Source organism: Pieris brassicae, chromosome 4, assembly GCF_905147105.1.
Source record: "Pieris brassicae chromosome 4, ilPieBrab1.1, whole genome shotgun sequence".
Classification (NCBI taxonomy): Eukaryota; Metazoa; Arthropoda; class Insecta; order Lepidoptera; family Pieridae; genus Pieris; species Pieris brassicae.
The window spans coordinates 2,904,033-3,048,211 of NC_059668.1; the positions used below are offsets into that span (position 1 = coordinate 2,904,033).

Below are 144,179 nucleotides of genomic sequence, written 5' to 3' on the forward strand. Positions count from 1 at the left end.
ACACGTTAGGCATAATGAAGCTGTTCATGAGATATCTTCTTTTAATGAGCCGAACGCTTGTGAAGCGAATGACGAAGCAATTAGCGTTGAAATATTCAACAGAGGTCTTTCTGGAGTCTCCTTACCCAATAAAAACACGGGACCTTTCGAATGCTCTATTAAAAACGTGAAAGAAGTAGAAAGTTCAAGCGGAAAAACCTCTGAGTCAGTTTTAGATACCTTGAAGATAGATATTGATGATTTTTTAAAACGTAAAGGCTTTGATCTTACTTAGGGAATAAAACAAAATAGTTTAATTTTTTTAATTTGTAATGAATTCTAGGTCTTATGATTAGATCCATATGTACCAACAGTCGTTATGGAGAAGCCTTAATATGTTTTTTCAATATACCTACTCGAAGAGAATTTTCTTACTAGAGACATCTCAAATTCTTCTATGTATCTTCTTTCATTATATAAGTTTCACAGCCATACAGATCAATTGACTATTAGTAACAATAGTATATTTCATTACGAGTGCGGAAAGCCTGTCATTGCAAAGAGTTCCGACAAATGTGTTCCGACGAGCCGAGGCGCAGCCGAAGGTGAAGGTTCTCCTGAAACTGTGCTCAGTATAATACTGTACTGTACAAAAAACTTCAAGTTCAATTCAAATAAAATTCGGACCTGGGTTTCAAGTGACGACAGCACCAAACTTATTTCGTTTTACTAAAAGATCCTCGGGCAACTTCAACTCGAGATTCTAGTTTCCTGAGATGTCGCACTTGTTTCAACATCTTTTCAACTACAGATAGATGTAGTTACGAGTAATGAGCATCACCTTCGTCTCTACTGCTTAAACAGACAGACCGTCTCTATGACTAGTTTCATGAACTTTATAAACAAACATTTGGGGCTTTAAAAATAGTGCCGTTTGCATAAAGAATGTTGAAGATATTTCTGTTAACTTTAACTCCAACCTCCGACCCCTCAGTGGCTTCTGATATAGTTGCTTCGGAATATACATTAAATAGCAACGGAGACAATATAAAGGACTACGGAACACAACAGTAAATACTGATCTCATCGATTTTCTTGTGATGTACTTTCAAGGTTACAGTTTTGGTTTTTGTACGGTATAATGCACTGCACGTTTACAATATGAGGGGGTAATATTGTTGTGTCGTTGTGTCGGTCGTAGCAGTGTTTTCTATTTTCTAGTATTGTAAGAGTGTAAAAATTGCATATACTATTGTGAAGTTTCTACTTTTTTTAGTAGACATTTCTGGTGAACACAATTTAAATGGACGGGGTCTAGACATATTGCTGTCATTTTGACTTAACTGTTAGCCGTTAGCAGTCAATGTTATACTTCACACTTCGACAGCCGACAGACTTGACAAATTTTTTTTTAATTCCAGTTCTCCGTTCGCGACTCGGCTCAAAATTTAAATATGTAATCAAAGATATGTTCAATGTAAAACATAGCTAAACTAATTGTCTTTAAGTTAAAATTAAAATAGCAAAGACATACATTGGAGATAAAAAGCAAGATAATAGAGAATCAATTTATACAATTAGGGTCATTCAAGAAATATCAGTGGTACATGGCGTGACTATTATATTAATAGCTCAAGATTTCATTCATCTAACATCTCTTTATTGAAATATTTATTGTAAGTACGTATAATAATTCGTCCAATTAGAATCGCTAGGAATAATATTACAAATTGCATGCTGCTGAAAAACTTCTGTGTTTAAAGGATTTCTGATACCCTATTAAAAAAAATATACGCTACAGTTTGTAAAAATGGAGCTACAATGCAAAGTTCAAAATTATGAATGGGGGAAGCTAGGACAGAATAGTACAGTAGCAAAGCTGGTTGCAAGTGCTGATTCTTCAGTTTCTATTGATAATGCTAAACCCTATGCTGAGTTATGGATGGGTACACATACAAATGGACCATCAATTATTATAGAAAGAGACATACCTTTGTCAGAGTATTTGAAGACCAATTTAGATGCAGTCGGTCCAGATGTAAGAAAGAAGTTTGATGTTTTTGTGCCTTTTCTGCTTAAAGTTCTATCAGTAAGAAAAGCATTGTCTGTCCAAGCACATCCTACAAAGGTGAGCTTATATTTTGAATCTGAATATATATGTAGAAAATACTTTAAATACTACATTACATCTTAACTGTTTTGATATGCAATTATTTCAGGAACATGCAGAGCAACTGCACAAAACTTTTCCAGATTTGTATAAAGATCCCAATCACAAACCTGAACTAGCTATTGCACTTACACCATTTGAAGGTCTATGTGGTTTCAGACCTATTTCTGAGATCAAGGATTTTATTATTAGTAAGTAAATGTGAAAATATGCTCTCCACGCAGAGAAAATGCTGTTACATAGACTTTAAACTAACAATATTAATATTCAACTTTAATATTAAATCCAAATTAAAATAAAGATTTGTATTATTTGAACATAGATTACATAATTAGCAAAAAGAACTTTCACTAACCAATTCTTTCTTACATTTATTGTTGAGTAGGCAGTGCCGGAATAAGCCAGTAGCAAATTCTATCAAGTAGCTAGAAATATGGCCGCTTGTAAGGAAGATGTGGTCCAGATGCTAGTTCAAATATGTCAATTAGGGTAAACAGTTTGTAAAATACCTACTTATTTTTAGCATTTAACATTAGTCATGTTAAATCCTTGAGTTAAAAAATTAGTTTTAAGCGGAAGAGATGTTTTATTACGGTTATGGGTACGTTGAAGTGCGGGGCCCCCGAATTCGCGGGTCTTGAAGCATTTCCTACTCCTACTATGTGGCTTATCCGGCACTGTGAGTAGGTAGTAAACATCATAGCTGAGTTCACATTTTAAAGATATAATTGCAATTATTCATCTATTATAACATTTAATGGCTCCATATGGCATTGGGTCTAATAGGTTACTGAATGTATTTACAATATATCATTGATGGCATGCCATTATTAAACTTTTGAATCCATTTTACATGTGACTAAATCTATTTTGGTATTTAAAAGTGTTGTGTGTACCATATTACAGATTTGCCAGAACTACAACAAATATTGTCTGAAGATGTTGTGAATCCAATACTTAACAGTAGAAATGGTGACAATACAAAGTTGCTCAAAGATATCTTCCATTCTTTAATGTCATGTGATAAGAACAAAATAGTAAATGGTCTCGAGTCTCTGCTGAATAGATTGCAAACTGAAGGTTAGTTGAACTATGTAAAGTTGCAACTATTATTTTACATGTAAACGAAACTAATTTGGAAGTGATATAAAATAGAGTAATTAGTAATTTTGACCTTGGAAATGTAAATTATAGATTATTTGTATGACATTGTATGTGTAAGCATGCATTGTAAAATATATTTGGAAGTTTTTAAGATTTATTAAATTTTTTATTAAATACATACAAATATATTGTTTATAGTGATGAAAAAAAGCTTGTATTAAAAATATTAATTTCTCCTAATACATAGGTGTGACCATCGCGTTGTGGTCACCCATATGCTAAGCAAGTCACAACATAATAAACTCTTAAGTAAATGGATTTACCATTGTAATTATGAGCTATATAGCAGGACAAACAATTGAAATATTTTTAATGATGCTCAAGAAATGGTTAGAAATTCTTTATTTCATATGCAAAGAACATTCAGTACCTTATTCTTTATTTTATATTTATTTACCTTCATTTTTCTTTTTATAATTCAATTACACACATTTTGTTACTTATAGAGTATGACAATAATAAACAAATTTACAGAACCATCAACTCAGTCATCTCTTCTTTATCCATTACTAAATCGACTGCATTCAGATTACCCTGGAGATGTGGGATGTTGGGCTCCATATTTTATGAACTATATGCAACTGATGCCTGGCCAGGCAATATTTTTAAAACCCAACTTGCCCCATGCATATCTCAGTGGTGGTAAGTATACAAAATATACAAAATTTATTTTGGTACTCTTACAAATAAAGTAACTAACTTCTTTTACTATCCCTACAAGAAGACTATATGATGTACATAGTAAAATATTAAGTGTATAGTCAAATAAAATATATTAAAAAAAAATCAATGGCGCTACAACCGTATTAGGTCTGGGCCACAGATTTCTGTATCTGTTTCATGATAATTTGTAAATTGAATAGGCAAGTAGGTGATCAGCCTTCTGTGTCTGACTTTTTTTGGGCCTAAGGCAAGCCGGTTTCCTCACGGTGTTTTCCTTTACCGTTTGAGGTAATGTTAAATGCGCACATAGATAGAAAGTCCATTGGTGCACAGCCGGGGTTCGAAGCTTCGACCTCAGAGATGAGAGTCGTACGCTGTAACCACTAGGCCAAGTGTATAGTCACAGCATATGATAATATTTAGATTTTATTTGACTTGGGTATGCTGTACAAGGCGATAGTCAACTTTTTCATACATTTAAAATTTTTATTTTTATTTAAGTTGTTGGCTAATTACATATTACAGTGGTAATATAATTTTTTTTTATGTAATAGCAGGCAAACGGGCAAGAGGCTCACCTGATGTGAAGCGATACCGCCGCCCTTGGACACTCACATTGCCGGAAGGCTCGCAAGTGCGTTGCCGGCCTTTCAAGAATTGGTACGCTCTTTTCTTGAAGGACCCTAAGTCGAATTGGTTCGGAAATACTTCAGTGGGCAGCTGGTTCCACATAGTGGTGGTGCGCGGCAAAAACTGCCTTAGAAAACGCTCAGTTGTGGAACGGCGGACGTCGAGGTGATAAGGATGGTATTTTGTATTTTGCCTTGACGTCCGATAATGAAACTCAGCTGCGGGTATTAGACCGAACAACTCTTCTGAACACTCCCCATGGTAAATGCGGTAGATGATGCAGAGGGACCCAACATCTCTACGCAACGCCAAGGGATCAAGCCGCTCGGAAAGTGATTGGTCGTCGACGATTCGAACCGCTCTTCGTTGAATACGGTCTAGTGGAAGGAGCTGGTACTGGGGAGCTCCCGCCCAGAGGTGAGAACAGTATTCCATGTGGGGCCGAATTTGCGCTTTATAGAGTTGCAAGCGGCGGCCCGGAGTGAAGTACCGTCTCGCCTTGCTGAGCACACCAAGCTTTTTGGAGGCTAATTTAGCCTTCCCTTCCAAATGACCGCGAAACTGGACGTTATTCGATATGTCAACGCCCAATATTCCTGTTAGCTGAGGCTTTAAGAAGAGTGCCTTCAAAGAGGGGAGTAGCGACAAAGGGAGTTTTTTTAGCGGAAAACGCGCATACTTGTGTCTTCTTGGGGTTAAATTGGACTAGATTTAGTCTACCCCAGTCCGAGACTCCACGTAAAAGAGTTTCGACTTCAGACACAAGTTTGTTCCGGCACGCATCAACAGCAGCCCGAGAAATACCTGCCGGGCCCGTGTAAAACGTATCCCCAGTGCTGTCGTCCGCATAGCAATGAAGGTTGCTAAGTTGCAACATATCATTAATATGCAGAATAAATAGGGTCGGGGATAGGACACAGCCTTGTGGGACACCAGCATTGACGGGTTTAAGGTCGGAGCATGCTCCGTCGATGACGACCTTAATGCTCCGATCAGCGAGAAAGCTGGAAATCCAGTTGCATAATTTCTCGGGGAGCCCATAGGCTGGAAGCTTCGAGAGCAGTGCTCTATGCCACACCCGATCGAAGGCTTTCGCTATGTCCAAACTTACCGCCAGCGCCTTCCCTCTTGGACTCAATTGCCTCTGCCCACCTATGTGTAAGGTATACAAGGAGGTCACCAGCTGAGCGACCACGACGAAAGCCGTACTGAGAATCGCTAATCAGCTGGCTGCCCTCTAGATACCTCAAGAGCTGGCCGTTAATAATGGTTTCCATTATTTTGGAGAACAAGGTTATTGCGATTAGGCGATAGTTGGACGGATCAGAGCGATCGCCTTTTTTAGGGATCGGATGTATCAAAGCTGTCTTCCAGCACTTCGGAACAGTGTTGAGGGAGTACAGGTACCGGAAAAGGCGCGTTAGGACCGGAGCCAAGTCAGGAGCACAAGTACGCAGCACAAGTACGCAGCACAATTGGGGGGCCCGCTCGACTTATGGATGTCCAGGGACAATAAATGTTTACGGATAGCACGTTGCCGGAATGTAACTTCAGGTATCGTAGTATCACACCGCAATAATGTCGGTGGTTCCTTCCCCTGATCATCCAAAGTTGAGTTCGACGCAAAGAGACAGCCTAGAAGATCGGCCTTCTCTTTTGCAGTATGGGCCAGTGAGTCATCCTCCCTATGCAGTGGTGGAATAGAGGGCTGACAGAAATTCCCTTGGACAGCTTTGGCAAGAGACCAGAAGGCTCGAGTTCCCGAAGGAAGGTGGGCCAATTTCTCACCAAACCTGGCAATATGCTCTGACTTTGCCTTAGCGATTTCCCGTTTGAAGGAACTAGAGGCTGAATTGTATGCTTTTTTACGTTCGCCGATAGCCGCATCACAGGATGTCGCCGCTTCTGCCCAGGCTTTAAAGCATTCACGCTTACGGCGCAAAGGCTCTTTGCACGAACGCCTAAACCAAGGCTGGGACTTGCCACCGACCGGCACCGCAGAGAATGGAATAAAAATTTCCATGCCCTGCAGGACCACATCAGCGACAGAGTCAGCGACGGCATCCGGAGTACTCAACGAAAAGCAAATGGGCCCCCAAGGGTAGGACGCAAAAAAAAGACCGCATCCAGTCCCAATCCGCTGACTTATAGTGCCACACACGGCGACAGCCCGCAAAGCTAGGCCGTAAAGGGCGCGTGAGCGGCACAATGCTCCGTACTACACAATGATCTGATGAACCCAATGGCAGGTCAACAGAGACTTGGTAGGTCTCCGGATGTGAAGTCAGCAGAAGGTCCAACAAAGAAGGTTTATGACCATCCACATCTGGTATTTGCGTAATCGCAGGGACCATTTGCGTCAAGTCGTAGGCTAAAGCAAAGTCGTGAAAGGATCTTCCCGCGTGATCGGTGGTTTCAGAGCCGAGCCAATCGGCATGGTGGGCGTTAAAATCGCCAAGTATCATGATTTCAGCGGTAGGAATCCTTTCGAGCAGGGAATCTGTAGCCATTTGGATGTGCTCAATGAGTCGGTCAGTTTCGGTATTTCCGCTATAGGACCTATACAGGCATGCGTAGAATCGCGGATGGTCATCGCAGTCTACACGCAGCCAGAGGTTAGATAGGTCCCTTCCTTCAAGCGTCCCGAGGCGACGAGAACAGATATCCTCTCTGACGTACACGCAAACTCCAGCCCGCGGCACAAATGAATGTTCCAATTTGTACCCCGGGTAGGAGAGGTAAGAAGTATCAGCCGGGAAGGAAATCTGAGTCTCGGTAAGAAAGAGCAAGGCCGGCTTCGCAGTCTCTAAATGATAGTGGACAGCGTGGATGTTGGAGTTGAGCCCCCTAATATTTGTGAAGTCCACGGCGAGTGTGGATAGGGGTGCCTTTGTTGGATTGCTCCGTTTGCCCCGAGACCGATATTTTTTTTTTTAAAGAGCGCAGAATTGCCCCCCCCCCAGAATACGAAGGGCAGCCTGTGCGTCCACCACCGGGTGCTGAGTGTCCCGGTGGTTGACGCCCAGAGGGGGATTCTCCACCGCAAGCGCGTGTGGTACCCCCCTGGGATAGATTCTGTTTCTTCTGCACCTTCATATTTCTTGTAGAGGGGGGGGGGGCTCCGAGAATCTTTCTCACCGCACGAAACGCGAGTACAAGAAGGGGAACCTTTTGTATCACTTTACGCCGGTTTTCTGAAAGATACGATATATGAGAGCTGTTATATGCGAGTGTTTTGAGATACGAGGAATGCAACACACTACACTAACAGTTTATCCCACCTCAGGCTAGACGTCAGTCTGTTTGCTTGTACCTCTCTTTTTGAAGCATTTTTGATAAGTTGGGTTCGCGTTTTTTGCTTATATAACCATAACCATTTTTATAACCATGGGTCATAAGAATATGTCTATTATATTAAAGCGTGAATCATTTTCTTATTCAAAATCACTAAACAAAAACAACTGAGGTGGTGTTTGTAGTGCTGGTACGGATTACTGGCATTTCATTTAATTTCAATGAGGAACATTTATTTTAGATACGAGCTCGTACTATATGTCGAGGTACCACTGTGAATTCGAAAAATATACAGTTGAACATACAATTCTCAAAATATATTATACATATATATTATATTTACTTTTTTACCCGGCATATAAACTCGTTAATACATATTTCATTAAAGTTAAATTTCTTGTTAGTGGTTGCCTGGAAGAGATCGCTCGAAAGCGATAAGGCCGCCAGTTGCCGTCCTTTTGATTTAATTATGTTCAATGTTTTTTTTTTATATTAGAATGAACGAAGTGTTAATAAATAAATACTTTGTTGAATTATTTTAAAGTTTTCTAATATTTATCCTGGTGAATATGTAAAACGCAACATGTTGCATTTCATTCGGGTTGGTCAAACGAACTTATTAACATGACGCATCATGACGCGTGTCTACGTATTTGACACGACTGTACTATATCACAATATTTCTTATTCCGTACCAACTCCCTTGGGAAACACAACAAATACTCTGCAGCACCCCCCCACAATAGAATACCGTACGACATAACGCCTGCTTTGCCTGTTCACACGCAAAATGTGTCTGATCAACTTCATACCTCTTTCAGACTGCATAGAATGCATGGCTTGCTCGGACAATGTGGTTCGAGCTGGTCTCACCCCAAAGCACATCGATGTGGCAACACTAGTTGACATGTTGGACTACAACAGTTACCACCCGAGTGAAATGTTGTTTAATCCACAAATAGAAGACCCGAATAGTTGCATTTGGAGACCGCCTGTACCAGATTTTGCTGTGGTTAAAATCAGGGTAAGCATACTATTTGTTAATTGTACTCTTTTTATTCAGTCCTTAATATTGATATATATTTAAAAAAAAAATCTATTTTTTTTCTAAATCTAATCAAAATTTTAAAACGCCTATAAGAATTTCTTAGCAATATGATTTAAGTTTTGTGTGCAAAGATGCCCGATATTGATGATGTCATTAAAGCTTTAATATTAGCTGATTACATAGGATTTGTAAAAGCCATATTATATTTTTTAAACTAATGGTTTAAAATGGATGGTTTGGTCAAAAATACACGGTTAGAGGTTCTTGTTTAATGATAAGTGCTAATAATATGATACATTATATACATTTTTAGGTGGAACCCGGAGATTCCTATAACACAATAGTGCGACCTAGCCCTAGTATCATGATAATAATATCTGGGTCTGGGGAAGCCTGTGATACGGAACCAATTTCAATACGCCCTGGAGTCGTTATATTCTTGAAGGCGAGCCGACAGCTGACTTTGACATCCACTGAAAATTATATTGAGGCATATCAAGCTATTTGCAATGTTTGACAAAATTGTTCTTAATTCAAATTTGTTTGTTTTTTAAATAGTTTTTTTTTATTACGACAATAGTTTTAACTTTATGCCAGTTTATATAGTTTTAGTGACACGAATATTAAATGCGATTTTTAAACTGTGGAACATAATATATTTTTTTAAGGTTAGACAAACTTATCCATTTTGTATCCAATGTACATCTATCCACGTTCAAAGTGTTATCAAAAGAATGTTAGCAATTATACGGAATAAATAAATATGGTTGGAAGGGCTTTTATCGATTTTTATAATCACCATTTCACATAAAAGCAAAATTTATGAAGATGTTTAATGATTGCGGCACGCTTGCCTATATTACCTTCCATCCCTACTTTTATATTCTGTGAGTAATGTATTATGTTTAATTGTAAGTAAAACAAGTCGGCTGTGAAAATAAAGCCTTCACAATGTAGGACACGTTAGGTAGGTATGGAATTAAATATTAACATATATTTATATAAAAAAACTGAATTCCTATTGATTTAATCGTAATACCTAAGTTTCTCGAATATTATTTTCAAACTACAAATACTTTGCGACAAACCAGATATTTTTTTAATAATATTTGAGCTATGGCGTTTAAGGTAGAATGTGTTTTTTAGTATACTTATGAAGTTTCTCTTATATACATTTTTGGGCATTATTATTTTACTAGATTAAGATGGCTTTTTATTGTGATAGGAACAATGTAGAACCTTACCAGGTTTGTTTTCTTCCGATAATTTGTTGTCTAAAAATTTTAGTAGATGTAAAATAAATGAAACGGAACATATTGAAATTCCTAGATAGTATTATTGTTATATTGTTCCTATATTGTTTATTTTAATGTAATTTCTTTATTTCAATAAAAAAAATTACTTTGAAATAGTTATTTTATCTCGTAGTCAATATAACAGTTACCACTGGTTAGGTGGAAACAACGTGGATTGGTTCACGTTATCCTTCTGCGACCCCTTTGAATGTCTTCTTCGTGGTCTTCATTACTAAAGATTATGCCACACCCCAGACACATCCAGAGCTTGTCTCGGGGCATTAGGGATGCTGGAACCCATAACTGTATTAATTTGGTTAGACAAACGCGTAGGCGATCGACTTGCCATCGCTCGTTGATACTATCCGGTTCTCTCCTGGCAATATGGCCAAAGTAGCTAAGCATCTGTCTTTAGGTTATAGTTGACAATCTTGTGGTGATCTTAAGTTGGTTGAGAATGGACTATTTGGTTCTTTTTGCAGGCCATGATTGGTCACACCTCCTCACACCACGTCTAGAATTCTTGTATCTTAATTCGTCCGCTACACGAATTGGCGAGGACTGATGCGTACAAAATTATGGAAAATACCATAGTTCTGAGGAGCCGGCTCTTGGTTGTATTCAATACGTTTTTGTTTTGCTACTCGTACACTAGTAGAAAAGGTGGCGAAAAATAATAACGAGCATTTTAAAGAAAATAATTAAGATTGCCCCGTTACTTTTAATAAGTACTTATCGTCGCCCCTGGATACCTACAATGTCAATAAGCTTACATGCATAGAAATTTGAAGTTGCCTAGGACTTTATAAGAAGGTCTAATCCAGCTTGGACATTCTTATGAATTGATTCCATATTCCGTCTGTCTATCGTTAACGGTGAGGTGTTGCTACATCGCATTTGATATTATATGTTGAAAAAAAATTACATTCATAACAAAACCTTTGCTATTCGGCGTGTCAAAACTATTTCGATTACGCTATTTTGAGCAAGAGTTGTGGTTGTAATTAATATTCAAAGATATTACTTACGTGTAAGCACCAGAAAAGTTGTCAGTTAACAATGTTCTGAACCACACGATTACGAAAGGTAATCAATTAAAACCTTAGAACTTAAGCAAGACCCTTGCACAAGTCCTAAGGGCTCAATAATAATTTGACGATTTGACCTTTTGTAGAACTATTTCAAATACATTTTTTAGTATATATTGCATACCAGTAAATTCGAAACTAAGCAACTATTTTGTGTGTAAATGTGTTTTAGAGTATTTTCCGGTTTTGTTATTAATCTCTACCGATGAGTTATATTTTTTAACTCTAGTAGGTAAACGTGCAACACTCAACTTTTTTTCTTCTATGAAACTTCTTAATTAGTTCTTATTAGTTAGAGACACTCTAAACAGTATTTTAATTACATAAGTAAAAAAATCTATTTTTATTAGTAAGTGATACATAATTGAGAATAGTCGTTATTAATTTTATCAATGCCAAGGTGAGTAAGGACAAGCTGCAGCAAGCAAAACGACTTAAGATACTATACGTTCAAGCAGTTCTTTCAAACTTGTGGGTACGTGATTTACATTAATAACCTTTACGTGTTTAAGATGTCAACGGTTTGGTTAAAGTAAACAACATTTATCTTACACATATTTAACTAAGAATCTTGTAAATCACTATTTTGCTAAGTTGTCAAACTAGAAAATTTAATATATTCGAATTGCCCCGAAGCAAGTAGTCTATTTGTCATTAAAGTTCAGCGAGTTTTCTCATATTTTGGACTTATAAAATAGCCAAAGTACTTATAAGGACCTTTAATGAGTCATGAGTGCGGTAGTAATATAGTTACGTGAAAATTATGAGCAATATTTCACAAATAAAGAACAATAAAATACTTGCCTAAGTATTGATATAGTTTTAAAGAATGTATCGTCTAGTATCATTGTACAACTAGAACTTTAGTATTTCTAGTATAGTAGTGGGCTAGCAATTAAAACGTAAAATTACTCTCTGCTAACGAGCTATGTGTTTAACAATTGTAGCGATAGTTACAATCTGTGGCTACAATTAGTACGATGACATCATGCATATCCTGTATGGAGGAGTTACTGCGCTGAAAATACATCTCGACCAGGAAGGCCTTTGGGTCGGCCAGTCCATGATGGGACTCTTCGAGGATTCCCTTTAGATTGGGGTAATACAACGTAGTAAAACTTCAATTTTATATACACGTGGTTAAAAAATAACTGTACCTTCTACTGTGTTTGACCTTTAAGACCGTGAGTCGATGGAGATTTTATGTGAATTTTTTTGTTAAGGCTGCATAAGCACACTCTCAACCCTAAATGTAAAGATATAAGGTTAAGATTTATATATTATATTAAAAGTGAATATTTTAGACTCTTTAAACAGTTTCAATTTCGATTAAGGAGAACTCAGGAAATTTTTGACTCATTCAGAGCTGGATGGCGTTAGTAAAATTTGCACAATACATATTATGAATCCCTACCTTCAATACATATCTTCAACGAGTCGTTACAACATCTAATAAGTTGTTAAAGTATTAACATTGTATAAGGCTTTTCAAGCATTGCCTCATATAAAGCTAAATATTACAGCATCCGATCACGTACATCACGATGTAAAGCAGAGCGAATTCGTTTATGAAATACCAAGTGAAGGCTCTGTTGTACAATTATATTTAATTAATGTACTTAAGCGATATTTATGATATAATAACTAAAAATAAGGCGGCAATTATCAATTGTAGCAACGCGTTTGATTTCTTCTGTATCTTATTCAGTATTCTTGTCGCTTGGAAGAGAATCATGCATATATCATATATATCATACTAGTTAAAACAAACATGTATGTGTGTACTCAACTAACTTATGTAGGTACACGCTTTAGAGGTTATACTTCTAAGGCGTAACAAGATAGAAATCTTTGTGAAAAAAATTTCTTTCGCCTCAGTATTATATATTCGATTAGGTACATATTAACGTTTGTATAAAAACAACACTAGCAATAGAAAAAAGGTATTTAATACATTGAAAATTTTTCTTATAACGTATTATCTAGTTAAATAAAGTTAATTTATCACAAAACAATTATTTCTACATAATTACCTTGACATTTTTTTTAAAATCGAACTAAAAACTAGTTAAACATATTGAAGAGGTAAATATTTATCTGCCCGACTGAGTCGCATCAGTTACGGTTTCACTATTTTAATTACGAGTCGTATAATCAATTACTCGTAGTGTTTACACATAGAAACAGGACTTTCTATATTCTTAATTGGTATTTTTTGGCCTAGAATGCTTTTCTAGGTTATTTAGGTGATTAAGTATTCTTCGGAATACATGTTCATTACTTATAATTAAGCCATTAAATTTGTAATAATTGATACTCAATGCTCAACGTAGATAGAAGTTATGAAACTGCGTTTAACACACCCATATTGTGGCTTTTTAGTTGATATATTAAATACTGGTTACAAATTATTCGAATGGTCGAATGGCCTCTGCAAAACGGATATACCTTTCGCCGACTCGAGCGATTACATTTTAGGATCCGAGATGCTTATTAAGCATTTTAATAATATTTAAGTGATATTTTTCAAGTTTTTGCAATGACACGAAAGACAACACATTCGACAGTTTGAGGTTTATTATTCGTATTCATATACGAATGATACATAGACACCAAAAGACGTAGACCATCTCCGTCGATAATGCCTACAAGTGAAATATTTACCTACCCCTAACAGCACGGCGCATAGACAATAATTGTACCATGAGGTTTAATAATGTCTAACGTTTCACATGCATTTATACGTGAGGCCAAGTTTTGTTTGATTAATTTTTCTACCACAATTAGAGAAACGTCAAAGTATTTTATTCGTGATATATGGTATTATTTGGATTTTTTTACATAAATTATTTATTTATATATTAAGTTATATACAGTCTTAAACTACTAACAAACGTCGTTACTACCTAAAAATTTAAACATCTAACAATGCTTTTATACAACAATGACAGCTTTTTAAGTTCTCACAATTGTAAAATATTTAATGGGGCTCAAAAACAAACAGCAAACTAGGAGTTTCATTAGAAACTGTACCTAGAGCCGTTGACATAATTATAACAAATTACCTACGAACAAAACAATAATTCCTCGTTTATCTGGTTACAATTACCTTTGAAAAATTGCCCAATAATTTCTATGTAAAAGCTATTTGAACGTAACATTACGCGATGCCGTAAATTACGTACTTCATACACGTGTAGAAGAGATATTTCGCCATTGAATGAATTATAGCAAGCTGTTAATTACAATTTACAATTATAGTATATAAATAATTGGCAAATGATTTTCGAGTGTGTTGCGAATTACTAGAATGCTTCGGCCTTCGTCGTCACATGACTGAGATTCATATTGATCCACATTTCATATCTCAAATGCCCTACATTACTTATCATTCCAATCTTAGGAGGATTATTTGCTAATCGCGGTTCGCAATTTATTTAATTTGCGAAACTAGATTTTAATTACAGTGTAATAAATCTAATGTCTGGTACTGTGAAATTTTAACTATGTGTGAATGAGAATGAAGACGTAACCAGTCTAGTTATTGTGAACTGAATTAAATATATCTATGTTTACGTCAGTTATGAAAACTAAAACGGGGCGACGCTTCCATCCCTAATCAAACCAGGATATTTCAAAGTTCATTTTATATCGGTAACTATGCCAGAAAGGCGGTTAAATCTAGAACACGACCTATTTTAGATATGAATGATATTTAAATTTGTTTATTCATACATAATTACGAGACATCTGGTGTAGTAAAATTTTACAGCTGTCAGTATAATACATATTTTAAATAATTTATAAAAAAGTTTATGCAAGTCTTTACTTTCGGCTCAACTCATAATAATAATAGACACTCATATTTCCAGAGGGCTCGCAAGTGCGTTGCCGGTCTTTAAAGTTCTTTGTAACAAACATTTTTTACTTTTTAAATCTCATTCACGTATGCAATATAACCATTATTACCCAGGAGCACCCACAAATGCAATCTTGTTGCATTTATTTTTCATTCGCTTTACCTCGTAAGGCATTGAGCTAGTCTAGTTTTTGTGGAAATTGTGAAATCGAGTGAGTTCGCGATTTTCGCGGTAGGTCACGGTATTAGCAATTAGATGAAATATACTTGACACAAAATTCTTATAAGGAAGTATAACGGACTAACTAAGCCTCACTTCAATTATGTAATCTTCGAGTTCGAATACTATGAAAGGATGAAAAATAGCTATGGTTGTTAAAAAAATACTCTAAGTTGTCGTAATAAATCATTTCCATATTTGAAACTTATGACGCACGGGACAGACACAGTTTTGTCTGTGGGTGGTTGGTGTTTTTTTTTCATAATAGTAGGTTGTTAATGGAATTAACGCGATTAAAATGTACAATAAACTAATATGGTATGGTTACAATTTATATATATTGTTTCATATGATACTAACAACTTTACAAACAGCTCCACCAATGTTAGTGGGTGTGTTGCCGGCCTGAAGTATAGTATGGCATTTTCGTAATTTTGTTACGTGAAGTTATTCCCGCTGCGTGTGTGTGACTATGGCAATAAGGTGTCGGTTCAAAATGCAGAAATAAACGAATCATATTTATAAATATAGTATTTCAAATTATTAATTGGTTACAAACGCTGTCTCTATATGGAATTGAAAAAATCTTTTCATATTATTTCTATGACCAAATTAAGTCATCAATACATTGGCTCGTTTTATTTTGTCACGTTAACAAATGCTTCGCTAATTGTGGTTTCAATTATCCATTCAAGTAATAAATATTTCGTGATTTCGTGATCTTAATACTGGGGTCACATGCCTCCTATAAAAACAAATTAAAAAAAAACCAATGTATATATAATATAACCTGGATGTCCAGTTTCCGACAAGACATTTTTCAGACTCCTGTGATCTTTATTACCAAGGCTAATAACAGCCCCTTTTATATCTTGATATTATTGATTTTATACCGGGAAATTACAAAAACGGACATTTAATTTTTTTTATAACCATATTTTATTCTCACTTTTACTCAATTGTGTAAAGAATTTATTTTGCTTAAAGTAAGAATTATTCTCTCCACTTACGTAACTAAATGCAAATCAGTAGACAATTTTCAAACTAGGTGACTACTTGCTGATATAAAATGAGTCTTATGTTAGTAGTTTAAGGATACAAACTCCTTTAAGTGTATTTTTCTTCATGTCCAGACCTCCACACCTTTGTATGTAATAATTGTTCTTGGTTATAAGGAATGCAACTAGTTTTCTATTTCGACATACAGGCCCTTATAATAGACTACCTACTAGAATTCATAGCTCACAGTCAATAATTATAGTTAAAATGTATATAATGATAATGTAAACTAAATAATACAACAAATGCTAAGAAATGTCAAATATGTAACTTACAAAATCAAAATATTTGTAATTTTGTAGTATATAGAGCCGGAAGATAGTCAAGTCAAAATCATTTATTCTTATAGGTAACACTTATGAACGTCTCAAAAGAAATATATATTAATTGCTTCTAATTTTATATTGACTGTCATTTCTCAAATCAAGGTCGTAGAACGGAAGAGAATAACTGGCAATAAACTCTCCGCCATTAACCGCCAAGTTTTTGTTTTAGACAATGTTTGTAAGGAGCTGCAACCATTAGATACGCCATGTTCCATACTGTCATACTGACAGCTTTCTATAAATGGTCTAAAAGCAAGGGATTATGCTTTAATAGATACATGTGATTACTAATGCCCTAATGACGAGATTGAAAAGAGAAAATTTTTATATTACTGAATTAGTGTTAGTGCACGTAAGTATTAAGTTGTAAGCAGTGGTACATGCAAAAAAGAACACAAGAACAGAGTGTCTTCCCCTTAATAGAGACTAACTGTTATCGGACACTTAATATATATTTATTTACACGTTATTAGTAAATTACGAAAACTTATTAGTCTTAAGTTATTTATTAAAGCTTACCACATCATACATTGTACTTAATCTACTGCATATTTTATAAAATCTTTCATCTAAAATGTAAGACAATTGAAGTTAGCATAAGTGTTCCAAAAAAGAAATTAAAAATACAATTAAAACATATAATACAAAAAGAATCATCAGCAAAACAGCGAATTAGGTTCGAGATAGGCACCTAACAATGCTCTCTCTAAAACCTAGCTCAGATATATAGAAGTTAGCTCAGATCGTTATATTCAATGAAGTCTCGTTGATAGTCAATAAATAAAAACTTTTTAAGCTTTAATTGAAAAAGTGTCTGTCAATTAAACTAAAATAACCAAAAGGCGTACTTCCGCTGTTTTTTTCTCACGTAATTTAGGTTATCTGAATTTCGCGTTACATAATTCGCAAATGCCATCCAAATTACTCGAAAGTCAAATACAAAGCCAAACATGTTTATCTAAAGTACTAGTCTTGATTCTTAACAGCTTTGATGTGAAGCGATGCGCCTTCCGTAACATTTCTCCTTATTTGGAACACTAAATCCGTTTTTATTTAAACGCTAACAGTCTAGTTACAAATACTCTCTTGCGGTCTTAAACCCAGATTATATAATGCGGTTCTATAGACAGTAGTTAGTGCTAGGACCTTATACAAAACATGATTAATAGTTGATTCCAATTTTTAAAATATCGACCACAGATAAAAAATAAATGTAGGAACGAATGAAACTTAACAATGCTCATTCGGTCAACATTCAATGCAACAATTTATTTGTCGTCATTTTGGTATCTTGATAATATTGCAAATGAAATACTTAAGTTAAAAGAAAGTTTTGTTATACTGGTGATTTTGATATGTGAATCTTACCTTAGCTTTAGTATTCCGCGATGAGACTTTGTAAAACACAGAAGATAATTAATTCGGAACTTTCTTGCTGAAGCCCAAAAGCAATAGCCATTCCTACTAGGGAGGGGACTGACTGACTGATTGGTTGATGATGTAACCTCTATCACAGCCCACAGCTTATTTCATCAGTTAGTGTACTAATATTTTATATACAAGAATATGGTACAAAAATGTTATGGTGCTACAATCTAAAGTTTGCATATTCTGCCACACATAATGGCGTGTTTGCATGCAACATCACGTCCCGACGCCGGAAAAACAAATGTGTTATTTAGAGCTAAAACTATATAATTTACACGGTTTTTGTTTTCTAAACACTTAACATTTATCATTTCATGTTTAGTACGTTAAACAATTATTTATTTATTCTCTGTACAATGTTTCGAAGATTGTAAAACATTTAGATAATTTCGCTCCGCGATCCATAGACCATAAATAGCTACATAATCTAAAACATCAAATTAGTTTACTTAATCTATTACCAAACTTGGAAATGGAAATTCCAATAATGCATAACCCAATAATAAAAACAAAACCTAATTGAATTATTTTGTAAGAAGTATTGCATTTAATTTACAGTTCACTGGCACCGCTAACAACCGTGAAAATTGCCATCATGTCATCTTACTTCTATTTTACGACTAGTTTATGCCCGCGATTTTAGTTCAGAGTTAGAAATTCAAAAAGAAGGCCAAAATATTATTTAAAATGTACCTTAGTATTAGTACCGTAATATTTTTGTTTTTAATGAAATAGTATTGCTAATTCCAATCTCCCAAAATTCTATTGGGATTAACGGTGTCAAACAAAAAATTATTCTAAGCCTAGTTATCATTGCATAGCAGTAGCTCAAGCAGGTAAGCACCCCTGACGTCGGCTGAGCAAATGGATTTATGTTTCTATATGCGAAATCACCACTTATTTATTGTTAAAATTAATCCTACCGTGAAAGCAAATGACGAGAGGTAATCTCGAACCCAAAAATCTATGGCATGTGATACATGTGTTTGACATATGTCGACAAGGAGGTGGAGGAGAAGGAGGAAGAGGAACTGATGGATCACAAATCACTTGTCTATTAAATGAAAATCATCGGAGAAACAGATGCAAGCCATAAAGGGTTGTAGCGTCACTGGAAACTAGATTATAATTGTTATATGTTGCCTTATACAACATACAAACACGTTGATCTCACTATTTTCTTATATGGAATATTTTCGGTAGTTACAGTAACGATTTGAATAGAGTTTTACAATGATTTACAAATATCTTACGTAAATCTTATCTCAAAATTATCAGATGTTTAATAGTGTTCTGCCATGCTTAAAAGTAGATAGAACAATTATTTTTGTACACATAGTTAAATGCGAATTGTAATTCATGAACCGTAAGATTAGGTTTTAGTTCTTAGTTTATTTTATTTAAGATTAACTTTGGAAATTGTTTAATTTTTCAGTGTTTTAATTTTATTTTTGTAGATTTTTTGTTATGCACTTGTTTTTTCTTTCTTAATAGGGATGCCTGGAAGAGATCGCTTGTTAGCAATAAGGCCGCCCGTTGCGTGCCTAATTATTTATGTTGCTTGTTTTTATTTTTAATGTAAAGAAGTTTTAATTAAAAAAAATGAATAGTCCGTGTTTTGTTTCTTTTTTGTTTGCAATTGTGTTGCAAAAATCCTTTTGACAATACTCTTAGCAAAATATTATGAAGTTTCTGTTACTGGACCTGTTATGCTGTACACTGTATATTACGTAGATTAACAATTTAAGTTCAAATTTGGAGTAGAGACACAAGGTCAAGTGCACAGGCGCTAATTAAAGTTTTATTTTCATTTGTTTTTAAATATTATTAGTACTTATTGAAAAAAATCGGATATTTAACTATATCTAGATCAAGACTAGTGCCTGTCTCAGTCTTAATCTAGTAACAATTCACCTTAAACTGACAAAAAATCGTTTATTTATCTTAATGCCACCACGCTATAATAATTTCCATTTTTTTCAAATGAATTTTGTATCCCGAACGATATCCAAGACGACCACAAGTTTATGTGCTAATTCCAGAGGAATAATCACAAACATCTCGACTGTATTAAGCTCTCAAACAAAACGTAACACGTATAACAAATTACACCTAAGCGGACACTAATCTCCAAGTACACATAATAATTAAATCCTTTCTTATTAAGCGACTCGTATGACGGTTAAATCAAAACATGGCATACAGTCAGTCAGTTTTAATTGGCTTATGAACCCACAGATTTCATTAGCCATTGCACGATTATGGTGCAATTTTAGCTTAAAACGTAGTCTCAGTATGATATGTCAAAATTGTCATGACGTAATTCTTGTATTTTACATATCACGATGGCTCAGGGTATTTAAGTGTCTATGACCCTATCATGAGTTTTACAGAGCATTACACTTTGACACGTGCTAAACTATGGTATTTTATAGATAATATCTTTAACGTAAGGGATTGTTAGCCTAAAACCTTGAAGGTTCTGTTACTTAAAAAGATCTTGACTCAAATTCACTTCCTCTCCGCCACTGACTGAAGAAGTGTATACGCGGCTGGATAAAGCGAGTTTGCCAGCGCTTTCGATAAGTCGGTTTTCTGAATCCTGGTACATAATCCTTTTCTATAATGTCATTCAGTATATGACGGCTTCAATGTACTTTGTTTTTTCAAGCTATAAAATATTGTATGAAATTACCAACACACAATACATTAGTATAATTTCTGCATTTCATTGCATTCTGCGAATTATGAAAATGGTAAGCTGTAAAAATGGTAACTCTTTTTTATTTAACGGAATTTGCAAATGCATCTCCTACTGTGAAGGACAAAGTGTGTGTGCACAAGTATGACAATTATACCTCCTACATGTATAATTTATACGTCTTATCTCGTAAGTTTTATATGAATCGACATAAATTACACCCAATAGGCAACAACTAATGAATTTCATTACTTTAAAAAACAATGTCAATGCCATAACACTTACACATGAAACACGCTATAGGTAGATATTTTATGCATAGTTTCTTATAATATTATAAAAGTAATAATTTCGTTTTCTATGAACAGGCCATGATAATTGCTCGTTAATAAAATTAACAGTGAACCTCCCAATACGCCATCGGGAGTTTATGAGCAATATCCAAGGTCAAGGTGAAGTCCATATCATTCTCTCACTTATACGCCTCAATTAAATATAAGTATACGCTATTTTTTATTTGTTTTACTAGATAAAGGCGTACAGCGTATTTCAAAATTAGGCTATGAACTGTACCACTCAAATGTATGGACACAGACTAGCTATATTGTTACTTTCAGACAATATTTAAGATGTCATCGCAATAGATTCCCCCAATGTTCTTAATTCAAAATACTATTATGTCATAGACATTCGATCTTTTCTGCACAATTAAAAATAATCTACATTCAAAAATTCAATTACGACTGGATAACAAACGAGTGCTTGAACGTTTTTACGTTTGCTCCCCAATGTTCTTTATTCAAAATAGACATAATGTCATAGACACTAGACATTCGATCTTTACTGCACAATAATAATAAATTCAAGAAGCAATTATGATTTAATAACGAACGAGTGCTTGAATTAGTTTGCACTAATTCAATCTCCATGAAATAAACGAAATTGATTAATGACACAAGACCCGTTCCCGAATGACGACATATCGATAAGACTCGATGTTAGCTGGCTAATACAGATCGACCTCGGTCTACATTCCGACAGCATCGTGTGTTACCCATTTGAATTTAATTCCACAAGGCCATCTTATACCACCTAACAATGATTTACACCTATTTAAGCTAATTACATATTTAATCAAACAAACAAATACGTTATGGTGTTTTACTGAATAAATCATAATACAACATTAAGTATTTCAAAGTATCTACGCCGATATGGCTATTAAAAATGAACGTGAACGCTAAGGTCTATATTACTCAAGGATTTATAGTTAATTTGGCCATAGAAAGCTATTCACTTCCCCTTACACTTACTAGTAAACTTCTACATTTTATTTAACGCTCACCGACCCTACAAGTCGAGACTTACTGCCAAGTGTAGCTCCTATATGTCTAATAAATACGGTTTTTAGCTATTACATAGCGCTTGAAGGCTACTCCTATAAGTCGTTTAAGTAATATAAAATAAAGAAGTAAATGAATATTCAATATAAATACAAAATAATAAAAATAACCAAACCTACCCTAGCTATTTTAATATTTAAAATAAAACTAAATGTAAGCATAAGGTGGACGCCACGAGGATTTTTGGATTGTCCTCCTGAATTTTCACTACATAAATGTTTCATATGTGCTCCAGTATTAATGTGTTGCATTTAATTGAGGTCTTCCAGCAACCCATACAATGCTACACAAATTCTAAAACATAATATGTAACAGATGTTTTCACAAGAAACTTATGATTTATAATGCAGAACCATCTCATTACACAAACATCAAATTATTATAACCCTCTACTCTGAATCTTTCCCTTATTATATTTTCGTTTATAAATCACAATCATATTAAACGCGCTTCGTTTTTGTTTTTGTGTTCTCTGATCGTGTGCCATTCAACCCCAGTCTAGAATGTGATTTTCTTTCTATTTAAAATGGAGCCAATGCTAATATAAACGTAGGACTTTAAAAAAAACATGCAAGGGTCGATTTTACACCAACTATGTTATTATGAATATTCAACTATGCCGAAGGTCTCAAACGTCAACAAATTGTTATTTATATTTCCTCTGTAAAAGATCAACTGTATGCAGAAATTTCGTAATACCAGTTTACTTTGGTATTTGCCGCACTTTAATACGTATGTAATAGTTTTCTTAATCAATAAATGCGGCGATTGTAAGGTGTAATCATTGAACGCTCCAAGCGCTATCTCTCGACAGGGCTTGATTAATATTATGTAATTTATTGGTTAAATATTTTAAGGATTTGTTTACAAATTCTTTAATGTTAAAATAATTATTTGATGCAGGAACATGGGTTGCAATACTAAACCAACCCATTATTATTTCCGATACTGGAATCTGGAGCATATATAAAACTGCTATCCCATATTACCAGTACCCAACGTTATTTGTCTTAAGGATGGTGGGGTACAATAGGAAACAAGACAGGATTTACAAGTGGCCTACTATCAAGACTTAAAGTCTTGCAGACTTCATTTCGAGTTTTCTTCAAGAATTCGGCAGAGGCTAAGGTTCTTTGCGATATCAAGGGCAGGACCTGTCTGTTGCACTGGGCCTCTTTGATAAAGACGTTGCGTACATCATTTATAGTATATATTTTTCATTTCTCATTTCGACATTATCGTACTGTCTTAATTAAGGCTTCAGGATGTATTTTTGTGAATAAATAAAACTGTTCACTGCTGTTGATCAACCATATAAGCTGGCAGATTATACTGCATAGACTACAGATGTAAGTGCACAAGTTCACACTGTCTTCCATATATTTTATTGCACCAACCAAACCAGCCAAAACCAAGCTAAAAAGAAGCTTTCAATGTATGTAGAGCGTTGTTATTCGACCTACTTTTACTTGAAACATAAGTTCAGAATGTTTAAAAATAATCATATGCTTAAGAAAACGACCTCATGAATGTGCTCTTGTTACTTAATGACCAGACAGAAATATCAACGAAATTATCAAGTATTTTAAAGGTCCAATTTTTCATTAAGAAATAAATATATTCGAAACGTTAAAAATGGTTCTTGGTGTTTTTACATTAAAAAAAAATGAAATAATTGTTAATTCATCTCTAAATAAACAATCTCATTGAACCATTACAAGATGTACATATTTTAAATTTGTGTTTACAGATGTATATCCTAATATTATAAAGAGAAAACATTCGTGTTTTTGTATGTATTTTTTATCAATGTTCTCACACAAAAACTACTGGTCCGATTCCATAATTATAGAACTCCAAAATATGAAATTATTTAGCAGCCACAAGACAGAACTACTTCAAATGTTGTGTATTGGTTGTATAATCCTCTAATATTATAGAAGAAAGTTTTACATTGGAATTTTAGTTTTTATTTTTAATGTACGTAAATTCCTGGACTGGTTAAAAAAATTCTTCAAACCTACCTGAAATCAAGAAATTTTTCAATACCTGTATTTTGAAATTTACTAATGTCGGTTATTCTACGTAAATGATGATACGACTTTAAAAATGTATTAGATATACAAATATTCGCTATGAAGTAAAATCTAGATATTGATTAGATTACGAATGTAATTGTGTATAATAATAATCTAAAAGGAAGTAAATAAAATCTAAGAAAACTATGTAAATTAAAACTTTTATTATAACAAAAATTTTATCCATAAGCCGACTTACTACTGTCTACTACCCCGAGATCGGTTCTACGCGAGTGAAACCGCTAGTATTGCAAGGCATTGCTATTAGATGAACAAGTATTAGAGTAGGTATATCAAAATTTATTTCCCACATAATTATTATATTTAAATACTTATTTCTAGTACGACAGAACTCAAACTCAAAATAACTTAATTTATATACCTAGGTAAACAAATACACTTACGAACGTCAACAAAAAAGACGTTAAATTGCTTCTAAATTTACATTTACTACCACTTCGCAAGTCAAGGGCGTAGAACGGACAAGAACTGGCAATAAACTCTCCGCTACCCTTATAACCAAGTTTTGAGTCGTACAAATTGCTTGAACTGAAGCTAATCAATCCCAAAGATTAGGATCATTTAAATATTCATTCAATTTATAAAAAGCTTTATTGATTAACGAGAGCTTTGAATGACAATTCTATAATTTTGCTTGGGAGTTTGTCGTAAAAACGAATACAATTTCATACATATAAGGAGTGGTTTATCTTCTGGAGCCTGGTTGGTCGTACGGCTTAATTAGTTCTGTTACAAGTATTGTACTGGTGAAAGCCACCATTTGTTTAAAATCGTTTATATTTTTTGTATATACAATAAGACTTCAAGAATATATTGACCAGATAGTGTCATACTATTTAATTCCTTAAACTTATTCCGTACCAAAATCCTTGGAGGAACACAACAAATACCCCAAACAGCCCACTTCTGCAGCATAAATATGATTTGAACCTCTGCACCCCACAGTAGAATACCGTACGACATAACGATGTGAAAGTAGCTATAATACACAATTTTAGCCGTATCTTTATCAGTAAAGCGTCGGATTGCAACCTATTCGAATGAGTTTCTATGTGTGGCCCACACATACCACTGGAGTTTATTATCTATTGCTTATGCCTAGAAATCTAGAAATACAGTTTTGTTAACAAAGTTTAGTTAACTGTCGTTAACTTTCAGGTTACCAATATATCACTTTAGGCTAGTTGTTGTAAACCAAATACATTTTATTTCATTATCATTAAGCAGTAAGCTGTTTACATTAAACCAGTTATACGAGAGAAATAATTGTTGACACCGTCCATTAATACGATTTTTCCTATTCACTTTAAATACAAGTGAAGTGTCATCAGCAAACAATACCATCCCATGAACCCCGTGATAGGTCTTTATGTAAATCAGAAACAAGTCCTGAGAATCAAGCCTTGGGGGACGCCGATTGACACCTGCGAACCCAGAGAGAGAACTCCATTGACATGCACTCTTTGAATCCTGTAAATATGAATTCATCAGGCTGGAAGCTTTGCCATCAACGTCATAGTGTTGAAGCTTTCCAAACAGTATATGAGGGTGAACAGAACACAGTCAAAGGCCTTTGACAGGTCACAAAAGTCCACCGACTTCATCATATGATTCTTCCCAGGCGTTTAATATGTCTGAATTAACTTCACAATAATATCTACACCGATAATTCTATGATTTAAAATACATCTAAAAAAATTATATACACCTAGACCCTTATAGACGCACAAAGAACGCCCCCATTTTACATTAATTATATTTATGCCAATAAAGCAAGAACATACATCTTCCAAGCCATACTATACTGGTTTAGTATAAGTGTTAATAATTTCAGCAAAGAATAAACCGCAATGTAAATATAGACAATATTTTGTCGTCATATTTAATTAGTAAGAACAACGACCTCTTCTCTTTGTCAACAACAAATACGATGAGTGTTTCGGATAAATTTCTGTCTTTATGACATTTTTATTCAAATACAACCAATTCTGGTTATGTTAGTTGAGCTAACATATATTAAAACATACCTACCTATTAATCCTAACAATTAATCTTTTGTATACATATTTACACGTATTTTACATATGGATTATATCCACAACCAACCGATTCTTCAGGCAATTACTGCGCACCACCACCAAGTGGAACCAGCTGCCCACTGAAGTATTTCCGAACCAATTCAACTTCGACCAAAGAAAAGAACGTACCAATTCTTAAAGGGCCGGCGGCGCGCTTGCGTGCCTTCTGGCAGTGTGAGTGTCCATGGGAGGCGGGCTCACTTAACATTAGGTGAGCCTCCTGCCCATTTGCCTCCTGTAACAAAAAAAGGTATTTTTAAATACATGTACTTTGCAACATAAACAATTTTATCTATCTAGAATATTTATCATATAAATTAAGCCTTTTCCTGTTCTATTATAATTTTAATTCATTAAAAATAATGTGTAATAAATTTAACATGCTAACTATCAATAAATACGTAACATTTATATCAATGTATAAATTAAAAATATTAATTTAATGTATTCATATTTCTTAGCGTTCGAGATATCATACTATTTGAATATTATACAAATTTTATGTAACACAAGTTTAGTGCATGGAGCCGGTATGTCATTAAAACACTTTCTATTTTATACACATAATTTTTTAATGCGGATTGTAGCCCTTAACTATTCTGTTTATTATAGTTAGATAGCTATAGCTCAGTATGCTCAATCTTAAATCCTTACATCTTATAAAATTAAGTCCCCTAACCTCTATAAGAACGCGATAAACTACCAGACGGATTTTTGTACAGTTGTCACCAATAGATGCTGTGATTCATTAGAAAGATTTAAGTATACAATCATGATAGTTTTATGGAAATTGACTAGGTTAAGCAAACGAAAGCTAATTTTTTTATAAGTATCGTATCGTATAAGGATTTTATAATAAGCGTTACAACTAAGGCGCGATGCAATTTATTGCATTTTCTCGTAACTGGATTTAATCTAGTTTGCACAATTCGTTTGTAAATCGAGTGACAAATTATTCTTGATTCGCTCACATAATCAATTGTGATGTCAACGTCATGGTTCACGATTCGATATTGATCTTATGAAATTTTTGCGCTAATCAACATAGATTTATTTTTAAATATTTTTGAAAAAATGCATCTGAACTGGCACTTTCTATTGTTCGCGCAGAGAAAACTGGGTTAATTAGTTTTTTTATGTTGAATTAAATTGTCAAATTAATATGAAAAGTATTATAAAGATTTAAATTCATTGGTTGTGTAATGCTACTCGGCTTACAATATTATAAATAATGGACATGGATTTGATAACAGATTATAATTGTTTAGAATTTACAATAATTGGTGGGACACAAAATACCTCAAAACATTTTAACAAGAACAAATGCTAAGCTCGTATGTCGTTGGAACATTTTGCAATATTTATTCACCGTGTCATCGATTTCATTACAATAATAATTTAACGAAAACCTTTTTAAACAATTACCATTAAATTATTTTTAGTGCCGGTATAATATATAGCAACTCGTTATACTTAATATTATATGTTTGTAACAATCCCAACTATAAGCGTGGTTTAAATTGGAATATTCTGACAACCTTTAGTGGGCCTATTTTTAAAGGCTTACAGGAACGATGCTTGGAAAAATGTTGTGCTATTTTTCACTTTAAAATGTGGTAAAAAAATTTAACCTGTTTCTTGGTTGTTCTTCGATTTAGCTTTTCAATTGAGAATAATAAAGAATAATATAATAATTTTCGTTTCATTATGTACATTAATTCGTTTTATATAGAACCTATACCGACATCCAATAAACACGTAGTATACGTATAATTAAGTTAGATCATTTGAAAGTAAATAGCATTTTAAAATAGCTTGCCGTATTTTCAAGTGGCGTAAAAGTTGGGGAAGATCACGTGTCTTGGACTTTCATGGAGGCTTCGTGGCCCACGCCGCAGCCTCCAACAACAGTGCTATCACCGGCGCTGCATTGAAAGCACGCCAAGAATGAAAATAACTGCCCTAATTCTGTGCATACATTGTGTTTAACTGTGCTGTGTCTGTGTTGTGTGAATGATGATTTCAAGGTAATTTTCTCTTAGTTTATCTTTGATGCATAAGATAACTGTTGAGTTGTGATTTGAAAATTGTTTTATTTGTTAAATTTGATAGAAAAGCTAATGCAATTACATTTAATAAAATCAGGCCATTTATTTTCACACATTTCAAATATATTAATTAATAATATATGTGAGTGCCGTTTAAATCTTTTATATGACGGTTAGCTACGAATGATGTCTACATTCGTAGCGATTCGATGTTTTTAATTTAAATTTTTAGATGTTCATTGCTATAAAATTATCATTTTATTGGATTTATATTATTTGTTACTGTGAGTATTTATCGCCAATTTATGAAAATAATATTAGGTGTTTTTGCGTGAAATTTTAAAGAAAATATTTAATATCTATTTTATAATAATTACCTTATAATTAATAAAATAATTACCACATTTGAAATATTCATAATAATTTTACTATATTTACTTGCTTTTTAAATTTAAATACATTTAAAACTATGTTCTAAAAGTATCATAATTCATTTGTGAGCCTTGTATATAATGCGGTCAGAGTAACGGGTGGTCGATACTAAATAAATATGTACTTAACTTACACCGTCTAACCTAACTGACGTGAATTTCCCAATCAAATACCACATGTCTCAAATAGAGAGGAAACAAAACCAGAATATGTCCAATCACAAATATACCGCTATCTGATATTCCTAAAATCGGGTTAGCCATAAAACTGTCATAATTAATAATATATATGCACAGATTAGCATAGTCAAAAAATTGTTTTCAATTTTACTCAAGAATAAAAACTTTTTGATTTAACAATATCAAAATAAATTAAGTAACTGAATAGGATATTACAAATCAATATTAATGGATAGATATAGAAAGACATATAGAAAAATTGTTTGGTATAACGTAAAAAATGTTATTAACAATAATTACATCACAGTAATTTGTGATTAAAGATATAATCGTTGTTTGTATAGATAGAAGATGTTATGGTAACATTGTCACAAGTACCCTAAAACTACGCCAGGCTTCACATCTCTCCTACAAGGCGATCGAATATTTAATTTATTTTGCAACAATAATTATAAAATGATTTCAGACTGTCGAAATCCAAAAACGTAATTCAAGGTGAAATTTTAAGGTTAATGTTTACCGAATAGTTCCAAAGCTGTTAACCCAAAATGCGATTCCGAACATTCTACCAGTACGGCACCAATACGACTAGTTTTCTAAAAGTCGTTGAGGACCTTTTTACTCGTTTTGATGATTAACATTACAACAACCTTTTTCTATTAGCTATTTTGGCGATGGTATGCGAATACATGGACTGTGTTAATTGATATGATCACCATGGTTCACAATTTTATTCGATTGTAATTACTTGTAATGTATATATTAATATAAACATTCATTTAGTCGTCGTAAAACTGATTATGGGCCATCATTAGTAAAATCCAAAAACAATTATACTACGAATATTTCGAGACGAAAATTACTGACATAACTAGAGAAACTACGAAAAATTAACCTAGATTTTTCAGAATATGGAAGTTATTTTATTTAAAATTAAGTTAATGCGTCATCCTTAGTACAATAATTGTAACAGTATCTTTTAAATACAAAAACGTAGTTTCCATAATTCATTCAACTTATTGTTACGGAAGTAGGTGATCACTGTGGATGACAGGTCGTTTCTCATCGCGGAGTTCTTACGGTCAGTGGGGCATAGACACGAATACATTTTATTATACAAGAGCTTTGCATTTACCTTCATTGTTAAGTAATGTTTTGTTTGTACGTAGACATAACTTACGAATGTTAAAAATTTGTTCATTATTCGATTGAGTTCTTTAAATTTATATAGAACATAAAGGCGAGCTCATAACATATAAAGAAACTGTCGAGCTATACAAATCATTTGTTATCTCCGATTAAGAAAGTTTGCTTAAAGAGAAGAAAATATTATTTACCTCGATTGATTATCTATCGCGTTAGTTTATTTGTATATAATAATACGTGGATGAAGGAGACAAGACAATAATGGGGATCTGAGAGTGGTGGTGACGCACAGACTACTGTCATGCTAAAAGAATTTAGGAAGGAAATGTTTAATTTTTTATAGAATTTCTATTTATTTATTTGGTTGGGTACATAATTATAATTTCAACAGTTGTTGAAGCAATTCTTTTTAAATTTATGATTTGTGGAACTATGTTCAAACCAAATAATTAAATTGAAATTATACAGTAAAACATTACGAACATATGGCGTAAGTCAAATAGATTTATTTCACGTAAGTCTGATTTAATGGAAGTCCAATAAAATCAAGTTATATCAGTTTTTGCTATCAATAAAATGGTGACATACATACATTATTATAGACAGCCAGTATCTCTGTCATTTAAAATTTTTGTAGATGATAAACTCAATCTAAGAACAATCTATTTTTATTTAAATTTAGACCATTACGAAAAGTAAAAGACAACTTCTTAACACTTTTATTTATTTAAATTCTGCATATGTTTCATATATATAACTTAATCATAACGCTGAATAAATTATAACTTCCGCATAAGCGTAAAGTAAAGAGACGTGTGTTACATAATCCTTTTATAGATTATTTTAACCTAAAAATAAAGGATGACAAGAATTTAATTTATCCGTTGTAATAGTTTCAACATTTCAGTTTAGTATCTGATTGATTCGCTCTTTTTACCTCACATCGACTTATAACATATAAGAATTTAAGTAATTTGTGGAATTCTTGTAATAAAAATGTCGAAGTAAACAATGTTAGTAATGAAATATTTAATTTTATCACTCAATCGAAACCGTCTTTTGTTTCGACGCCAAAGTATTTCTTCTTTTAGTTGTTCGGAATATTTATTTACATTGCAAATTTATTTAGAAACCGTAAAAAATTATAAAGTAGTTTCATAGAATTATTGTAGATACATATTAGGATGTTACGGCATAATGGTAAAACTTCTGAGAAGAATTACTTCCTAGCAACTAATATCACAATCGATGAAAAATCTTTGAAGAAGACAATCATTTTATAATAAAACACAAAATTAAATTGTACTAAGTATAAACACTAGTATTTTTTTATAAGTTAGTGGCTTTCATTAATTAAATAATGCTTACTTTTAATATTAATTAATAGAAGCTTTATAATGTTTTTATCTGGTAATTTATTTTTTCAGAGCGCTTTTGATAGCGCTGTTTAGTGCATACGCTACGTCCCTGACGCCCATCGCCCCCCTTGCAACACAAGGAGATGATGACTGTGCATTATATCTGACTGGACCTGGACGCTCCTCAGCATATGACTACAGCTTAAATCTCTTAAAAGGAAATTTGTAAGTATATATCATTTATTACTTTTAGCACATAACACATGTTTTCTACTTTTAACTCCCTTACCTCTACAATCGTAAACAATATTTAACACGGAGAGTCTTCTGAGGTTTTGTTTGGATTGATACCTGCAGATCAGTTTCCTCATAGGACATTGAGGCAGAAATTCCACCCGTATCATATATCTCATATATATCTGAGCGTAATTAAAGGCAATTTTAGTGAGCACCGCCACTACTTGGAATCAGCTACCTACTGAAGTATTTCCGAACTAATTATACTTAGGTTCCTTTAAGAAAACAGTAGAAATTGTTAAAAGGCTGGCAACGCACTTGAGCGCCCTTGGGCTGCCGTATCACTTAACAGTAATTAGAACGTAAAAATCAAATCACAAAAAAATCTAGATAATTTGTCAGTTCATTGCTTACCACATAATCAATTTAGTAGTCCATAAGAGTTTAAAGAATACTCGTCGACTGGAAACAAACCGATGGCTAGAAGTCTTCCATATTCCGCTCCTCTATGGAACCGGCTTTCAGTCCTCCAAAGCAAAAAGACATACTCCTCCCTAAAAGCCGCAACACACCCAGTGACATTAGTGTTCATGGGCTGCGGTGGTTGTCTCTTTTGGCTGTTCCGTAGTTAGGTTTGCCCCCTACACTTTATAAAAAGTAATAGTTTATTTTAAGTTATAATTTAATACTCATCTATATAGAAGATAATTAATTATAATGTAAAAGAAATTTCTGATTTTTATTCCGAAAAACTTATGCAATATATAAAAGAACTTATACGTAACAATCATAAAGATGCGGTAATACATGCTCATCAGTAAGTTTTGAGACAGTATATTAGGTAACAAGCAGAACAACGTTCACTTTCAAAATCCTTTCGCTTACGATGACCGGTTTTGTGAATGTAAGTAAAAGGATCATCCGGAAACTAGTAAAGGGCGTGTCTGATTAACTGTTCACTTCGATATTATACTTTATCTGGAGTGGCTTGTAAAAAACAAATAACTCAACATTTATAAATGCTTGCCAACGCTCGGCATACTGATACAAGAAAAATAAAATAAAATATTTATGCAATAATAAAAATCACGAAGAGATTAAATAATTAAAACAAAAATTACGTGATAACTAAATTTTACATTTTCATTTTTTTTTTTAAACTATGGATATCAAGATCTAGCTCGCTTAACAGAATGCTCAATAAGAATGTAACACGAATAACGTAGCTAACACTTGTACATAACAATTTATATTATTTATAATTAAGGCATCGAAAGTAGCTTTTTAATTTATACCTAAACTTATATGACCGAAAATGACTCTTAAAATAAAAAGATTCATTGCTTATAGAGCTCGCGGAAATCTATAAAAGCAAAATAAATTTTGTTTATTGATATGATTTCCCATAATTAATATTCCATGTTTAAAAAACAAACAAAATGACAAACACGGCTCAAAGTTGTCAAGTGAAGTAACGGTCTGACCCTCTCAAATAGTTTGTCCACGATATTCACAAATACATTAGAACTATAAATTACCGTTCGAGAAACCTACCAGATAACGGAAACAAGTCAAATGTTATCTGTAGGAACTTAAAAGTTGTTATGTGAGCTTTCTATGGATCGACGCCCGTTTAGGCTTGTTTGATGAATTAATTTATAGGCTGTTAATATGTTTATAAATACAACAATGTAAAGAACTTGTTTGCGCGAGGAAAATTATTTTGTGTATGTCGACGATATTCATTTTTCTTACATCCTCTCTGACGATATTTGCAGCACGCATTTTGTCAATGACCAAGGGAAATAGGGATTCATTTTTATATATATAGATGTATTTACACTTCGTTACTTTATACAAAAACATACATATAAAAAAAGCAGGTTACATAAGTTATTAGGTAACAGGCGGCATTATCGCTAACCAGCGATTTCTTCCAGGCAACCCTAATTTGGAACAACAAAGAAAAATAAACATCTACAGAGGTTAAAGTACAATAAGTGCCAAAATAATTAACAAAAAGAAAACTCAAAATAACATAAAACACTAACTAAAATAAAGTAAAATCTAAAGAAAAAAGAAAAAATAAATAAATGAACAATAATATCTATAAACAAAAATGTAAAAGCTAAGCCAAGGGTTAATTGAGTCACAATTAATATATATAAGAAGTAGCGAATTACGTATCGGAATAAAAATGATCAAAAAGAAGATTTTTAAACAAATTTAAAGACTGAGCTCGTCTGGTATAAATAGGTAAGGAATTCCATAGCAGTATACTTAGGTAGCCAATTAGGCTTTTTACGGAACTCTATTAACTTAACTTTTTTACTTTATTTTAAACAAAAAAGTATAAAGCTATCCATTTGTAAAACAAAACTAGAAGTTTAAAATATGTTCTAATTGTTTGTTTGAAACGTGTTCACGTGAATAAACTGTAATAAATGTGATTGAGAATTAATTATCGGAGTTTCGTTGTGTAAGCGAAAACAATTCATTTGTTGTTATGTTAATGAATAATAAAAATTATCAAGTAGTAACATTATATCATTACTGTGGAAGCCGCGAGTGCCAACATGATTGACGAGTTAAAATACTTACGTAAAAGTCACTCACTTTCTGAGAAACGGCCTACGATGTTCCTCGTAAATCGTGTGTTTTTCTTTATAATTTAGACTTGTATGCTAATGTTATAATTAGATTACATTCATGCTACTTAGTGACATCCATACCAAATAAAATACGTTTATTTGGTATTATGTGAGAATAAATAATAATAGTAGAAAACTGTTAGCATAGTCATTAGTAGTACTGTTGTTCAAAAATTTGAAATCGAGCGTTCGAACAATGACTGTGCACCTTTTGTTTTTTTCTGTGTATGTATACATGCAATTTAATGTGTGTCAGAAACAAAAGGCTAACCAAATACTCTATTATAATAAACAATTCAATTAAAAGGATATAAATACTTAAATGCCTGTTGGGTCACCTAGTATTTTGTGATCAGAAACCGGAAACAAGAATAAAATAACGAGGCGATTATATGTTATTTGTAGGCCAATAGACTTTATATTAACTTTTATTGTGCTCATGTATATTAATTTGACCCACTAAAAAGTGGATGGCCATTAAAAATACAAATAAATACTATTTCCTTTAACTACCGTATTTATTAGCAAAACTACTTATAACTTTCTCGTGAACATCCGCAACCATCAACCCTTCACACAAAAATTCGTTAAAAAAACAGTTTTGCCGTAGTTTGCTTATTAAAAACGAAAATCATGAAATTGTTTCAAAGTAGTAAAAAAATAATAATTGATATTCGGCCTACTTCTTACATCCATAGATTAATATATTTTATTGTTTCAGTGCATATGATGGCCAACACACATGTATTACTTACGAAGCGATAAACCAAGCTTATCTGGATGCGAGATCGAGAATATGTAAGTAATTTTGCTATAATGAAATGCGAAAGCGAGTTCGTAACGCTTCGATAATCTTTGATGCCTAAAGAACAGATCTTATAAGTTTGGGTGTAGGGAATATTGTTCTACTTTTAGTATAATATTACGATTTTTTATTTATTCACGAATGGCGAAACTATGTGGTAACTATAACTCATACTAGGGACATCCTTGCGTTATGGGTGACCAGATACTCATCTGTAGTTTATATATACGTCGAACAAACATTACAAAACAGTTAATATATAAAACAATTATTCATTTTTAAATAAAAAATAATCTAAAATTAAACAACTTTTATATATCAACAAAAATTTAACTTGTAGCTAGATTTGTGTTTACGAGAATGATTTCCAATATAAATAAAAACTTTTTTGAATACGCGTTTACTTATCATTATCGCGTATATACCATGAATATGAATATATAATGAAAGGTGGGATACCATGAATAGTTAATGAAAGGTGGGACTGGTAGAACTTTGCCTACGTTATAGATCTTATGAACGATTTTAATTAGAATTTTAAAATTCTAATTCACAATTTCAAGGCGTTAAAAGCCAATAGTCATTAAATAATCTAGAATGGTTTTATATCTTGTCGTGAATATTTGCGCAAAATGATTACTTTTCAATTAATCTCCAACAAACTGCAACTCTTTCATATTTTAAACATACTTTACGCAATATTAGTTGAACATAAAATCTGTGCAAACTGGACCTTTTTATAATCATTTGACCTGGTAGCATTTTAATCATAATTACATTTTGACATATTTGTACGTTGCATATTATCGTTGCCTTTAATTATAGTTCAATATAGAAGTTCAATATTAAACATTTTAATAATAAATACAATTTACGAAAAGTTCGTTTTATGACTGTACCATAACCATTTACAGCAATTATTACGATGTCTGGCCCGTTCTATTGATATTTTACCGTATCTTATTGTAAGTTATGTAGACTCACGTAGGCGTAAATTTTAGGTTTTAAAATGATAGAAGAAATTTACACCTTTGGAAGGTACTAAGGACATATGTTCATAGCCTCCAGTGCCTGAACAAATTGTTGTAGCTAGGTACAAAAGGAAATAATAGTTCTATAGACAGTAAAATGAATTGTTTATGATAAAAACTTTATTTAATCTATTCACGACTTTTAAACAAATATCGGTAACCCTCTTCAATGTTTTATAGATATACATACGTACATACGTCCATACAGGACGCCATAAACCTATACGATGTTTGTACTCTTACCGTATCCAAATAGGACACATACAATAAATATTTTATTAGTGATTTTATTTTTGAAGTGAAACTTCTTTATCGGCGTTGGAAAAAAATTACCGTCGAGGTTTTCCGTTACGTGCCATCTTTTTCTTGTTCCTTGAAGAGATTCGAAGCCATTATTAACAAAAAGTATATAATAACGATAACAATGATAGTAATAACTATATTGCAATTGATAAAATTCTGTAATAATCTTAGTAGTAATAAGGTAAAATGAAAAGCCTTTTGTTCTAACTTTATCTAATTTAACTTTATTTAACCAATTTCTGTAAAGTTGCATATGGGATCATTTTTCAAAAAATAAGGTCATAAAGAAGTTTCACATCTTACGTGTGTACACTAGTAGATACACGCACACAATTTTTAAAAATATTTCCTTACTATCGTTAGAACGATGTTTTTGTATTGAAAGCAATTACACAAGTGACAAGCGTCAGCAATTCTGTACTTAACTTTTGTATTGAATCGTGATTTTATTGTCAGCTCTAATATTAATTTGCAGTGGTGTCTCAACCAAAAGGCGACTGGCACGCTGAAGACTTTGCCAGTGTGGGCGAACTTATTCTTGACATTTCTATCAGTCTGGCGCGCACGTAAGTACTTTTACTTCTGTTTAACGTCTTTGTTGACTGTGAGTCATTTGACATTTAAAATAATGTAGATCAAGATAATAGAATAATGTTTAATTTTATAATAAAACTTATAATAACTGTGCTGAAATGTCGCGTGATTAATATGGTCATGTGGTCAGGAATATGTTTCATTAAAATTTTAATAACTATATTGTGACAATTAAACCCGCATTGTAAAATGAATGTTATAAAAAAAAACTCAATGGCACTACAACCTTTTTAGATTAGCCTCAGATTTCTGTATCTGTTTCATGATCATTTTTTAATCTAATAGTCCGAGGCGAATGTTTAATGTGCACATAGAAAGAAAGTCCATTCCGTGCACAGCCGTGGATCGAACCTACGACCTCAGGGATGATAGTTGCACGCTGAATCCACTAGGCCAACACTGCTGATTGAATCTTACACTTAAGTTAATAAATTCAGAATTTTCTATGATAATTTGAACTTGGTATGGTATTGTTTGGTTTGTATAATTAAAAATGATACCTCATTATAATGTGAAACTAAATACATTTATTTGGTTGGGGACAATGAATCATATAACTTATAGGAATATGGAAACGTTATAAACGATGCAATATATTGAAAATAAAATGCAATGTTGTCAAACTTAGCTGAAGGAGACATGATAAATTATGCTGTTTTCATGCATATCTTACTGAATATAAAAATGTGAATTAGGAATAAAAGGTCTAATCACACTTTTTTTGCCTTTAATAGCCATTAAAGGCAAAAAAAGTTACACAATGAGATTGAATTTCATGATTACATTTCATCGCCACAGACTATTAAATAATTAATTGAAGCGCTGTCTCACTGACAAGTGACATTTGCTTATATGGCCTTTACATTGATTAATACGAAATTTGACCTTAAGTCTGTCTTCGATCTAGATCCGTGCTTTTGTTCAATAAATCTTGACCATGATGCGATCACGATGCGGAAACTACCAATTATAATTAACACATTTAACTGATAGATGACATAACTATCATATATATTATTTTTTTATTTTGTTAAGATGATTTTGAATGGCCGTATTGTTTTTCAGTTAGTTTGACAACAGGCGAAAAAAATATCTTGTTGGTTTGTCAGTCCAAGTAAAAATTATGAATTAATTTTAATCTAATTAAAAAGAACAAGCATAAAACTAAAATGCTATATGTAGACTTTATGTGTAAACACCGATCACAGCACATCATACACGACGCAGACCTACAAAAAGCTACTCAAAAACGCACTTTCTTCGTCCAACGCTTTTGAAGATAACTTTTTTTTTGGCGCATTAGGGAAAATGATGAAAGTAAATTTTTTCGATGCGCGCACACACCGTCACAAAAAACCGACGCCCTGAAGTTAGTTATAGTCAACATTTTAGTTTCAATTGTTTGTGTCGTTTTTTCTACAAACGTAGAATAAGGCCAAAGATTTAAAAAAAAAAATTATCTTGTTACGTCAAAGAAGTGTAACTTTTAACGCGTTTATATAAATACACACACTTTTTTTTCTCCTTCAGAGAGCCCTTTCATCTTTAACCACTTTCTTAAAAGCAAAATTTTCACGAATGACTCAAAACTTTATACATTCGCTAATCGTTATGAACGGAAAGTATTCTTATAACGCAACAATAGTTTAAGTATAAAATAGTAAATGTTATATTTACATTATTATATCAAGTACCGTTATTATGTCAAATGGAAGGGACTAGCTACCCACGGCACTAAGTTAATCCTATTGGACTTTCTTTTTAACTAAACATCGTTATTTATTACGTATAATGAAGCTTTTCTTTCTTAAAATATACACTTTTTACGAAATTTACAAAATTCATAATAAGATTATAAATTATCTATTACTAATATTCGGCTTGCGCCACAATAAAGTAATTAATCTTGTATGACATATCTTCATAATCTAAACGTTGTAATTATAGTCACTTGCGTAATGTCTTTCATCACCGCTGGCGTATATGCCCTTTCGCCTTGTTTACAAAAAATTAAATCAAGGGCAGACATATAGATTAAGACATTATATCTTAAAATAATTTAAAATTTAAGTTAATCTATGAGTAGAAGACAGTGTAAACTTTATGATGCAAATAAATAAATTATAATATAATAATTGAATGACTATGTACGAGCCAATGCTGTACATTTTGCTCGCACAGGCTTTCTTAGTTTTATAAGCGTGGCGATTGCCTAAATCGTCGCAGTTACGACCCTAGAGTAAAGCCACGCTAAAATCTACATCCACTATTTTTTGTTATATTTCGTTAGTTAAACATACGTTTACTTAAAGATATTAACACAGAGATTTCAGACTGATAGTCCTTTGCTTTGGTTTTAATATAGCTTATAAAGCACAATGGTAGTTGCACGTTGTTCAAGGTTCGTATAACAGAAATCTTGAAGGTGAACATAACGCCAGGGGCGATCGTTTGATTGACATAAGTGGGACTGGATCGTATATTGTATTGTTTCTAAATAATCAGATGTATTGTATGAAATATTGATAAGCAACACTTTCGTTATTGTGCAATGTAACTGGTTCGTTCAGAGGATATCCTTTGTGTCACAGATACAAACGAAACATGTCTATCTATTACTGTAGGCTTTATCCGCAACTTCCGGGTTCAGTCATTTGACATTCCCTTTGAAGAGACTACTCACCCATATATTTATTTTAATTTTATTTCATATAAATTTATTATGTAATGTGTAAATAGATAAATAAACGTATATAATTAGCGTATTATGTAACGTATTTTTCATGGTCGGCAATGTATTTGTGAAATTACACACTATCTCAGTTGCTTGGTTGTAAAAATCTATTATTTCGCTTAATAGATTTAAAGTAGTAAATGGCGTACTTTTTTTTTAATTTTCGAAATTTTGAATATCTCCTTGATCTAGTTTAAAATTTTCATTGCTTTTGAAATACTCTTTCGTGTAATAATTGCAATTACTGTTATGTATTGCAGATTTAATTGGTAATAAAGCACTATGGAGGTATAATTTGCTTAAAATATGTATGAAGGTCATTGTATACCCCATATTAATGCAACAACTTAACTACTAATTCCTATGATAATTCGGTTAATTTTAATTAAATAATAATTGTATTATAAGTGAATTCCCCAATGGTGCGTCAGGCAGACTTCTTCCGGTATCACTATAACTTAATTATACATTATAAATTTCATAAATAATAACTATTATTCCTCAGGTACGGTCTCACCTACGAAGAGATAGAGAAAGGTTTACCTCTCATAGATACATCCAGAACTCTAATCAGAGAAGTTTGCCCACCCGTCTTTTCCCACGTCGAGTGCCGCGCTGGAAAATACCGAAGACTTGATGGTCTATGTAACAACCTTCAGCATCCAACATGGGGTGCTACTATGGCGCCATTCCAAAGGTAAACAATATTTTCACGTAAAAGTATATGCAATTTGTAACGCCAATCATACGTATACGTACACGTACACGTACGTAGATACGTCTGTAAAAAACAGATACGCAACTTTTACCTACATTAAATATTAATGCATCATTTTCTGAAGTGTTTGTTCATTATGAAATCCTGGTGACTTCACAACTTAAACCACTAAATCGAAATGATGAGTATAGCTATAGAGATAGATAAACACTTCGTCTTCTGTAAATAACCTATACTGGGAAGAGGGAAGGAGAGAAAAAATTATGTATGAAATTTTTATTATATTAGAAAATCGTTTGCAGATTAATTGGTCCATTATTCGCTGATGGCATTAACGCACCTCGTATTGCGCATACGGGGCGGGATCTACCGCTATCCCGGGTTGTCTCAAGAACCATGCACCCTGATGATGGCTTCCATGACCATGCTGGAACAGTCATGGTTATTGCGTGGGGACAATTCATGGATCACGATTATACTCTTACTGGAACACCTTTAGGTAATTTACATAAATTTACGTTAATAAAAAACTTGAGTTATGGAGGCAAAACATACGAATTCCCTGAATGTAACGAGCAAGAAACTAATGATTGTTTATCTGTAGACCCGATTAACCGCAATGACCCTGAGGAATGCTGCAAGCGTCCTCCACACTTGAAACATCCCTACTGTAATGAGATCAGAATACCTGATGATGACTACTTCTATCGTCTCTTCGGTGTAAAGTGCATTGACTTCGTTAGAGGCTTCCCATCACCTAGACCTGGATGTAAGCTTGGTAAGTTAAGCAAATCATATTACAGTAATGGGGTTAATACGGGCTTTAAGGCAGAATCTATGTCGTGGTTGTACACACATTACAAGCATTTATAGGTTGTGTCTAAGCTATTCAGTAATTCAAACAAATGCTTTGAAATCGATCCCCAAATTTGTAATGAAAAATTATTGTATTTTGACGTACTGGAATTATACAATAGTTCTGACTAACTAATGGTAAAATTCAAATCTCAAGTCGAGAAACGGGTAGAAACTTGCCGTTAAGTCGGCATTGTTACGAATGAAAATACCATCCGCCGTTGTTAGCTTTACTACGTATAGCAGTAGTATAAAACTCTTATATCTTGTATAAAACAAGATATATGTATAGGCAATTTAATAGTCTAAGCATATATACTGTATTGATTATGAAAACAATTTTCTAAATGTATAAAGTAAAACATTACAACATATTGTAATGACCTCGTAATTGTTCAAAGCTATAACTGTCAGCTGAAATTAAATTAATCACTTTCATCATACACACTGTATAATATACGTTGAAGGTAATTTTATTGAGGAGATATTTTTCTTCAAAATCTTGTGAAAGATCGTAAAATAAACTTTGTTAATTAATAGAATTGTCGAAGAAAAACTTTATTACACATGACAAAAAAATATCCAATTAAAATACAGACCTACCTTACCGTTTATTATAGATCAAGGAACATGAATTTGTTACATTTATCTGTAGGTACAAAAGTGTGCGTGGGCATAAACATGACATGCAAAAACAATTTCTCAATTTTATCAATAGCCATGTGGCGTAAGCGATTTCAAATTTAAAACAGTTGTCATAGATATATTCAACAACCCAGTATAAATCGATATTAACTTATTTTAATATCTGGCGCCGTAGTCTAAGTCGAAGCTTGGATCATATAAACTCCTGAGAATTCCACAGAAGGCCTTTGATGATAAGGATGACCTGTTGGCCATTATTTATCATTAGTATTTTTTTTTATTTTTATTTTTTTATTTTTTATAAAATAGGGGGCAAACGGGCAGGAGGCTCACCTGATGTTAAGTGATACCGCCGCCCATGGACACTCTCAATGCCAGAGGGCTCGCGAGTGCGTTGCCGGCCTTTTAAGAATTTGTACGCTCTTTTCTTGAAGGACCTTAAGTCGAATTGGTTCGGAAATACTTCAGTGGGCAGCTGGTTCCACATAGCGGTGGTGCGCGGCAAAAATTGCCTTGAGAAACGCTCAGTCGTGGAACGTCGGACGTCGAGGTGATACGGGTGGAATTTTGTATTTTGCCTCGACGTCCGATGCTGAAACTCAGCTGCAGGTATTAATCCGAACAACTCCTCTGAACACTCTCCATGGTAAATGCGGTAGAAGATGCAGAGTGACCCCACATCTCTACGCAACGCCAAAGGATCGAGCCGCTCGGAGAGGGATTGGTCATCGACGATTCGAACCGCTCTTCGTTGGATACGGTCAAGTGGAAGGAGCTGGTACTGGGGAGCCCCCGCCCAGAGGTGAGAACAGTATTCCATGTGGGGCCGTATTTGCGCTTTATAGAGTTGCAAGCGGTGGCCCGGAGTGAAGTACCGTCTCGCCTTGCTGAGCACACCAAGCTTTTTGGAGGCTAATTTAGCCTTTCCCTCCAAATGACCGCGAAACTGAACGTCGTTCGATATGTCAACGCCAAGTATTCCGATGCTGGCTGTGGCTTCAAGAAGAGTGTTTTCGAAAAGAGGAGTAGCGACAAAGGGTATTTTTTTCGCGGAAAACGCGCAAACTTGTGTCTTCTTGGGGTTAAATTGGACTAGGTTTAGTCTACCCCAGTCCGAGACTCCACGTAAAAGAGTTTCGACTTCAGACACAAGTTTGTTCCGGTACTCATCGACAACTGCCCGAGAAATACCTGCCCGGCCAGTGTAAAGAGTATCCCCAGTGCTGTCGTCCGCATAGCAATGAATGTTGCTAAGTTGCAACATGTCATTGATATGCAGAAGAAACAGGGTCGGGGACAGAACACAGCCTTGTGGGACCCCAGCATTCACGGGTTTAAGGTCGGAACATGCTCCGTCGACGACGACCTTGATGCTCCGATCGGCTAGAAAGCTGGAGATCCAGTCGCATAATTTCTCAGGAAGCCCGTAGGCTGGTAGCTTCGAGAGCAGTGCTTTGTGCCACACCCGATCGAAGGCTTTCACTATGTCCAAACTAACCGCTAGTGCCTCCCCCTTGGACTCAATTGCCTCTGCCCATCTATGAGTAAGGTATACTAGAAGGTCACCAGCTGAACGACCACGACGAAAGCCGTACTGATAGTCGCTAATCAGCTGGTGGCCCTCTAGATAACTCAAGAGCTGGCCATTAATAATGGATTCCATTATTTTGGAGAACAAGGAGGTTATTGCGATTGGGCGATAGTTGGATGGATCAGTGCGATCGCCTTTTTTAGGGATCGGATGTATCGAAGCGGTCTTCCAGCACTTCGGGACAGTGCCGAGCGAGTACAGGTACCGGAAAAGGCGCGTCAGGACCGGAGCCAACTCAGGAGCACATGTACGCAGCACAATTGGAGGGATACCATCCGGCCCGCTCGACTTATGAATGTCCAAGGAAGATAGTGCTCTGCGAACAGCACGTTGCTGGAATGTGATTTCCGGCATTGAGTTATCACACCGCGAAATCGCCGGTGGTGATCTCCCCCGGTCATCCAAAGTCGAGTTGGACGCAAAGAGACAGCCCAAGAGGTCGGCCTTCTCCTTCGCAGTGTGGGCGAGCGAGTCATCCTCTCTGTGCAGCGGTGGTATCGATGGCTGACAAAAATTCCCTTGTACAGCTTTGGCGAGAGACCAGAAGGCTCGGGTCCCAGAAGGGAGTTGGGCCAATCTCTCGCCAAATCTGGCGATGTGCTCTGACTTTGCCTTAGCGATTTCCCGTTTGAAGGACCTGGAGGCTGAGTTATATGCTTTTTTATGTTCGCTGGTATTGGCATCACGAGATATCGCCGCTTCCGCCCATGCATTAAAGCATTCTCGCTTTCGACGCGATGCCGCCTTGCAAGAACGCTTAAACCAGGGCTGTGACCTGCCACCGATCGGCACCGCAGAGAATGGAATAAAAAGTTCCATGCCCTGCAGAACCACTTCGGCGACAGAGGCAGCGACGGAATCTGGAGCTTCCGACGAAAAGCACATAGGCCCCCAAGGGTAGGACGCAAAGAAAGACCGCATCCCATCCCAATCTGCTGACCGATAGTGCCAAATACGACGACAACCCGAAAAACGGGGCCGAGGAGGGCGCGTAGTAGGCACAGTACTCCGGACCACACAATGATCCGATGAACCCAATGGCGGGTCAACAGAGACTTGATAGGTCTCCGGATGTAAGGTCAGCAGAAGGTCTAACAAAGAGGGTTTATGACCATCCACATCTGGTATTCGCGTAATCGCAGGGACCATTTGTGACAGGTCGTAAGCTAAAGCAAAGTCGTGAAAGGATCTTCCCGCGTGATCGGTGATTTCCGAACCGAGCCAATCGGCATGGTGAGCGTTAAAATCGCCAAGTATCACGATTTCAGCGGTAGGAACCCCTTCGAGCAGGGAATCTGTAGCCATTTGGATGTGCTCAATGAGTCGCTCAGTTTCGGTATTTCCGCTATGGGACCTATACAGGCATGCGTAGAATCGCGGATGGTCATCGCAGTCTACGCGCAGCCAGAGGCTAGATAGGTCCCTTCCTTCAAGCGACCCGAGGCGACGAGAACAGATATCCTCTCTGACGTACACGCAAACTCCCGCCCGCGGCACAAATGAATGTTCCAATTTGTACCCCGGGTAGGAGAGGTAGGAAGTATCAGCCGGGAAAGATATCTGAGTCTCAGTAAGGAAGAATAAGGCCGGCTTCGCAGTTTCGAGGTGAAAGTGAACCGCGTTAAGATTAGAGTTGAGCCCCCTAACATTGGTAAAGTCCACTGAGAGCGTGGAAGGGGATGCCTTCGGTAAATTCTTCCGTTTGCCCCGAGATCGAAACTTATAGTTTTTTGAGCAGTTTTTGCCCACCCCAGAATACGAAGGGCAGCCTGTGCATCCACCACCGAATACTGATTGTTCCGATGATGGACGCTCAGAGGGGGATTCTCCACAGCGGAAACGTGTGGTACCCCCCTGGGGTAATCTCTGTTTAAACTGCATCTTCATATTCTGGGGGAGGGGGGAATTGATGGGCTTATTTCTCTACCAGGCGCGGAACAGATGCCCTACTTTCCGAAATATTATTTTTTATAATTTCCGAGTTTTTTTTTCGGGTTTTTTCATACGCCTTATGCACTAAAACAGGAAAGCAATCTTCGCATATGGCGACTTCTTGTACTCAAAATATTCATTATGAAATGTTCGCCGCCGCAAACACTCACTTGAATCAAAAACATTGGTAGTTTTCCGAAGTGTAATCTGTGCAAATTGCGTGTTATTCAACAACAGTCAGATCATTAACTGTTATATCATATTGTACAGTCTCTAAATGTGACCGGTTTGGGAATCGCTAAGTGAAAGCAAACATAATGTAGTGCGAATTTTCGAATCTAAGTACTTTAATCAGACGTAATATTGAGTGAAGACGGTACGGTTAAAAATATTGTAAACATTTCTATTCGAAAAAACAATTAGGTCGACGATACAACGATAGATTTTTCTGAGAATGTTCAGGCATTTATTTTAGGTTTTACGGTACACGTTGTACAAACAATTTACTGTATAGAATTTAATTACATTGTATACAAGTAGGTTTATACCTTAATAAGAAAATAAATTATTCAGACGTTGCTAATCAAATTATTAATCACTGTGTAGAATTAATAACCCATAAAAAGATAATACTTTCTAAAATGAGCCTGTTCAATCTAGAGGTTTTTTTGAGAATAAACAATAAATATTCAAACTATATATAAATTGCATTACTTCACGATGATAAAGTATTACTATAGAATTACTTCTCAGTATATTATTCTTGATGATTCTGGCCTTGAAAATCAACATATAAGTAGCAATCCCACCGTAAATTGTTAGCTAATGATGCGTGTCCAGATTTATTGCAGAAATATATAAAGACAAAAATTACCATTAATAATATTAGGACATATGTAAATTATTACTAAGTGTGGCAATACAGATTTGTTAACATAAATATCAACAAATTAGCAGCATATTTAGAATATTTTAGTTGCATTCGTGTTTGAACTTGTATCACGATATTTTGAACCGTTTTGGGTTCTTCTTAAATTTATATTATTAATAAGTGTGATAAGCGTCTGTGTTAGTATATATATTTGCATATATTTCATATGCACATTGCACTTTACTAAATAAATATATATTTATAGAAGTACGAGTCTGCGTAGTCGTTTCGTTTTCAATAGAGATCAAATTGGATCAAATATCTTTCAATTTTCTTTCTGCTATTCCTTAAATCAGACGTCCACTAATCTAGTCTATGTCGTTGTTGAGTTCCACTGTTGACACATATCTCTGAGAGTGGTTGTAAGGCTTACTTTGCAAAACTGTATCTTAATAACTGTCTAAACAAGATAAATGCAAGCGACGTTCCAAACGCTTTTCAGCAATCGTCGTGGGCGAGCGACTGTCAACCTGATTAACAGATAACTAACTATTCGATATTATGATTAGAACTTTGAAATGTTGTCATATAACGGGACCTACTGCCGCACTGTCACTTAATAATAGTTTCCTAATAAGATGATTATGTTCCCATACCATCCACATTCTAGTACTTACCTATCCTTTCTAATAACATATGCACATCGTTTTATTGTACTGATGTGTACCCTGTCGTTACGAATGATTGAACTTCAATTTATCATGGTTTATAGGTTCGCGAGTGCCGTTCAACACATTGACAGGAGCCATTGATGGTAACACAGTTTATGGTGTTACGGAAAAATTTTCCAGGTAGACATTTTAGTTATTTAAGTATGCTTAAGTAATTATTTAGATATACTTAGTTTAGTAGTTCTTAATGTTTCTAAATGTTATACCTTAACTCTTATTTCATTATCCATATTATATCGTTAAGACTTCTTTTGTATCAAGTAATCTACTAAGTAATGGAACTAAAAAAGAACGATATCGCGCGGGAAAAGCATGTTTTGAAAATAGTTCATTTATTTATATGCTAATGAGTGATGAATTATATTGCATGGTCCAGATCCAAGTATAATTAAGAAAATTTTATTTGTGTATAGGAAATTGAGAACAGGTTACGGAGGTCTTTTGAGAATGAACCCGGTCTTCAAAGAATATGGACTAAAGGACTTGTTACCATTAAAACTCGACATTCCAGATGAAGGTTGTACAAGGCCAAACAAAAACATGTATTGCTTTGAAGCTGGTAAGTAACACTTTTAAATATTTAGTAGTGCATATGAGGTCTTAGTAGCAAATTCAGGTTTAAAACCTAACTAATTGGTTGTATTATTTTAAGTGATTTTATAGTCAGGGCAGAAGTCCTAGTTCATATTAGAACAAAAGTGTATGGCTACTTGTATGCGATATGTAACATAAATGCTTACCTACACCGCACAGAGCGACCCACAAAGAGCTTCCGATGCCAGAAAGCGCTCATAAAACATTGTAACGTGTAAAAGATTTAAAATTATTAAACCGATTAAAATACCTTTCAATAGTATATTTTGCTTTTTTATTACATTACTCTACAATACTTATGAATCAAAAACTACTGAAGCGATTTTAATTAAACTTGGAATCAAAATCTAAAAGGATATGAATTTGGTTGTCGGTAAATTGGTTGACAAACATCAGTTGGATCGGATATCACATGCATACAGGTCAAATTGCTAATCTCCTTCTTCGTAGTCGATTGATAAAATAATATCAATTTTATTCAATATATTGTTTGCCCCAACGTAGAGCATAAGGTATATAAAGACACCTTAACTGTTTTCAGGCGAAATCCGTGTTAACGAGCAACTCGTACTGACTGTGATGCATACATTGATGGCCCGAGAACATAACAGAGTAGCCAAAGGTTTAGCAGCGGTTAATCCGCATTGGGACGACGAAACTCTATTCCAAGAAGCAAGAAGGATTAATATCGCCGAAATACAACATATTACATACAACGAATTCCTGCCAATACTCTTAGGAAAGGATGTGATGGAGAAATTCGGTTTGGTGCTTGAAAAAGAGGTAAGGTTTTTATACAATATAAACGTTTTACGAAAATCTTACAGTTGTGAGATCTGTGCACTAATAATAATAAGCTGCGCTTGCTTATTCTATGACAATATATATTATTGTCTTAGGTTTACATACTGTAAACCTAAGACTATACGTTTAAAAAAACTTAGGAAGGATTTACGCGTTTGTTAAATAATTAACTAAATTCAACGTTTATTTATTTAACCTTATATAAGTAATCAATAGATATTAGTTTATAATGATTTGCAGCGGTCAGCGCATTGATTATGTGTAACACTTATATGTGAGTAATTATGTTACTACGTAATTACCAAACGCATATCCGATGTTAAACATCGGAATTAAGAAAAATCTTTCAAGAAATAGAACAAATTATTTAGATTTTTATGCTATGAAGGAAAGTTGTAACTCGTCAACTCTCGCTTTTCTAAGGGAATCATATTTCATGACTTTCACCTTTCATAGTAGAAATTAACTTTTAATTACATCGCTAACAGTATGACAAGTTTTAATCATCTATGAGAGAAATATATAGATAGATTAATAATAAGTAAGGTTTAATTAGACTGATGACCCATCATGGGTGTTTTGAACAGCGTTTGTATACATTAAGATCGATTTTTATTATAGCTGCGCACGCGACCTGAACATATCATGATAAAGTTTTAACCGATACGGTTCTAATGTCTAATATAGGTTATAATTTATAGGAGTCGAATATATTTATTTTTACATATTTATATTATCTAAATCATGATATGGTACATTTGATCTCTGTGGTTTGTACTAATGTAACCATAGCAGGCTTGTTTAGGAGTGCCACAAATGCACATAAAAATAGTTCTCAATTATATTTTATTACATTTTATTAAGTCTGTACGAAATGCTCAACTCCATTTATATCATCTCAAAAACACACAGAAACACATTTATTTACTTTTTCTGTTATTTATTTCTAAAGACTACATGTTCCGTACTTATTATACGTACGCAATAAGTATTGTAGAAACGATCTAATAACATGAATTTGTAAAAAAAGCTTATTTCACAATTATTGTTAAATGTAGTCTAAGAAAACTAATGTTAAATTTAACTTTTAAGGGTTACTGGAATGGATATGATCCAGAAGTAAACGCAGATGTGATCGATGCCTTTGCATCAGCTGCTTACCGTTTCGGACATTCTTTGCTGCCCACAGCTGTAGAGAGATGGTCCAAAGCGCATAAGTTTATTGGTAAGTGTTAGTATAATAATGAAATGATAAAACTATTTTAAATATTTGCGTGGAGCAAATATTTAATCCTGGCTTAATTGCACAATGGACCTATTGAGCGTCTAAGTGCGGAAACAGAGTCCACACATACATACATCCTGGCTTATTGCTAGACACAACGGGATAAGTGGCACAGATAGGTACATATATCGATATATACTATTTCTATTCTCATTTTTGTAATACGTCAACACAAATATGTAACTATATATGACGCTACTCTGATAGTTGCATTTTTAAAATTCCATTAACAGCTCATCCTTCGTAGGAAAGGTTTTTATGATCCCCGCCATAACGTAACGGAAAACGATCTCCGACACCATACGATTAGCTACCTAATCTAACGCCTTTTAAAAGTCATTTACATAAACACCCCTTAACAATATTCTTTCCATCTGTTTAATCGTGACTTTTAAAATATTTTTTTTAATAAAAATTGTAATTGTATATATATTATTTTTATGTATTTCAGAACTTACCATAGTGATTAATGATTATTACGATTAGCTTTTAGTTTTTTTTGTTTTGTAAATCTAGACCACATTGTTATCTGTAATTTTATTTATTTAATTTAGTTATAATGCACTTTGTACACTTTACCATTAGTATTTCTTTTTTATTTTCCCTTACTAGGGTTGCCTAGAAGAGATCGTTTATGGGTCGATCCATCTTAATAATATATGGTATCTTTTTTTTCCTGAACGTATATATATGTAGTGCAACCACAACGGTCATAAATAAATTACCACTTCGTCCATACGGCCCCGCTGAATACACCTTATAAAAAACTATTGTAATTAAATTTGTATATAAATTAGAATTTTCCATTTTCCAGCTTCAAAGCGCTTGTCAGATCTTATTCGTAGACCGTATGACCTCTACAGAGCTGGTGTACTCGACGAATACGTCATGGGTCTGATGAACCAAGTTGCTCAAGCTATGGACGACTCTATCACCCAAGAGGTCACTAATCATCTTTTTAAGAAGGTCGGGGCCCGGTTTGGCATGGATTTGGTTTCCTTAAACATGCAGAGAGGACGGGAGTTCGGTATCCCCGGTTACATGGAGTTCAGGAAGTTCTGTGGCTTGTCAGATGCTAACACCTTCCAGGATTTGTTCGGGTCTATGCCCAATGAGACATTGAGGAAGTACGAGACAATATTCGAGCATCCGATTGATATAGATCTGTGGTCGGGAGGAGTATCAGAGAGGCCCCTACGTGGTTCCATGTTGGGACCGACTTTCGCTTGTATTATTGCAACACAATTCTCTTATTCACGAAGAGGAGACAGATTCTGGTAAGATTTTATTACTGTTATTCTTTGATCGCCCCTTACCTATATTTAAAGTCGTAATATTATATTTACTTAAAATTCCAATATAGTGCTATCGATATAATTTAATCAAAATAGGTCTACAAATTTTTCTCCATCAATACACCAATAACCAAATCTTATATACGAAAAAAAATCTGGCTACGAAAAGGCTTTACATAAACATTGAAAGGCGAGCCTTCTGGCAATGTGTCTATGGGCGGCGGTATCAGTTTACATCCTGCCCGTTTGTCTCCTATTATTAAAAAAAAATAGTGGCGCTAAAACATTCTTAAGTGCCTATGATATTGTTAATCAAATATACGTGGTAGGTAGTAGATAGTAGAGTAGGTAGTAGATCAGCCTTCTGTGCCTAACACACGCCGTCGACTTATTGGATCTAAGGCAAGCTAGTTTCCTTGCGATGTCAGAAAGTCCACTAATGCACAGCCGCTAATCGAACCTACGATCTCAGGAATAAGAGTCGCACGCTGAAGCCACTGCTCTAGTGAAGTTATAACACGTTCTAATATATATTATCCTAGTACCCGACTTAAAATAAGGTTATTAGTAAAACGAAAAAAAATGTTCAGAAATTTGAATAACTGAAAGTCGTATAGAGATAATAAAAACAGTTATATTCCGATTTAGGGAACGAAGTTTGACGAAAATCGGTTCAGTAGATTTAGAATGTATTTCTAGAGGGGACATGTTTGGTATAGGCAAACCTTGGTACATAAAATAACATCAGTTTAAGGTGACAGCTATTTGAAATCGGTATAAACTTTTGTTTACACGGTTATAAAGAATATTTTATTTAAATTATTGAAAATTATATATACAGGTTCGAGCTGCCACACCAACCGTCATCTTTCACACCGGAGCAACTGACAGAAATTAAAAAGTCCCGTCTCGCACGAGTGATTTGTGACAACACTGACATCATTGACACAGTCCAGGTCTATCCCTTCGTCCTACCTGACCACGAATTGTAAGTACTATGCTCTCGTTTTGATGGCTTTGATACGGCTTGACGACGATTATCAGCAAAGTAAATGTAGAATTTGTTAGAAGTGAGATTTTATACTCAACACTTGTCTTTCCAAAGTCACAAATTTATGGAAATTTCTTCATTATTTTAGGAACCCAAGAGTACCTTGCAGAAGTGGTATTCTACCATCCATGGACTTTTCTAAATGGGCAGAGCCGGTACCATTTGGTGCCGCAAAACAATACGTGAGTAGTTTCGGGTTTAATTCCTTTCACGGGAAGTAGTAATCTAGCACAGTAGTATTTTTGTAAGCATTGAATATTGAATTTGGTTTTTTTTTTAAAATGTGACGACTGTTACCGAATATTCAAAATATCAGTTTCGTTTTTGTCAGGTTAGGTTTAAAAAATTTTTTTATGATGATTCGATTCGATTTTAATTTATAATTATTAAATTATATTTCCTCCCTTATTGTTTAAAAGTTAATCAGTAAATTAACTGTTTTAACTAAAGAAAAGAAAAAGTAAATGAGACAGAGCAGATAAGAGAGAGAGATAAAACAATTAATAGTGTAAAGATTAGTGATTTCGTTTATATGAATTAGGGGGTAATAAATCTATATTGAATATCCAATGCGTGTATTATATGACGTATACTAATGCGTAGTCAGTAGATTAAGGTAATGTAGTTATTCAAATTATTTAGAAAATGCTTAGTGCAATCTCGGACACTGCTTTGATGATGTATGAAAATATAATGTAAAAATGTACAACTCCACGTCCGAATAAATGTAATTATTTATTGGTAAGCACACTATTAATTGTTATTTAACTTTATGTGACTTCGATTTTTTTTAATTCTAGAATTATCAAATTATCCACACATTTTATTTCAATCTCTATTTTTATATTTAAGCAATTAAACGAAATTAAATGTTGCCATAAATAAATACCCGCAATTCATAGAGCGTAGATATTATATTTTGTAAATATTTATTATTGCTCACTTAAAAATAATGTTAAATTATTTTAATATTAAAGCAACTTTGACAAACTTTTTTAAACATAACTACAATTAGTACAGAATAATTTACGCATTACATTGTATTATTTTTTGTTTTATCAAAAATTTATAAAATTGTAGCTTACAAGAATATCGTTTATAACTTGGTTTAACAAGCACTTAAAAACAGAAATTATGAATTAGGAATATTTAGCTTAGATATGTAGATCTTAAAGTATGTGCTAGTATAATTTCTGTAGAGAATTTCACAGTGTAAATAATAGTAATAAGGTATTTAATTAATAATACTAATAAACATTCAAAGTAGATTTGTGTTTTATTTATCAGTTGGTTGCATTTTATTTTGTCAATGCGAGTTCTCAACCAATCTATTTAATATGAATATTTGCAGATTACGGAAGCAGTTATAGTAAAAAACAATCCTCTTACTAAACAAGATAATGTAACAGAAACTGTTTCAAGCAATACCGCTGCTGACACTGTAACTCGAAAGAATATAACACAAAGTTATGAAAACACAACAGAATCTATAAATAAAACTGTGATAAAATCAAATACTCAACTTGATAATGATAACATAAAGATATGGGAAGTTAACGTTAAACCTTCAAAAATAGAAAATAGTAATAAGGTAGTATCCAAGAAGTCAACAGGGCACTATAAAAATAGTTTAAGAAAAAGAAGATCAACACCACTTATTTACGATTACGTTACCCATCATAGCCCAAAAAGTAATGGAAAATTGGAAAATGAAGACGTTGTTCTAAATTCGAGTTTAGCCGACTTTCTAATAAAGACATCCCATGATAGATTGACACCTAGTGATTCAATTGAAATAAATCAAGATAAACAATCAGAAGAACAGAATCACTATGAAAACAACAATTTTAAGAAAACTTCATATAAGCCACAAAATAAGAAGAGTCAAGAAATTGATGAAAGTAGTGAAAGTTCTAGTGTATCAAGAGAAGGTGGAGACAGTAGAGAAATATCAAATCATGAACAAAATAATAATGATGATTCTAGGGAAAATAAGTACAATGGTGATGAACGAGATGAAATATCGAATTTAGAAGACTACAACAGTCGTGAGGTCAATAGAGGATTATTCAACAATGATAAATCCTATTTAAATGCTAGCGAAATCAATTCGAGAGAAATAGAGAATATCAGAAAAACTGATATCACCCGTAAAGTAGAAGATGATCCCCGTTCAGAATCCAACAGTTCTGAAAGTGACGAAGAGAAATCTTCTAATTCAAAAGAAAACACATTAAGTGAAGACCGTGCTACAATTAAATTTAAACAACCCATAAAGAGTCACAATAGTGAGGAAGATACAAGTGGTAGTAATGAAAGTATAGATTTAAAAATACCCATTATACCATTAGTGACTACCAATAGTTATAGAAACGATAATAAAAATAATGGAGAAGCTAGACTAAATAGTGAGAGTAACGAAAGTGAAGAAAAAACTGATCAAGTACGAAAGGTAAATAAATTTAACGATGAAATCAAGCAAAGTGAGGAAATAGACAAGGAGGAAGAAAATAATTTACTAGATGTAAACAACAGTAAATCTCAAAATTATGACTTGACAACATCAAAAATTAAAAATAATGATCCGAATTTGAATTCCAATGTGAGTGACGAAAGTAATGATGACAACAGCAAAGAGGCTTTTATTTCGAAAAGTATAGTTCCTAAAGTAGGAGTTGTTCTAGAAACGTTAGATGCTTTGAACCATTCTTTAGATAAAAATAATTCTAAACTTAGAAACATTCATGACGACGAAGTCAAACCAGTCAAAGAACTCAATGAAGAGAGTACTGAATCGAATGAAGAAAGTGACGAATTACTACTTTTTGAAAATTTAAAAGACAGAGAAAATAGAAAATATAAAGATAATAAGAAGGATTTAAAATTAGATGTGGAAAGAATTCCTTTAGATTATAAATATATACAAGCAGTGCCTAATAAAAATGTCAACAGTACAAAGACCTATTCACCACAGTTAGATACCAAAGAACAAACATCACCCAAGCCACAAGATGACGAAATTGATGAAAACTTGAACATTAAATTCAGTGATATATCCATAAAATTACCTGAAATTAAACTACCTGATGATGTTTTATTTTATAATTATAACAAACCAGCTTATCCAAAACAAAAAACAAGTATTTCGCACAATGATGAGTCTGGAGAAGATGAATTGGAGACAGAAAAAACTCCCTATGAACATGACGACGATAATTACACGTACACAGACACATTTAATAAAAATTACAAAACGAACGATAAACAAAGTTCTGGCGAAAAAGATGATAGTGATGAAGACGAAGATTTGTATGAAAAGTTTGTTCGGGAAAGATTTGGAAAGCGGAGGTTAAAGGAGGCGAAAAATTCTAAGTATATAAAGCCTAATAAAGAGTTATTTAATACTATACAGAATGTATTTAAAAAGACTGAAAAAATACAGCAGGAAGCAGAAAAGAGCGGTGACCCTAACGCTGGCTACGCTTGGACGTTAGAATACGGTGAAAATCTGTAAATTATATAATAAGTTTATGAGACCAAAAGCTTAGTCCTGGTATTATGCTCCTTATCATTAGAACCAAGATTTTGGTCTATTAGATTAAAAAAACGGCTTGAAAATTACTGTAAAATGAGGCTCTTGGTAACTGGGTTGAAAATTACTGCGCATTTTCGTAAACATAATAATATTTCTTATTTGTCGCGATTCGTGTTCTATAGACAAACGTTGATGAATGGCAAAAAAGTAATTTGCAGTTATTGTTTGTTTTGCTAGAATTACGCAATATTTATTTATAGTAAATATCGTAAGTTGTATCGGTATCCCAATGTAGTTTACATGAACCTAGGGAATGAATGTCGAGTGAATGAAAAAATACGTTGTCTTTTAAGTAAAATTAGTTTACTCTATATATATATTATATATATATACTCTAAATACACTGAAAATTCGGTAACTGACAATGTCAATTGCCATTGATTTGAGATTGCATCTATCAAAATATTTGTCAATTATCATTGGAAAATGGAAATCATTAATCCGTCAAAAGCTAAACTAAACATAACCTCAAAGTTATTTATATAAATCTTAAAATATCTCTTTACTAGATTTTTATATTTTTCAACAATATGGCTGCAGAAATTCAAAAGAAATTGCAAAAGGAACTCGAAGTGTTTAATAGTCTTCAAAAGGAATATCAGAAGGCAGTTTCGCAAAAGCAGCAACTAGACGGCCAATTAAATGAAAACAAAGCTGTTAAAGAAGAGTTAATGCTCTTAAAGAAAGATTCTGAGGTATATAAACTTATTGGGCCCGTATTAGTTAAACAAGAATTGGAAGACGCAAGACAGAATGTAGCTAAACGAATGGAATACATAAGCAAAGAAATCAAAAGAACAGATGTTCACATCTCCGCATTAGAGAATAAGCAAGAGGCAATCCAAGAAAATGTTAATAAGCTTCGAAATAATCTTGGCAATTTAAAAATAGCAGCATAAACATCATAAAATAAACTTGAATTATATTAAAAACTATTCATGTAATTATCCTCACGTCTTTATTTTCCTTATTTGCAGTTCTGGGAAATAGTTAAAATTAATTTTCTTGAATACTTTATTAAGCATTTATATTAGCATGTGAGTTAGATGCTTTTCTAAAATATTGATTCAACTAAATATAAATTTCCTCCAGTGTATTTTAAGTTATATGTATGTACTCTGTCCTAAGCCAAAATATGGTGTGCATAAGAAAAAATAATTCTATAAAACTTACCAAATCAAAGTGATCATTTCCTCTAATGATATTGCAAGGAAACTTATACTAAAAGGGATTTATTAACACAGTGTAGAATATATTGTATTTCTTTTTCTGGTAATTTAAACCATTATTTGTCTAAAATTAATTTTAATGATTTAAATAAAACATTTAATAAGTAATTTATTGTTTTATTTTTTACTGTTTTATAAATATATGTATAAATGCATTCAATGGCACAAGATAGAATGTCCTATCATGTCTGATTAGTTATCACATATTTTAATACTTTACATTACATCATAAATTAAAGTGCATATAAATAATATATTTAGTATAATAATGGCCAAATTTTATAGTTTTTCCTTATATCAAGCTTAAAGATAAACTTTTTTCATAAATAAATAGTATTATAATAAAATTATTATTTGTTTTTGAAATATAATTTTTTTTCATCTCTGATTGTCACAACACAATATTTTCTATATATTGTATAAATATAAGGCTTATCCTAAATTTTTGTTCCCAAATTACCAATTGTCTTTGAGGTTCTACATATTATGGTATCTTTTATATAATATATTTATCAAAACCTATAAATCCATCTTTATATTTTTATAATACTTATTAAATTACAGAAATGGAATGGATTTGTTTGGGTTATCAAATTGTAAAGCTCATTTAAGCATATGAAATTTGATGATTTGGTACTTTATTATTAATATAATCCAGATTTTTAATAAACTATGTGAATTCCGTCAAACAAATAGATGTTTATATATTTAAGTATAGCTAGAGTTATATATTTTATATTGTGTAAATATTGTATTCCTTATATATGAAATCGACGTTTTGACATACTAGCTACTCAATGACCTCAAATATCTCTTCTTCGACATCAATTTTTTACAGCTATTTACTCGTTTATTTGTGTTTCGAAAACCATGATTCATTTCATTTTCCCATTTTAATTGTTTTTGTTAGCGTCATTCTATTAATAAAAAGGTACAATATGAAATTCACGTTAATTAGTTCCACAAAGGAACCAGTGCTGCAGGGCAAGAGCTCTAAGGATGAATTATGTGTATGACGGCGGTGTCCAAACCGCGACCGAGACCAAAGGTGAAGAATTGAAGGCTATTGTGGAAGCGGATCCATCGTAAACTACGTCAGAGGTAACTGCAGGTTGTGGTGTTAGTGATAAAACTGTAGTAATCTACTGAAGTAAATCGACAACCATATACCGCACAACACACTGCTACCAAATTAGAGAAGCTCCAATTGGAATGTCTAAGACATCTTTACTCCCCAGACCTAATGCTCCAACAGGTTACCTTTTTTTAGAAATTGGGATAACTTCTTGCAAAGTACAAAATTTAACTCTGATGGCAGTAAAACACCACCTTAAACAGCAAAAGCGTATATATAGCTGTTGATGTTGCTTAAGTACTTACTGATAAATTAAATATATATTATATTTAAACATACTCTATGTTTTGTTTCTCCCATACAAAACGCCAATTTCATATGTAAATACCTCATATTAAAACTGATTATAAAAAACCGTCTATACCTCACTTAATTTTACTTTGTACACATGGTACACTACAGAAAGGCATCTCTTGTTTCACCACAAAACGGCCACTCAACAAACTTTTCCCACACATTCTTCCTGAACATATGAAGCAATTGGCGTGCCAATGCATGTTACCCCATGAGACACCTTGTTGTTCTGGACCAATTACTCCACCACAGGCCCGGCATCTTTCGGCATAAAATTGATCATAACAGGTCAGACAAATTGGCAATCCTGTTTTATCATCTGGTACATATTTCTTTCCACCCAAAGGGGCATCGCAGTGATAGCAACAGAAGTGCTGCACATGAAAAGCTCGTCCTTCGGCAGCCGTGTAAGGTCTAGTAAATATCAATTCATCGCAACCGGCGCAACGTGGTATCTCAAGGACGTTCGCCAAGTCTCTAGCACAATATATCTCTCCTTTGTAGTAAAAGTACACTAGATCTGCCAAGAGTTCACCACATTTGCAGCAAGTAAAGCATTGTGGATGCCAGATGGCTTCTTGGCCTGCCCGTTCTGCTTTAACTGCTACCTCACCCGCGAACATAGGCTTTTCACAACGCTGGCAAGGCACTCCTTCGTTATAAAGCTTTCTATTAAACTCAACTTCGGCGGGATTAAGTGACATATCAGCGAATTGAGTCATGATAGGATCAAGCTGCTCCATATAATTCCCAACTTGTATGGGCACATCTGAGTGCATGTCTGTGAAAGTATTAGGCATGTTTCCAGGGTGTGTATTGTAATTAGGCAGTGGTGGTGGTGGAGCATCTTCTTCCGAGTGGCTCCTGACATATTCCCTCAAAGGAGCTGTTTGCTGTGGCTCTACTTGGTTCAAAGGTTTCATTGTTGTAGAGTACTGAGGACTTATTTTTGTAGAACAAAGAGTACCACTATGTTCAGGTGTTGTTGGTTCCTGTTTCCAACTCCAAATTTCTCCATTTGGAGCAAAAATAGTTCCCTTTTGCAATCTACTATCAAGTAGTTTTGCTGTTCCCATTATATTGTTGTTTATCACCGATAAGTCTGGTATCATTTGAGCCCCCAGTGATTTTTGGGCAAACTCATTGACTTCCTCCTTGAATTGAGGGTTTCTATTATATTCGTCTCGGAATAACTTGATTGGTTGCAAGTAGACATCATGTGTCACTGGCAAGTTAAGATCGGTTAAGTTCTTCAAAAGCTTATCGTATACAGGCCCATGTTCAACAGCGCTCTTAATTCTATCGGATTCAATTCGCATAATATGGAGTTTATCTTTGACAATACGACTTAGTATGGGACTCGACTTATAATCTGGCAAATTGGCAGCACTCACAACATTACCTTGGGAATCCAATACAAGTTTTTTATCAGATGCATTTTTGGGAACAATGTTATACTTGACACCCCTAGATATGTTGGATATTTTTAATGGTAGGGCATAAGATTTCGGGGCAGTATGTACTTTGCTATTTTCAACTGAACATATTTCGGCGCTTTGTAAAGGGCCGACCCTGACGACGTTGCCCATGCCCACCACATGATCCTTGATGCGAGTGATATATTCCTGAAACAAAAAATTTAATATTGACATATGTACCATACATTATAACCATATATACATCTATATATATGTAATGCAAAGTTCACGATTCTCTTATTTATATTGCGTGTGTATAATAAAACGAAAATTTGATTCAAAAATTTATAGAAATTATTAAATGAGTAGACTGGAATTTCCAGTCTTCTACTTCTACCTGGAAACTAAGCGTTAGCAGGAATAGGATTTAGTACAAAATATTTCACCAAATTAATTAATGCGAAATCTGTCCTGTATTTGTAAATTTTCTTTGTGTAAAATAACCACAGTCCAGTATTACAATCAGTACATACGGTATGTTCCGATTTCTCCTGATCACTTGCATGATGTCTAGCAGCTGTTGCCACATCGTGCGGTGGCAGTTGGGTCCGGAGTTGTGCTCGACGCTTACGAGCCGCATCACTGCCGGATACAGGGGCGAGTGGTCCAAGACACGACATGTATTCTGACACCTAAGTGATAACAATTATTGAGAAATTGAGTCTACAAAAAAGGATATAATAATTATGGTTCAGTTTTCTACACAGCTAGTAGGTAATTCATGTTTTAGTAAGTAGGTACTATGTTTTAGTACCTGCATTTATATTCCCTTTTGCAAAACTGTACTAGTTTCACTAACTCAAAATTTTCAGTTTAATTTAGAATTCTTGTTCCTCAGAAATTATAAACAAAAAATTAAATAAAGCTAAATATATATTATATTACTGCATTGGCGCTAAAAACCCAAAAAGAGTTTTAGGGCACAGATTGCATTATTTGATTCTATAATTTTTTGGTCTTCTGTGCTTGACTCATGTGGTTATTTTAGGTTTAAGACATTCACAGTAGGGCAAAATACTAATTATAATTGAAAAGTTCAGAATTGTCAGCTGTGATTATTTGAATGCTCAACCTCAAGGTTGAGAGTAAAAAGGTAGTGACTAAAAAAACAATAGTTTGATGATTACTATAAATGAAGTAATACATTTAAAAAACCTTGCATTTAAAAGATAACAAGTAAATATATAATGATGAAATTAAATAATGTACTTTCATACATTATTATCAAGATTCTTATATCTTATCTAAAACTTATTGGAAATATACATAAAATACATATTGTACTGTTCTCTATACATAAAATATTTTTAGAGAACAACACAATATCAAAAAAAATGAACAAATCAAAAATGAACAAAACAAACACAGGGAATTATTTTAGGAATTTGTTTATTGAGCCATACATACCAATTCAGTTGAAGCGTTAGGAGGAACCCAGTCAAGTTTAACGGGCTTGTCTGTGACTCCACGAATTTTTATTAGAGGCACTGGAAAAATTAATTTTAAAATAAATTAATCCTATAATTTACTCTAAATACCAATATAATATTTAGTGTCATTTCTACACACAGTTAAGTTTTGAAATATTCCATCTACTTGTTATTTGCCTACAAATCCACAATCTTACCTTAGGTTACCTAAGGTAGCCACTTAGCCAAAGGAATTAATAAGATAGTCAAAACAGATGTATAGTATTTATGATCATTTAAGTTACATAGAAGAGCATTAAGGTACCAAAACTTGTTAGAGTACAACCAAGAACCAAGAGTTCAGAAAATTTAAAGAGAAAGAAAAATCCATTGGTGCACAGACGGGAATTGAACCTACCTACCTTTTACTTTTTATATAAACTGTTTATTTCACATTTTTTCTTCTACTAACTAAATCTATAAGTATTTTGAAATACATATGAATTATAAATGTCTATTTCTTTATATTTTAATCTTAGTTAGTAAAAGAGAAGTTCAAAGAACTTACAGGAAGCCTTCTTAGGTTTAGCTGTACCAAGAAGTTCAAACTGGGCCCAACCAGATAAATCATCATCTTGAACATCGTGTACATCCTTACTACAGTGACATGCTCTGCACACTTTTCTCCAGAAATGAAGATCTAATCCTGGACAAGACGATCCTGAAAAATATAATGGTAAATAGAATCATATAATGAATCAGGATATGCATTGATCACAAAGCAAGCAGACATATTAAAGAACATCATAATTATTTAAAATCTAGCAAACTAAAATAAAGGTATGGAAAAACATATGAGCTAATAACAAAAGGCTAAATAAGATAAGGTTTCTACAAAAAATATATTTAAGGATAAATAAAAATGCTATTTCCATATTATTGATTAAGTTACTTACTAATCACTTAATTCCAGTAATCTAGACATACAAATGTAATGGTTAAATGTAAAAATTAAATTAATATTAATTTAAATTCAGTATATATCAGTCAGTATCACCCAAGAAAAGAGGAATGGTATTTGGAATCACTGCAAGACAACATTTTTTAATAATAACTACCACAAGAATTGCATGGAGCTCCAGCACCACTGTCGTGTCCTAATCTAGCTTTACTGAGTTTTTCTCTCTGGCTCTCAAGCTTGGATAACCAAGCTGGTGCTTCAGGCGTTTCCACACATGATTCACTCATCTAATAATTAAGAAAAATAGATAAGCGTATCGTCAGCATACAAGCTTAATAGATTTATAAGTGTAACTGATTTATAAGAGAAAACAATATACCGACTATTTAGTTAGGCTTCACCCTCTTCGTTAAATGTTCGACAAATTGAATTATTGTTTAATCGATAACATCGATAGTATTTTTATCGCGCTGCTTACGATAATGTTGTTTTTTTTAATACTCGCTATTAAATTAACGTATAAACATAAACTTACGATTCAAAAAACCATAAAACAACAAAAAGAAAAAAAATACCACAAAAATAATAACAATAATATTTGTTTAAACTGGATATAATGGAATGAGTAACGACACACTAGTGGATATGGGAGAATGTTTAAGATTATGAAGTTGCACAGAATGCACACTGCGATTACAGTCTGTCATCCAGTAGATGACATAAGCCTTTGACAATATTATGTTTATGGCTGTCATTTTTTAAAAAAATGACTAAATGAATAAACAGATAACTCTCAATAATCTGTAGTAGCACGATAATTTTTTTAGCCTGGCAAATTACGAAATTATTCATTATTTTGCATCTGGTAATTAATTATTTATCTTTCAATGTGTTTTCTCGGGATGGATATGGATTCTACGCTTTTTATTTGTTAGATTAGTTTAAGTCAATCCAAAATACCGGAGATATCTAACAGGAAATAGTTTGATAAAAGAAACAATTTATAACTAAGCTCAAATTTAAGGTGAAGCTTTTGGTTTGCTTAGACTCGACTTTGGTGCCCTCTTTTAGTGAGTCATATTCTGGTTTTTATTTTTCATCATAAATTTACGTTCTTTCAGATGTCTTCTGGAAGACCTATTAAGTGTGTGGTAGTTGGTGATGGAACAGTGGGGAAGACTTGTATGCTAATATCTTACACGACCGACAGCTTTCCCGGAGAATATGTACCTACTGTGTAAGTCTACGAATATAAACATCGTACTAAAACGTTTAAATTCGACGATCCTTATTAATTACAAAATTAAGCTAGCATTACTTAATATACGACGTTTTTGTAGATTTGACAACTATTCAGCTCCTATGGTGGTGGATGGTGTTGCTGTGTCGTTAGGGTTGTGGGATACAGCTGGTCAAGAAGACTATGATAGACTGCGCCCATTAAGTTATCCTCAGACAGATGTGTTTCTGATTTGTTTTAGTGTTACAAGGTATCTATATTGTTTATATTTTTACTTATGATCTATGTTTTGTTTATATTTATACTTATATTTATTTAGTTCAATGTTTTTCTACATAAATATCTTTATTAATCATATTTCAACTCACATTATTTAGGAAATTCTAAAGTACTAGCTATTTGAGTAATTATTATAATATGTCACTTGACAAGCACAATCAATGTATGTGTACAATTATTATACCATTTTGTTGTTTATGTAAAATAAACACAATTAGCTATTATATTTATAAGTTTAAATTGGTGTTTAAACATATTTTCTTATTACAGTCCTTCATCATATGAGAATGTGACCTCGAAATGGTATCCAGAAATTAAACATCACTGTCCCGATGCCCCTATTATTTTGGTTGGTAAGTATTAACTATTTATGTAAAATAATTAACTTGCAGTAACACCCATAATACTTATAAAACTATTTATTATTAGGTACAAAAATAGATTTAAGGGATGACCGTGAAACTTTGAGTTTGCTCTCAGAGCAAGGAATGTCACCACTGAAAAGGGAACAAGGACAAAAGCTCGCAAATAAAATAAGAGCTGTAAAATATATGGAGTGCTCAGCATTGACTCAACGTGGGCTTAAGCAGGTAATTTTTAATTTGAAACTGATGAATGGAATAAAAGTGGATACAACCTGGGGCACTTATTTTACTAAGTTACTTCATATTATTAAGTTTTATATTGACATTAAAGCTGTTTTGTCTTTATGCTACTGACCATGAAGGCAGTTAAAGTTTGAAAAATTTGATTGAATGATTTGGTATATATAGTTATTTTTGTGATTTAAATTTGCAACATTTCAGGTGTTTGACGAAGCTGTTCGTGCTGTATTAAGACCAGAGCCTCAGAAAAGACATCAAAGGAAGTGTCTGATCATGTAAATATGATGCACAAAACGGCAAAATAATGTCACATTTATATGCAGGAATCTCAAGGTGACAGTAATAATGTGTTTCTATACCAATTTAAAAACATTAAAAAACCTTGATTTACAAATATTACAATGGAAATTATGTAGATATGATTTTTTCTTCTAATGTTATGTGCCATACTGATTCCAGGTTTACAAAGTGATCATCACAATATACTTATGTACATCTTTAATACTTGTATACATATATGTGTATATTCATTTCTGTCTTAAATATGCCAAAGATATATGACTAGGTATAAGTTTGATTTGTAATTTAATGTTAAATAACTGGACCCATGGTTGGAAACAAATTGTTACTGTGAATATTATTGAGTGACAATGTTATTTTTGTATAATTACACTTATGAACCTCAATGATGATATTCAAAGGTTTTTGAAAAATATTCATGATATTATGTAATTTTTGAATAAGGACTGATAATAGATGCTAGTAAAATATTGATATTGTAAACAAACACAAATAGTAACCTTCATTAGTTGCATTAATGATTTCTTTACATGTAATCAAAATCAGCAGCATTTAATAGCATTTTAAAGCTTTAAGTTTTGTGATTAAAAGGTGACACAAATTTTGGATATTTTATAGAAAAGACTTACAACTGTTATACATCTTAAATTCCACTAAATAATGTGTACTGTGACAAATTTAAACCATCAATAATTTAAGTTTTTTTAAGATGTATAGATTGTAAAGTTGGTTTAAACTTATATTTATTCTAGTATTTTGTCTCATTTTCTCGAATTTTGTATTGAATTTATTCATATTGCCTATGCTGGCAAATGATGTATTGTGTGTTTTATAGCGATTTATTAGGGTGAATATTTTTGTATGTAAGCTTAGGTTGAATAAGTGCGATAAATGCAACGCAACGATTATTGTTCTTTAGATATATTATAGATTGCTTTGTATTACAGGTGATGCTTCAAAATAATATATTTGTATATAACTTCAATTATTTATATTGTAAGAACAAATGCGCAATCTAACGATATTATAAACTTGTGTAACTGCACTTTATAAATTATTGAATTTATCTGTTGTTTTCTTGTATACTGCAAAATAAAAGCCACAAGCCAAAGGTAAAGATTGCAATGTGTTTAAAATTATTGAACTCAATTTTTGGTATATATTTATTTATAACACATTGAAGAGTACATAAATCTTACACAGATGCAAATGAATTTTATAAATAATTATTAATAAGTGACAAATAGGCTGTAATATTGAAATACCAAATAGTTTGTCAGCCAAAATTTTTAAATTGCATGCGCGTGACTAATTGATATTAATTAAATAGCGGTTTATTGGAGCGCTATCAACAATTATATACGGTCATAGTTAAACATTTAAAAATTCAAACCGTTCTATGGAACAATTGCAATTACGTGCCAAACATTTTAATGACGCATTGGCCGACAACATATTAATTTGGAGCGTATTTCTATCAAGCTTTGCTGGTTGTTCTGGCGCACAATATAACATACGAACTTGGTACTTATATATTGAAAAATTGTATAAAAATTAAAGACTATTTGTGAGCATAGAAGTTCATACTTACCTACAACAAAGTTTATATAAACATAAAAATAGTAAATGCAACATTTTTACAAACAACACTGATGACAAACATTCACTTTGAGGAGTAACATGGAAGATATAAAGTATAGATAATTTTTAGTAACAGTTTAAACACTTATAATTGTTTAAAATGTATATAATATATACTTAACATTATACAAGTATGCCAATTATATATTAATAGAAAAAAGCAATACATTGACCAATACTGTTAAGTAATGAGATCCTTATGTCAAATTTTAAATCATACAGGATATGATACACAATATTATGAGTATTATTATTATATAACAATAATAATAGTTTATGCATTCCATTATTTTTATCCAGTCATTAATTTCTAGAGGAGAAATAATGTGTGTATTAATAATATCCCTAAACTATGAATTTAGTACCTGTGAATATTTAAATTAACTGTTTCTATTGGTGAATTTATAAATAAGTTTATATTTATTTCAAGCTATGACAAGGGCAAAATTAATTTTATGGTTTTTGTCTGTCATATGTACTCTAATGATAAGTTTCATAATAAAAAAAATACATTCAACACATTTACATCTTACACATTGACAAATACAGTTAAAACATTTGGTTACATTAAAGAATAAATATTATAATCTGTGATTATTATGAATTAAATAAAACTATTTATTTTGGCCACTGGATTAAATTGAATTAAAACAGATTAAAAATAACTAGGGATTCAATACAATTTTGTAATACCTACATTATACAGAACTTTAAAAGCACACATGAAAATGCCCAATGCCTACCAACTTGTAGGTATTGAATAAAAGTAATTACTATTATCATGTGGTCTGGCAGGAATAAGAACTTTTTATCAATTGGATTAGGATTTGACCTATAGCTATATTCAAAGTTAAGAAATTTCAGTGCCAGATGAAGAGGGCAAATATTCATCTTCCTCATATCACATGGCTCTGTATGGTCCTTGTGACTTCAAGTATTGAATAACTAAAGAGGGTCCAGAGGAAACAACTTCAGGTGGAATTGATGTCAAGGGACAATTCTCAATACTCATAATTTGCAAACTAACACATAAAGCCAGTTCAAATGGCAAATTACACAAATTTGGATTATCATTTAAATACAGTGATTCAAGATTCTCTAGAGTGCCAATTTCCTCAGGCAAATACTGCAAATTATTTTCACCAACACTCAAGAAAGTAAGGTTTACCAAGTGACCAATAGATCTGGGTAAAGTTGTTAATTGGTTAGACTGAACTATCAACTTTTGCAAATCATGTAAGAATCCAATTTCATTTGGTAATACTTCTAATTTGTTCTCTTCCAAATCAAGGACTCTAAGCTTTCTCAAATTTCCAATACTAGGTGGGACTCTCCTTAAAAGATTATTTGATAAAATTAATACTTCTAAATTTTGAAGGCATTGTATATCATCAGGTAATTTTGTGAGGTGGTTAGTGCCCAAATTTAGTTCCACCATATTTGACCAAGTCCCAATATCAAGTGGAAGCGAAGTTAAAAGATTTTCTTTCATATTTAATTTAGTTAAATTTTTGGCTCTTGAAAATATACCATATGGTATTTTATCAATTTGATTGTGTTCTAAATTAATAGAAAAAACATTTGTAAACTGAGCTGGGCCCCCAGAGGGATAACTGGCAAACGAGTTTCTTGATAGAGTGATATTAGTAAGTTCAGTCAAGCTGCATAAAAGTCCATCTGGCAGTTGTGAAATAGAATTTCCTTCTACATTAAATTCATCCATGTGTACACAATTGCTTAAAGTTGATGGAATTGAAGTAAGTCTATTATATCTTAGGCCAAGACGGGTTAAGGATTGTAATTTACCAATTGTTTCTGGAATATCCAATAACTCATTATGCTGTAGGTCTAATGTGCTCAGGTTTATACAATTACCAATCTCTTTAGGTAAATGTTCCAGATGATTATGTGATACATCAAAAGTAACTAAATTGACCAAATTGCCAATTCCTGACGACAATTCCTTTATTTTGTTTTCTCGTAAGCTTAACATGGTTAAATTAATCAAATTTTCTATACCATGTCCAACAACTTTAATTCTGTTAAATCTCAAAAATAATGTTGTCAATGATGTCAATTTGTAGACTACCTCTGGAATATCATTTAATTTATTGTGTCTTAAATCAAGAACTTTTAATGATCGTAAGTTAGCAAGAGAATCAGGCAGACTTGTCAATGAGTTTTCATTTAATGCTAGTGTTTGTAAATTAGTCAAGCAGCCAAATTCTGCAGGCAATGCAACTAACTTGTTACCATATAAATAAAACTCAACCAGATGAGTCAAATCTCTAACATTGGGTGGTAAAGAGGTAATAGATGATTTACTGAGATCTAGCCTTTTAAGGCCTTCATCACGACATCTCACAAACTCTTTAATTACGTCTAAATCAGCTTGAATAGGTTTGTTTTTCTTGGCTGTTGGCTTAGGTTTATTTGATTCAGGATGCTTCACTGTTACAACTTTAGGGCGGGCTCCTTCTGTACTCGGTACGGACATTTTTTTATCCCTCATTGCGTGATACTTTTCTCTGGGGCTGACTGTGCTAATGGAGTCCAATGCTTCTAAATTCTCTCTCGATGTATTGTCAAGATTCATTCCGCACTAGTATTTTGCTACTGACACTGGACTATATTACTTCATTTCACTGCGTACACAACCAATTAATAATAATCGATATCAAATTCCCAATTGCTATTATGAAAAAAATCTTTAGTTTAAATTTAAGATATCCGCCGACAGCAATGGGTAGCAAGATCGATTTTTTCCTCAAGATGATTGTCTAAATAATTATAGTTGCTGAATTATATTAAAACTTGCTATTAAGCTGCGATTAAAATGTAATGGTTTTTTTACGAATTGAGTCACGAGAGCTTTACAAGAGAACTTTTAAAATTGATTGCAAAATGCAAATAAAAATACGTGAAACTTGAATTGCCATTTGCAGACTACACCACAGACACTATTTACTATGGTAGACAATAGAAAGACATTTCACGACTTCTTGATCTGTAGAGACAATAAAGTTCGTCTAAGTATTTTACTCTATGTATTTGTTCATTATGTTATATATTAGGTACTTACATATGAAATTGGCGTTTTGTCGTACTGGCCACTTTGACCTCAAGTGGTTTTGTCCTCCTTTGACCTCCTCTTTGGTTAGGAATTTCAAATTCAAATTTATACAGCTATCGATATCAGTGTATATCGATGACCGTCATTCATTTGTTTTTTTCTGTTTGCGTCACTCGTTTTACGCATTATTTACGAGTACGAGTTCCGCCGTGGCACTAGTGCTGCGGAAACGACTCGAAGGGTGAATGATGTGTATGACGGTCATGTTGCAAAAGAAAACACAGTTCGTTTTTGGTTCTAATGTTTTCGTTCTGGAAATTTCACCTGCAGAACAAGCCCCATGGACGGCCTGAGACCCAAGTTGATAATGAAGTATTGAAGGCTATTGTGGAAGCAGGTCCATCGCAAACCACGTCCGAGTTAGCTGCAGGCTACGGTGTTAGTGATGAAACTGTTTTAATTCACTTGAAGCAAATTGGGAGGATTAAAAAGCTTGAAAGGGGTACCCCCCTTTCAAGCTTTCACGAATTGACTGAAGCTAACCGGCAAACGCGCGTCGACTGCTGCGTGACATTACTGAACCGGCACAATAATGAAGGTATTTCAAACCGAATCATTAACTGTAATGAAAAATGAATTCATTACGATAATCGGAAGCGCTGAGCACAATGGTTGGATCCTGGCCAACCAGCCAAATCCTGCCCCAAGCGAAAATTAAACCCAAAAAAGTTACTTGTAAGCGTTTGGTGGACTAATGCCGGTATTGTTCATTGCAGTTTTCTCAAATCTGGCCAGACTATTACGGCTGATGTCTATTGTCAGCAATTGCAAACCATGATGGAAAAGCTAGGGGCTAAACAACCTAGGCTGGTCAATCGCTCCACGCCACTGCTACTTCACGACAACGCTAGACCACACACTGCACAACAGACGGCTACCAAATTAGAAGAGCTTCAATTGGAATGTCTAAGACATCCTCCATACTCCCGGACCTTGCTCCAACATATTACCATTTTGTTTTCGAACTACATATGAGATGGCAAAAGTGCATAGAAAAAAATGGTTATGAACTTTGATTAATTAAATATATTATATTTAAAAATATTCGACTTTTTGTTCCTCCCAAACAAAACACCAATTTCATATGTAAGGACCTAATATATATGACCAGGTCAAAAAAAAATGTTATCTATATTAAATGTTTACCCTTTTTGTGCAATAAGCTACATTATATGCCAAAGTTTAGCGCAGTTATCTATGGTTGAGACATGAGATCAAATCGAAATCAAATCACAAATTGACGATTGCCATTTGCCGGTTCCAATCACTAGTTATCATTTAATATTTTTGATTATCTAGTCTTTCTAATTTCGAATTTCTAAAAATAAAAATTAGGTTTTATTTGCTAAATCTAACAAACTAAAAATGGATAAAAGCAAGGAAAAGGAAGAGCAAAGCATAATGGATAAATCCATGAGATCAGTTTTTGGTGTGTTATTATTTACAAAACAACAGCATTACAAGTTACCAGTTTTTTTATAAATAACGTTACCTTTCTTTTTAGTCGGGAATATACCATATGAGGCGACTGAGGAAAAATTAAAGGATATATTTAGTGAAGTTGGTCCTGTACTTTCCTTTAAATTGGTGTTCGATAGGGAGACTGGAAAGCCAAAAGGTTATGGCTTTTGTGAATACAAAGATCAAGAGACGGCTCTAAGTGCCATGAGAAATTTGAATGGTTATGAAATTGGTGGTAGATCATTGAGAGTAGATAATGCTTGTACTGAGAAGTCTAGAATGGAAATGCAGGCTTTGATGCAGGGTCCACAGGTCAGATATTTTTTAAAAGTTGCAAAATCCATATTTTAAAAAATTTGATTATGAATTTTAATCATAAACTATTTACTGGTAGTACATAAAGTCAGTCCTTTTTGCTGAGGATTTGTGATTAAACTATAAATTATTTCAGAAAAGAGGCTTCTATAAATTTATACCATTAACCTAAACAACCTCAAGAGTGAGGATAGTGTTAGCAGTTTCTTCTGTAAAATTGTAATGAATTCATTAATCATTCAATATATTTTAGAAATCATCCAGTTTAAAACATATTTAAAAGGTTAAAGGGCTTGATACCTGATATCCCTTAATATTATACAAAATTTCTTTATAGGTAGAGAATCCATATGGTGACCCTTGTGAACCAGAGAAGGCACCTGAAGCAGTGAGCAAGGCTGTGGCAACATTACCACCTGAGCAAATGTTTGAGCTTATGAAACAGATGAAACTTTGTATTCAAGTGGGTAAAAAAACCTCTAAAACCTTTTACTTTTAACAATAATATAAATTTGCCCTATAAATATCAAAATATATCCAATATCTAATAAATAATTGTGATGTTTTCAGAATAACCCAACAGAAGCAAGAAATATGTTGCTTCAAAACCCACAGTTGGCTTATGCCTTGTTACAAGCACAAGTTATTATGAGAATTGTTGATCCGGTTACAGCTGTAGTAAGAATTACTTAAATTATTTTATACACAAAAAAAATCATGATTTATTTGTCATAGTATTGTTTAAACTACACAGACTGAGGGTAACATTTAGAGTTCAGACGAATTGCTTAGTATGTCAAAAATACATTTAACATTTTCAAGTCTTAGGTGCTAAGACTTGACATTGAATGTTTAACAAGATGCATCTACAGTGGTACCTCAACATACGAGTTAAATTTGTTCCTTAACCTTGCTCGAAAGTCAAATTGCTCTAATGGAATTAATCAGTTGCTGCACCCAAAACTTCAACTCAGTTGATTATTGAATAAGAAATTTATTTCATGCTTAACATAAACAGTAAATACAAAAATAAATCAAACAATACAAAAACTAAAAAGTCCCATAGAAATAAGTTTATATAGTACAAAACCAATCTTATTTTTGTTTGTAATCAGTTCTACAACTATGAACTTCAGGTGATACATCAAAATTTTAAACCTATTTTTGAAGGAGTCCTTTATTATTACCATTGCTGTTCTCTCTTAACTACAATCTCCACGGCCCAATAATATATTTTTCCCTCTTTATGTTGATTATATATTATATTAGATCAGTACCGGTGGAAGCACAGAGTAACATAAATTAATGAATAAATTTTAAACATTCCTAACACTTTTATTCCAAATTACAATTTCTAGAATTAGTTTGTAAGATAAATCTTTTTCAGAGTATGTTACATCCAAGTAACCCACTACCGCCACTACTGCAGCCAGGAGACAAACCTCAAACTTACAACCCACCACCACCACAAATGCCAGGTACCTTCCCGTCATTATTATAATGATGTATTACAGCATACAGACACAAACCTTATAACCAAAAATAGATGAATTATTTATATTAATTTTAATATGTATACAAAATATCGCCACCAAAAAATTTAAACTGGTAGACATGAATATATTCCTTACTAAATACTCACAAATATATCAAAAATAATGGTTTGGTTATTTGAAAATTTGACTCAGCAATGAAAAACTTATTTATTTATTATTCATAAGTAAAAAGTAAAAAGTGGCTCTTAAGAAAACTGACATAGTGACAAATTGACATGATGAAACGGCTAGTCTTTGAGTATGTAGTAGAACAACTGCTTGCTGGGCATAAAATACTTTAGGCAATCTAATAATTACTTTAGTCAAAAGAAATCTCATAAAGTCAGTTTGTTGGATTCGAATGCTTTTATTAATGACTATCTCATTAATAAACGCAGTTAGGTAGTCTGTACTTTGTGGAAACAGAACCATTGTAGAATTTGAGGTCAAACTTGCAAACTTTTTGTTATGTATAATATAACGTCATACATAGTATAGTATATGTATGTGGTGTATACAGTGTTATATTATTTTGTATATAATACTTATTATATTATTTTTGATTTCAGTACAGCAACCCCCACTTCTGAGTACACCTGTGCCACCTCCCAATCAATATAACCGTAAGTTATTTTTCAAACTTACATTTATATTCTAATATATCAAAAAAAGTTGCGTTTGTTCGAACACTTATAAGTCAAGAACGGCTCTACCGATTTTCATTGTTTCATGGAAAATTACGAGAAGATAATAAATGAATGAAAAATCCAATACAAAATGTTTGTGGGTTTCTTAACTGTCAAATATTTAATTTTCAATCCGTTGATATGGTAAAGTCTCCCCTAAAATTAAAGAACTTATTTAAAAAAGGTTTCGAAGGAAGTTATATCCACAATATTGGGATAATGGCGAATTTTAATTTTTTTCTAAATGTAAATATAAAAAAATACATATGTATTGGTTGTCAAATATTTAAGCGAGCGTCCAGAAATTAGTTTTGAGTATACTATGGAAAATATATAAATCTTCTTAAATGTACCACATCTCAAGCGCATTGTAATGTTGATAGTATTGAACGTAGAATGGCAATTAGGTGACAGCAGTGAAATTTGTTTTGTATTCACTTTTATAAAATAATAAATTAAGTTGAGCTAATATATTGAGTGTTAGGCGGTACTAAGCTTGGCAAAGCAACAATTGGCAGAATCCATATTTTCGAATGAGTAATTTTGTTAAAAAAGCGTAACAAGACTGATTACAGTAAAGAAGATAATAAGTGATTAAATATAATGATTATGTACTATGTTGGTAAGCTTAGCTTAGCCATATATGCACAGACTATTTTCGGATCAAACTGTCATCTGTCAAAATTTATTAAATAAAAATATTTCATATAAAATTATCCATCATATCCATGTACCGATGGATAAATTTATTACGGACTCATTATTTTAAAAATCTATAACTTAAGAACTACCCCATATTATAAAGGCACTGTGCCTTTAAAATCCAATCATGTTTCCTGTGTAAGCACATTTTCAATTATACAAGTTTGTACCAGAGATTCCGAGACTAACTGACAAATACGTTTTCGATAATTGATCAGTCTCAACACATTTTTCTCATGTGTAGCTCGTCCAAATATGGGTATGCCACCGATGGGAATGGATGTGGATCTTCGAAGTTCTCGTGCCTTAGACCAGGATATGCGAAGTTTGCCACCAGTAATGCCTGGACCGGTACCGCCACCTTCGCAAGAGTAAGTATAAACATTATCATTAGTAATTTGAGATAGCTTACGCCAGGTTTCTGGATAAAAGTTTAATCGCTGGTGCTCTGTAACTTTCGATAGTGATCCTGACAGTATAAAGGTGTAATTGAGTGCCATATACTTATATAATTATTCATTAAAAATGGTGATCAATAATATATCATTGATTAGTAGTATTGACGATGACGTGCATGTTTGTAAATAATTGTCTTTGTCTAATCATCATAGAGTCTTGGAGTCTAATTTTGTCAGAGACGGTTTTTGGTCGAAAAATTTGTGTAATTAAAAAAAATACAGATTGATAAGTAACGCGTAGAAAACTGGACGTTTGTTTACGTGTTTTATAGAGTGTTGGTCAAGGGAGCCATTTTGTTTAGAAAAGCGTTATTGTTATTATGAATATTTTAAATGTGACAATGAAGTTCTCCGAGCGAACTCAAAAGCCACCAAACAGATATTTGTAGGGTATGCAAAAAAAATATTCCTGAGAATTTTGTATAATTAATTATGGTTTGCTATAAATTGACTAATAACGATTATTGTTAAACATATCATCAAAAATCTTGCTACTCTGGCAGAAGCTGCGGAATCTAGTAATCATATAATCTATATACTTATGTTTAAGACCTCCTCTAACTACGGAAAGTGCCTTGGAGAGGTAAGATCTCTCTATAATAGATGTTTTATATTGCACAGTAGTTGTTATGCATAGAAGTAAAACTCTTAGGAACTATTTGTGACCATTCAGACTCATGCCACGTTTTTACTCCATAAATTATTGATCTCTATAATTTTATTGCAGATTTTTAAATAATTTCATACATTTTTATTATTCTCTTTAAATTATAAACAAGACCATATCAAGTTTGACAGGTCACAAACTAGACCATTGACAAGTCTATGGTTTTAGTGTTGTCTGAAAATTGCATGATTAAATTATGTGTCTATAAACACCGAATACAACAGATTTAAAATTTACGCCATGAAGAGGGCATTGTGAAAACATAACGAATATAAGCAATAGAATCACAATGATATATGTCAAAAATTTATTTTGTTTTCAAAACATTTTTAAACAACTAATGATACAATGATTACATAGGATGTTCCCTCGGGATCCTCGTCTAGCAAGCATGCAAAGTTTCAACTCGGACCCGCGAGTGAGACCCAACGATCCCAGAACACAGACCAAGATGCAACAACCACGTGAGTATATAAAAATATAATTGACGTTGAAGATTTCGTTTAAACTTTTGTAACAACGATTACTTGTCTACTTAAATATTTTGTATTGTATTGTCTACTTAAATATTTTGTATTATATTGTCTACTTAAATAACATTCTGCTGTCATGTCATGTCATGTTTTGTTTTGCTTTATATCTTATTTTTTATCAGTGAAACTTTTTGTGGATATATCAAATGTTTTAATTTTATGTTTATATTTCTTTTTTGTTTTATACTTTTAGAGATCTGTTTGTTTCCCAAATGAATAAATAAATAAACGATGCCATTATAACTAAGAATAATTCAAAGTTTGAAATATGAATAACATGGCCAGATTTTGTACTTTACTCGATGTATTCTTAGTAGAAAAGAGTGTAAGATACATAGTCTGTGCATCTAATGATAGTAGCTAACTTTTCCGGTAATTGTTTTCGCTAAATGGTCATTCATTCTTAATAAATCTATGGTAATATTTATTCAATCAAAATTCATAAATATTTTTTGTAAGGTCTCAAAATTTTATATTCCAAATTTCTATAATCCAAATATTGTATAATTTTCGTTTTCGAGGATTTCTCTTCTGATAGTATTTAGCTACTTATACACAACCATTTACGACGACATCGTTTAGAACAACATACCGGTTATATTGACCAAAAATTTGGTTCTTAATAACAACGTCATCGGCTTACGATTGGCGGTTTTTACGACCAAATATAAGTAGTCCCTTCGATGTCGTTATAACAGGTTTTAATCTGTATATTAATTACGACTAATTAACCCTAAGCTGTTAATAACTGTTAGTAACTTTTATGACTATAATAATTAATTATAACTTTTTTTACTTAAGTTTAGTTTTAATTAGTATATATATATTTATAGTGCTACATGTAATTTTATGTTTTTTTGTTAATTATTTATGCACTTGTATTTTACGTTCAGTAGGTATTTCTTTTTCCATAGGGTTGCCGGGAAGCAATGTCTTGTCAGCGATAAGGCCGCCCGTTGCCTTATAACTTATGTAACACGCTTTTTTATATGTATGTTAAAGGTCACGAAGTGTAAATAAATAAATCGGTGATCAGAAACAAACGCATATATATGGCTGTTAATGTTATTTTCAGCTCCTCAAATGCCGCCGGGAATGCCCAGTGCCGCGCAAGCAAGAACTATCCAAGGAATACCTTCCGGAGCCTCTGACCAAGAGAAGGTTAGGGCTTAATAAATTTTTACTTGTATTGCCTTAAAAGCCTTGCCTAAAAAGTAAAATGATAAAATACTTAAAAGTGCCTCAAAGTCAAAGTCAAAAATCATTTATTCATATAGGTAACACAATGTACACTTATGAACGTCAATAAAATAGAAATATACATTAAATGCTTCTAATTTTACATTTACTGCCAGTTCTCAAATCAAGGGCGTAAAACGGAAGAGAAGAACTGGCAATAAACTCTCCGCCACTCTTTTTAATTGCCAAGGTTTTTTTTGTGTTGCACAACTTTTGTAAGGTGCTGCAACCGGTGTAGTGTTTCAAATCTCGCGATACACTTGCTCGAACATTCTCGCTAGTAACTTGGTCTTACACCCAAAAATCAACAAACTCGGACACAAAAGTATGATCACTTATTTGTAAGCATGCAAAAGAAAAATGGCGGGTTGTAGCGCTCGTATTACTATTACTTTTTTGGTAACTCAAACTTTCTCTATAGACATATAACGATGCATGTCTCACGCTAATAATATTGTTTCAGGCTGCATTGATTATGCAAGTGCTGCAGTTGTCAGATGAACAAATCGCTCTCCTTCCGCCGGAACAGCGCTCCAGTATTTTGATGCTTAAGGAACAGATTGCGAAGAGTACTCAACGTTAAAATTGTGTTTATTCAATGTGTAATAAAATTTTTATAATGATCGTGTTTTGTTTTTAAATTTGTTATGTCTTCTATATTGTGGCTCTTCTATCTAATGGAAATATAATATATAACAATTTCATTAAAAATACAAGTCAATATCTTATTAAAAGTGCAAGATGGCATTGCTAAACTACGGTAAACACACACACTGTGTATGAATATAATCGATTTCAGATAAGATTCCTTATTTCGCTTAGTACGAGTTAGGGCGAACTCTTATATTATTCACTCATAGCATTTCTATATAGGACGAGAATATATTCCAAAATTGAATACTTGTCTGTGGCGGTTGGTGAAAAGGGCCGAGTCGCTTGTCCTTTAAATATGCAATTAAGAAAAAAAAAACACTTTTTAACCGGATTGAAGCTATGTATTATTATATACTTATAATTATTTTACATAATTATAAATTTAATTTTTTTTCCGACGTTTCGCGTGCTTTACAGCGTGCGTGGTCACGGTGACAAAAGTGTTTTATTTCAATGTGTGAAAGCTATGTTAACAAAAGACATCTTTAACTGCTAATGTAAAAAGTAGTCATGCTCAAATGATAATTAACGATGAGGAAATAGACTTTGTTGATAATACCGTATTTTTGAGAATTACTTTCAAGTCAATACATTTATGAGAATATTTTTTTTAAAAGAGTAGTAGCTTCAGAAGACAAGACAAAATTAGTGCACCAACCAAAAGTTTGCATAAAACTTGTGTTTTTTTCCAAGGCCATTGTATACGTTTTTTCAACAAAAAACATGTGTATTTCACACGTCATATGTTTTTAAAATATAAATTTAAATCGTACGCTAAAGTAAAGCCAAGGCCTATTATAATAATGTAAATGAATGTGTCCTTGGATATGATTTCCTCCAGTATAAGGGGGGGGGGGGGGGGGGTTCGTCTACATCCACGACTTTTAATGTAAAGTGTGAGAAAATGTGTTATCAAATTATTTCAGAATAATTAGTATAATGATTATTTTATTATGTAGCCAAGTTCACATTTCAAGGATCGTCATGCTCGCTTAGCGTCAAACTCGTGAACGAGTGCTACTTGTGGTGACTGGTCGGACTTGAATTCGTGTATGTGGTGATGTTAGTTATTTCGACTATGTATTTGCGTGTTGTTCCCACAAGAATGTAAGTGCGTGCTCCTATTTTACCATGCCTACTGCTGATGGAGGACCAATCTTTGTTTTTTGTTTTATAATATTAATTAACTAAGAATTACTTAACAATGTCATCTGGAACATGGTGTAATGGTTGCAGCTCCTTACAAACATTTTGTAAAACAAAAATCTTGGCGATTAAAAAGACTGGGTGAGTGAGTTTATGGCCAGTTCTTCTCGTCCGTTCTACGCCCTTGATTTAAGAACTTACAGTACATGTAAAATTAGAACCATTTTATATGTATTTCTTTATTGACGTTCATAAGTGTATGTAACATAAATGAATAATTTAAATAATGCATTTGAATATGTAATTTGATAATTATATTTGACCTACAAGATTTTACTAGAATAATTTTACAGTCCTAGGCGTGCGTGTTGTAGTGGTATTTGGCGCCAATCGTCTTTCGGGCAAGACATTTGTGACACATTTATTTTGGTATGCTGAATTCTACTAGCGGAAAATACTCAAAAAGCTTTATTATTAGGTTTATATAAATAATGCGCCTATTTCGTGTTAATGCCGAATAATACAATTGAATTATTGATTATATTTACAAGATACGTCGTACGTACATTGTCTTATACGTTTTATCTTTGGTATGTATTTATATTTTCCAAATTTTTATTTCTTCTTTCTATTCTTTTCTTTCTTTCATATTGAGTATAAAATCGAATTTAGTGGCAAAGTTGGTTGGTATAGTGCGTGCTATCACTAAACATTGCTAGGTGTTAACGTGTACATCGATTAATTCGTGGCCTTTAAGTTCATTAATAAAAAAACATTTCACGCCGCTGTGAATATTGGGATATCGATAATGTTATGATGCAGAGATTAAAAATAGAATTCAGCAGATTGAAAATACAGTTTCTTTTGAATGTGCCTTTGTTGAACTTCATAATTAGGTACTTAGGTATAATATTTTTCATAGCCACATTCATTTGAAATTTTGTGTTTTATAAGCTTTAGAGGCCACAGTAATTATATCGTGGAGCTTTTTGTTGTTGAATCTGGTTAGCGCGTGTCGAGTGAAGACTCAAGACATTGCGCGGGTGTCAGTCCTCCACACTACACGCCAGTTGTTACGTAAATCTTTACAGCCGCGGTTAAAAGTCGAAGTGTTTTAACATCAAATACTCAATGTCAAAGAAAATTATTTATTTTATTTCGTATTAACAGTGTCTGTTGTTCTTTAACATTAAAATGATCACCAGAAAACTTTGTTTTTTATTTTTGGCGGCTATTGTTTCTCTAACTGGTAAGTACTGGCTGGTTGTTAATTTTTTTTTTTAATACTAATTTACTATATTACGTATGTAACTCAAATCGATATCCGTTACATCAGTTTTATTTAAATGTATAGTAGGTACTTTACCATAGACAATATATAATTACTTATTAATTGTCTATATATTACATAATTTCTGTGCTACTTTGTTTTTTTTAAAGATACTATTTTCTCTGGATGAGTCCCCTTATTAGCGATAGAGCTGCTAGTAGCATTTAGCAATTTATGTCAGTAAATTGTTATTTTCTTAATACGGTAAATAAATAAGTTACGATATTAACAAAACAAAGTAAAAAAAATCGTCGAATGTAATTAAAATAATTCGTTATATGATAAAATTCAATTTAAAATAACATGCGTTAAAATCTTTTGTCACTATTTTCTAAATTGTCAAACACAATAAAATATTTTTATATAAGGATTACGATGTACAAATAATAAAGGTCTGTCAAAGTTAGGTGCAGCTAACGAGGCTTCAAGCTGAAACTATAAGTTACAGTAGTCGAAGTATAGTTGGTCGAAGTTGATCGTATCAATATGAATAAATACTCATGTACTTCTGTTTTAAACAACATAAACTTTAACTGTGTCAATCAATAAATAGCATTCGTATTTTATACATATTACATTATAGAGTAAATAATATTAATTTTTAATTTCCTAGCTATAAACCAGATCTTTATAGATTTAGTTTCTAAAAGCTGGTTTAGTATAAGCTAGCATTAATATCTATAACAACAACCCACTAGTAAAGATTACATTTCTTGTAGGATGCTCTGAAGATGGTATTAGAAGGAAACGCGTGCGTGCAGACAGTGCTGCCGTAAGAGAGCCGGCTCAAGCCTTAGATGCTCCCGAGCCAGAAGTCAAAACCGCCTCGGCACCTAGTTCCTTTCTCAGCCCCTCAGTTAAAGAGTACCTTGAACTTGGAATGGCTATACCTGGTAAGTCGTTCGACAAGTATGAGTTAAGGTCGCCTAGATTTTTATTTTTCATGTAAATCCCTTATCAAGTTTACACCGGATACCTAAACCGTTAAGGACCACGTAAATTGATAATTTTATAACCGTGAACGAGTTTTATAGATTATATTACTTCCTGGTTCACATTAAGACAGTCTAACATTTAGAATATTGATATTTTCCATTAAATTGATGACCTCGTCTAATTTATTGATACAGGATTTATAAACATTTATGAATGCAGACATGGAAATGATTATTAAATCTTCTCTGCGTGAAAAAACATCTTCAAAGATATTTTGAATACATTTTACATTATTTTACGTAATCAATTTGAAATATAATTTTAATGGTACTATAACATATGGTTTAGGTGAGATAGTTGTGCCACATCCGCAGTCGTTCGGTCCGTGATATAATGTTATATGAATTTCTTCATTTATTAATTTTTTTTTAAACGTTTTCAGTCGAAAATAGTTCCTGATATTATCTCGTTCTTAGTAAACTGTTTAGATTTATTTAGGTGGATTAATATTAGAAAATTACACCCCTCTTAACCAGAGGAATGACAGGTTAATGACCGAGGGTTTCTTTAACCATTACTCTTGGGGGTTCTTAGTCGATCCGAACTTCCACGATTTGTAATTCATAATTAAGGGGTTTGTTTGGTAGGGATATCATTATAGCGAGTTCCCTGCGCAAAAATGCATTTTCTGCATTAAAAAACGATAATAATTACAGATAGCAATCTTATTTGTTTAAGCCGAATAATACAATTGAATTATTGATTATATTTACAAGTTACGTCGTACGTACATTATCTTATACGTTTTATCTTGGATAAAAGTAGTTTCTAACAACAGCTCGAAGTATGAATAGTAAAATGTTAAAGAAACTCATGTACTCTACATGTACATTAGCCTACTTTAAGAAATTACCACATACGTGGTATCTTAAGCGGTGATATAATTAGCATCATAACTGAATCACGTTTAAGGATTGCGACCTTACCATAGTTAAAGGCGCATCTCGATTTATATGACCTTCGCTTACGAGCGACAGGGATTTGTCATAGACAATTGTTGTTTGACAAGAAAATAGGAAATTCATATTTTTTGATTACTAGAGTTAATTATACCATCAGGAACCTTACAACGTTGAGTATTGATCAATATTAGGTATATTGTACTACACGAACGTATTTTCTTACAATTTGTTCAGTAAACACGAATTCTTCAAACGATGTTATGTTCAATTTTCTTTCCTGACTTCCGCTTGGTTCCAGATACGCCTACGAATTTCTTTGTACGTAAACTATGTAATTCTAAGCATAGTTTAAGCTAAGGACACGGATGGAAGTTATTTTTATGAAATGTTTACTGAATATCTTCCTAGTATCCAGTTAACAATTAATACAAACCATGAAGATGGTAGGTATAAAATATGCATAATGTCTTTGTATCAGTTTCCAATTTCAGTACCATCGCATACAATTGAAATAGAATGAAAATACAAAAATTTTGGTCTTATAAATACGATCAATCTATTGATAATGCAAAAACGTTTTTAATCTTCCGTTAACCTACTTATAACCTTATCAATGCGAACCTTTGACTTTGCATCGCCGTACCTGCCTCAGGCGGTATAACCTTTACACTGTTTGCACATAGAATATATTATTTGTATCCACCGCACCCACGAATTTGCAGCCTTGAGCTAGGTATCTTGGCTGAAGCTTAATTGAGCTTACAATCTTGCCCGATCTACAACGATTGTAATTTAATAGTACGCTATGTCAGTGTCACTAAGCACATGTTGCAACCATTTGTACTTGAGTCCTAATATTGCTGGGCTGTCGTACTTCCAAGTGCTTTTGTCTTTGCATTACAAACAACGTCACTAAGAAAACCTGATTTTGTTATCAAAGCATATCGAGTTCTTCAATATTTTATATCCAATTTTAAAGAGACAAATCTTGGTTTAACTTAAATAAAAGTTGAATAATGAGTTGCGTTTCTAAACTTTGATTTATTAGTTGCATCAACAAAATCTGTTTTTTTAATTGTTATTGTTCACAAAACTACTTAGCATATATGCCATTTAATGTTAATATAAACTAACTGACATATTACCTTTTACATTTTTGTTACCACTAAAAAAACAAAATCACCAAATATTCGTCTGCAGTGCCGGAATAAGCCAGCGCGGGGCCTGTAGCAAATTCTATCAAAGGGCTCTTGGTTTGCTTTAGGTTTATAGTATTGTCTTTTATTAATATAGCTTTTACACATTAAAAGAAACCACTTTTTTACCGGATTGAAGCTATAGTATGTTGCTTTAGGTTCTCAAGTTAAAGGGACTTAAATAAATCAAAACCGTTACAAATATTTTTTTCTCGCATTTATTATCGGCAAATTTAGATATAGGCAAAGTAACACTTTCAATATAGCCTTCTTTAATCAAATCATGATCTATATTCAACAAAATGAGATGATTAAAACGTTCTTATAAAAAAATAAAAATCTGGCCGCTTAAAAGGTAGATGTGGTATAGATGTTAGTCAAAATGTCGATTATAATTAAACATAAGTTTGTAAAATATCTACTAATTTTTAGAATTTAACTTGACTAAATCGAGTTTTAGATTTTTTTTGTGGAAGTGATGTTTTATTACTGTTACCGGTACGTTGGAGCGCGGGGCCCCCAAATTTGCGGGGCCCGTAGCATTTGCTACATGGCTAATCTGTCACTGAGGGTCTGGGGGACTACACAATGATCATATACCCACAACAAATCATAAGTGACGCGCCATGGAACCGAATTATGTTCAAAATATTTGCATATAGGTAGAACTATACATAAACGTAGGGTGATTGTTGGCAATAAACATTTAGTTCACGTTATGGGCGCTACTGTGGCGTATATTTCAAAGAATATTAACCAGTAATGTTGCAAAACTATTTCAAGTTCATTGGAGAATTGCACATCTTGCGTTCAGTAACATAGGCTTGCGTGCTGAAATTAAGAAATCTGTTTATTGGCGAGTAATAGATAAATGTTTATCAATGGCTATGTGTGTGCGTGATAAAATTAACTTAAATAATTAGTAAGGTAGGAATTATAATCTAAATGCTACAACTCACGAAAATGATTCGTTATCTACTGAAAGAAGGGAATTTTTCCCGATTGAATCTAGATAGTCGAGTTATTCAAAATTTACTGTCTTCATAAATCCGCGTTTTAAGAGTTCAAACGATGCCCAAAGTTCATTCATATAGGGTATGGAAAATTTATGTAAAATTATGTTAAGTATGAAATGTTAAAAAAATGATCTAAAGCTAAGTAATACGCAATTAATGGTCATATCTAACAAAAAATGTACCCTCAAATATTGTTATATCAACAAATTTTATTTGTCGAATTTTTGGGACGGATGTGTTTTTTTTTAGAAAAATACATATTCAATATTTTATTAGCCCATTTTCTGCATTTTTATTTATATAATTTAAATTATGTTAGTCTTAAGTAAACTGCCGTGACATTCTGACTGCACTCGGGGTCACAATGACGACGCCAATGACTAATTAGTCATCGTGTGTTATCGATGAGTAAAGATTTATTTAAGTCTAGATCGAATAACAAAAATAACAGGTACAAAAATAGTTCACGGCTCTGTAAACTCGTAATAACCGCTAATAAACATATGTTCGTAATTTGAATTTGGAATACTAAAATTGGTACATGCAGGGTCGCTACAATCCTCTACCTTCATATTGTAGGTTTTTGGGACTAAGAAGTAAATTTCGTCATCATGTTTTCCTTCACCGTACGAGTTAATTAAATGAAAACGTGGAACGTGGATGTGCAACGTAAGGTGACACTGCTGTAAATATGTAAGATTTTGTTAAGATATATTTGTGAAAAACTGTCTTCTGAGACTGAGTCTTCGTTCTTTAATATTTACCGTATGCTTAAAACGTATAAAGTATAGGTACGTCTCATACTAGTATTGTTAAAGGTACTTAAATAAGTGTTTGCGTATGTTATCAAACTTTAGCTTAAACGTGAAGCGTTAGATATTAAATAATGCGACGTTGCCGAACTGACCAGCAGTACGACATTCTGTTAATGGGTTGCATAAATAACACCCCTTTAATTTGTTAATATTCCATTTTTAAATTTGAAGTAGTATTTCTTGTTAGGCATTACTTAGGGCAATGTTTCTTATTCATATTCGTATGTTTATACTAACAAAATTCTCACTTTTATATTTAAATTTTTTAATTTTATAGACTTGACACCTACGTCAAGTCTATAAAATACATTATTAAATGATTTTTCCAAGTTCCGTAGGCGTGAGAAGATGATATTTCATTATCGGAATCTGCAATTGACTCATACGCTCAACACGATTAGTTTTTTGTTATTAAAGAAGATTTATATTAAAATGAGTAAGATATTATAAGTTTTAATTCGAAATGAGGTTAGGTTTTAGAAGTTTCATAAATATTGTAAAAACAATTTGTTTTTGAAACATTTGGTTAATACAACAGATTGTAGGACAGTATATAATATAGGACTAGCAATTCAAGGTTTAGTTTTCGACGGAAAGTACGTCAATTATTAACGCTTTAGTTCAAGCGCGAAAGATATTTTCCAATTACATTTAGTCCAGAGTTACAATATTGTCCTTCAGAGCGATAACGCAGGATTATTCCTTATATATTTATATTAGGATTAGATTTCTATTCTGTCACTATAAGTAGCTAATGTTACTGAACAAATTATCATTATATTAAATTGTTAATGTATATGGCGCGAAGTTCACATATTTACCGATAGAACTCGCTATCCTTACGGAATACGCACTGCGATTTTCCTTTGTTTTTTATTTCTATTAACAAGGTCACTAACCTTGTAACTATTTAGCGCGCCTATCCTAACTATTTCCTATGTAATTTGCCGGAAACGAAGTGACTCAAAACCATTCCGGGGCTATAGACATATTTATATTTGTGTTATTCTCCTGCCTTATGTTATAAAGTTTCCCTGGCAATGGCAAATATTTCATTTAGAGAACAGTATTAAAAGCACAGAATAGATAAATATGAGAAGTCTATTGTGGGCACCGCAAACATAAAGAAAAACTGTATCTTTAAACGAAGACTCTATAGATTTTAATCTGTGGTACAAAAATGACTCTAGTACCAAATCAATAAATGCAGCGAATTTTATCTAAATCACGGAAACAATACATTAAAAATGTCTATCGAATACGTGAATTGATTCTTTCGTAATCAAGTATTACATAACGATTACTCGTATCGTGTTTTTGTAAGATGACAATGTGATCTAACAGCTACATATGTAAGACGTATTGTCTTATTTTTACTTAAATTAGTGATGAGATAATATCGTTATGATAATATTAACTAATGCTTAACCATTTGGGGCCTGGGATAGACGACTTTGAAGAGGTTTAAGTGATAGAAATCAAATATTTATTCATTAACCAATTATTATCCTTTATCTTTTACTAAATTACAATATACTTCTAGAATAAATATACATGTATACAGTATCTTGTATCATATTTAATATATGTTGTAAATAACAGAATATTTATTTCATATCATAACGCGCTATGAAACCGATAAACTTATGCATCAAGAAATACAGATTTTAAATTATGAATGCAAATGAAAATTTAAATTTAATATGAAACATAAAGCTGTCCAAAGCTCTGCCTCGTCTTAAAAACATTCGTGATACATTAATGATTCCACTTATATTTGAAGGGCTTATACTCAATATTTATGTAACTAATTAAAAAGCATGACTATATAATTCTACTTAACACGTATAAAAGTAAGCCTATTGTATAAAGATTCAATTAAATTAACAAAAGGATTTTATATTATTATTCTGTAAAGGAACATCTTTGCATTCGTTTGCATCATAGTTTACATACCTAGGTGCCTAGTTGCGACACAAACTTTAACTATTATCTATATTATATTATTAAATGGCTCTGTGAATCAGTTATTCATGTGCTTGGTAATATTTCAAGAAGGTACAAAACGCTTTGGTAGGTAATTTAGATTGAACATAGACTATTTTTTAAATCTTTTTAACATGCAGTGTACATTATTTATATCTATGTCGTATCGTTTTCAATAGAAGCGCAAAAGTATGTTTGTCTGTACTCAATCAGTGGCGGATTTACCAAAGCCTACGCTTCATTTAATTTTTTTATTGAAGCCCTAGGGCGACAGATTTGGGGAGTAAATTTTTGCTACCTCATAGAAATCAAATAGATTGTGACGTTTTTTGATGTTTCACATATAGAATGCAACAAATTTTGCCGATGACTTTCACCTCTCATTTGTCATTGTAAATTTGCTGTAGCAACTTCCATATTCTAGACCAGTAATTCTTCTCCTCCGCTCATACTTTGGATAACTGAAAAGAACGAAATTGCAGAAAATATATTTCTCTCTTCCCTCTATCAACATGTACATGTGAGTTCTACTACTGGTTATAGCCTGCGAGCTGGATGATTAATGTATAGTTTTGTTATCAAAAATAAAAGATTTTGCGTGCAATTGCAACGGAATTGTTGGATAATAAAAATAATCTAAGACAATTGTAGAACTTCACAGCCTCTACCTTGAAAATTTGTAAATCCGCCACTGAACTCAATCAAGATTCTATTTATATATGATAGAAATTGCCATGTACTTAAATATTCTATTGTAAAAGATAGCCTTAAATTAGATACCTTAAATTTTAAGAATGTTTCCTGTATAATCCGGTCTAGCTGGTTGAAGATGGCTCACCTGTTATTGGTTTGAAAACACGTTTCTGCCATAATCTTTAAATACTTGATGCCAAGTTAGGTTGGGTTAGGAAGAAAAGATTCGGATATTGGGTTTTAAGTGATATTCTAAATTTTTATTCGTTCCGTAATAATTTACTATATATATTATAAATATAAACATGTATGATGGACATTTTTCTGTTTCTGTTAGATTAATTATTATTTTGTAAGGATGAGATTAGCCATCTCTGTCAAACGTTAATAAAGTATACGTTTAAAACACACACATAGATGTTGTCAATGTTTAAAAAGTTGAAAATAAAAAAATTCCGATAAACGATTTGAGATCATTCAGAAGCCGGTCCTTCGATGTCCTTGTCTCTGCGCTAAAACCCATATCAAGCAATAAAATATTACATGTTTTATTTGTTAAATTTATTACACAAAAACAATATAATAATACTAAAAAATACAATTACTATAAATAACACTATATTATGTATATTTTCAAAACTAAAAGTTACCTTTCCTTATAATTACGGAAACTTGCATTCTCGAAAAACAGTGTTTATAAAAGAATATTTCGTAATACATAGCTCGCGCAGTAAGTGAGAGATTATGCAATGGTTAAACATGGACATGACAAGGTTATTGACGTGATGTAAAATGCAGGTTTATGTTGTTTCTGTTTCCTTCATAAAAAAACTTGAAAATTTTCATCAAATAACAGGATATAGTACAAATTGTTCACTGATATAAGTACTATGTATGTATGTATCACATTTTTTGAGTATGAAACGGCTTTAAGCGTCATCCCTTGCAATACTGTCGACTTAAAACCTCCTTCGGGCTTTCTATTGATTAAAAAACCTTCAATTTTTAAATTCGTACAACAAATCAGTCTATTTCATTGTCAATGTGAATAATTTAATATGAATTACGATGCCATCTCAAATTATTACATAAACGTGTCGGAGATGACCTTGTTGCTAACCTTAGCGTTTGTATTGTTGGGTGATTTTTATTATACTTTTGTCAATCTATTATAGAAGATATATTATTCTCACGAAATTATATGGTAGATGTTAATGATTTGTTATTTAAAATAATAGAATAGGTAAGTGTTATACTGTTTATAAAAATCAGTCCAATTGCACCGTTCAGACTTTAGAACTCAGCTGACTGTTTTTATCTTAGCGTACCTTAGCATTTGACCGAAAGAGACGAAAGAGTACGTTAGTTAGAGTGAGTAGGAGTTACGAATAAGGGGTCTTTTAAAATCTTCGGAAAATGCCTCTAATCTTAAAACAAATATGTTCATCACAATTATAGTTCATTATCTTCATATACAAAACAATAGACTTATATCCTTCAAGTAAATTAGGTAAATATAACAGCATTGTTGCAACACTTTTAATTAAAATCGCCAATTGTTTTACACAATATAGTACGTTGCGACATTTATATTTTATTGATTGTATATCAATAGAAAGGAGAGGATACCAGTAATAGTAATGTTGCGAAAATTATTTTGCCACAAGACGATTTCGTATTTGCATCATGATACATATAGTACGAGCTGATAAAAATAATTGAATTGTAATTTAGCCACAGTCTTGTATGATTATAGACCATGACAAATTTTCTGTTATATTTTTTTATCAAGGTCCATTTTTAAATAAGAATTACCTTTACGAAAGCAAAACTTTATACATTAGTTCAAATACAAATAGTGGCTAATATTGCTTGCGTAACGCCTACCATTTAGGTAGGTCTTTTCCGCCCATAGGTTAAAAGTTACGAGAACTTTCTTCTATTATGCATTACTAAGGGTTTAAAGTATTATAAATATCTTGTATGTTATATACTTAACTATAATGTTGATACTCAGAACAAACGCAGGCTGCAATTTCCAAGTACTAGACTATCTAAAGTTAGTAATTCTTTTTTTGGGAAAAGGGATACTTTTCTTTAATAAAATTCCAGAGGCTCTTTTATCTCTGCCATTTAATAAATTTAAGAAATATATTAAAGAAAAGCTGTGTAAAAAGGCTTACCTTAAAAGTTAACGTTTATCTATTTGATAAATGATCCTGGGACTAGTGCTAGACAGGCTACTAATTAATTAAGTTGTTTGCCATGTTGTATGATGTTTTGCTATTTTAAAAGAGTACCGAGACTTTTTTATGTCGGTTTTTTCTCTCGGCCTACATCCTCTGTCTTCTTTGCCGATGAGTAGGGATGTTTGCGATTCCAATTACGTGGAATCTTATATTCCATAATAAACATATTTTATTTTATATTAATATTGACCCGTTGTTAGAAAATGTTAGACCGTAAAGACAAAAGTTATTGAGGACTAGTAGTAGTCGGGTGAACTCAGTTTCCGCACTTAGACGCACATTTGTTCCGTTTTGGCTAATTAAACCAGCCTAGATCCTTCCAGAAGCTCAGAAGTTTCCGCCCTATCACACTTCTCCGAGTAATTCTTCTCGTTCGGAAGCCTCAGCCACGCATATCAGGACTACGTGGGTGACTCCTCTGCGTATTGGAGAATATTAAACTCATTATCAATTTTAATACAGTTTCTATTTAACTTTATTCGAATATTTTATATCTTCCAAATTTTGTACCGTGTCGTTTGATTTTTAAAATTTAGATTCACATGTAGTCAAAATCAATAAAATATGATTATTTAATCATACTGTAGACTTTTTTTCGTCATTTATACTTCTTCTAAGCCTGTCTAAGATGTTGTAAAACCTTTTGTTTGAAACACTGTGGTTCGGGTGCACCTAACATTTAAGCGGTCAGTCAAGTGAAAGTAGCTCCGAATGAACTTTCCATATCATCACAGAGATTTGCTGGCCTATTAAGTTCTTAGAATTACAAGTAAACTTTAAGATAACGTAATTATTTGTTAAGTGCTCAAAGTATTATTATTAATGCCAATAAAACTTTAATAAACCCAAATAAATTGAGTACGTATGAAATAAATAGTATATAAAAAATACGACCGATGTTTTTTAAATAATGTATTCTCAAATAATATCTATACTAAACGTAAGTATTTTTACAATAACGGGATAAAATTATATGATTTGATAAATAATTTACGTTAGTATATTTTGCCAGATCTACAATTTGAAGTATAAACAAGATTGTGGTGAACACCAAGTGACTCATAGTAAAGACATCAACGTGCTATAGGTCTACGAATAAAGTTGAGCTTCGAGAATTTGATAATAAAAATCGAATGATGGATAAATTGAGCCTGTTTCTAGTATAATTGATTATATGAAGACTAATCCAGTACGATTAAATTGATTTTTTTAACTTGTAGAACCTATAGGATATTTGTTATTGATTTTGAATTAAGAATTATTTAAAGAATAGGAACATATAATGCACAACTACAGTTTGTCTACGTATACTTGTGCTTCAAAACTTCAAACCTTTAAATACATAATTTCTTTTTCTATACTTTTAGTAAAAAATCTATAACCAAATACAGATACTATATCTTTGCTCTTTATATAAGCTCAATATAATATGCAAAGTCTTTATAACTTGGTCAAATGTTTCAGGAAAGCCGGGAATTGATTATCCGTTGCTCGGCGCAGTGCCGTATACAAACTTCTATTGTGATGAACAAGCCTACCCCGGATTCTTTGCTGATATGGATACACGGTGCCAAGGTGGGTTTAATAAAAAGGTTTTATCGGTAAATCAACTTCTTAATTATACGTGAAATCTTATATATTGTATTAGTTGTTCTTGTCCTTATAAGGCATGTGGTAGATTCTTTTCTTAGTGGGCGGTGAGTTGTATGTATCGTGTGAAACAATTAATCAATACCTATTATTTATTATTTATATTATATATAATACCTTTTATTGTAAAACGTAGAGTAAAGTTAGTACCGTGTTTGTAACCATGGTTACCATGTCTCCTATGTAAAGGTTTATAATAAAGCCCAATGTGAACTTATAACAGTTCATAAAAGTGATATTATGACTATATGATTTTGACGTTTGAAATAATGTTATTATATTGTTACTAATCAAAATAACTTCCATAAAACTAAAACTCCATACAATGCGTAACGAAAGACTGTGAGAATAATTTTCAGTTGACCTTGACATTTCTTAATAGTTAAGTTAGATTACGTTCGGAACCGAATCAAAACGGTAACGCCTATACGTAACATGATTAATTACGTTTTTAGTAATTGCTAATGGGTTTTGTATATGGCCTCGTAGTAGCAAAGTTATAACGTGAAAGGAACTTATTTATGAAAAAATATTGTATTATTTATATTTAGAATTTGTTTGTGTTATTAAGTGTTGTATTTATATTTAGAAGGGATTTTATTGGAGCTATTTACGGTTTTCAAATTATTTATGAAAATAGCTAAAATAGAATAAGTATGACTAAGCAACAATTATTACAATCCAATCGTCATAAGATATTAAAAATTGAAATATCTTAAAATTGTTCAGCTTGCCAGCCAGTTGACTTTAAAATGTATTTAAATTTATATGTATTAAATGTAAGGAGTATTTATATAGTATATGTAGCGTATGTATGAGCAAACTACACTAGATAACTATATATATGAGAGGGTGAAATTTAAGAACCTAGGGTTGTCTATGGATCCCTAAGCCACATAACACATAAATAGTGAATATTTAAATAAGTACGGGATGTCTGCTCTAAGAGTTCTAGGGTAACAGACGGAACCCTACGGGTAGGATTAAAGGTTCAATAATCCCTCCAGATTATATCAAAGTTATCGGGCAGGCTCACCACGATAATTAAGGTATTGAAGTAATCTTCGCCACTATGAGAGCAATTGAGACATAAATAAGAAATATTCAAATTTGATTTCTTGCTATAAAACATTATCGTAAATACTTCTTATACCTATTCACACATGGATAATATTATTCTTCTGAGCTGTTAATGTATCTTCAGCTGTTAAAATTGCGCGTGCGCCGTGTCAGCCTTGGTCAATGTTCAAATAAAATCTGAACAAATAATTGTTAAATAGCAAACTTGATGTTAATGTAGGAGAAAATTTAACGCGTTCTTTAGCTAGCTAGTTTTTGTATATTCTTAGTATTTTAACGAGCAATCATATACATTATGAACTATATTACCTAAAATCGAATGGTTGGATATTATTTATGGTTCAAACTCAAACATTTTAATTTCTGTTAAACGAATGGCTAAAGATATGCTATATTATATAAGGCCCTGGACGCCTGCCCCGCCTTTTATACTGTTCTTGAAATGTGATTAGGAGGTTTAGGCGTATTTATTATGGTTTCATATAAATTGACAATGACTATTGTAAAAGAGGTCGCAAAATCTCACCAAATACTCAAAATTGCGACTACACGCGGAAGCTAGTAGTATTCATTGTATGAGGGGTTCAATCGTAATAAATGGATTTTAATTTTGACCTCGTTCGTACTAATAATATGATGCTTAAAGGTCATCTAATTATATTTAGTAAAAAATACAATAGTTGCATGTCGTGATATCCTGGTTGTCATCATTTTAGAAGTTTATAAAACCTATTAATAGATTTTTTGTATCTAAGCTTTGTCTGCATGTTATATATAAAATTAAAATTGATAATCTTCGTCTAACTACTTACCAATTGTCCTATGTTGATATTTCTTCTTCATAGGTGAACCTTCAAAAGGCTGATCGTCTACTTGCCTATTAAGAACAATAAATTATCACAGAACACATACATCGGACGCCCAGACCTAAAAAGGATGTTGATATATTACACTAGTTGTAAATATTTGGGTCGGAGGTATTTGATGTCCTTACGAAGTTCATAACCGTACTAAATATAGAAAATAAAAAATAAATCGATGGCTACAACCTTTTTAGGTCCGAGCCTCACATTTTCATGATCATTTATCAACCAAATAGTTGATCAACCTCGTGTGTCTGACACACGCCGTCGACTTTTATGGTCTAGTTTGGTTTTGGGCAAGCCGGTTTCCTGACGATGTTTTCGCTTACCGTTCGAGCGAATGTTAAATACGCACATACTCGGGGATCAAACCTACGACCTCAGGGATGAGAGTCGCACGCTGAAGCCACTGAGCCAACACCATAGGCATATAGAAAGATCTATTGCTGCTCCCTGAACATACGACCAGGAGTGTGAGTCGTACGCTTATCCACAAGACTTAAAAAGGGTCATAAATATTACTGATCAAATGTAAGAGAAGAAGCATCAACGAACTCGAAAAAATATACTTATAATTTACTAAGATATATATACTAGACAGAGTTACTAAATCTTATGGAGTATTTACCACATTAATTAGTAACAATTATAATGTAGGTTAAATTCCATAAAACCACGTAAAATTACTTTTACAAACATTTTCCTATTAGTCAACAGAAATACTTAAATGAGAACATTTATGTTTATATTATATCGCAAAAAATCAATAATATTTTATATCGTTAAAAACGATTTAGTTAATTAGACTTCCTGTTTGAGATGTTGTCGATTGGATTTTTGATATTCGTGAAATTTGCCATGATAATTCCTCAAGGTTATTACAACATTTAGTTTATTAACATCTTAAACCTTTATGTTGAATATCCGAGACGATGACTTGACTTTGATACGTTCGAATACGAACTAAATATTATATGTTTTGTAACAAATCTTTAGTAATTACTGATATTTACTTATTTTTCGGATTAGCAATAAGTAATTAAACAATTCAATTTACAAATTGATGATTCAGTTCATTTAACGCCGAAAAAAATAGTTTTTTCATTATTATTTTCATTTCATTTATATTTTCCATTATTTACTTCTTTCCTATTATTAACGTCAATTCGAGTTGTAAGTAACATTTTTTGTATCTCATCCGATTTCAGTTTGAAAGTGATTAATGGGAGACCTGTATATTTTAGCATCCAGTTATCTATACAACTCTAGACGTTCTTGGTAGTACTTTTATTGAGCGAGATAAAAAGAATCTTGTTACTTAGTAACTTAGACCTATAATTCAATCGGTTGAAAACCACTAACGTTGCAGAGATTTTCAACTAAGATTAAAACCAAAGATATAGTCCCAATAGCCATCGACAGGCCTGTATTTATTTAATTTATTTGAAAGATGGACCCTAGTTCTCTACGAAATACCCATAGTTTATTTACTGTATTTTTTTTTTGATATTTAAAATGCATAATTTATATTCACAGCGTGGCACTATTGCGATATAGATGGGCGGCAGGCATCCTTCCTCTGCCCTAACGGGACGGTGTTTTCGCAAGGTGTCGCATCTTGTGATTGGTGGTTCAACGTGAGATGTGCCCTCTCGCCAGCTCTGTACCCTCTCAATGCCCGACTCTACAGACGCAGGAAAAAGCAAAGAAAACCTAAACCGCACAGAGTGATCGACAAGAAGCTTATTGACGAAATATTTTTATAAATCTAGTCATAGTTCGTTTAGTTGTAAAAAATTCAATAGAATTAAACTGGTGTTTTAATTTTAAAAAAACCTTTACGATGCAGATACTTATAAGGTCTGTTAAAAAATAATCATTTAATCGATTGTGATCTCGATACGAAACTTAGGATTTTGCTTTGTGGTGGTGAATTCATGCATGTATTTGTATAAGAAAAACCTAATAAAATCGCCTTCTTGTATTTGCATAGCTCTGGAAGGTGAGAATATATCGATAGCATCGCTGTGTTCGTCTGTGATTTGAATGGATGAAATAAAATAACATATCATGTCGCGTATCGACTAGAAATGCTGTTGACCAATGACAATCGAACGTTCGCTCTTCAAATTCAAACTCCTTTGAGGCCCTTGCCGGGACCCATACTAACAAATCCTCATAGCTAAATCGTCCTTATTATAAAAACGCATTAAGGTTAGTATAACTTTGTTACCATTCATTTAGTCAATCATATAGTCATCATAACATCGCAATCAAGATAAAAAGTGCGGTAATTTAATCCACGTTTCATAAGGTTAAATAAGTTTTGTAACACTGTTTTATCTAAAGTACTGGTCAGTTTTTTTTATCAACTATGAAGAAGTTCAATATTACGTTGCGAAGGAATATTAAGTTTTCCTAAAATGTAACTCCGAGTTGCAAGTTATACCTGTAGCAATCGCAATAGGCGTTTACAGAGAAACAAGTCCTTAAAAGAAAACCAATATCACGAATGGCCTAATATAATGGCGTATTCATTTCATAGACAATCCCAACTATCATAATACTTACCAAAAAAAACCTAGCGAGCAAAAAAGAACCTAAATAGAGCAATTCTTCATTAAATTTTATCAATGTTCCACGTTCAAATACACAACCTTGATAAAGTACCTAATGGTGTGAAGGACAAAATTTGAAGTAGAGCTTTCATTTAGCGCTTAGGTAACCTGGCAATGAAGAAGTAACAAATAAGGTGTTTTCTGGTGCAGGTGTGAATATCGTTTCATAATAGTAAACGTAAACAATTTTTGAATTAGTTCAACGCAAAGTGTTATAAAATATTTTTGTTAAATGTAAGAAAAATAGAAATTGTGCGGGTAAAGTTCATAACCCTGGACAATTAATAGACTAATTATGTGCTTTATTTAACAATGCTTATCAGTTTAGTGGGGATACTAACGAAAGTAAACGGAAAACACTTATGTGCTTGTCAAGTAGAAATGCCGGTAATACGCCAAAAATCAAACTAACCTCTATAGCCATAATTAACATCTTTACATAAGCAACTTGACTCAAAAAGCAATTGATATCATAAAGATCAGATTTAAAACATTCCGATTTAATGTTAAATAAGTTATTTCATCTGTCTGTCAAGAAATAGACAAGTTTTACACTTTAATTCAATAAATCATTACTTAAATTTGTCCTACGTCGTAAAATTATTTATACAGATGTAATACAAAAAGTACTTCAACTTATACTGTATAAAATCTATAGTCTATATCTATAGTCAAGCGATTCTATATTATTTTATATATTGATCGCTAAGACGACCCACAATCACATTGCCATAATTTTATGTAAGGTGCAATCCATCAACAGATAAAGAAATTCCAATCCCAGTGTTGTGGCGGCAATTGTTTTATGGTTTTTACTTTGTTACCATAGCTTACGCAATTGCTACCTAAAATGCACTGTCTTAGACATATATTTGATTTGTAAGCATTAAGTTACATACTTCGAATTGTTTTATAAAAAATAATATATATGACATATACGGTGAATATTGTGTGACTCCGAGTTTGGTCTTGAAGTCATTGTAAACCCAAAATATTCCGAAGCGTCAGGGAAAAAAATGGTAATACGAAATTTTAATGGCTTTTACTAAACAGCTTTATAGGCAATATTGACTAGGGTTATATATAATATTCAGCTTTGTAATCTTCGGATTTGATATATAAAATAAAAAGAGGCTCCTTTTTAGGTCTCGACCTCAGATTTCTCTTTATGTTTTGTGATTTCTGTGAATCATTTGCTTTTTCTAACAGGCAAGTAGGTTATTAGCCTTTTATAGATGACACACCGTCGACTTTTTAGGTCTAAGATACGCCGGTTTCCTAACGATACTTTAATTATCCATGTTAAATGCGCACGTACCAAAAAGTCTAGTGCACAGCCGAGTTTCGAATCTATGACCTCGGAGATAAGATTAAGACGCTGAACTCATTAGGCCAACACTGCTCTATTTGCTCTATTTAAATATTTAGGGTACATTCGCATCAGTCCTTCCTTTTTGTACTCACTTTTTTAATTTCCATTTACTGTTCACAATCTGTTTTCTAAAGAATTAAGTAATAATTTTTACGTTTTCTCAGCTTATGAATGAATATACTTGTTGTGTTTTCCCAATGGAGTATGGAATAAGTTTCAAGTCAATATATACTTGAAGCCTTGTTGTATGTACAAAAAAATATAAACGATTTTAAAACAAATAGTGACTTTCACCAGTATAATACGCGACACAGAACCAATTTAAATGTACGACCAACCAGGCTCCAGATAAACGACTCCTTATATGGAAATTATATCCGTTTTTACAACAAACTCCCAAGCGAAATTAGATAATTAATAATTATCACTAAATAAATTCAAAACCCTCGTTAAACGTAAATTAATCAATAAAGCTTTTTATAAATTTGACGAATATTTAAATAATCCTAAATACTTGGGATTGATTTGCTCCAGTTCAAACAGTTTGTATGATTCAAAACTTAGCGATTAAAAAGAGTGGCGGAAAGTTTCTTGCCAGTTCTTTTTGCCCGCTCTACGCCCTTGACTTACGAACTGGTAGTAAATTAACAATTAATTTATCTTCTTTTTGACGTTCATAAGTGTACGTGTTTATGAATAAAGTTATTTTGAGATTGAGTTTGGGTCTGATAATGTTTCTTTTTCATTACTATAGGTGCCTCTGCGCCATACGTTTAATCATCTATTATTTGTTGACAATACGAATTCATAGTTGCATTATCTGCTGATTAATCGTGAGAGAGTCCCTGCAATGGTGATATTTGTAGACAATGTAATTTTTTCTTATTTAACAATGTATAGTTAAGAGGTTTTGTATATTACTTACTTACGTCATATACAAAAATGAAAGAAAAATAAATTAAAATTGAAAATACATCTTTTTCAGTATCGTAACCAACTTTAAGGTGACATTTTGCTTGGTATTTTCATACATTGTCACATATTATAAGAATCATATAGAGTTTAATTGGATATATTATATATGTGAAAATGTGACTAATTTATTCATTGGCTACAGTCTTCCAGTTATATTCTTATTACCTAACCCCAAAAAAACCATACCTTGGTAGCTAAAAGAACATGCATAATATAATATAAAACATATATCAATATCATAATTTCTAGGAAAGGATTATATTTAAGGTTAAATCGAAAATGTTAAAGGGCATTTACAATCCGGAAGTCAATATTATGACGTATACAAAGTTTCCAAGAATTACAAAAAGTCTTGTTTCTTTTAAACTTTCTATACATTTTTCACTAGCATTTGTGGAAAATTTTGGATGACGCAGCAGCAAAACTTTCTAAGCGTTTTGTGTCAATTGTCAAAAATATTTCAGAAGGCGTTTCATAAACTTCTTGCGCAGAGGTAGTAATAATTGAATGATTAAAATGTGTTTTGTACCGCATATGCCAGTTTCTATGAAAAGTAGACATACTAAAAAAGTCATTAGTAGTAGTAGTATTAGAAACACTTGATTTTTTTCGCCCCAAAGGAAAGTAAAAGTATACAATTAATAGTACTACTAATATTTATCTTTTTCTTTACAGTCATAAAAAAATACTACATGCGCAGCTATAGGTGAAGTGGAAAAGCCTTTCAGTAGGGGCATACAGCTTAACTTGGTTCAAAGTTATTCGTAGTGCGAACCGCGCGAAACGCAATCGTCTTGTCGCGTCAGGATACTTACGATTATTATTAGCGATCTTTTAAACATATCTTTTGGCCTGAATGTTGGATTTCATAAGTCACTATGGATCGTTGGATGCTAATATTTTGCGGTATGTATTTTTATATTTTATAACAACATTAATATTTATTAATACCTTAGGGAAAATAAGAGTTCAATATAGTTGAATTTAATAATAAATTTAAACCTCATTGTAGTTGCCTAAAAGTCGGTTATCAGTGACGAGTTAACCTGCGTTGTTTTTTTATTATTTTGTATGATAATAATAGCATTTCCACAGAGTAGCATTAATAAAATATTTAGCTATAGTAAATGTCTATTCAACATATGTTACGTACGAATTTGTTGATTTTAATAAGAGATATTTCGATGTGTTCGATGAAGTCATGCTACATGGTCTGATTAATTTATGTAACTTATACCTTAGGACTTGAAACTGACTTATATATTTCGACATAATATATTTAAGTCCGACCTACTTAATATTTAGTCTATTTTCCAAACGAGTACAAAATAATCGTTACTTGACGCTTATGCATGTCAGTGTTTTTTTTTACTCCCGGTTATTTGAAAGACAGATCCACGGCGACTGAGAAATTAACAGAATCTAGTTAATATTTGTTGAAATTGTTTGCAATGACATTTTTTTACCTCAGTAATTGATTATAAGCAGGTAACATCATATATATTATAGATTTTAATAATGCCAGCAATATTAATTTTATGTTAAAAATAATTTATTATTCAAATCGCTCATACAATATCTATGTAGTATAATAGGCTGCCTTTTTAATTAGCACTCTCTTTCGCTTACTTGAAGGCTATCAATATCATTGAAAAATCTAATATTCTTAATATTATATTATTTAACATCGTTAAGGTCTTTACATAATTGATAAAGTAAGTGCGCTGTTACCTTGTTCCAGATTTCTTTTAATGGCACATTGCGTTTTTGTCAGTTTTATAAATAATATTAACAAAAATTGAACATTTTTGCACTTTAATTTATTAAAATAATGTTAATCGTAATGAAATATAAAATGCAATGAATTTAACTAAAATTTCGAAAATAATTTGGCCGAATTAAACTCAAAAATATTTTGTACTATTTCTTGACACAATCTTATACTTAATTTATCGTTGAATGCATTAAAATTTTAAATGCAAAGCATTCATTTAAAATTTGTACTTACAAATTATTACCACTGCCTCTGAAGTATTCGTTAAAAGGTTCCTAAATCATGATAATCAAAATAGTCTTAATTCGTTAAACAGCCTACGCTTGATTAAGTAATTAAACGATACATATAAGTACTTTAACGTAAAATCAGCTTGTAGTTTTGTTTGAAAAAAAGCATATGGTTCTATAACCCATTAATGCCTTTTTTAATTTCCTAAAATAACAAATACAAAACAATTCAAAATAAAAAAGTTGTTAAGTAAAACATCGAAAAATGGTCATAATATATGGTTACCGTAAGTGGTAATGTGGCATGAAGAAGCTTCATTTAATATCCAATCACTCACCAATTAATGGAAAAGTATGGAATTATACAATGGAATCGCATAATAATTCAACGTCAGAGTAATTTGATGAAAACAAGTCGGCCAACTTGCTCTCCACGCATTTATTACGGCATTGATTACGTTATATTACAATAAAGGTATTATCTAATTCGATTTGCGATGTGTGGAAATCTTTTTAAAATAACTTCACTTGACTATGATTGATCTATGTGATGAAATATATAGCAGAATCATTATTTATTTCCTTTTAATATACATGTTATACAAACCAGGAACTGTCGCAGACATAAAACGTTTTAAAAGTTGGTCTCGTGACCAAATAATCTTTAGGATAGAACAAAACGTGTAAAATTCGAAATTGAATATCTAAATATTGCTATCAATCAATTATCATTATTAATAAATATTTAAGGTGTCGTTAATATTTATCATATTTTGATTTTATACAAAACCCAGAAAGCGCCGAAAACGGACAGAATTCAAAATTAAAATAGGGAATTAAACTAAAAAGACTAACGCTTAAGAATTTTTAATTAAAAATATTTATATAGGTTTTGTTTTTGTTAACATAGAAGAAATCCCTTTATTACTTGGCTTAGAGTAGTTTATTAATGATTTACGATAAACACTATCTATGGAAAAATATATTTATATTAAACGTACTAGAAGCACATTTACATCGTATTAAGTAAATTTGTGAAAAAAAAACCGATTGATATGATATAATTGACTTTGAGAAACCTCCGCTTTCACTGTTCATAGCAATATGCGACCTCCATAACCTCCGCGATTATCATGACGGTAATGCGTTATTTGATACGTATAATCTTTTCATTATAAATGCTTGTGAATTGCACTTTCAAATTTTTACTTTTATTATACCGCAGTGTGCTTAAAAATAATATGGTAAATAATTGATTTAAATAAATCTATCAACCATGTTTTTCTTGTTACCAATAACTATATTCTCTTTTATTTAATAACACGAAAATATAGAGTATTTACAATATTCTAATCTAAGTAGTACCTATTAATAGAAATAATTACAAAAAATAAAAATAGTAAACTACAATAAATTCAAAAGTTTGGTCCCCGTTAGTAAATTATTTGTTTTAGGATTGTTTCATTTAAAATATCATTATTACTATGTATGTTAGTGTAAGATACATAAGTGTCGATTATAAACAACAAACCATAAATAATAAATGAATATTATTAAATCGAAAGAATTTCTAAACAGAATCTGAGAGTAGAAGTTTTTTTTAGACCGGTTACATTTAATTTCTATTTTGTAACAGTTTGACAATACCAGAACTAAAAATAAAATCAAACTTTCGCGTTATAAATTAAAAACATAACGACTGTACTAGAATACGTCCTTCAAATAAAAAATCTAAAATAAAATCGTTAATTCAGTATATGGAAAATTTATAGATCATTGTACCATCATTATATATTTCGTTTAACGTTGCCACATAATTGGTTGCTAATAAGAAATCTTATTAGCAGGCATTTAAAATTCAATAACATCAGAGTTTGAAACTCCTATAAATAAGTGTAATTTGATTTAGCAAGGTTTGCATAAACGACATTTGGTATGGACTTACCACATCCTTCGTTACAGTGTTCATCAATATGCACATAATTAATAGTTTTAATTAGATGTATGATTTCAAATTCGAAATCTAGAATTTTATAGATTTATATCAAGGTGCAAAGATTTTGATCACTTACTGAAGCGTATTCAGTTATTGTCTCAATAATTAATAATGGTCTCCATTATCTCTATTGAGACAGCCCATACGCAGGATACACTTCCGAGCTTGGAACACAATTCCTATGCACATAGTACAGTAGGGTGAACTCGTTTCCGCACTTTTGACCTGTTGTACGCTAAGCCTTGGCTAATTAAGCCAACTTTGCCTTAGATCCAAGAAGTCGACGGCATGCGTCAGGCACAGGAGGCTCACCTTCTTGCCTATAGATAACAAATGATCATGAAACAGTTACCGAAATCTGAGGCTCAGACCTAACAAGGTTGTAGCCCCACTGATTTTATGGTTATTTAATGAAGCCAGCTCAGACGTTTCCTGGGCACCTCGCAGGCTTCACGCAGCGACCTTATGATGATATTTTATTTATTACTAAATGCGGTGTGATGTTAAAAAACCTCCTTAATTAGTTGTCATAACCAAAGAAAGGTGAAGGTTCAATAAGTAAGAAAGGTAAAGTTAAGTGAGTTGATTCTGACGTCTTTGACCATGCACACACAAAATTACACGTAATTCTTCATTTCTTCAAACCGGTTAAAGCATTCTCGATATCATGCACTTAAATCAAAGGCTCTAATTTTCTATTAAATGAAAAATATGATTACACAAATAAATATATACAAAGATTTCGTTACTATTTTGTTACATTTTATACATATAAGAGATATTAAATTATATGTCACAGTTTTAGTGTGTTGTATCTATTGTATAACATTACATTATTACATTATACAAAGGCAATAAATATCTATTTATATCGACAGGAAACAGTTTATTATATCGTGAAAGTTTTTTTGACATCCGCAATATTAAATCTATTTAATAATTACGAATACGTTTTGCATCTTCACCTTCCTGCACTCTCACCAGGCTAACCTGTTCTTGACGTTTCACCAGGTGCTCTTGAATTATCATTAATGTCACTTGTTTATAGGTGAACGTAAGATTTTCCAAGTAAACTGTGAGGCTCCGTTTCCCTAATAACGTTGGACTGATTACAAAAGAAACTTATTCATGTAACCTTTATTTAACTGTTTATAAGTAATTCACAGCTTTCTTATGTTTGGACTACAGATTTAATAAAATACTGTTACGAGAAAACACAGGCGCTATTATATATTATATAGAGTGATTACATGATAAGTCGTTATGTAATTTAAGACAATTAAATCAAAATCATTTATTCATATAAGTAACACAATACACAATTATGAACGTCAAAAAATAAAAATTTATGAAATGCTTGTAATTTTACATTTAATGCCAGTTCTCAAATCAAGGGCGTAGAACGAAAGAGAAGAACTAGCAATAAACTCTGCGTCACTCTTTTTTCAATCACCTTAGAGTCCCTTCGGAATCGTCACATGTTGACGTTTTAGGGCGACACTTACTAGCTTATAACAAATGAATGGAATGGATATACTAACGGAAACAATTCGTTAGTATATAAACGAAGTTAGTTAAAAGGAAATATTATACTTTTCATCTTTACCATAATAAAAAATATTAATCCCATACATATTTAAATCGAATTGACAGACGTTGTCCTGTACACATCTTAAATACAAACACATTCTATAATAGCAAATCTATAATCTTTCGAATACACTTGAAAACTTGAAAATCGGTATAGGCGTTTACAAGGAGTTTAATTACAAGAGATTTATAATTGTTTTAATGTTTAGAATTTAAAGTGCTTATACAGGAGTATTGTGTAAAACGATATAGGTTTTTGTGTGCTTTTTACGTATATCCATGGTAATGTAAACGTAGTTGTTCATTTCTCACGCCTTCATAGTGACTTGCATAAATTTGGATCGGACTTGACCGATATTCGATTATTATTATTTTATGCGAGATTTAGACGCTATACGCAACTATGAACAGGTCGTATTGTAAGTTTTTAGAGTCGATCAAAAATATCTTCAACCAAGCTACATTGGGAAATTGAATATTTAACCAAACATATTAGGTTTGATTATACCTACATATACATATGCCTACATTTTTATTGTGTCGGAAACCCTAAAATGTAACGACGGAAGTGTTTTTTATATGAAAATAATTGTGGTAATAAATTGCTTGATTTGGTAAACTGTCTTATAAATTACTTTTCGCAGCACGCGAAACATCGAGACAGTTTTGTATTATTTAATTAAAAAATATTTATCGACGTAACTTGTAAGTTATAACGAATTATTTGGAATCTTACCAATTTTTTATGTTTCCTTTATTACCAGCCACATGTTTGTTGTCCTCCAATCCAAGTTTCCATATCTGGATCTCTGAGTGAATACATTTTTTCCTCGCGTCTGTTAGACTGTAATATCCTTGTATGACCAGTTGCATTATTTAACACGTCTGGGCTGAATAATGACTCATAATTTATACTAGGATTTAGTTGACCTAATTTAACACAAGCCATGCAACATTTACGTAAATACGCAAACTTCTAAAGTTATAGTGATTCTGTATTAAAACAACAATGTATACTTTTGTCAAGTTCTTTTCTATAGTTCGCATAGTTTAAAAAATAATTCTAAATATTAGGACTTTATTTTTCATTTTTATCATCAGTCTCATCTCTTTGACAATAAGTGACGAAAGTGTACTTACGTTAAGAGTGCAATTGGAATGGTTTAGTTTTTGTCGCCCTTGTAGTAACAGTAGCAAAATTAGAACAATATAAGTCGCCAATTACGAACTCTTCATAGATGTAGTGCGTGGACACCATCACGCTTGACGGAGCATGAGCCAAGGCTAAGGCCTCGGCATAGCTGAAACCACAATTTTCTTGCATATCCGCAAATTGTAACAGAATATGTATTTCGATATTTTAATATTCCTTATAAAACAAATGCCGACCTTCACGTATGTGCTTAACGGTTTGTGTTTAATCTTTATTTGCTTAAGTTATGAACAGAAAGTCTTATCCGTGAATACAACTAGAAGATAAGCAAAGGACAAATACATGCTTAGTTCGGGATTAATAACAAAATTTAATTTTAGTTGTGTAAACTCTAGAAGGCTCTTATGTATTGCCATATTGTTATGTACAGAAGCTGGTCAACCGATTGCGTTTCAGCTGCAGCATTCATTGATGCTTTACCAACATCCTATGTTATTATTTCACTGTTATAAGCCATAATCTAGAGGTATACGGCTTTTTGGTTCGAAGGATACAGCCACAAATCTAAATTCGAACTAACACTCTGTGAAAAGTGTCGGATGAGAAAGATGTAGATGTTAAACGCGTATTCTATGGCATGCCGGCTTTCGTTACGGTGAAGGAAGTTATTGTAAGACAGATACAAGAACATTCATACTACACAACCGGGACTCGGATCCCAACTGCGAGATGCGAATCGCTAGTAGTACTGTTCCATAGTATCTTGTTCTTTGTTAATTAATATAAGTCAACAGTTCTCACGCGCTACACCACAATGTCATGTCAACGTAGATATTCACCTTGTCTGGGAACAATGCTATTAAACAGATAATAAGCATTCTATTATTTTATTGTCTTGAAGCATATTGTTCAATTAAACAAGGTTTGCAGGCATTTGTAGTTACTAAATTCTACCATGAACCACCTAACTTAGTGACTATAAGTTGTACGATTGTTTGTGCTAATGTTATCATCACAACTTTTTATGATGGTCAAAAATACGTATTCTCGTACAATTCAAGTTTCGTCTGGGCTTAGATATCTAAAAAAACTTTGGTCAATCCTAGAACTGTTGATAATAAAAAAGTTAAGTACTCTTTACAGACACAAAACGGTAGGTAAGTTAGGGGTAGCCAACACTATAAAAGTATATTTAAATCTTCATTTGAAATATGATCGAGTGATTTATACAATGTGTATGACTCAAAACTTAGCGAAAAAAAGAAGAGTGAAGAAAAAAGAAAAAAGAGTGGTTGAAAGTTTCTTGCCAGTGCTTCTACGCCCCTAACTTGCGAACTGGTAGTAAATATACATTTACAATTAATTTGACTTCTTTTCTGACGTTCACAAGTGTACTTGTTGACCTATATGAATACAGTTATGTTGAGTTTGACAGCCGCTAGATAATAACAGGCAACGGCAAATTATGCACATTTAAAAAATGCTTCTAACATAACAACCTAACATATTCTGTAGCCAGCTATTAAAAAATACCAATACTGATCTAATAGAATACCAAAATCAATCTAATATTTATAAGGAGTTATTAATTCAAACTATAAATAACATCTAAAAGCAAAACGGACATTTTAGCGACAATCTCGCTGACCCACTTAGAAATTGCAACAGCACTCGCCATGCTTGACGACATGCCTCTCTCCTGGCCCTCCCTATACAATTAAAGTTACCGCAGCCGTGTTTAAATCAGATAAATTATAATGGACATGTTAACAACCAGAAGTAATTTAAGGTATGATTTCGTAAGAAATGTCATTTATGTTAAGGGTTTAACGTATCGGACACATACGTAAATAAATTTTACCCTCTACATGCAACTTGGCCAGATTTTTTGGAAGGAGTTAACACATATTATTTTGTAGATAAATAACCTATAAACTTCTTCCATATTTATTTCCAATACAAATACACAATATTATTAACCTGCATAGTATTAATAATAATAATTAAACACTTGTTAAACAATTTTAAATAGTTTGGTTCTTGTGGCAGTGTACCTTTCATGCTGGCAGTATTTACTCGCTGTATTGCGATACTTATTCGATAAGCGAGCAACGAAAACACCAGCACAAATAGAAAAACATAAGCTCTGGGATTACGGGTACTACCTACCAGGCCAATATAAATCTTTAATAAGCACCTGTGCACATGGCCCAAGAGTCTCTACTCCAAAGGGAACAAAATTAAAGTTGCCTAGTTAGTATTTCATATTATTGTTACATCTGACTTTATTGCCGGAATCGAAACATTGAGACCTAGTTCATTCCTTTTGTTATACCATCCCAGACTAGAATCTAATTTACGGATTTAAGCACTTCAAAAACATCATAGAAGCAGCAATAAAATGTTTTTATGTGGATGTGTATATCAAGCCCTTTCGTGTATTTTATTTCAAAGCGTTTTGTACTGGAATTCAAATTAAGGTCTCTTAAAAATTGAATAAATAATTTCACGCTCGTCTACGTCGATTCAGATATGTATCTGTAAACAATAGTGTTGCGATATACATCACACAAATAATACATTTTGAAGTATGCGTTCGGAAAAAGAATACTGTTTCACCAACACTATGTGGTAACAGTAACATGTTCTTTAATTACATATTTGCAATCAATTATATACGTGTGAAGGTTAAACTTATTTAACAATGTACGAATTTCAGGTGTGTACAGTAAAACGATTGTACAAAGAAAATTTAGTAGTAGTAGATTATAAATTATTATTTTTAAATAGTTTTGATGACAAAAGACTCGCATGACAGTTTCAGCAACTCCATACAAACCTTTCGCCCGAGTTGTTTTATAGGAATATAGGCCAAATGGAATAATAAATGGATAAAAGTTCTAATATTCTAGAGCCTTATATTTTTAAAACATGATAAGACACGTATTATTTGTATAAATAATGTAATAATTGGGAATAAAAATCCATAAAATAAATAATAGTTCCACAATTACAGCAGTGGTATCAAATTCTCTATAAAGTATATAAATTTGTATTAATTTTATCTAAATATCTATATCGTTGGAATTCCAAATTATAGAAAATTCCATTTCTATTGGTTAAGTTATGCGAAGAAAGGCAGTCGAATATAAGCGCTGCATACTGAGCTTGCGACAGTCATTGGACAGTTGCATATCTCGAGGTTATCTCGCGCTTTCAAAAGTCAATGTAAAATATTATAGAGCACGAAGCTCCTTGACTAGGAATTTAGTTAAAATATAAAATTGCCATAACTTCAGTTATCTCTCTCGATTTTATTTTAATAAGACTTTGAAAATGGAATTTTAAATTTCATGACAATGATAACTATTTATATTGGCGGATTCCCTTCTACTAGCTGAAACACTTTATTACGGAACTTAAACTATCCGATATATTTTAGCGAGTTTGACTAAGGAGACCTGTAACATGGCATGGGACAGACATATTTCAGCATCATCATAGCTGAATAAAACTATAACTAATAGAAACATTCATGGTGATTTTCTTATAATTTTCGTATGTTTATGTTCATTTTGACACAAGAATAATAGTGTGTGACCGAGATTTTAATGAGACATCAACGTTATTACTATATTAAGTCTTATTATGACAAACATAAAACTGAATCGAAACCATTGAAAAAATATTGTGCCATATATGCTAGATTACCTTAGGATCTTGACAAACATTTGCATTTAACATTCGTATATTACTAAAGGTAGACAAAAACGGTATAACTTAGTTTCTATTGAATGACAAACTATGCTGAGTGTGCACTATGCGAAATATTTGGTATAATTCGTGACCAGTGAGGCATGGCTACACAATCTCACCTAATCAGTAAACACGAATCTTACATAACCTTTGGCGTCACTGTGTGGTCGTGTTTCGCTTTCACCCATAAAAACTGCTTTCTATAATTTCGGGAGAATCGACTAACATATGACAAAAATTGGAAGTCATATTCGGTGATTACTTACGCACAGAGTTCATCACTTACTTGTCTGTAAAAGAAACACACGTGAAGACCAGGACCCATTGTAGCGCAGATAGATTAGTTTTTTTCATAACTAATTAAAGATTTCCATGAAGAATTCCAACACACAAATATACAGTAGTTACAATATTCTTCACTTACATAGTATCTAATAAATATACAAGGATGAATAGAAAATTAAAACGAATTTAAAAAGTTTGGTCCCCGTGGCAGTGTCCTTTAACACCACCTTTAGCACCAGTGGTACCCTGGGGTAGCCGTTGCCATCTACCACGCGGCAACTTAAATTTTTAATTAGCCCACTTAAACTTTAATTAATTAATCTTTCTGTTATTAAATATTAAATTAGTTCACGATCCATCAAATTTAAAGCTAGATAAAATAATAACACATCTTAATTCTTTATATTTAATAAATGATTTAACAAATTCAGCATTCAATATATTGGATGTGTATTGTTTTGGCGTTAAAAAATCTACCATTAAAGAGAATGATGAATGACTTTAAGTGGTAGACACGCACCAACAATGAAAATAGTTAATAGATATAAAAATTATTGTCTACAAGACAATGCAATGTTACGGTCTGTAATTAGGTCGTTAAAATATCTACAATTGCAATAGATCGTTTTCTAAAGCATATCACTGTTTTATATTACTTGCGTGCAAATGATTTCCAGCAATATTTAAAAAGTGCGAATAAAAGTACCAGAGTTGGACATACATATAAGTATTATATTGTCTTATTGACACTAACAAAAATCTGTCCAAATTATAATAATCAAATAGTAGCAACGGGCCGTATTACCGCTTTCAAGCGATCTCTTCCAAGGAAACTCTTAAAGAATAATAGAATTAATTATAAAGTGCAACTTGCACTAACTATATAACATGTACAATAATTGAAACATGAAGAAAAGAACAAAAACAAACAATTAAAATAGATGGAGAGGACACATGATTTCTAAATTAACTTTAGCTTTTACTAAATAACGCGCAAATTCGGCTCCACGTAGAGTACTGTTCTTGCCTACCGTTCTCGTTGGCGCTCCCCAGTACCAGCTCCTTCCACCAGACAGTAGAACGAGTCGAGCCGCTCGAATCGTCGACAATCAATACCTTTCCGAGTTGCGTTGCGTAAAGATGTGGGTTCTCTGCATCTTCTACCGCAATTACCATGGTAAATAGAGTGCTCAGAGGAGTTGTTCAAAAAACCTACAGCTGAGTTTCATCATCGGACGTCGAGGCAGAATACGAAATACCATCCGCATCACCTCGACGTCCGTCGTTCCGCAACTGAGCGTTTCTTAAGGCAGGCCGCTCACCGACACTATGTGGAATCAGCTGCCTACTGAAGAACCAATTCGACTTAGGGTCCTTCAAGAAAAGAGCGTACCAACCTTCAAAAGGCCGGCAACACACTTGGGAGCCCTCTGGCACTGAGTACTGGGCAAAAAATATAAAACTTATTAAAATATATATATAGATTGTTTATTATAAGTATCAGACGTACTAAAATTGCAATGTTTAGCTTACTTTCCTTATTAAACCTTTAACATTAACATTAACACTAACTTTCTATTCACACGTGCCCAAAATAGATTTGTCAAGATCCTCCATGAGTTTAGTAGTTCAAACTATTTTATAAATAATATTAACGCAATCAATGTCATCTATGTCATAATCATAACCAGTTAACAAGTTTTAAGGGAAGGAATCACAACCAAAATGTGACAGTTGAATATTTCTCACGCGGATTATGTAACAACCTCTTCCTCTGGATACGCCAATCATCAATATTTATTACCCAGACGCATCCTGTACCTAATTATATCAAGATAAGGTCTGTCACTATTAATGGCTCTATACGGTTAGGTAAGATGTAAAAAATGAAGACAAAAACTCGTTCGTCTTGATTGACTTGTAGATATCATAAGCATTATAGTCATAACATTCAAGCCCCTTAAGAATACATTAGAAAATGATTATGTGTTTGTTGAATGATTTAGATCACGTTTCTAATCGTTCTTAGCATACCGAACAACTTATATAAAATGAACTTATTGTTTTTGCTTTACGCAAACATTGCACATTTAGATAAACTTCCTTATAAACTAGACAGCGAGAGTTTACCTGACAGATGAATGATCTAAAGTGAAAAGTTATGTAAATAATATAATACAATTTAATCTAAACACAAAACTAATTATTACACGGGAAATCATTTTTAATAATAACATATAAAGTATCAGGGGATAAAAGTAGACGGACCTACCTAGGTCTGAACGCTGTACTGACTTAGCTATATTTTGACTTTATGCTAGAACGCCCGCTTGTTGCTGGTTATAGGTTTAACCATTAAGAGTTTCTTGAGGGTGACGCATTTTGGTCCAAAATATGGATTTAGGGAAACAATACAAACTAAATTGTATAATAAAATAAAAATGTGACACATTGACATGACAGACATTTGACAACAATTCATATCATCATATGTGTATAATAATTAGAGAAATATTTGTGTAACCACAGAGATCAGACCAGAGATTTCACTACAGAACTAATGCAAAAGATACATTGTAACCTTAACTTTAAAGCCTAAGTCTTCGGACCCTAGCTGTGAATATTTTTTTCATGCGTTAACATTAGATGAGTACGGCGAAGGAGAACATACAGAGGAAGCAGTCTTTGACCTTAAAATCACCAGCGTGTTACCAACTGACCCCACCTGCCTTTATACAATTGGGAATTATAGGACTCTAAACATTTACACTAGAAAATAGCTTAATAAAATCGCGTCGGGAAGCGGATATATTACTTTGTTTCGTGACTGCAAGTCAGTCATGCCACGGAGCACATTTGTATGCCGTGAGTCTTATAAGACATTTAAGAGTCACGATATTCCAAGTTCATGGAGTATTTAGTAATTACGATAATTTATAAACGTAAATCAAATACTCTTAAAGGATAATAAAGATTTTACTTCTTAAATGAGAATGTAGCCCGAGTTGCTATTATTATTAGTTGCAAGTTGGTAATCGCATGCGCTATCTCTAAAAGCCTAAGCTCTAAAACTGACCTTCATATCTTCTTTAGTTCTTGCTTAGAACCGAAACTCCCTCCATTATATATTTTTTTTTACCCAACATCTAAGGGTCATATATTATACCAACACAGGAAGTCGTCCTGACGGTAGGACAACCATTCCGTCAATACAAGATATCTTAGCATTTCTACGTTTGATATCAACTCGAAAATATTTATTAATTATAAAGCTAAGTTAAACAAGGGAGTATCTTTATAATTAATTCTATGATCTTTTAATAAAACGTAAATCGTGTGTCTGAATTCGCGTTGTAACATAAGTCACAATCAAATTTGACAATATAATATACACTATGAAGTTTAACACTGGTGAAAGTTATACAACTACAAAAGCGGTTCAGTAGTCCATTATTACTTCGTTCAACCATAGAAGTAATCTAAACTTTGTAGTTAAAACACATAACCACATTCGTGAGCTAATATTTAAATGTAGCCTAAATTATGTTTTGCCTCAATTATTTTTATAAAACAACATTGGGTCTAACCTTGCTAAGACCGACAATTGTCGGTTTACTTTCAATTCCGCCATTCACGGATAAAAAATATGTATTATTATTAATATAATATAAAGCATGTTAGCAGAACTGAATGAAAAATATAGATTTGAAGAATTTCCAAATACATAATTAATTTGAATAAGACGGCAACGTATAGATAAATGTATAGTTCTTTGAAATGTTAGTAAAAACAAATTGTTATAATGGATGCCCCATATGATCCTCATCATTTCGATTTCACCAAAATATTTCCTAAAACAAATGGAAATCATTTAAATCGTCAAAAAATAATATGCTTTAGTTTAAACCAAACCAAAAGTTTTAAGTTAAAGTTTTTCAATAAAAGTTTAAGAATTTCCTCGCTTTCTTAAAAATACCATGACCTTATTGTGGAAACACCTGAGGACACATTTAAAACAAAAACTCCAACTCCTATTTAGAACCTCCTCCATTTTAATATAAATAAAATAATTTCCACTGTAAATGTGTATTAATGATATCGTTATTAGGTTGGTAACGACTAAGGTTTTCGCAACAAATGGATTGACATTTAACAACTTGGATACGGATCTTTGTCATCAGTCGCCTTTTCAAGGCTAGCTAAATTATCTCAACTATAATATCTATGTTATATTGCAAATGAAGAAATAAACATAATGGGATACTGAAAAAAAGCCAGGGCCAAAAATAGGGCTGGGCTGGGTCCAATGTAGTACGAGTTATTTTATATTATCCTAAACATAAAGACGAATAACTGAAATCAAAACGCCAGCGTTATTTTAATACCACCTTCACCTTTTCATTCATAAAATAATGGAAGCGTTTTTTCTTTCAGTTATGCCGGCCTTTGTGACTTCCGTTACAGTGCTATCAAACGGAAATAGTCCAGAAACTAAAACAAGACATATGCTATTAGAATCAAACAAGTTCAACCCCATAACGCCAAGACCAGAAGACGTCGTCAAATACAAAACTAATAAGGTCATCAAAATTAACTCGACCAAAATAGGAATAAATGAAAGGTATCGAAGGTTAATACCGTACATGACATTCTATTATGCAAACGATATAGCAACTCCGTCTACTGTGCCACAACAGGATCAAGGAAAGTCAGTTGAAGTCGATAAGGCAGAAATTATCGAGACTGGCAACATTAATCCGAATCAGAGAGAAGAACGAGTAATAAATTCCTTTCTAAGACATAAAAATATACCTAGGTATCAAGGAAACCGATTAACGCAACACAATATCGCGTCAGCTAATCCAGGAAAATTTTACTTAAAAGAGGTACCTACATTTTACCAACCACCAAATAAGTACACTCCAAATTATAATCCCCTTTTAGTTAACCACGATGTCTACGAGGACAGAGAGCGCGAGTATGAAAAATTCATCGCCAAACCTATCAAAGCCCCAAGTTCACCATTTACACAACAAACAAGAAAACCCTTTTTGAATTTTTACCAAAATGATGATGCTAATGTACAATATTATCTATCAGAAAAGGAAGTTGCACCAAAATATAAACTGATTCCCTACGAGCAGACACCTCCAATCAAAACTTTCACACAATATGAAAACGTGGAGCCAGTCAAGCATTACAACGTTCCAATAAATGCTCCAAATGAACCTATTTATATTAAACCCAGGCCGAAGCCAACACCGCCACAATTTATTTACGTACATGAAAATGAGCAATATCGACCGAAGAGACCACCAACAACAATATCTGAAATGTATTATGAAAAACAAACTCCTGTAGCACCACTAGCAGAACCTATTATTGAAAGTGGATTTCAGCCAATCTTAGCATCTAGGCCGCTATCAACCGAAAGACCACAATACACTTCAGTATATCATCAACAGCCACCAAAGTTGGAAAGGCCACCAGAGGATGTTGTTATTAGAAAGCCGAGTTATCAATATATTTTAGAAGAATCGTCCTATATATCAAAACCAACGCATAACGAAAATACAAAAACAGCAAGTTTAGCTGACCTTCTGAATTCATTACAGATTAATAAATCTATACCAAAACCTATAACAAAGGATAATGTCAGTGCATCAATTACAACGTTACTTCAAGTTTTGAATGCTTTAAGAGCGCAACAGAATGAAATTGAACCACCCGTTTTAAGTACACCAAGAGCTTTCGAAGCTCCAGAATTAGTCCATACCACCCCATCACCAGTTTCACAGGCTGCAGTGGAACAACCCCCTCAAGGCGTCGATTTCGAGGAACCTTATTTAGCACAAGTTAATTCGCCTTCCCAACATTTGGATGGTATGTATGTGAATACTTGTTTTTCATTAATATAATAAAAATAAAACTATAATTGACGTATGAAATTGCAGAATATCCATCTGGTGGAAGTAGCCAGCGATATCCTCAGCCCATACATTCTGATGAAGAGGGCGGTACACCAGGACGCCCTGGAGTGGACTATCCGATTTTGACCGTTATTCCTCCAACGAAATTCGACTGCAAAACCCAACGGTATAAAGGCTTCTTCGCTGATCCTGAAACACGATGCCAGGTAATACAAAAATCTATTACTATCTTATTTAAGTTACAAATAAGATGCTTAAATATGTTACATTATTCTATAAGTAGTTCCTTTACAGTAATCTACCGTAGCCTGAACCTTTTAGGTCCAAGGTCCCAGTCTGCAGAAACAATAAAAACTAATAATTAATGTATTTTCTGAGCTCTGAAAAATTATGATTTAACCCTTTTTTGCAGGTCTGGCATTATTGTGACCTCAATGGCGGGCAAGCGTCGTTTTTGTGCCCCAACGGAACTATATTCTCACAGGCTGGTCTTACATGCGACTGGTGGTTTAATGTCCGTTGCGCGTCGACACCTCAGCTCTATGTTCTGAATGAGAGTCTTTATAAATTTATCATACCTCATTCTCCTAAGTTTCCAGAAGATTACAGCGGTCCTTTAGTGGATAAGTAAGTTACAATTGCATTATTATGACTGTTCAACTGTTGAACACGTACAATTATAGGTGAACACTTTTTGCGCACAGTAAAAACACATCGTGAGGAACCTGGCACGTGTTAGAACCAATAATCTCCATTAGATTCACTTGAATACCTATTAAGGATACTCACAATCATTTAAACGCCTGGTGTTGAGTATATTTGTTGAGGTTTGACTGAAGTAATTAATATATTACACCTAAAAATGTAAGTGTAAAGTAATTTGATAAGTAATAGTAACGTCTGTTAAAACCTGTTATTTTTAATAAAATTAAATATTTGTAGATACCTAACCTTAAAATTCAAGGAGATGGAAGAACAGTTTAAGAAAAATAAAAATAAAAACGCCGCCTCCGAGAAAATAGATAGCGAAGACGAACCTGATACTATGGTTCAAGAAGAAACGAGTACAGAAAACAAGAGTGAAATCGAAGGACGAGCGATAGAAGATGGCGGAGTTATTATACAATCTGCTGGGTCGAGCGGTAACGTGGAAAGATTACAAGAAAAATAACAACAACCATTGAGTCATTGTATTAATATAAACTTATTTCCCTTTGTATACTTCGAAAAGCATTTTGATACTGTCCTGTTTAAAAAAGTGTTCGATTGGTGGAGTGGAGTAAGAACTAAAAAACAAAGCTTATTCAACAACTCAATCTATTATGAACTTATCAAAGTTATCCTTAATTTGAAAAAAGAATCCTTTAACAATTAGCCATTAGTCGTAAGTCAACTGTGATTTAGTTACAACCTATTTATAAGTTTGAGTGTGTACCACGCCTGGATGTATTAATCTAGATTAGTATTAGGAATTAAACTTGCCATATTTCGCCATGTTTAATTCGAATGTAAACCTAAGTTAATTGTTTATTTACTCTTGACCTAGAACTGTTAGGTTCTATTGCCTAATATTTGCTTAGTTGGATTATGATGTTAGAACTCGAATTAAAATGAGAACATCAACCGCGAATATATCCAAATATCTCCATTATTGCCTCCTAATTATCCTTTATAACCTAACCATGAAATAACTGTGTATGCTTTGATTAAGTTCTTGTGCATTTCAGTTATTTTTAATTTCATAGCCCTCCTAAGCTTCCTGATTGTTTTGTATAATTCTTCAAGAGAATGTAAAATAATTTAAATTGTTCGATATGTGTCAATACTTTAGTTCAACAAGATTACCAATTTTAAAAAAATAAACCTTAACTATCGTGAAAACTTGTAATTGTGAAGAATCGTCGCTTGTTACCATGATCGTTTCACTTACGCGAAACGTATTTACAACTCAATATAACTTAATCAATGGAGTATATAATTTGCTTCGAAAGGATCTAATAGTCTATAGAACTTAATCTAATCAACTTGATAAGTTTTGTCAACTATACGAATCGTTATCGTTAATCGAACTATTAAAAAAAAATCCTAAAATATTTACTTCCAGCCAGTACATAATTCTTTAGAACATGTGTCACAAACCCCGTTTTTTTTTATATAGAGCTATAAAACAGTAGATAATCAATATTTATATATCTACATTTTATTTGATTGATTGTTAAAGTGTTATATCTTTTAAAGAATAAGTTGTGTGTATTCCTATTTATTTTCATTGAATAACTTTAAGTAGTGTGCAATGTGTATAAAATTGTTAATGAATTATAAACATGACGCGTGTATCTTTCCTAAATCGGTGCAATAAACTTCTTTATATAGTATTTCCTGTGTTTAAATGTTTAATGAAAACACCTTTCCATTTCTTACGTTTAATGACATATTTACAAAATGCAGGTTGCCTTATAACTACTATAGCAACATTAACATAGAATAGAAATATCATCTTAAGAGTTTTAGTTGACACAATTGTTTATTATTAGAGTGAAAAAAATGTTGCCTATTCCGTTCTATGAAACCTTTGTTAACTACATTCTTAGATTGGGACTCAACATTAAACACTTATTATGTATTAAGAAGATTAAATCTGACTATATGGATGTATCGAATGTAATATTGAGATCTGAGAAAGATTTATACACAAATGATAGCGCGTCACAACGCACTTTATTCTATACAATTTGAACGACATTGGACCGATATAAGCTAATACATAAACACCTAATATAATGCAGTTTTTGCAGATAATAGTTTTATAAAAATATAATTTGGAATAACTTCTTAAGATTTTTTTGTAAAATTGCTCCGTAACACAATACGCACATTAAACATGATCTCGGAGCAAAGAGTATACATTAATTTTGATTAATTTATCTAAATATTTACAGACCAAACTCCTCAGTTTCCGTCAATCACAAGTTGTTGCCGTTTCAGTCTTAGCGTTTCATTCCCAATATTTAGCCAATAAATGGTTTCGCATGCTTCTAAGTTACATGTAAAACACCAATTATACATCTGTACAAAATTAAGTTTAGTAAACTCGTGCTTATAATACAGCAAATACTTTAGATCTAAATTAAAGTTTAAATATTTTTGCGTGTATATAAATAAATTTTATTTACAATAATTATGTCCGGATAACAGAGATCAGATGTGTAATACGTGTGTTCCAAGGTAAAGTATCGAATATAAGTTATCATTATGAGATATATTAACAGTATAAAGTCTGTAATCCTTACGACGAACGATACAATTTAAAATATCGTATGAGAAATTTAAACAGCGCTTTGTATGGGCGTATTTCGAACTCAAAGTTTTTATTTTTAATAAATAGAATTTCCAAAAGGAAAATTGTATATTTACATTTTTATTCGTGAAAATGTATTTCTCAGTTGCAAATTATTTTCTCCTTACGAAATTATATAAGCAACTCATACTCGACGCAATTATGCTCGCATTCGTAATTTTTGAGTATTCGAAAAATATAACAAAGCTTGAAACACTTGTATTCTTAAGTCTACTTCGTTCATAGCAACCCGTGAAGTTCACAGCGCCTTCAAACTGATGATTAGCAATTCGTTAATTACCCTGTTAATAACACACACTTAACTACAGAACATTAAACAGCACGAAAACGTGCACTAACTAACAAATAAGCCGTCAAAACTGACAGATCACTAACAAAAGAGCAAGATAGAGGTCGGGTGGCGTCGTTTGGTTGTTTAGTGTTTGAGGAGAAGCGCGGCATGTTTGAGACGCAGATGAGAGCGCAAGGTGTCTATACGGCTGTAGGTCGCCGGGCAGTAGGGGCAAAGGGACCGCTGGGCAGTGTGCGAGTGGAAGTGATGCCAGCGGTTGGAGACCTCCTTGCCGCAAGACTTGCACCGCCACAGGGCGGTGCTCTCGGTGGCCGCTACGAACATGCTGTGATACGAGTACTGCGCCGCCGGCACCTGAGGCCGCTCTGCAATCAACGCGCTTGCCCGTCACCACGGCGTAGTCTTATCTCTAGGCTGAATACTTAGGGGACTTTTAATAGGACTCTTTGCTTAGCCGTTACAATAAAACGAGTAATATTAAAGTGTGTTGCCATTAAAATATATACAAGACCAGTTAATCTCTTGGCTATTTATTGCTCGATTCCTTAAGACTATAGTTTAGCAATACCTTCAGTTGCGACATCGAATTAGGAACGCATGCATTTGTTTATTACAACTAGAAGCATTGCCGTAATTGTAATATGACGGCAAACTGTATATAAACGATTTGCCATTATATTATGTATATACTTATATAACACTTCGCAATGGGATGGAACATGTGACACGCACAACTGAAACTACACGAATTGTAACATACCACAATTTAATGTAAAAATTAGTAATAAATACAACAGATAAATGCAGGAGTTTGCAACATGTTAAAATTGCATTACATAACATCAAACAATGTGAAATAAAAATTGCATTAACTGCTTGCATAAAACAAAATTATTTAAAATTAAAGTTTTAATGGAGGCATCAAACCAAGACATCAAAAATATTTATAAACAACAAATCGCTCATAAAAATCGAATGTAAAAATATAACAAGCCCGACTTCGTCAGGGCTGCGTAGATTTGACGCCCCCGCTCCTATTAGTATAACACTATTGTGATACACGACACTATAACAAATTGGCTAACGTTAAAATTAATAAACAAAATAGAACATAACTAGACCATTGCTATCCTGAATTACCCAGAGCTAATCCTGCACTCCATTGATTCAAACAAGATCACATCCTTGCAATATTATTAAGGTAAAGTTTAATATAATATAAATTGGAATATTCAATTAGGTTGGCCAAAAAAGTGACTAGGTCGGTAAGACCATTCTCATAAGACTAATTTTAGTAATTCGTTAACCTTATGTTTAAAATTCCATATGGCATAAAGTAAGCTTTCATTAAGTTCGATTAATTGTTTATCGTTTTATTAAGTTTGCACACTTGCTGAAAGCTGAAAAAAGAGATCAAAGGGAGATATATTCTGAGCCAAACGATGTGATACTCCAAATTATTCTGGCCAGACACTATCATAGTATCCTAACCTAAAACATCTAAAATAATCTATGTTACTAATGGATTTGCTTTAGCAAATTCAATATTTAAAAAAATTGGTCTCGAGTGACAGTAAATATTTAAAAAATGCATTGACGATTAGAAGCGTTTGACGCGGAACGAAAGGGCTGACTCCCGACCGGATAGCTATGATCTATTCCAAATAGGATTCGACTTGCGCGATTATAAATTATTAATTAAACAACTATTACGATTGGCAGAGACAAACAAGCTAACCTTAATATTACCAGCTATAAAACCTGTACAATGCCGTAACCCAAACTTCATTCGCTATGTAGACGTAGAAATTGAGAGTAGATCACTTATATGTAAATACAAATAGGTAGGTATCCTCTTTAAAAGACATTAATTACCTTTAAAATATGATTTAGTTTGGTTACGTAATTAAATAACTAGTAATATTGCACTGAGTATGAAATGCTATCAAATTATAAGCGCCCACAATATATGAACGGATATAAAAATCTTTGATAATCTTAAAAATAAATATAAATCTTTGTGGAAGTAACATTTTGGTTATTATATATAAAATCCGTAAGGAACGTTGGAGCTTAGTGCTTATTTTCAAGTGGGCCCCTATATTTAATAGATTGTATAATCTAGGTACGAGTTATGACTATGTTAAAAAATTGCACAAGTGAGTTGCATGTTCACAGCTACTAATCCAGCAATAACGCCACTTAGCTATTATTCGTCGGAGAATCACGGCTATTTGGATGCGGTACATCAACATTCTTGGTTTGGTAAAGATCGATTTATGCGAACGGCCTCTTAACGAACTATTCATAATATGCATTAGTAAAATTCGAAGAGGTCTGAAAAAATTAATAAAATCTCGAGTGATACTGTAATCTCTAGGTGTGTCACGTATCTCTACCCGTCCAGCAAGATGCGACCTCAGTTGGATGCTAGATGCATTACATTTACGCAAAATAACTAATCATAAAACATTAATTAATATTACAATAGGAGTCGAATCGTAGCGTAACACCCTTGGTTCTAGCACCATTCCATTTTATCACATTTCAGTTACCGTACCACTCTAAAGTGTTTTGCTAAAAATGTAACAATCTTATACCTTAATTGAGAAATACATATAACGCTAGGTTAGTCCCAATCGTAGAATGCCGACGTAAGTTACTAAATGCAACCTCCGAAATCCAGCCTACCTTAACGTAAGACAGAGGTCTTGGACCTCAAGCACCGTACAGTACAACTAAACACCTACCAACGATTAAATTATAGAACACCTTAACATCTCCACTCAAATATTAACTCTTAGCTTCAACGCAAATAAACCGCTCATGTTACTATTAATGATGAATCAATAAAAACAAACAATAAAATTATATTAAATCAGACAATAGAATATATCTAAGTATAAAAAAAAACAATCTCCGTAAATAGATCAACTAGTCTAGTATAAAAAAATCTTTTCGTATGATTCCTTAGGCGCTATCCGTAATACATCACAAATCCCTAATTTCTCCATCTTTCAAAGGCCTCATAGAGTTAAAAATGCATCTACACTGAGATTCAGTCAATATTTATATGTCGATGACCAACGACAGATCACAATCTCTTGCCAGTTCTTTATATTCTTTCCCGATGTCGTTCCGTACCACCCTTAGGATATATGAACATAAATATAATTAGCTACAGGAAACTCATAATTTCCTATCTAATGAATAAATATAATAAGACGTTCGGCGAGTCTCGCCGGGGCCGTCCATAGCCAGCGTCGCTTCGCGGTCGAACCGCTACTCGTATAAGTGTATATTCTTAATAGCTTAAGATGTATATAGATACAATATAAAAATAATATGGTAATAAAATTAACATCATATTATTGCTTTTGCCCGTTCCCGTATAGCGATTGGTATAGAAAAAAAAATTTGCTTAACTACTCATATAGGTCAGAGCGTCGCAGACGCAGACCGATAAGATTATTCCGCGGAGGAATCGAGTCACACTGGGGCAAGTCAAATGCACAACCAAGACAATACTAAAACGAGAGGCCACCGCCGACGAGCGATAGCACTATAGCTTAATCCTAGATAGGAAACGCGAGACGGTCCGTTAAGAGTTTGACACGCGGAGAGTCCGACTGGCGGGGCGCGCTCACAGAGCGTCGAGGCCGAGCCAGCACATGGACAATCAGTCGAAGGAGCCCTCGAGGTGATTGGCGAAGAGCGGCGCGTGCGGCGGCTGCGCGGGCGCCGGCGCCGCGTCGAACTTGCGCGTGTCGGGGTTGTAGGCCGGGTGCTTGAACTTGCAGTGCGTGCGCAGGTTGTCGGAGCGCGTGTACGTGGCGCGGCACAGCGGGCACTCGAAGCGGCCCGGGAAGTGCACGTGGTAGTGATTCCTGATGTGCGTCACCACCTTGCCGCACAGCTTGCAGCGGTGCAGGTTCAGCGCGCCCGCCACGCGCTCGAACGTGAGCCGCATGTGCCAGCCCTTCGAGCCTGCAACCAGCCGACTGTCACTCCACCGAACCCCGAACCCCTTAGGCTCACCCACGCTCGTCGCGTCCCGCGCCCCCAATGCCACAGGGCCACGCTTTTATTTTCAAACGATACTCGACTTTTGTGTTGGCCCTGCCGCACTTTTAGGGGAGCGGATATTTAATTTATAACATTATATATGTATGTTAAACACGTTATAAGAAATACAGTAGAATTTAGGGAGTAAAATTTACATATATCGAAATGATATCCGGTTAAATTCTACTGTAAATGAACTAGTGAAATGGAAATATACTTAAAAATATAACAAAATTAGCACTATATGAAAGCGTTGAGAGTATTTTGTTAGAGCTATGCTATGATTCTCCTAGCGCTATTAAGCAGTTTATTTGTAGTAAGAGATTCAAATATTTAGCTGAACTTAGCAGTTATTGTTTAGAAATTATTTAAGATTTTCAATAGATTCATGCAATGAACCGATAATGCTGAAGAAATGGTGTTTAATTGTCTGTGATAATTGTTAATTATGGAACATTATTAGTAGCTGTCACCAAGCTGAGTACACAAGGCAGCTCTCGATAGATCTGCTATAAAAAACAAATAAAAGCATGGAAAAAAGGATGAAAATGAAAAGAAAAGATATAAATAAAGAGATATATTTGCAACGAACACACATTAACGATTGTCTTACATACAAACTAATCGTAAAGTAATGATAATAAATTAATATTAAAAGGTACCTGAATACAAAAGCAAAATCAGTCTTTGACACAACCGAAATATAGGTGTCTTTGTTACAATCACTACGAGGAACAGAGAGAGATCATCATGATTAATACTAGGGGGCCAGATTTCATTATGTATATTCAATTAAAAATTAAAAATCAATAAAATATTCAAGACCTAAAAAATCTTAATGGAATGATATCAGACCCTCTTTAACACGTTGAGTTTGTACTGTAAGTATCACATACAATAATTAATTCTAAGTTACATAATTAACATTGGTTTAGAAACTTTGGAATTCAAGGAAATTATCGCTTTATTTGGCATGATGAATATTAGTATTAAAGCGAATACGTTAGTCACGTGAAAACCTATGTACAATTCAGTTGTTAGTACATGAGAGAGAAATTTTGCTAAAACAAACCACACCTTATATCTAATAATTATAATTAAGTTTAAGGCTGACGAAGCACTCGATTAGTACCAAACAAGCCGAAGGTTAGAAAGTTAAATTTTTGGTTTCCCACAATGGTAACTGCCTACCTAAGAAATTATTATTGACTATCAACTATTGGTCTGTATATTGGCAATATTATTCGAACCTAGAACAGAACAGTGTTTCATACGGAGATGTCGTTTGAGATTATCAGCTCGCGTCAGTATGATGGGACACAAAGGGCACTTGTGCTTTTCGGGATTGTGAGATTTCATATGTTTCTTTATATTTGTGACACGTTTACCGCATACTTTGCACGACATCGGCATATTATATGATTTGTGATTCATTGCAATTTTAAACGACTTCACGATATTCTCTATATTTGTCGTGTTCTGGGCGAACGCGTCTCGAGGTTTATAGTTTTCGTCGCCATAGCTTTCACCTGCAATATATTACGGTGCTTGACTGCTGCATAGTAACTGTTTAGCATGCTAGCACTTCAGCCTATGGATAGGCTTCTACAAGGCACTCCAAACGTTGCAAAACTTCCCTAAACCTATCTACATGCATAGAACGCTTTGTCTCGTGAATTTCGTACGACCTACGTCCCACGGGGGCGCCAAATCGACAATCGATATGAATCCTCACACCGATTTCTTCAATTGTTAAAAAAAGCGAAAGAAAATAAATTAAAAAGCATTTAGTATGGTTAGTGCAAATTAGTAAGCAATGGCAAATCATGCGAAGGCAGAACATGCGATTACAAATGTTTAGGATAAATTCCTAATCATTTATAAATTAATGCAAATAAAAATCATAATAAGCGAGATACCTTCGTAATTCGACGTTCCGTATTGCAAATGACGGTCAAGTAATAAAGCGATAAACGGAACGTTATAACGGAGCGATCTCATTTCAATTCTACATTTATCGACCACCAAAACAAGCTCGTTTACTTCAACATAATTATTTTGACAGTTGGAACAATTTGGTAATAAATTTAGCTTTGTACTGTCTATTTAAAGGGAAAGGGACTATGTTATTGTTCTTATTTAGGAGTGTCATTAAAATAATTAAATTAATTAGCAATGATTTATTCTTAGATTTAATATTAATTTTTCCGGTAAATTATGATGAAATATAGATGAGAATTATGCTTACTGAAGAATGCTGCTAAAATTATTTTTATGATTTCTCGTAAATTGTGATAGCGCGTTGGTAACATTTACAATATCTGAGGTAGGAAAAATTGACACGAATATCTTTTTATCATGATTAAATGCATAATTGGAGGCTATAATTTTCCGAAAACTTAGTGTAGCGCAAAATAAACTGTATATAATTTTTCTTTAATTCCTACTTAGCAAATACTAGAAATTTTGTGATGGTTTCGTTAAAGACAGCACAAAGCTACAGGACAAAAAGGTATGTTCTCTTAGTAAACGTGTTGCGGTAGGTGCACTTACCATCAATGGTGTCTGTCTGGTCAGGGTGTGGCGGTATGATCTGCTCTGTGTCGTTGCATTCATTTGCGAGTTGGTGTGGAGTGAGCATCACAGCCATCTCGTTCATGCGTTCCATTGTCTGGAATGTTTTATGGCAACCATTAAACCGCGAGTGAATTGGAATGACACCTTAACTGCATTTTATCAAAGGAAGCTTTAAAATGTACAAGCATTTAACCTTAGTCGTTTAAATAATACGTATGTATATAAATATATAGAATTAGTAATGTAACCATGAAATTAAAAAACGATTATACAAGACGCATTTTTTTAAAATTTAGGTATACTTTAATTAACATTTTAAAGTATACACATAAATATTTAAATAAAGCTGAAATTACGGACGACTGATTTAAATAATGATTTATTCATATTTATTTTGGCTGTACTTCCTTTGAATTGACATATTAACGTTAATAATTTACTAATTAAGTCAGTTTTGTACTTTATAAATTACCAACACTGAATCTAATTTCTGACTAGATCATTAACATAACTGTGTGTTTACAGGATTAAATAGGTAAACTATATCCAATCGAAAGCTAAGCAATATGAATTAAATCAATAAGAAATATCATTTTTAGTATAATTATTATTATACAGCTAGAGATGGATCTGCAAGTCAAGTTTAGTAATACGTGTCACCAGAAGCAAAATGTCCGCTCATTACCGGCAGATGTGTCTGGTCGTAGTTTGGGGGGTGCATCGTGTGATGGTAGGGTGAATCCGGCTCTTGTTTGACGAGGGGCGTGTGGGCGGGCGATCTTGCCGCGCGTCCGTGCAACGCGTGGGCGGGCGGCGGCGTCGAAGGCTCCGAGCCACTGCCCGTTGAGCCTTTGCTGTTTTTCACTTGACCCTTGACACAGGCAGAAATTGTAAGGCTTTGTAAAACAAAAGACTGCGCCCCCCTTGGAGCGCAATCATAACCTCAAATTTTATATCATGCTTTCATCTCCTTTCGATATCCATATAAATATGAAATTATTTTTTTCGAGAACTAGACAAAGGTCTGTCTACTTTATTAATTAAATGCAATAAATTATCGCAAATCCACCTCATGCTAAGTGGACACCTTATAGGGTGCCTATTTACCCGCTACATAAAATAATCTACGCTAACTATGGACGTTATGGACATCGCGCCGAATGCAAAAAGCTTATTTAGCCACGCGTGAGTTGCACCAAAGCTTGCATCTTCGCATGTTATAAAAAGTTATAGAGACATAGTCTTAGGGCGAATCTAATACATGATTCTTAAAAAGTGGCTGTGTGACGTAATGTGCATTTTGGCAAGGAATTTGTTACTCACATTTCATAAAAACAAAAGCAAAGCGACCTAAATCCGTTCTAAAATTACAGCTATTAAATTGGGCCGTTATATACATACTCTGTGTATCTTTTATCTGGTTTTATATAACATCAGTGGCGCTACAACCTTTTAGGTCTAGGCCTCAGATTTCTGTACCTATTTCATGATCATTTGTAAATCTAATTGGCAAGTAGGTCAGCCTCCTGTGCCTGACGCCCGCCGTCGACTTTTTGGGTCTAAGGCAAGTCGGTTTCCTCATGATGTTTTCTTCATTTTCTTTCACCGTTCGAGCAAATGTTAAATGGGCACATCGAAAGAAGGTACATTGATGCACAGCTGAGAATCGAGAACCTCAGGGATGAGAGTCGAAAGCTGAAGCCACTAGGCCAACACGGCTCAATGTGGGTTTATATTACCTATAATAAAACAATATTTTTGTTTGCCTAATCTGTGTTATCTTTTTGAAAAATATCATGTTTTTAAAGGCTCTTATACGGAGATAATGTGTGTTACGTAAGATAATTAAAAAAAAATGCCATCCTAAATCATTGTAATGATGAACAATGAATTCGCAAAAATCTACGGTAAGAAGAAAATTCTACGAAATATTGTATTGCAATGTTGTACGAGTCTATTTCTGATCCTAGATTTTAAATAGAAAATACAGTTAGGTACTTTTCTCGATACTGTTATGCTATGTATAAACCAGTTACATCCGCATCTAGCGTGTACCTTCGCTGAATAAAAAACTCAGAGATTTATTTTGCATATTAAAACCAAAGTGGAAATGTTATTTAAAATATGGATTGCAAAATGCAAATGCGTTATTCAAATTCTATTAGTTGTTTACTTAATTTCAGAACAAGTTTAACGGTCGTTTTGATTTCTAATGGATTTTGAAGTGGGAAACTGTCAAAATGTGTTCCATATCACTCGTAATTAACGAATTTAAATATCAATACATTTCCTTTTAAATGGCCCCATTACTTATATCGAAGAAAAAAAGCACTTCAAGATATTGTACTATGTAGCAGATTGAAATATCTGGAAGGTGCACTGCAAATACTTCTCAACTAAAAAACAAATACATTATGATCAAATGTTGTGAAATTCTTGTCATTAACCACTTACTTCGTATGGACGATAAGATAAATCGATATCTTCTCTTGGCACAGTGGAGTTCTTCCTGCGTCTCTTTTCGGCATGGGGCGCGTGAGGCGCGGGCTGCGGAGCCCCGAGAGGCGTCAGCGGAGCCCCCGCCGCATGCGCAACTGGCGGAGTGGCGAAGTCCCCACGTGATGACAGGTTCTCCGCACTCACGGATGGCGTTGACCGCTCTTCCGTCTATAAATGAGTAGTTTGGTGTACATTTTATTTGAAACCTCGTTTCTTTTTTTATAAGACCTATATATATATCTAGATAAAAAAATATCAATCATACTGAAATGAAATTGAATGACGTATTGCGGATGCCGCTTCGATTTCAATGCGGTTATTATAGAGTAGGTTCATACGTGTACTACAGTACGTTTCGACTACCCTTTTCAATCCATCCATATCACAATATATTTATTAAACAAATGAAGTACGAAATATTGTGTAATAATAATTTCAAAATGATGTTTGCATACCGTAAGGGCAATAAAAAAGGATACAAGAAAAACATGTACGAGCAATATACGGTATTTTGAACGATGCGAGCGATAACGGCACAAATGCATCTTGCGCCGGCATCACGAAATCTACGTTCTTTACGCTAAGCTGTAACTACGACCGCTTGTTTAATACACATAACGGACTTTAAACATACTTTGATTTAAAGCGGCAATAACTTCATTACTGGCTTAGGTATAATTTAGTGCTTTTTCTAAAACGGGAAACGTTTAAATTGTTATACACGAGCATTATCATTGTATGTTTTCGATCTTCAAGAGCTTTAAAGTAAAGTAACTGAAAGTTACTATTGTAAATGAAAAATATATATTTAAATTAGTCAAACTAAACATTAATTTTCCTAAATTAGCGTAGACTCAATTCGTTTAAAAATATTTATCAAGGGCAAACGAATTAATTCCTAAGGTCCGGTTGCGGCAAATGGCAAATTTTAAATATTTTTGCATTAGGCAAGAATTGGAGACGATTTCGCATAAATATACAAAACAAGGTTTGTTGCAATACACGAATCTTTGGCCAGACTTATTCGCATCAATTACAACATTTCTAAGTTGTAGTTATTATACGTATTAGTTACCATGGTAACCATAGAAATAATCCAACTTTAATCTATGTTTATAAGTTCGCGTATTTTCAAGGCAATATTTGCTTGCGCATTCAGTCTTATGTCTCTTACTCCTGTCAATCATTTTTTAGATTAGATTTGGACGTACTAAGCGCACCGTCTTAAAATGATACAGATTTGTCAAGCACACCTTGCCAATAAAGACGAATATCAAGCGAACATATGGTGCCTTCGGAGGCCAGCCCTATTTTATTCTGACCAGACAACTCTACCCTATAACACTCACTTGATATTGAGATGAATATATAGAAATTACATTGAACTCGGTATCGTGACCGTACCGGCACTATATGAAAAGCCATCAGTAAAGCCTAATCATCAGCGACATTAGACGCTGTCTCAAGAGGCTCAACTTGAAGTTTGATAATATAGCCAAAACGGTGTATACCATATATACGACAAACATGTAGTGACGAATGTGTGGGTAAATGAGTGTGTGTGCGTTTTTATGTGATTTAAAAAAAATCGTAATAATCGAAAGAAATAATCTAGAATCGATTCAAGTCGCTTATTATATAGATTTACAATTTGGATCATAGTCCGTACCTAAATATGAAACAGTTCAGACGAGTTCTATAATCGTGTACCTACATTTCAAGTTTATCTTCTTAATCGATTGGGACAGTGAGTATGATGGTTCCATAAACCATATAGAGTCTGCTCTTGTTACCCTAATTAAAACAAGAGAGCGCGAATTTTAGCTACATCAAATACGAGTCACTTGAACCGGTCCATAAACGAGTCTGTAGTAAAATGCACGTGTTTATGCATAAACTTTGCATACTATCTGCTTGAAAGCTATCTACCATAAATTATAGATTTTTTTTATATTGATCATGTATAACTGTTATTGACCCGACATTATATTAAAAGATTGTGTCCCCGATACTATGTGTCTTTATGTACGCGATATACTCAAAAACTACTGGATTTATCACTAATTTATGGATTTATTTCAATTTTAAAAGGTCGCAATAATGGATTTTGTCAAGGTTTTTGACCAACTCAAATAAAAAAAAAATACCACCCGGGCAATGCTTCATAACATGGTCAACATATTATTATTCTGTATTTCAGTGTATTTTAACGTCCCTCGACTTTGTAAAATGCGCAAAAATATCAGTTATCTGTCATCAGACACCAGTAAAATAAAACAATATAGTTAATTATACATTAATATATAAACTTATATAAATATTACTCAACAAAAATCTCACGAAATATACTTTTTAATACGCAAAAATATTTATTTATCTACTTCTTAACAATTATTCTTATTTTTAATTTAAAAAAAAATTCTTCATTACTTACACTGCTAACTTTTACTATTATTATTATTTATTTCTACTGAGTATTCGATTTTTTTTCTTCATTTTTTGCGACTGAGGCGCTAACTAGCTGCTGTGGTCTCTGGCAGAATACCAGCGCTGTGGAACAACTCTGCTCCTCAGCATAATGCTGAGCCAGAGACAATTACAACCACAGCACACAAGCATTACACAATTAAACCTTATTCTTGAAAAAAATTGCTATCTCTATATTATTATTATTTTCTATTTTGATTATTGTTATTTTATGTGTTTCTGTGTGTGTGTTTTGTTAGTAATAAATGTTATGTCTCTATATAATATTCATCAACGCTCAAACTCTTGTTCATTTTAGTAACGATGTTTTGAACTTCGACTAACCTAACATTATGTTTCGTACTAAAAAATAACTCATCTCATGTCAGGTGCAGCAAGGTGTAATAGTTGCAGTTCCTCACAAGCATTGATTAAAATAAAAATAGGCGAGAGTAGCGGAGTTTTGTGCCATTTCTTCTGGACCGTTCTACGCCCTTGATTTGAGAATTGGCAGTAAATTTCTAACGGTAAAAATGTACAAAACTCTACATTAATAATTGATATGTATTTTGAATAATCATATCTGACAAATACATATTTAAGTATAGTAAAGCGATTTACTATTCAAAATAGGCCGAACGCCATTAAAATATTTAACTACAAACTGTAGCAATAAATTCGTATAAGGGTCATTGTACTCTCACCAAATCTTCAAGGCCACTGTACCTACTAAACAACGCCAGAGTGCCAGACTCGTCTGTCTGGCACGCACTATTCTGCAAATTTACGTACACTTGCGTGGAACTGTTAGTAAATCCATAATTTAACATTAAAAAGGGCATTTTTCGCTAAAATTTAATGATTTTCATTTAAAACAATTATTAATTATTTTATCAACATGTCCGACTAGATGTACCTAATTTATTTTTACAATTATAACATACAGACCCTTTAAAGGAAAGCGAATAACATAATTACAGTTTATTCAAATGACGAAATCACGGGTTATACGGAAAAGGCCTTGTAAAACAAAATTAGCATTTTGTACAGGACAAACACTTCTGTTAACGACTGTACCGAGGCAAAAAAATTAGAAACCTCGTCCTATCAATTTGACAAATAGACAAAGGCGCTACATACAATACTTAAACATGTTCGATTCGTCGTGGCTTATTTCTCTTAGTTATGCTAATAAATTATATTCGAAATAATGTCTTTGTTTTTGTCTCTTACGCCCTTTTAAATTGGGTACAAAAATTTATGACCAAATAGTATGACAAATTGTATAAAAATCAAAACAGAAATGCTTTAAAAGGTGGTAAACGGACAATATTAACAACTGTTAAGTGAAAACTCAAAAGTTTTCGCGCCTTAACTCCGATTAGGACGTCAATAAATCTGTCATCTTGCAAAAGTCAAATGCCATCCAAGATTCCTTCATAATCTTTTTCAATCAACCATTTTTTTCCTAAAAACTTCGGAAATCACCGAACAAAAATTAAATAAAGATCTCCTAATCCTAACTTATACCGTTCCTTTGTTAACAGAAAAAAATTGAGACCGTCAAAAAATTTATCTAAATATGTACTTACCTTAGGGTGTAATGTATTATTTTCTGTTAAACCTCGTACTTGTAAGCTTTCAGCAGTCTTTAGGAACATTGGTAGCATATTTTGGCCAACATTTACCTCTCCCTGTAACAAAAATAAAATATTAACATACAAATAAGAAATTTTATACAGATTCGACATTTAAGTAACAATCTAACTAAATTCATTGAATTGCAATCGATTTGTTTATAGACGAAGAACGAACAAAGTCTATATAATATATGTGTAAGCAGTTACCTTGTACATGAAGTCCAGTAATGACTTTATTTCTGAGAATTTCACATCTTTTAGGAATATAATTGGATGCGGATGTGAGTTTTGCATAAATATACTTTCGAAGTAGGGGGAGCATGCTGAGAGTATCGTCTGGTGTGCCTAGAACAAAATTAGAACATCTTAGACTAGAACTTAAAAATATTCTCTTTAGCGAAACAGAATCTAATGAGATCATAAAATAAATGATGATCAGTCAGTTAAAAAAATCGGTAAAAAAAAACATAAATATTAATGCTCTTTGATACAAATTGGATATCACAAAATTTTACATGACATAGGGTTCGATTCCCGCCAAAACAATAATAGTAAAATTGAATAGTAGAATTTTATCACATGGTTATCGGTCGGATACGGGACGAAGCATTTCTTTAAAACTTTAAATTGTACAAGGATCTAAGTCTCCCTTAATTGTAATTGTTTTCCCTAAAGCTGCGCATGCGCAAGCACTAACGCTTACTTCCTACCTACCTAAAGATCCCGAAAGCAATAAGTTATTATTATATTTACTTGTTTTAGAACATGCAGAAATTTTTAATATTTCCTTGTTTTATTCATAAATAGTGTTAATTAATTGATTAAACATAGTAGCATAGAGATCCGTGAAGTGCTTAATATGTATTTAATCCTTGTTTTGAAAGTTTTTAAATCTGTGGAAACAAATATCTCCAATGCGGCCTTAATACATCCAAAATTTTGAATTATAAGTTAAAATTTAAATAGAGAATTTGATTAAGTATGAAGTTGCCATACAGAAATGATTCTACCTACAATTCCTCAATATTATTGACTTGAATTGTTATGATGTACGGTAAAGCTAAAAATAAAAAGTATTTTTTATTTCGATTTCTCTTTATTACATTATGTGACTAAACCTATCAGAATAACACTATCTATAATAATATTTTAAGGTGATAAATGAAGCCATAAAAATTATTAGTCTATCTATTTTCATTTTTTTTAGTTTGTCAATATCTCCAATAAAAAGTGGCAGTTATAATGTTTTTCTTTTCTTCAATTAGGAACATTGTACCAATTATAATACTTTAAATCATTTAAATTTTGGAATCAGCCTCGGCCAATTGTCAGTATATCAATACAGAATATAAAAAAATTAAGACAAACTATGCATAAGTATGAAGGTCTTTTCTGTTAAGAACATTACGGAGACCTTGTCTCTTAAAATATTCCTTTTACACTCATTCATATTATAATTAGGTAATGAATGGTTAAGTTTAGGAAGTATATTTAAGATATAGCTATTGCATTTTTTTTTACAAAAAAATATTAATGAGGCCATAGTATTTCAGCTTAGAATGAATAATATTCTAGAAACACTTAACTTTGTCCTTGTCTTTTACACATCAATTATTCAAGGTTTTGTTATTTAAAATTGAAGACACATAACCTCGGGCAACAATAGGGCATGATATTAAGATGTCTTCTTCATTATATTCTATGACAAGTGGGTGATCAGCCAACCACAAAATATTCGACACAGAGGGAACATGAACTGTTTGTTTTAATAATTAATTCAGTAGGAGTATCTTATTTCTTTTCAAAAAGTATAAAATTCTTACACAACATTAATGTTAAACTTAGTCATTTGTAAATATAGTAAAAGATATGACTGCCAAGTTATTTATTTTACACAGAAGGAAACTACCTTTTATAATCAAGCATTTAGAAATTACATGTATCATGCAGAGAAAGTTAAGACATGTGGCCTACTAATTGGGGTTCAATTTATCATGGATGTCTTTACATCAATTTATATCTCTAGACCCTAAAACTTGCCAAACATGTGGCATTAAAAATTAGAAAGTAAAAACATGCAAGTCTTTTGCAGACTCCTATAACTATTCACTGATGACCTACAAAACAAATTGCATTTTATTAGCATAAACTTTCCTTATAAATGAGTTTAAGAAATGATCTTAAATATCATTCACGATTTTTTTTCTCTACCAGGAAGCTAGTAGTTTTGATATAGTACCTAGAATACATTATTGTAAGGTTAACCTTGTACAATTAGCAAATATTTAAATTTACAATGTAGTCTGCCTTGACTGGAACTTAGGTGATTTCTTTATTTTGATACTTTATTGCAAAATTATTACTATACTATATGTTAGGACTTAATAAAAAATATTTATTACTAAAACAATTGTGAAAATATTTAATCTGATTCATTATTTAATAAGTAGTAGTAAAAATATGTTAACAACATTAATCAATGTTTGTTTACTATTAAATGCAATTTGTTATGACATAATGATTGTAAACAAATGACATATTATAACAGTATGTCAATTATCTACTAATTGATTAATTTAATTTCAAACTATTGTAGGCAACAAAATTTGGATTAGTATAACAAAATATGTTTTTATAGATTAGAATATTACCTTGACTGTTTCACCATCACATGCCAGTGTGACATCACATAGTGCTTCTCGCTGTAAAAGGCTTGCTAGGACATCAGTGAGGTTGTTTGGGTGATTGTTCCAGCGCAAACAAAATTGCTGGTCCATTGTTGGTGCTAATGTCAGTGACCGTGCTGCAAAAAATGTAGACATAAGCAACTAAACATTACTCTCATCTGATACACCAATCGCAAATGCCAAAATTAAGTAGAGCCTCAAACCTTCACAGAACTAAAACCAGCTAGCTGCTAAATAACTAGGCACGTATGTTGGTGGTTATCAAATTTGCACTGTAGTCATTAAGCAAAAATTGGCGGCCATAGGGCCTAGATAGTGGAGCGAGAGATAAGTGACATCAGCGCCTCGAATTAATAGGGGCCGCGGGCAGCGAACTTACTGTACTCCACATTGACAGTTAGACCGCCGAGCGCCGACACATATCTACTTGTTGCATGCACTAACCGAGACCCATACATTATGTAATTTAGCTTCCAATGCTGGCTGCGGGGCCACCGACCCTACAGGACGCTAAAACCTCTAGCTGTCTATAAAACGAGTTTACGAAAGTAGTAGTACCATTAGCCAAAAAAATCGCAACATGCTGACACCGTTATTTTCGCCTAGCTGGATGGGCCTATTGCTAACTTTGAAGCTGGTTTCAGAAATTCCTCGAAGCACTACTAATAATATTGTCACTAAACACTACGCGTGCCTGAAAATTGATGACGGAAGGACGAACGGGACTTCTGAACGCGTAGTTGTGTCAACTTTTGACTATTAGTAGCGCCATTTGCCGATCCCGTATCTTAGATCTTAAAAATATGAACAAACAGCAACGAAAATTTTTATAACACACAATTAATGCACTAACACGAGTCGAAAACAACTGCAAAACACACTAAGTCAATATTTCCTAACTCACCATTTGCAAAAAATTTGCCATCACAAACGCCACCCGACCCCTACCTTGCACTGTCTTTTTGACCACACACACATCTCGATTTCCGTGTTCACTCACGGCACCTCACGGCCTTCGGAATATCTTTCACATCATAATCGGCCACTATTCGCAAAGCGAACTTCATACGTAACTATGACGCGGTAAATTTAAATTTTGCACAAATTTTAGAAAATTAATTAATGGCATAAAACTTTACCATATCTTCATTAGTATTTAGAATTTTTCATCAACTATTTGATCAAAGTCGTGTACTACAGGATATTTGCAACGTGTGAATGCGTTTACCTTGACGATAGCCGACAGATTAAATAGGTTATGTTTGATGTGCATAAAATCAAAACGAATTCGACACTAAAGAATATGTTGTAGAAATATTAGTTATTGATTAGTAACATTAAAATGAATCACACTACACTTACATTCAAAAACATTTAAATTACGTATTAAAACAATTTATTATAGGTTAGATTGAATGCCTAGTGCTGTGGCCTTGACATTTTTGTTATCGCGAAAGATTTGCACATCTCTCGAGTTGATTCCGATCTTGTTGTCTGTACTCAACGCCATCTATAGGCAACAAGACTAAATGTTTCTAGTACACAGACTACACCCTTTTGATTTATTTTTCATCAGTTTAGATAGATGGCGCCTCATGTAGACGGAAGCTTCAAAATATTAATTACCATTTTATTTTTTATTTATGAATTTGTCTATTTGAAAAAGTAATTTATCACGTTTTATTGTAAACCCCTTTTTTGTAAAACAAATTGGTATCATTGAACAAACTTTCATTACTTTTATAACTACTAGTTTCCCCCTCCCAAAAAAAAAGAAAATAAACAAGAAAGGGGCACAAAAAGTGGCTCAACATCTCTTTAAATTGATGAGAATTAGAATTTTTCATAATTATATTGGTATATATATATATAATTATATATTATAGATAAAATTAAATATTTTCGCCGGCTGTTTCGACATAGAAACCAGATTGGTGACCTCATAATCACGGGGCAATGAACTAGTCAATAAATCAGCATCTGGCCTTCTAGTCCTTTATAGAATCCGAAAACAAGCAACTCTAATCAATAGCTAGGCACAACATTTATTTGCCGCGTAAGTAAGCAACGATTTTTAACGTTAATATTTTGCGTACTGGTATTAAATACAAATCAATATAATTCGTTTGTAAATTTAGACATTAAGAAAAGCTATTAATTTCCAATACATTCTAAAACTCATGATTTCAGTCGGTTAGCTAATTTATACAAACTTGCGTTAGCCACATTCGTTTAATAATGTACTGTTACCAAGTTAGCTACCACTTTCATCTTATAAAGAAATTAAAGAGATTTTTATTGCTTAAATGCAATAAGTTCATCAAGTGAATGAGAGTGGTGTATCGTGTCACTCGGTAATGTAATGCAGTGCAAATGAGTCAATCTCGACGGGCCGAGTCGGCACACACTGCTATTAGAAAATCGATTCGTTCTCAACCCCATCGACATCTAGCCTCAACGATTTCGATTGTCCCCGTAATGGGCAATGTTCATTTAATCAATTATTAAATTCCCTTTGTAGTTGATACGTTCCTAATTCGAATACGAATAGACAATATGCACACAATTCTGTCATGACATTATCTGCATGCATTATCTGTGATACCTGCAATCTAATAATGACGTGAGAGGAAAGTCGTTTGGATGCACTTAGTTTTCCAATCTAAACAATAGGAATTCAACGGGTGCTCGGCCCGCGGGACGCCAATCTATCTCTATGTAAATTATGCTGGAAATATGCGACTTGCGTTCATCAGGACTCCAGGGCACGTGGTGACAGGATGTTTCAAATTTAAAGGTTTTTGACTTCAAATTAGATTGCAAGGTCGTATGGATAATCAGCTTGTAACTGACGAAAACTACATCTATATATAGAAGGAAAGGAACTCAACAAGAATAAAAATCTATTTACGGACAAGAAATGTTCATATATAAAATTAACTAACTATTAACTTACCAATTTGGTGTTGAGATTAAGAAACATTCGCAAATGCAACGCAGGCGCAACATAATTAAGTGGTTGATCTTGGAAAGCATGTTTCGGAGTTTCATTTTCTTCATTCTTCTTGGGTCTTCACTCTTGAGTACTAAAGCGAGAAAATAAAAGATACATTTCGCACAGCGTACATTTAATAACATTTGTGTAGATTAAGATGTGTTCAAGTGTTTTGTTATATATATAATTTATGAATGAAAAATATATTGTGTGTGCTAAACTTTGATTTAAAACATATCAATATATTTCGAACTGTGTAAATGTTAAAAAAATAGTACAAGCTACTTATGTAATCAAACTAATGGATTAACAAAAGCTTAAAATATAATATTAAAGAAAATTCTAAGTAATAGTTTTATATTTTGTAGGAATGTGATAATATAGCTGGTCAATCAAATAATTCAATAACAATGATTATAACAGATGTCAAAAAGAAATATGATTATTTTCTGACGGTGCCAGTTAAGAAAAACAAATCTAATATTCTTTAATTAATTAAAGTATAATGACGTATTTAATATCTGCCGAACTGTTTGTTACGTCATGTTCAAACTTTTTCTAAGCTCAAAACTCAGTACCTATAAATAAAACCTAACTATGTTAAACCTATCGTTAAGGCATTAGGCTATCAAAACTCATGGTTTCACCTTTGCGACTAGTTAAACAAAAGTATGTCTGAAGTTCGGATGTAAGTGGGATGAGACGGACCAAGTAAAATAGTAAAAGCCTGCTTTTTATTTAAAAATATTGTTGGCATTTATTATTATTATCAATTATATAAAAACGTAATTAGGCAAACTATTTGACTATTTGTTTTTTTTGGATCGAGAATTTATATTGCATTGTGTTTTTAATTAGTCTTCCATTGAAATTATAGTGAAAGATCAATAAATATTTATTTTATTTAAATCAAGCATCACATACTTAGATAAAATCAAATCAACGATGAGTGATTTTGGTTAGGTTATTATTTATTCTATAAATATAATGTATTTCATAATGACCAATATTTGAATGTGGCTAGAGATTCATTTGAGGTTGATTACGGTCGATCTTACACGGTCTAAGCCTTGATTCTCAGTCGAGAGCCGATAACTAGTGCATTATGACGCCCTTATGTCGTATTGAGATTGGCCGAAAAAAAACTGCATTATATGTAAACTTGAAACTAAACGGTAAAATGTTTTTTTCTTTCTTAGTTTATATTTTCATTCTGATTTAATAATTAATGTTTATTATAAAAATCCTTTACATAAATAAGTATTTCAATTACCAATATTCATTCATTCAGTCATTTATCACATGGCACATTTCTTAATTTATTAATTTCTCTGGAAATATGATACATTATTTCGTTCCGCTTTGTGATTAAAATTTGTAGTCCAAGTTTTCTCATTGGTTACATAGCTATTAAGACAAATCTTATAAAATTAATATTACAGATGTGATGTAAGTGTATGTATAATATGTGCGCTGTGTGATGTGTAAAATAATTATTCGCATCGCAGTCTCCATTGAAACCTGAAAATAAACAAAACATTAATCATAACGTCAATACCTAACAATTATTGTAATTGATAACTGCGTGTTAAACTACAATTTGTTTTTAGTATGAATAATGACGGGTCATAAAAAAATATTACATTTTACATAAAACCAGTATTTAAGGAAGTTTAAAAGATAACTTGCAATTATTGTCAAAATTTAAATTAAAACCTTTTTGGATATTGACGCTGAATATATTTTTTTTCAAAGGACTATTTCATAAGAGCCTTTACGCTAACCCGACACATGTCTAATTAAAGAATATACAATCTAATTTTGAATTTACGATAAAGAACACACGAACTTATTATATAATGTTCCGAACCAAGACGCGTTTGTTACCATGGTTACAATTTCTTTATGTTTAACAAAACCAAGTAATATCTTAAGTCAATATCTTTAGTATAACGAAAGAAGTCTTTTTACAAACAGTCTTTTTCTGAAATGGTATATACATTATTTTTGGTTAGAAACATATGAAACCGATAGGCAGTCGCAGTAGAAATCGACTTTGTTTTGTACTATGTAAAGTTGAAGTTCAGGTATGACTTTGCGAACTAAAATATAAAAGAATTCACACTATTTGTTATTTCATATAGTGTTTTAGTTTCCTGTGTAAAACAATAAGAGAATGCAGTTCATAAGATCTCAAAAAATATTTACAGCTAAGACACAGGACGTGGAGTTTGCTGGCATGAATTTTTCATGGCGATAAGGAAGGCAATGAGCGCGTCACTGCGTCTTACACACGGAATAGCGAAATCTTTTTTCTAAGCTAGACCTACCGACGGACCGATAAAAAATTGCCTTTTTTTAAGACTCATTTTTATTTATTCAGTAAAAAAGTAAAAATGTTTGATTTCAGTATTTTGTTATTGGTAACTCGTTAAAAAAGGGGTACGATATTCAAATTGACTTATTTAAATTAGATCGATTCGCGCTACTGTAATGCACTTGATATGACGGACAGGTTTACACTTTTATACTCATACCTTGTCACTTCTATCATATTTAGTAAAATTTCTGAGTGTCTATTACATATCTTTTCTATTTTTGTTTTTATCTGATATGATGTAAAGTGTTTATTAACATAAACGCACAAATAAGTTTTTAGGCTATGACACGTTTCCTAACGTATACCTTATCCGTCTGAGAACTTAAATACGATTATAGAAAGAAAACATCCAGTCAGCACTTAAAAGCGTGACCATAGGGTTGAGAATCGCACGCCTAAGCCATACTTGGTGCGAAGCAAAAAAACCAAAGTCCGAAATCGACTGGTCTCAGTGGTTATTCAAAGCGGAAACCGGTACGTACTTTGTACGTTTACTCGACTCTTAATTTACAAATTAAATTTACACTATGTAGAATTGAAAGCAATTAAGGCTTTATGTAACCAAGGTTTAAAGTTAGTTAAAAGAGCCTGCTAAGCTAAGGCGGCTCGACGGCCTGCTTTTAAAGAAATTCACTGACATAATTTAAAAATGTATTTTGCTCATTTTTAATAAAAGACCTAGGTATAGTAAACATCTCAGTGTAAATTCAAAAGACTACGAACAAATTTTACACTTTTAGTTACCATTTTTCGGCTACAAAAATTAGTGGGCGACTTCGTTTGACAAAGCTTTAAAACTGACATAAGATTTTGTCTCGTATTGTTGTTATAATTTCATTAAAATTGTACAGTGTTGGGCACTGCGAAGTTTACTTTGAAAGTTTTACGTAAATTTGATAAAAGCGCGTTCAATCTTTCAAAAATTTAATGATATTTTGTTTGATTATAATTTTAATAGGTATTTTAGAAATTTGTTTGTTAATTTTGGTTATTATTTATCATTTACCTATTAATTTGAGATCTTAATATATAATTAAAAGAAATATTGACAGTTAATTAATATTACTTTCAATTACGACGTTATTTACAATACACGTCTTTTATTCCAGTTTTATATAGTTTTTGATTGCAGTCAATTCTTTGGTTGCGCTCTAAGATAAGACTTCTAAACTTTTTGGATTTCTGCGTATCAACTACATGTCAAACGCTATATATAAAAAAATGTCAGGATGCCGACTATACAGTTGTAATCAAGTGTCGAAAGACGATTTTATACCTGTAACAATCTTCATATTGACAAATGTTTTTACTATAACGAACCCCTAATTATGATATTTCCTCCAACAGTTACAAAATATACACTTCAACAATTATTAAAAGAAGTAGTCTTTTCAAAATTCAATAAAATATACGTCTAATTCAAATTCACGTCAAAGTTGTCTAAGACCTTTGAAAGGCAATTTAAAGACAGACTGTGTTTTATAAGTTGTAAAGATGTAAGAAATTTCAGGAGTTCATCTGGTAATAGTTTTTAACAGAACTAAATTTTTCCTATAGGCGCAAGTTCTATTAAAAAATGAAATTTAAGGGGCCATAGAATTGATAAATGAAATTTTGTATTCCCGTGTCCATTTCATAGTAAAATTACTTAGGGTCCTTCGAGAAAAGAGCGTACCAGTTCTAAAAATACCGGGAACTGATTCGTGAGCCCTTCCCCTTAGCCCCCTATTCATTAATAAAATAACAATTTTGTAATTGTTTATGAAGATTATATATGTTAAGAACTAAGTATCATATACACAGAACGGGCGGCGGACAAAAATTGCAGTTCAGAAGACAGCCTAGTTTTTTCAGCTTTTTAAATACACATCAACTCACTATAAAATAATAATAGGGTAATGTCTAAGTTGTGAATAAGAGTTCGATATTTGTTGAGCTCTTTGTTTTTAATACTAGTAAGGCATGTCTAAAACACTAATTACAACGTCTGCAACAAAACGTTGTTTAAAAAGACAATTTTGTATTACAGTCTGTATTTATGGTATTTACTTCGATAAAATTTCATTAAAGTAAGTGTGAAACTTTGAAAGTAACACCTTTAGTTTGTCTTTTGATGTCTTATTGTTTTTAAAACTTGGAAACTATTGTTAATTATAAAGTGTTACTTAGACTATATAATATAAGTATAACCTCTTTAACAGAACTGTTAATTTTTAAATGAATTAAAATTTTGTTTCCCTTGATACAAGGAGATTTAGTGAAGAAGGCATTTTGACAATGAGAATCTAATCAACCCCATATTATATTACTTATTAGCCATAATTATTGTATTGTAATGCATGGAAAGTTGCACTGTTTTTTTTTTAACTTTATCGTTAACAACAAAATATACAAAATGTTGTTTATAAGTAAGACTGGTCTGTACAATTGTTTTACAAAATACGTTTTCTACAGTATTATAATCAAACCTAATTTTGCATACCGCATAAAGAAACCACAGCGTTGTTGCGTAACTATTCGACACGTTTACCAAAACCTCGCTAGCTAATGTCACCCATACAGAGAATTATGTCTATTAAAGAAATGATGCTGTTGCATCCCTGCAAGCACTGGACCCTATCGCCGCTCTAATTAAGAAGGAGAGTGGCCCGTCTGGGAAGGATACTTGTCGTGTATATGTCGGAATATTGACAAAGCTCTGCTACGTGCGTGCGTGCGTATTGAATTTTGGCAATTAAACAAAAGTATGTTGCTGTAAAAGAGACAGTAAATTCATCCGGTACAGCAATGAATCCTAATGGGATCTCGTTTCTAGTGTCATGTTTAAATTCCTCTTTTTTTCTAGACTCCGCCGTATTTTGATAAATCGATAATCTAAAATCTATAATTTATTCTATAAATTAAGTTTTGGAGTGCCTTTCGTGGCAAGCATAGAATGCCAAATCAAGACAGATATTTGATATTTTCATGAGTTTACTGAAATATTGCTACATAAACATATAACTCTAATAACCCTAGCCAACAGCCAGATAACCTTGCGAATCCGATCCCTGAGGCCGTAGTTGCAGCTACTTTTCTTTCTATATTTAACACTCGCTCGTACAGCGAAGGAAAACGTGGTGATTCCGGAGCATGTTTTTCTGCATTTCTTAGACTCAAAAAGTCGACGGCGTGTGTCAGACACATAAAGTTGATCACCTCCTATTAGAAAAAAACAAATGATTACGAAGCAGATACAGAAATCTGAAGTCAAAACCAAGCCCTACTTGTTATTTTTATATTATACTAGCAGACCCGAAGACGTTGTCCTGTCTTAACTTTGAATATTGATTTCGAATTGGTATAATTAACTAAAAATGCTTTATGATGTACAACATTCTTTGTTTGTTTTTCTGGAGCGTCTATAAATAGTTTTGTTGGTATTCTGACATGGGAACAGGCGACATATAACTGGCCATGTGATGAAACGTGGATTTTCAAGATTAATGCCACATACAATAATCGACTGTAATTATTTTATATGTATTTTAACAAGATAAGAACTCCGATGAAGCATTTTATAAGCGATATTCATGTTCTTCACATCCTCTTCAAAAGTTTCAGTTGTAAAAGCCCTATGCACTAAAACAAATTTGCTATCGTAACAAAAGTCATAATTACTTTATATGGCTTATTT

General features: G+C 32.9%; 10 protein-coding genes across 20 annotated transcripts; 7 read left to right on the forward strand and 3 right to left on the reverse strand.

The window, feature by feature from the left end:
* The first annotated feature begins 1,420 nt into the window (after nucleotides 1–1,420).
* Nucleotides 1,421–9,553, forward strand: LOC123708756 (mannose-6-phosphate isomerase). Its single transcript, XM_045659621.1, has 6 exons — nucleotides 1,421–2,107; nucleotides 2,199–2,340; nucleotides 3,056–3,229; nucleotides 3,788–3,955; nucleotides 8,722–8,924; nucleotides 9,262–9,553. Exons 1-6 carry the CDS (start codon nucleotides 1,790–1,792, stop codon nucleotides 9,463–9,465), a joined length of 1,209 nt encoding a protein of 402 aa, XP_045515577.1. The 5' UTR covers nucleotides 1,421–1,789; the 3' UTR covers nucleotides 9,466–9,553.
* An 18,871-nt stretch (nucleotides 9,554–28,424) lies between these two features.
* On the forward strand, nucleotides 28,425–52,669 carry LOC123708479 (peroxidase). The gene is made up of 14 exons (XM_045659209.1): nucleotides 28,425–28,531; nucleotides 31,737–31,892; nucleotides 35,277–35,353; nucleotides 37,170–37,260; nucleotides 40,528–40,719; nucleotides 41,043–41,239; nucleotides 41,345–41,518; nucleotides 47,407–47,485; nucleotides 47,779–47,924; nucleotides 48,501–48,742; nucleotides 49,856–49,988; nucleotides 50,863–51,325; nucleotides 52,185–52,331; nucleotides 52,483–52,669. The coding sequence occupies exons 1-14, from the start codon at nucleotides 28,518–28,520 to the stop codon at nucleotides 52,613–52,615; spliced, it is 2,244 nt and encodes a 747-aa protein (XP_045515165.1). The 5' UTR covers nucleotides 28,425–28,517; the 3' UTR covers nucleotides 52,616–52,669.
* A 3,747-nt stretch (nucleotides 52,670–56,416) lies between these two features.
* Nucleotides 56,417–57,309, forward strand: LOC123708648 (probable prefoldin subunit 6). Its single transcript, XM_045659460.1, has one exon. The coding sequence runs from the start codon at nucleotides 56,520–56,522 to the stop codon at nucleotides 56,886–56,888; it is 369 nt and encodes a 122-aa protein (XP_045515416.1). The 5' UTR covers nucleotides 56,417–56,519; the 3' UTR covers nucleotides 56,889–57,309.
* An 88-nt stretch (nucleotides 57,310–57,397) lies between these two features.
* LOC123708643 (testin) lies at nucleotides 57,398–63,141 on the reverse strand. 3 transcript variants are annotated; one of them, XM_045659453.1, is made up of 6 exons: nucleotides 63,031–63,141; nucleotides 62,653–62,782; nucleotides 62,103–62,255; nucleotides 61,533–61,612; nucleotides 60,599–60,757; nucleotides 57,398–60,272 (listed from the first exon to the last, which is right to left on the reverse strand). In XM_045659453.1, exons 2-6 carry the CDS (start codon nucleotides 62,780–62,782, stop codon nucleotides 58,719–58,721), a joined length of 2,076 nt encoding a protein of 691 aa, XP_045515409.1. In that variant the 5' UTR covers nucleotides 63,031–63,141; the 3' UTR covers nucleotides 57,398–58,718. The 3 variants fall into 3 exon arrangements, with proteins under 3 accessions (XP_045515409.1, XP_045515410.1, XP_045515411.1); XM_045659454.1 differs by lacking the exon at nucleotides 63,031–63,141 and adding an exon at nucleotides 62,879–63,023; XM_045659455.1 differs by lacking the exon at nucleotides 63,031–63,141 and adding an exon at nucleotides 62,875–63,023.
* A 238-nt stretch (nucleotides 63,142–63,379) lies between these two features.
* LOC123708647 (ras-related C3 botulinum toxin substrate 1) lies at nucleotides 63,380–65,979 on the forward strand. Its single transcript, XM_045659459.1, has 6 exons — nucleotides 63,380–63,519; nucleotides 63,617–63,732; nucleotides 63,836–63,985; nucleotides 64,285–64,367; nucleotides 64,444–64,604; nucleotides 64,821–65,979. Exons 2-6 carry the CDS (start codon nucleotides 63,617–63,619, stop codon nucleotides 64,896–64,898), a joined length of 588 nt encoding a protein of 195 aa, XP_045515415.1. The 5' UTR covers nucleotides 63,380–63,519; the 3' UTR covers nucleotides 64,899–65,979.
* A 100-nt stretch (nucleotides 65,980–66,079) lies between these two features.
* On the reverse strand, nucleotides 66,080–69,492 carry LOC123708645 (leucine-rich repeat protein soc-2 homolog). Its single transcript, XM_045659456.1, has one exon. The coding sequence runs from the start codon at nucleotides 69,154–69,156 to the stop codon at nucleotides 67,462–67,464; it is 1,695 nt and encodes a 564-aa protein (XP_045515412.1). The 5' UTR covers nucleotides 69,157–69,492; the 3' UTR covers nucleotides 66,080–67,461.
* A 1,418-nt stretch (nucleotides 69,493–70,910) lies between these two features.
* Nucleotides 70,911–77,913, forward strand: LOC123708646 (cleavage stimulation factor subunit 2 tau variant). Its single transcript, XM_045659457.1, has 10 exons — nucleotides 70,911–71,122; nucleotides 71,198–71,466; nucleotides 71,807–71,932; nucleotides 72,040–72,147; nucleotides 72,857–72,947; nucleotides 73,574–73,627; nucleotides 74,637–74,763; nucleotides 75,878–75,981; nucleotides 77,126–77,211; nucleotides 77,753–77,913. The coding sequence occupies exons 1-10, from the start codon at nucleotides 71,059–71,061 to the stop codon at nucleotides 77,870–77,872; spliced, it is 1,149 nt and encodes a 382-aa protein (XP_045515413.1). The 5' UTR covers nucleotides 70,911–71,058; the 3' UTR covers nucleotides 77,873–77,913.
* Nucleotides 77,914–80,102: 2,189 nt separating this feature from the next.
* LOC123708824 lies at nucleotides 80,103–95,671 on the forward strand. The gene is made up of 4 exons (XM_045659737.1): nucleotides 80,103–80,338; nucleotides 81,139–81,312; nucleotides 91,737–91,847; nucleotides 95,402–95,671. The coding sequence occupies exons 1-4, from the start codon at nucleotides 80,284–80,286 to the stop codon at nucleotides 95,629–95,631; spliced, it is 570 nt and encodes a 189-aa protein (XP_045515693.1). The 5' UTR covers nucleotides 80,103–80,283; the 3' UTR covers nucleotides 95,632–95,671.
* Nucleotides 95,672–99,614: 3,943 nt separating this feature from the next.
* On the forward strand, nucleotides 99,615–117,704 carry LOC123708823. 2 transcript variants are annotated; one of them, XM_045659736.1, is made up of 6 exons: nucleotides 99,615–99,736; nucleotides 114,049–114,500; nucleotides 115,230–115,497; nucleotides 115,569–115,750; nucleotides 115,957–116,171; nucleotides 116,487–117,704. In XM_045659736.1, the coding sequence occupies exons 1-6, from the start codon at nucleotides 99,709–99,711 to the stop codon at nucleotides 116,713–116,715; spliced, it is 1,374 nt and encodes a 457-aa protein (XP_045515692.1). In that variant the 5' UTR covers nucleotides 99,615–99,708; the 3' UTR covers nucleotides 116,716–117,704. The 2 variants fall into 2 exon arrangements, with proteins under 2 accessions (XP_045515692.1, XP_045515691.1); XM_045659735.1 differs by having other exon boundaries at nucleotides 114,049–115,497.
* Nucleotides 117,705–118,023: 319 nt separating this feature from the next.
* Nucleotides 118,024–138,108, reverse strand: LOC123708023 (sex determination protein fruitless-like). 8 transcript variants are annotated; one of them, XM_045658463.1, is made up of 8 exons: nucleotides 136,033–136,334; nucleotides 135,093–135,244; nucleotides 132,649–132,786; nucleotides 132,394–132,495; nucleotides 128,291–128,503; nucleotides 126,522–126,707; nucleotides 125,813–125,930; nucleotides 118,024–119,559 (listed from the first exon to the last, which is right to left on the reverse strand). In XM_045658463.1, the coding sequence occupies exons 2-8, from the start codon at nucleotides 135,216–135,218 to the stop codon at nucleotides 119,318–119,320; spliced, it is 1,125 nt and encodes a 374-aa protein (XP_045514419.1). In that variant the 5' UTR covers nucleotides 135,219–135,244; nucleotides 136,033–136,334; the 3' UTR covers nucleotides 118,024–119,317. The 8 variants fall into 8 exon arrangements, with proteins under 8 accessions (XP_045514419.1, XP_045514418.1, XP_045514416.1 ...); XM_045658462.1 differs by lacking the exon at nucleotides 118,024–119,559 and adding an exon at nucleotides 119,743–123,181 and having other exon boundaries at nucleotides 136,033–136,333; XM_045658460.1 differs by lacking the exons at nucleotides 118,024–119,559; nucleotides 136,033–136,334 and adding exons at nucleotides 123,210–124,788; nucleotides 138,085–138,108.
* Between the last annotated feature and the right edge of the window lie 6,071 nt (nucleotides 138,109–144,179).

What these genes read in the sequence shown, in the direction of transcription:
- LOC123708023 (XM_045658460.1), bottom strand. Translation starts at nt 135,218, where the DNA reads ATGGACCAGCAATTTTGTTTGCGCTGGAACAATCACCCAAACAACCTC. An exon ending in TACTGGACTTCATGTACAAG is followed by an intron (nt 132,496 to 132,648) that starts GTAACTGCTTAC and finishes TTTTTGTTACAG; the next exon opens with GGAGAGGTAAATGTTGGCCA. An exon ending in TATCTTATCGTCCATACGAA is followed by an intron (nt 126,708 to 128,290) that starts GTAAGTGGTTAA and finishes GCCTGTGTCAAG; the next exon opens with GGTCAAGTGAAAAACAGCAA.
- LOC123708647 (XM_045659459.1), top strand. Translation starts at nt 63,617, where the DNA reads ATGTCTTCTGGAAGACCTATTAAGTGTGTGGTAGTTGGTGATGGAACA. An exon ending in ATTTGTTTTAGTGTTACAAG is followed by an intron (nt 63,986 to 64,284) that starts GTATCTATATTG and finishes TTCTTATTACAG; the next exon opens with TCCTTCATCATATGAGAATG. An exon ending in CTCAACGTGGGCTTAAGCAG is followed by an intron (nt 64,605 to 64,820) that starts GTAATTTTTAAT and finishes GCAACATTTCAG; the next exon opens with GTGTTTGACGAAGCTGTTCG.
- LOC123708756 (XM_045659621.1), top strand. Translation starts at nt 1,790, where the DNA reads ATGGAGCTACAATGCAAAGTTCAAAATTATGAATGGGGGAAGCTAGGA. An exon ending in GAATAGATTGCAAACTGAAG is followed by an intron (nt 3,230 to 3,787) that starts GTTAGTTGAACT and finishes ACAAATTTACAG; the next exon opens with AACCATCAACTCAGTCATCT. An exon ending in TTGCTGTGGTTAAAATCAGG is followed by an intron (nt 8,925 to 9,261) that starts GTAAGCATACTA and finishes ATACATTTTTAG; the next exon opens with GTGGAACCCGGAGATTCCTA.
- LOC123708824 (XM_045659737.1), top strand. Translation starts at nt 80,284, where the DNA reads ATGATCACCAGAAAACTTTGTTTTTTATTTTTGGCGGCTATTGTTTCT. An exon ending in GGCTATTGTTTCTCTAACTG is followed by an intron (nt 80,339 to 81,138) that starts GTAAGTACTGGC and finishes CATTTCTTGTAG; the next exon opens with GATGCTCTGAAGATGGTATT. An exon ending in TATGGATACACGGTGCCAAG is followed by an intron (nt 91,848 to 95,401) that starts GTGGGTTTAATA and finishes TTATATTCACAG; the next exon opens with CGTGGCACTATTGCGATATA.
- LOC123708823 (XM_045659735.1), top strand. Translation starts at nt 99,709, where the DNA reads ATGGATCGTTGGATGCTAATATTTTGCG. An exon ending in TTGGATGCTAATATTTTGCG is followed by an intron (nt 99,737 to 114,048) that starts GTATGTATTTTT and finishes TTTTTCTTTCAG; the next exon opens with TTATGCCGGCCTTTGTGACT. An exon ending in ATCCTGAAACACGATGCCAG is followed by an intron (nt 115,751 to 115,956) that starts GTAATACAAAAA and finishes CCTTTTTTGCAG; the next exon opens with GTCTGGCATTATTGTGACCT.
- LOC123708643 (XM_045659453.1), bottom strand. Translation starts at nt 62,782, where the DNA reads ATGAGTGAATCATGTGTGGAAACGCCTGAAGCACCAGCTTGGTTATCC. An exon ending in AGCTCCATGCAATTCTTGTG is followed by an intron (nt 62,256 to 62,652) that starts GTAGTTATTATT and finishes TATATTTTTCAG; the next exon opens with GATCGTCTTGTCCAGGATTA. An exon ending in CTAACGCTTCAACTGAATTG is followed by an intron (nt 60,758 to 61,532) that starts GTATGTATGGCT and finishes GTTATCACTTAG; the next exon opens with GTGTCAGAATACATGTCGTG.
- LOC123708479 (XM_045659209.1), top strand. An exon ending in GTTACGGAAAAATTTTCCAG is followed by an intron (nt 47,486 to 47,778) that starts GTAGACATTTTA and finishes ATTTGTGTATAG; the next exon opens with GAAATTGAGAACAGGTTACG. An exon ending in CGAAGAGGAGACAGATTCTG is followed by an intron (nt 51,326 to 52,184) that starts GTAAGATTTTAT and finishes TTATATATACAG; the next exon opens with GTTCGAGCTGCCACACCAAC.
- LOC123708646 (XM_045659457.1), top strand. Translation starts at nt 71,059, where the DNA reads ATGGATAAAAGCAAGGAAAAGGAAGAGCAAAGCATAATGGATAAATCC. An exon ending in ATCCATGAGATCAGTTTTTG is followed by an intron (nt 71,123 to 71,197) that starts GTGTGTTATTAT and finishes CTTTCTTTTTAG; the next exon opens with TCGGGAATATACCATATGAG. An exon ending in AGATGAAACTTTGTATTCAA is followed by an intron (nt 71,933 to 72,039) that starts GTGGGTAAAAAA and finishes TGATGTTTTCAG; the next exon opens with AATAACCCAACAGAAGCAAG.
- LOC123708645 (XM_045659456.1), bottom strand. Translation starts at nt 69,156, where the DNA reads ATGAATCTTGACAATACATCGAGAGAGAATTTAGAAGCATTGGACTCC.
- LOC123708648 (XM_045659460.1), top strand. Translation starts at nt 56,520, where the DNA reads ATGGCTGCAGAAATTCAAAAGAAATTGCAAAAGGAACTCGAAGTGTTT.